At 43.0% G+C, this 140,608-nt stretch overlaps 2 protein-coding genes across 2 annotated transcripts; both read right to left on the reverse strand.

Moving 5' to 3' along the window:
• Positions 1 to 48,006: 48,006 nt before the first annotated feature.
• KIAA0408 (KIAA0408 ortholog) lies at positions 48,007 to 67,062 on the reverse strand. Its single transcript, XM_075924130.1, has 6 exons — positions 66,799 to 67,062; positions 62,127 to 62,364; positions 58,410 to 58,745; positions 58,002 to 58,081; positions 55,056 to 56,403; positions 48,007 to 52,960 (listed from the first exon to the last, which is right to left on the reverse strand). The coding sequence occupies exons 2-6, from the start codon at positions 62,259 to 62,261 to the stop codon at positions 52,787 to 52,789; spliced, it is 2,073 nt and encodes a 690-aa protein (XP_075780245.1). The 5' UTR covers positions 62,262 to 62,364; positions 66,799 to 67,062; the 3' UTR covers positions 48,007 to 52,786.
• An 11,934-nt stretch (positions 67,063 to 78,996) lies between these two features.
• MTCL3 (MTCL family member 3) lies at positions 78,997 to 120,748 on the reverse strand. The gene is made up of 7 exons (XM_075924129.1): positions 120,098 to 120,748; positions 119,394 to 119,505; positions 116,776 to 117,638; positions 115,882 to 116,106; positions 111,746 to 111,904; positions 82,006 to 82,077; positions 78,997 to 81,312 (listed from the first exon to the last, which is right to left on the reverse strand). The coding sequence occupies exons 3-7, from the start codon at positions 117,577 to 117,579 to the stop codon at positions 80,074 to 80,076; spliced, it is 2,499 nt and encodes an 832-aa protein (XP_075780244.1). The 5' UTR covers positions 117,580 to 117,638; positions 119,394 to 119,505; positions 120,098 to 120,748; the 3' UTR covers positions 78,997 to 80,073.
• Between the last annotated feature and the right edge of the window lie 19,860 nt (positions 120,749 to 140,608).

The following is a 140,608-nucleotide window of genomic DNA, read 5'->3' on the forward strand; positions in this document are numbered from 1 at the left end:
CGGGCAGCTTGGGTTTTTATGGCTTCTATCTCATGCTTCTTTAACTCCACTAGTCTCTTGTGTTCTGACTCCCTGGCTGCTTCCTAGATTCTGTACAGCTCCCATTCCTTCTGAACCACACTCTCATTCATTTTCCTGACTCTATTTCCCTTACCTGAAATAAGCAAACAGAAAATAACAAACCAGTAACCTTATTCTGCCTTCCAAAAACTACCCTTAGAACACACTTAAAATCACTACCAGCATTCTGAGCAACCAGCTGTGAACATTTACTCTGCTCGCTGTGCCACTGTGATGGGGTGTGGTCATAGACGACCGCTTGGGAGTGCTTCCCAGGGTGCTGACACAGCCACTGCCACGAGCCTTCCCGCTTTCTGAGGCTTCTCACTACCCAATCCTGCTGAGCCGGCTCCACTGGTCTCCCCTAGCCAAGGCCCTGAGCTGAGATCCCTGCCCCCTGAGAAGCAGTACGGACACTGAACTTCTTTAGGTCCAAGGAGAATGCAGTTTAGGGCCCAGCTTCCTGGGCTACCACTCCCCAAATGGGATCAAACCCCAAAGAATTAGGTAAGCCATCTTTAACAATGTAAGGGGGAATGTACACATTTGTTACTCCCCCAACTCCCACAAGTAACAATTGTTTACACTGGGTTTGATAGAAAATAAAAATGATTTTATTAAGTACAAGCAGTAGGACTTAAGTGGTAATGAGTGAGAACAGGCAGAGCAAAGTAGATTACAAATCAAAAGATACAAAAATGCTTGGCTAATTCTACACTGAAACCTCAGCACAAACTTTTCAAACTCACCCTCAAACCTCTTTTCCAGATGCCCCTCTGAACCAAGACTGTCTCCCCACCCGGTGGTCTTCAGCTCTTTCCATCAGGTGTGGCCCAGCCAAAGGACAAAAAACTCCTCCCTTCCTATTCTTTTTAAAGAGTTCTCTTATTGTATGGAGAGTCCCCTGGCCGTGCCCTACCAACCACGGCTAAGCCTTAAGGACAAAAAGCCTTTGACTGCCCAGACACTGAGGCCTCCCTTGATGACTTTAATTCACACATTTATAAATCATAAATTATTCCCTACTCCATATGTCTAATTTTACACACAAGAATGATACACACATCCAAATAAGATAAACAGAACCAATGGATCATGACATGAAGATTGATAGGTTACATGCAATAATTTATTCAAAGCACCTTTGAGATATGTATATTCATGTCCATAGGGATGGGGGGGGGGGGAGCGGTCTGTCACAATATTTATTTATAATTTTAGGCTGAGAATCCTCTAAGCTGTCTAATGCAGTGGTGCCCAAACGTTTTTATTACCCCCCCACTCATTACCAGTAACGGAAACCATCCACATCCCCTAGGAGCCATAGCTGGGAGTTGTGGCTGGAAGCCAGAGATGAAGCAGCAGCCCTGCCCTAGGGCTGAGCTGTGGTCAGAACCTGAAGCTAGAAGAGGAACCATAGTCAGGGCCAGAAGCCGGGCCCCCAGGCTAGGGCGAAGCAGAACTGAAGGCCAAGCAGAGCTGAATGGTGCTCCCTTCCTACCCCCTGTGGTGGCTGGCTCAGGCCCCTGAATGTTCCTCTGCTCCCCAAGGCATATGAATTCCAGCCTCAAAATTTAGAGGTATATTCTGTTCATGACTTGAGACCTCCAGCAATGCAAAGCAGCTGTAAACTAAGCTTAGAGTTTATAGCTGCCCTGGGTTGGTGATGTGGCGCCAAGTGGCTGCATGCATACTGGTGAATCTGAACAAGGAATTCATCAAATATTCTAGGCCTGTGTGGGAATCTGAGGAAAGAGCGGGAAAGTGTCTCACTGTGAGAAGAGGTCTGTGGGAGAGAGAGCTGAGACAAATACGCTTCAGTTGCAGAGGCTGCAGGGAGTTTGAACCTGCTCACCATGAAGTCAGCTGTTACTGTTGTCACTGAATCTATGCAGAGGAATATTCTATTTCCTCCCACACAGTCATCATGGAAATAAAAACGAGAAGCTGCTACCCATCTTCCTTTGAAGGCCCAGAATGAAAAACAAAAGTGCTGATTTGGGGCACTAGGGTGAGCTTATACAGAGGCTCTGAGACCAGCCTATGGAATTGACTGTAGAGAATCATTGAAGCCTTCTCCCTCTTATTAGGAGCAGGTTTGAGTCTGAGGCCTTATTCTTCAGAACAGAAGGAATTGATGTGGACATACAAGACCTGAGGACCTTTTCCTACCCATGCTAACAATATGAAGTAAAAGATACATATTGGGCAGACACTAGCTCATTGGAGCATCACTCTGGCTAGGTAAAGGCATCACAAAGACATTTAAGAGCGGATGAGTGCTTTTCTTTTCTGTGCAAAGTGTTAAGTAACTGGCACGTCTATTGTGTACTACCTCTGATAGCTATTATGCCACCATGACAGCTGCACACTGCTATGACAAGGTCACCTAAGTGTCACTAAACACCACCCAGGGGGGTTGAAGAAGTGCTAGGAGTGAAATAGGAACCAGACAGAACCACTGCAACATGACACAAGAACATTCCCTCCCCGATCCAGGAAGTCTGTTTCCTTTTTGATCAGCTATCCAAAAAGCTCAAATAAATTTAGGGTATGATGTGAGACTCTGTATTTATCATCACTGTTTAATATCAGAGAAATAAAACGGTGAGACACCAATTTATGATGTGAGGCCACCACAGGAAAAAAAAAGGGGGGGAGGGGCAAGAAAACCCTTCTTCAAAATTATATTTGGGTAACTGCACAAAATTGCCAACTGTAAGCACTTGCTGATCCTCTGAAATCATAATCTCCATAATCTTTCCAGGACTCTGCAATGACCCATGAATAATGTAGCCATTGTCATTACAGGAGCAAGTTAGAAAGATGAACAAACTCCCGCAAGGCATTCTATCTTAATTTCAGTGATAGTGTATCAAATGTCAGAGCCCCAGCAGAGCCACACTGAAGCCACTTAAATGAATGGCATGGGAGCCATATAAAACACGATGTTCAAAAGAGTGCATCTACCCTCAGGGACAAATTGCAGCAGCTATTTGCTGCCCTCATGGGAACTCAGTGGAACTAAATGGTCTTTATGGGGACATCTACATAGCAGGGCAAAAGTTGAATTAAGCTACGCAACTTCAGCTATGTCAACTGCGTAGCTGAATTCGAAATAGCTTAATTTGGCTTTTGGCACTGTCTACACAGCAGGAAGTCGAAGGAGGAACACTCTTCCTTCGACTTCCCTTACTCCTCGTAAAATGAGGGTTACATGAGTCGGAGTAAGAAGTCCTCCAGCTCGCCATTATTTTGAAACAAAAGCTTGTAGTGTAGACACGCAGTATGTTATTTCGGAATAACGTGAGTTATTCTGAAATAATGCTGCTGTGCAGACATACCCTATGGGAGTATGAGGAGAAACCAAAATGGCCTCTGGGAACTCTGTAGTAGATATGGTCAAGACCTTGCTGCACCACCACACTGGAGCTACAAGTCTTAGGGCTTGCTAGTATACGTTGGCGCTTTAGCCATTGGTATGGCTACACCATGGAGCTTCATTTTATAGGTTTTGCCAGTGCACTTCCACCCCAATGTAAAAAATGACTTGCACCATTTTCAGATTCCAAATATAGTTAGACTGCTGCGAAGTATCCCCACAATATGCCCACATCTGTGTTCTGCCCCCAGTGTATACATGCAGGCAGTTTATAATAGCAAGGAATCGTTCTGCATGTATATGTAACAAGTGGATTTGTATTTTCAAGAATCTCAAAATATGGATGCAAAATATATCACAATCATGATTTTGCTGGAACTGCCATGAAGGAAAAGAAACAATTTCTTGCATTAGGGAGCATTCCTATACAGCCATTGTGTTTGTTCAAATTCAGTCACATCAAGCTGCTCTGGCACAGTGTGTTTCTTGATCAGAAATGGGTGGGAAGGGAAAGACTGAGATAAGGTTTGTTTGGATCAAACTCGTCTTCAGATTCTCAAGTTTCACAGAGTTTTGAATGAAGATGAAGGAAATTGACGATTTTTGTGTGATTTTGATGCAAAACCATAAATCTGTCTGAGTTCATGAAAAAATAATAGGCCTGGGTACAGGCTTACTCCTTATTTAGAATTGATCTGAGTTTAGAGTTTGCTCCACTACATAAAGAAGTGATATGAGCCACAAACCACTAGTGATGTGCGACTGTCTTGCAGGAAGGGCCGGATTAAGGGCTGGGCAAGCCAGGCAGCTGTCCGGGGTTGCCAACCTATGGGGGGGGGGGCACTTGATTAAAGTGGTAAGGGGTGCCGCGCGCCCGGGCCGTGCATACGCCACGTGCCCAGGGACGCAGCCACACATATGCTGCTCACCCGGGGGTGCGGTGCCCCTTACCATGTCAATCAGGAGCCACGCGCCAGGGAGTGGAGCTGCGCATGCGCTGCGTGCCTGCTGCCCGGGGCACAAGTATGGCTCGGTCCGGCACTGCTTGCAGGTGGGCTGCAGGCTCATTCCCCCACAGGGGAGTCCACGCTGCTGGTCTAGCTGTATCACCTCCTTTGAGGTTGGAGTATCAGCTTCCTGCTGTGAGTAGGGAGAAGGGGAGGGAGGGAATCCCTGAGCCTTGTGGGGCCAGATTTGGCTTGTGGGGGAAGGAAGCAGCCCCATGCACTGCTGCTCCCTCAGCCCCTGGCTGGGAGAATGGCAGCGCAGGAAATCACTCACCGAAAGGCTTTTCCTACTGCTTTCATTGGCCAGAATCCCAGCCAATGGGAGCAGCAAAGGCTAGTGCCTAGGACTGGCAGGAGTCATGGAGCCAGGTAAGCAACCCTATTCTCCTTATGCCCAGACATGTACCTCCATCCTCCTCACAAGCCCTGGTCCCACCCAGATCCCACCCCCTCCACTCCACCCCTAACCTGCTCCTGCCCTCTCTCGCTGTCTCAGATCTTGCACCCCCAACCTTCCAAGACACATTTTTTTCATCATGGGTACTTAGCTGTGGTCTGTGGAAAGGTTAGGATTAAGCGGTATGAGCCCCAGGCCAAAAAAGTTGAGAACCACTAACATAAAATCAAGTAGGTTTGTGCTAAGTTTTTGTAGAGCTCCAGGTTTGACAATTATTTCATTGATTTTAATGGAATATCACCATAGAGCAACAAAGTGCGGTGACAGAATTTAATGACAAAATGTTTAGTAAAGGTTTCCACAGTCTCATGCAGACTGATTCTCAATTAAATTACAGCCCTTTTATACTTCTGTAACAGGGCAAAGGGCCATGATGATAATGAACATTGGACACACAAGATTCAAGATCATTTTTTAAAAACTGCAGAATTTGGTTATTAGAGAAAGCTTTTTCCCTGCAATAGCATAAAATTCAACAATAAAATATTAATGCAATGATTTCCTTTTTGGAAATGTTAATTAACCAAACCCAAGTCAGAATAATAGTGTAGCTTAAATATCAACCATGCTGCAAATGCTGTGTATGCCCTTGTTACATGGTTGGTTTGATACATCTTTTTTTTTATTTGTATGAAACCATAGTTTGGGTTCTTTTGGATAACTGAGCAGTTCAATTCAGTCAAAGTAATGAAATGCTGTGAGCAAGTTCACTTTGAAATAATCCAATACAATTCTAAACTCTTGTGAGATGCTAACAAAATGGTTTGAATACACAGGCAGAAAAAATAAGCAGCACTGAATTTAAGTTGATAGGAAATTAATAAGCTATTGGAACCTAAATGGGCAAGACAGTCTGCAATGTTTCTCATCTCATTAATCAGAAATGTTTCTCATCTCATTAATCAACGAGAGTTGAGTTAATACTATAAAAATACTATGAGTATTTGCTTGAATGCAAACATGAATCAACTCCAACCATGTTTCTGCCACTTCTGGGTTAACTTTCCATATATATTCAGCTGATAGAGTTTTCCTTGCACAAATGCTTATGTAAAGAAAATGTAAAGAAGATTTCACCCTTCAGTGGCACCTGGGATTGGAGTTGGCACAATGTGGGGACAAGGCTCCCAAAACCTCCTGTAATCCTGTAATGGAGGTAATTAAACAAGCTGCACCAATATTCAATCAGCACAAATGCTCACATTTGATCTGTTTCAGGGTGTACAAAGTCTTGTAGGGTTATGTGTAGGAAGTCTGTTCTGGGAACAAAATGAAATGCATACTTGTATGTTCCTAGAAAATGACTTGGTTGGCCTATGCTCAGCATGGGAAGTCTATGAAGACTGTCTTCACTTTTAGCCATCAGGTCTTAAATACAAGCTATTAAATAGATTTTGGACTTAGGACACACGAGGTGCTAGCTGACCATCTTTCACTTCCACAGCAAAAGGCTACACTCAACTCAGTAGAAACATGTGCTTCTAACATTATTATTCATATATACTGACATAAAAAGGCATGCCAAGAAACATATTATGTACTTTTTTGGAATTTAAATAAGTTCAAAGATTGCCAAGACCCTGTGAGGGAGGCAAAGACTGGGAAAAGAAACAAGAGAGGAAGGGGGAGGAAAACAAGAAGCATCAATTAAAGATAAGGAGTTTGTAAAGCTAGTGTTAGCCCCCAAATACACATACATTCTACTCTAGGGTGCTTGGGATGCTGCTTCATAGTTTGGAATATCACCTTTAATCCCTGATGGATTTATAGCTTTATTTGGTACAGCTAGGAGGAGACAATGCATCCTACTAGGCCATACAAATATATAAATATATACTATATCACTGATACATCCTATACAATTTGCTTCAGGGAGCTATTGTACTCTGAGTGGTTAATGCTACTTGGCATTTATCCATGTGCTGCATAATAGCAAATCACAGAGTGCTATAATCACCCAGAAATGCACTTGACTGTCATGTCTGACTGAATAAATCATCCAGTTTTAAGTGTAGCTGTCATTTATTGTAGAGATTACCTTTGTAAACATTTTGTGTCTTTGCCCTCCCTCCACTGAAAGCTCAGCAAAGGCAGAGGCTGCAGAATGATCTCATCCCTGAGACAGAGAAGCACACTGAGAATGCCCCTAACAAGACCTAAGTAAAAATGCTAGAAAACTGTAGGTGTGACTAGTAGGTATAGGCTGATACTAATGGTGCCAGGTGACTAGGAGAAAAGAGCCTTCATCATACTAGTGGGAGTCAGGTATGCAGGAATTCTGGGAAGGCAGTGCCCGTACCTACTCTCTGTCCCTCAAGGCCTATCACACACACACATAAAGAGAAGGAGCTACATCCTTTGTTGGTGTGAGCCATCAGCTTCAAGGGAGACACACCAATTTACACCAGCTGAGACTCTGGGATAGCTTCATTCAGGACTGCCCCAGTCCCAAGCCCTCCCACCCTGCAGTCCAACCTATTCACGGCCATTCCAACCCCTGCTCCGACTCCTGACTCTCTCCCACCTTATCCTAAGCCCCTCCCCCACCTCTCCATCCCCCTGCCCTGAGCTCCCTCCACTCCAGCCCCCTTCTCTGAGCTCTCCTCCACCACACTCTATCTCACACTTAAATTTCTTACAGGTACTGTTATATGGCAGCCCCCTCCAATTCCTTGCCCTGAGCTCCTCCAAGGAAGGGGAGATTGCCATACAACAGTACCTGTAAGAAATATTCACCCCTGATTGTTATGTGTCTTAATTCATTAATATCTGTAAAGTTTGCCAACCACTATGAAATAACAAAGTATTATGTTTTCTTTTCTTCATTGCCAGTTTTGGCTACTTATGTCCCATCTTATAGTTCATCTTGACTTCCCCTTTCCTCATCCTATTTCCTGTCTGTTTCTTTTTTTCCCCCATGTCTCCTTACTTTCCACTCCTAATCTCTGTTACACTTTCCCTCTGATTACCTCTCTCTCTCTCTCTCTCTCTCTCTCACACACACACACACTTCTTCTCTCCACCTAGCTCAATTCTTCTTCCAGCTGTTCCACTTCCCTACCCCTCTCATCCCTGCCACATGCTGCTCTGTGTGAAGCAGCTGAGTGAAGCAGCAGAACAGGGTTTGGGGAAAAGCAAAGACAGAAATGAAAAATTAACGAACTACCACAACTTAGCATGTATTAATTGCTCTTTCAGCTGCTGCGCTCTGAATTATTAGCATGCAAGTTTGAGGGACAGATTTCTGCCCTGCCCCCCCCCCCCAAAAAGACGTATCAGTACACCTTTCACAAAAGTATCTGAATCCAGCTCCTTTATTTTTGCATAAAAGTATGTCTCCACTCTCCAGAATGACCTTGATGGTAGTTAAAGTGTGTTAGCTAACACAAGCCATTGCATACACATACAGTATTTATACTATATGTTATGCCCCAGGTTCACACTCATGCTCCATTCAATTGTTTAAGCAAGAATGCCTTCTGGCCATGCATCTCAAGAGTTCCTTGAATACTGCTCCAACTGGAGTATTGCAGATGATTTTGCACTCCCTTTGCACGCTTCCAGGGATTATGGGAGGAAAGGACAAATTCTTAACTCTACCACAATTCCTCCAGCAAAGTCCCAAAATTCCTTCAGTATCCAGAAACCTATTGCTATTTTCCAGCATGCCAGTGTGTCCACTGGGGCTAATCCTGGTTCAATACTGCAGAGCCAAGAAAGAGTGCTCACACACAATTACATGTTGTGGGGCCCGAAAAGCTGTTTGACATTAAAAAAATCTCAGAAATGATTTAAAGATGGAGTTTTAAACAGAAAAACAAAACTAACATTTAGAATCCAGGGGGAAAAAAAATTCTCTAAGTTAATGATTTTCAGATTGTCAAAATAGCTTAGACTTTCCTCCCTTTAAAAAGTCAGATTAATCCATTCAGGATGCGCACTCTTCTTTTCCATGGTTGAACAATAAAACCAAACATACTTTTGAAATATATAAGGCATGCGTGTTGCAATCAGCTTTGTATGGGAATGGCAAAGGTCAACTTGCTTCCATCAGCTTCAAACATCCCGACATGTTGACCACAGTTACCATACTCATGAGCACAATTTCATAATAATCCAAGAAAGGAAGCCAGTTGTATATTGCTCCAAACATTTTTGCTTCACTTGCCCTTCTTATTTCCTTAATCCAGGGAAATTTGCTGTGTTTCAACAAGGAAGCCTGAAAGAATGTCTATTGCCTCAGAAAGAATTTCTGCTGCACCCACCCCATTCAAGGCAGCAAGGTGAACAGAGAGGATGCAGTAGTAGAATATAGTCAGGGCAGTTTGTGATGACATCTCCTATATGATAGCTCACCACTTTTTTCCCCCCTGTTTTTCAGAAGTTCTGAAACCTCAGCAGTCCTATTGATGACAATGGGAATTGCTTTTGCTCAGGACATCTGGAAATCAGCCCATATGGCTTTCATTCTTTAGTTGAGTGCATATGATATGCGTGCATGTACACATGTGCAAACATGTGTACATACAGTCAGCTTCAGGGGGTCTAATAGGACCCAGAATGTTCTCATTCATGTGTGTGTGTGTGTGTGTGTGTGTGTGAATAAGTGTGCATTTGTATGTGTACACAACACATGCATATGTGTGTGGAAGCACATGACTATGCACATGACTTAGTGTAAGGATCTGAGGTATGGATAGGAGACAGCATGAGTACACTTCGGTTTATTTACAGTCAGTAGAGTTTTATTTCTAATGTAGTGCTGTAGCCCAGATAGCTTATTAACATGGTTCACATCATTAAGGAAAGATCTACAAGTCCAGGATGAATTTTGTAGTGGGTTCTTTTTAAGGCCTAATAACACTGTCAGAGTTATTACATGAACAAAGCTAATTCTGAGTCAGCAAACAGATTATTTTGAGGCACCAAACATACCCAGATGACATGATGAAAGGGTAAAATTCTTCCCTCTTGCTAACCTTCTCCTTTGCTAGTACTCTTCTTTTTATGTTGGTCCTTTATCTCAGATATAACTCACATAGTACAGTTTATATGCTGTGAAGTAGCTTAATGTTACACCTTCAAGGAAGAGATTTTGTTTATCATGGAGATTTTTTGAAGGCGCTCCGCACATTGACCACACATTTCACACTGGGAGGTGGTAGGACAGTACAGGCAGTCCCCGAGTTACGCGGATCCGACTTATGTCGGATCCACAGTTATGAACGGGGCCCGTCTCCCTGGTCTCCAGCAGACCAGGGAGAGGAAGCAAAGTGGCGGAGCACGCGGGCAGCGGACAGCCCAGACGCTGGGCATCTGGGCTGTCCGCTGCCCGCGTGTTCCACGGCTTTGCTCCCCGTCCCCCTGGTCTGCAGACCAGGGAGACGGGGAGCAAAGCAGAGCAAAGCCGCGGAGCCCGAGGGCAGCAGGACAGCCACGGAGCGTCTGGGCTGTCCCGCTGCCCCCATGCTCCGCGGCTTTGCTCCGGACGCCTGTGGTACAGCAGCTGGGGCGCTGCCGGTTGGTCCCGTAGCGCTGCTCTGGGCGCTACTGGACCAGCCCGGCAGCACCCCAACTGCTCTGCCCCAGGCGTCCTGATTCAGCCACTGCTGGTCAGTTTCAGCAGTGGCTGAATCAGAACGCCTCGGGCAGAGCAGCTTGGGTGCTGCTGGGTTGGTCCAGTAGCGCCGAGGAGCGGCGGCGCTACTGGATCAACCCAGCAGCACCCCAGCTGCTCTGCCCCAGGCGTCCCCAAGTCAGCCGCTGCTGAAACTGACCAGTGGCTGACTACAAGAAGCCCCTGGCCCGGGCTTCCTGGAATCAGCCGCTGATCAGTTTCAGCAGCAGCTGACTTGGGGATGCCTGGGGTTCTTAAGTTGAATCTGTATGTAAGTCAGAACTGGCGTCCAGATTCAGCCACTGTTGAAACTGATCAGTTTCAGCAGCGGCTGAATCTGGACGCCAGTTCCGACTTACATACAGATTCAACTTAAGAACAAACCTACAGTCCCTATCTTGTACGTAACCCGGGGACTGTCTGTAGTGTGTACCCTGCAGCCCATGGGATGCATGTGGTTCATCAGGGTAAGCTGCTGGCAGGCCACCAGACAGGTTGTTTACCCTGTATCTGCAGGTACGGCTGCCTGGAGCTCCCATTGGCTGCAGTTCACCATTTCCGATTAATGCGAACTGCAGGAAGCAGTGGCCAACAAGTCCCTGTGGCCTGCACCACTTCCCACAGTTCCCATTGGTGGGGAATGGTGAACTATAGCCAATGGGAGCTGCAGGAAGCCATACCTGCGGACACAAGGTAAGCAACTTGTCTGATGGCCTATCAGCAGTGTACCCTAATGAATCATGTGTGGCCTTCAGTCCACAGGTTGCCCACCACTGTGCTGGTTGTTGGGACCATTGAAAACCTGGCCCTTAAATGATAATAGAAAGGTCAGAATCCAAGTAATAAAGTTAACAGAGCTTCCCAATGCTAGGGATGGGGGTAGGCCGGGTCTCTTAGCAGCAGCACCAGGACCTCACCTTCTCTTAAAAGGAGTATCTGCCATTTCCACACTTCCATTCAACAGGGTGAAATTTTCAACTGAATTTTTTTCCACGGTCAATGGAAACATTTTGTAATTTCGCATTGAATTCCTTGAATTATTTCATTAAAAATAAATAACATTGTTTGAAATTTTGAAAATGTCACCTTTTTATTTTCATTTCAAATCAACCTTTTGTTTCAAAATGTCCTTCCTTTCTATTTTTAAAAAATAAAATGTAATAGGAGCTTGAAATCAAAACCAATCATTTCATTTTAGATGTATCAAAATGTTTAGTTCAATCAAAAACTAAATTTTTCTGACATTTTGGTTCACCAGAAAGGTTTGAATAATTGTTTCCTGTCCATCCAAAGTGACATCTCCCCTCCCAGTATTTTGGAACTGTTGATGAAAAAAATCAGTCATTCACGCAGCCCTGAATGACAATATTTTGTTGAAAGCTGATGGAAAAACAAAAAATGAAATCCTCCTGTAAATTTCGGTAACTGTCAAAAAGAGTTCAGCTCTAAATAACAACAATGCAGCGCTTGTTTACTAATAAAAAAATATTTTTCAGGTATTCAGTTTTCCATTACACTTTCTTTCAAAGAAATCAAACCATTTCTGTCAAAAAGTTCATATAATCAAACACAAACAAATGTTCTGATAGAAAATTTTCAGCTAGCGTACTTGTTACATTACAAGTTGAACCTCTCTGGTCTGGCAATCTTTGGTCCAGTAGCATCCATGGTTTGGCATGATTTTAGTTAGCTGGAGGTGCACTTATCATGGGTGTGGCCAAGTTTTTTGTGGTCCCATAAAGTTTGTTTACAGACACCAGTCCTGGCTCTCAGTGTTTGGTGCTGTTATTTAGCTCTAATTTACCCCTAAATGTCTTGTAAGAACCCAGTAAGTAGTGGAAATGTTGATAATGCTGCTAGACACTATTGACCTCCTGTGGTTAAGCAAATTCTCTGGTTTGGCACCAGTCAGGTCCCGATGGCACTGGACCACAGAATTTCAACCTGTACCATATATGTACATTTAATACAAGTACAACCACAAACACACTTTCAAATAAGATTTAAATGTGATTGTTAAATGTATAATTTTACAATATAAACCTTTTTCTACAATGCTGTTTATCTCAAGATTCACACGCTAGCATTATTCTAGCTACACTCTTTCCTGTTGGAAGTGGCTTCTAACTACTGCCTCTGTGAATGTTTGCATCAGATATATTCTCTTGTACAGCATACATCATATTTTTCAATACATATTGATTTATATAGGTTTTTAAATAGGCAAATGAAGTTCAGATGTGACATTAAAATTTTAATCTCTGTATAGTAGCTGCAGCATCACATAAGCAATATTCTAAATATTGAAGAGTAGTTATCTATAAAATTTACTAGTACTTATTAAAGTAATCATTTCAACACAGTGAACACACAGTAATTCAACTGCGGTATAACGCCATTCACTGAGCTATTTGTGCCTTGTGGTATAAGTCAGCTGATGGTACCATCTGTTGACTTCATTCATTCCAGACCTCATAAACAGCCTATGGTCAAAAGTCCTAAAATATGATAGGCAGTGTTGGCAATATGCCTGTTTGTAGCCATTAGGAAAAACACAATAAAATGGTGATGAAAATAGTTATGGATCAATTGAACTGTACCATAACTGGGAGTTTTTTCTGCAATGTAATCAGATAGGTCTGTCATCTCTTTGTTATGTATATAACACACACAGAGCTATTGGCTATTTCCTCACAAGATTTTTCCTATAAAATTTCAGCTGAATATTTCTGTGAACATTGTCTGAATAACTGAAGAAATTCTGCATAGGAATTTCCACAAACATTTGTCTTTTTCAGTGATCATTCTTTTCCACACTCTGTTTATAGCAGGGGTGGGAACCATTTTTGTGTTAGGGGACACTGACCCACAGAAAAATCAGTTGGGAACCGTACACAAGTGAGAAGTTAAAAAAAAATCCAAAACCCTGTAGCCCCCGTCTGAGAAGAAGAAAGACACTCTCCACATTCTCCTCCCATATCAGAACCTAGGGAGGTCCAGTCTAGTAGATTTTGTGTGATCCAGCCCTGTGGTGGGGCAGTAAGGGGGCTGGAGTGCCAATGCAGGCTCCCATGCTGGGAAACTACATCCGGCCCCCGGGACTAAGGCTCCCCACACCTGGTTTATAGGATAAATTATGAACTAAACATTTGACAATCAAACACTCAAAGCTTTAAAGCATATTCAAGATTAAAACCAAGATTCATACAGTATTTAGGGAACTTGTACAACTCACAAAAGTGGGACATTCAAAGCCACCGCATGGCAATTAGTTTCTTATAGCACTGATAATATACATGGAATCTAGCGATATCGTGAGCAGGGGAAATTGGTGGCCTTAAATTCTGAATTCTGAGGCTGATGGCAGAGTAGCTGGGGTGCATGAGGTGAACAATGTGATGCAGGAAGTGGAGAGATATTCAGGCAGGAAGCAGAGTTGCTAAGGAGAAGAGGAAGGGCTTTATTCTCAAGGGCAGTGGGAGAATGACAACACCTCTGAGTGGTGAAGCAGAGGGGCTAGCACCTACAGTGGGTTGAAAAAAAGGGACACATTTTGCACAAATATTTTCATGAACACTGTGTCCAGTTTTTTGATGGAAACATCATACATTTGACGTTTCTCAGACAGCTCCATTGCCAACGATTCTCCACGTCAGGACCTTAGGGAAGCGTACCAAGAATCGACATATGCAGCTCCACTCTTCTAAGGATTTGTTTAGAAAATGCCTAAACTCATCTGGCTCCCTGACTCACATTAAATTGTCTGCAAACTGAATCCCTTCAATGTCTTCTTTCCTATATGCCTCTGCTCTCTTGTACTTACAATCCCTGATTTGGATAGTTGGATTTGTCAGCTGTCATTTCTAATCCACCATGTCTAGCCATTGCATTCATAACATAGCCCTGTGCTCACTCTTGTAGGAGGTGCACTGAAAACAGTTATTTTTTATTCAAAGTGACTCACAGGCCCAGCCTACAGCATAAAAGTATTTGTAACCAAGTTTTTGACAAAACAAGTTTGCTTCTTCACATAATGCATTGCAATGCACATTTTTATATAGCATTGCTTTGTTGGGTTGTAACTTCGATATCACAGTGTAATAAACCCACCATTTCTGACTGCCTGGATAGGCAGAGATAACTAGCAGAGGAACAAAGAACTAGGGGCATATGTCTACACTGATGCATAGGCCTGTATACCACACGAGGGAAAGAAAAATCTCTATTTACTATTAGTAGTATAGGATCTAAGACATAAATAACCAATGGTAATTTCATGTCATATAGGCCCACGGTACAAATATATACCATCCAGTTCATTACAGTAATAAAATCCCTTCCCTCCTTAGAGACAGTTAAAATGACAAATACTAAAATAGTTTTCAAAATGCCTTTGACTACTGTATGAACATGTGGTTACAATTATTGTATTTACAGAAGAATCTGTTGTTCTCCTTTCTTCAGATCTCCTGTGTCTCCCAGGAAATATGCCAATTTGCAGGCATTTTGCTCCATATTTTAGGAAACTTTCCTACAAACAGGCCTCATTTGTCACAGAGCTCTGAAACTCTGGGAGTAGAAAATTAATGTTCTGAGAGCCATCTGTAAAAAATGGGCAGGAATGAATATGAATAAACATCAAATGTTACTGTTGTAAAAATGTTGCATGTGTTCCCTTGCACTTTTTAGTTCATTCTTCTTTCTCTTTTCTTTAATTCTCTACTGTATCTTTAATTCTCCATTTTATCTCCCTCCTGTCTGTCTGTTTCCCCTCTCCTGCTGTTCTCATTTTCTCCCTCTACTCCAGATCCACTCTTCCTTCATCCTCTATGCTCTCCTTCTGTTACTCCATCTATAACCCAGGGTATGTCTACACTACAGACGTTAGTTCGAATTAACTTTGATAGGTGCTACACATGCAAACCGCTAGCTCGAACTTAATTCGAACTAGCGGTGCGCTTAATTCAAACTAGATAAACCTCATTCTACGAGGACTAACGCCTAGTTCGAATTAAGTAGTTCGAATTAAGGGGTGTGTAGCCACTTAATTCGAACTAGTGGGAGGCTAGCCCTTCCCAGCTTTCCCTGGTGTCCACTCTGGGCACCACCAGAGAAACTCTTCTGCCCCCCTCCCGGCCCCGGAGCCCTTAAAGGGGCACGGGCTGGCTACGGTGCCCGTGCCAGGTGCAAGCCTGCCAGCACCCAGTCAGCAGACCCTGCATGTGGCATGGCTCGAGCCAGCCGCCCGCTGCCACCCAGCCCTCCGCCTCTTCCCGGGACCAGGCTGGCGGCTCCCGGGAGCCTGCCCAGGTCCGCAAGAGGCAGGCACCCATCTGGTCTAGTGCAGACATCGTGGACCTCATCCACGACCTCCGCACTAGGCACAGGAAAGTGGCTGTCTAGGGCAGGATAGCTGCCAGCCTGGCCACCCAGGAGCAGGTTTGCATGAAAATCAAGGTGGTCCACTGAGACCCCCGACCCTGAGCCCTGAGCTTAGAATGGCCATACCAAAGGTCCATCTAGCCCAGTAGCCTGGGTCAGACCAAAGGTCCATCTAGCCCAGTAGCCTGTCTGTCAACAGCGGCCAACACTAGGGACCCTGGAGGGATGGACCGAAGACAATGACCAAGCCATTTGTCTCGTGCCATCCATCTCCAACCTTCCACAAACAGAGGCTAGGGACACCATTTCTACCCCCTGGCTAATACCACTCCATGGACCCAACCTCCATGACTTTATCTCACGTCTCTTTAAACTCTGTTATAGTTCTAGCCTTCAGAGCCTCCTGCAGCAAGGAGTTCCACAGGTTGACTATTTGCTTTGTGAAGAAGAACTTTCTGTTGTTAGTTTGAAGCCTGCTACCCATTCATTTTATTTGGTGTCCTTTAGTCCTTATATTATGGGAACTAATGAAGAACTTTTCTTTATGCACCCTCTCCATACCACTCATGCTTTTATAGACCTCTATCATATCCCCCATCAGTCTCCTCTTTTCTAAGCTGAAAAGTCCCAGTCGCTTTAGCCTCTCTTCATATGGGACCTGTTCCAAACCCCTGATCATTTTAGTTGCCCTTTTCGGAACCCTTTCCAAGGCCAAAATATCTTTTCTGGGGTGAGGAGATCACATCTGTACACAGTACTGAAGATATGGCATACCATAGTTTGATACTTCCCCTTCTCCTTCTTCCCCTGGCTTCCCCCTTCCAGCTCCCTCCTCCCAGGTTTCCCCCTCCCCTTTCCCACCCTCTCTCTTCCCCTCTCCCACCTCTTTTTCCTAGTCTCCCCAGAGGCTAATCCCCTCCGCCCCCCAGTTTTGTTAAATAAATAGAGTTTCTATTTTTGAACATGTGTCCTTTATTTTGTACATCAGGAAGGGAGGCTAGGTTGGGGTAAGTGGAAGGAGGTGAGGGAGGACTGGGGTATGAGCCCCCAATGGGGAGGACTGGGGTGGCTCTGCGGGCTCCTCGGGATGGAAGCTCTCCTGCAGCCCCCCGCTTGACCCCCCACAGATGGCAGCCTGTGGCAAGTGCAGCCGGAGAGATGGCCGAGTGTTATGATGTGCCAAGTGCGGGCACTCAGGGCACTCCAAGCCAGGACTGCTTTGCTGTCCCTCATTGAGGTAAACAAGCAAGCGGGGAACCCTGAGAACTGTCTGTCCGGGGTGAGGGTCAGGTCCCTTTAAGCACAGCCCTTGGCTAGCCTGAGACAGCAGCTCCACACTCTAAGTCCTAACCTGATGCCCTGCCGGCACTGCTTCCGGCCAGCCTTAACTTCGGTTCAGGGTCCACTCAATGTGGACATGCTAGTTCGAATTAGCAAAATGCTAATTCGAACTAGTTTTTAGGTCTAGATGCACTAATTTGAATTAGCTTAGTTCGAATTAACTAATTCGAATTAAGTTAGTTCGAATTAGTGCTGTAGTGTAGACATGCCCGGTTTCTCTTCTGACCATCCATTTCCCTCAATACTATTAACCCTCTGATGCACTTTCCTCAGTGAGTTTGTGTCTTCCCATTTTTTTTGCCATGTGACCCCCCGCCTTTTCTCCCAAACCATTTCCTTCCCTCTCCTAGCCTTTAATAGCCTTCCCTGGAGTCCAATAATTTACTCTTAATACAGGCAGTCCCCGAGTTACGCAGATCCGACTTACGTCGGATCTACAGTTACGAACGGGGCCGTTCCTCTCCCTGGTCTCCAGCAGACCAGGGAGAGGAAGCAAAGCGCGGAACACGTGGGCAGCGGACAGGGCTGTCCGCTGCCAACGTGCTCCGAGGCTTGGCTCTGCTTTGCTCTGCTTTCCTCCCCCCCCCCCCGTCCCCCTGGTCTGCAGACCAGGGGGACGGGGGGGGGGGCAAAGCAGAGCCAAGCCGCGGAGCGCCCGGCCAGCTGACAGCCCAGATGCATCTGGGCTGTCAGCTGATCGCGCGCTCCACGGCTTGGCTCTGCTTTGCCCCGCCCCCCGTCCCCCTGGTCTGCAGACCAGGAGGGCGAGGGGGGGGGGAACGGGGGCAAAGCAGAGCCAAGCCGCGGAGCGCGCGGTCAGCTGACAGCTGTCAGCTGGCCGCGTCCTCCGCGGCTTGGCTCTGCTTTGCCCCCCCCCATCCTCCTGGTCTGCAGACCAGGGGGACGGGGAGCAAAGCAGAGCAAAGCCACGGCGCGTCTGGGCTGTCCCGCTGCCCCCGTGCTCCGTGGCTTTGCTCTGGACACCTGTGGTACAGCAGCTGGGGAGCTGCCAGTTGGTCCCGTAGCACCGCTCTGGGCACTACTGGACCAACCGGGCAGCACCCCAGCTGTTCTGCCCCAGGCGTCCTGATTCAGCCACTGCTGGTCAGATTCAGCAGCGGCTGAATCAGGACGCCTGGGGCAGAGCAGCTTGGGTGCTGCTGGGTTGGTCCAGTAGCGCCGAGGAGCGGCGGCGCTACTGGACCAACTCAGCAGCACCCCAGCTGCTCTGCCCCAGGCGTCCCCAAGTCAGCCGCTGCTGAAACTGACCATGGCTGACTACAGGAAGCCCCTGCCCCGGGCTTCCTGGAATCAGCTGCTGATCAGTTTCAGCAGCAGCTGACTTGGGGATGCCTGGGGTTCTTAAGTTGAATCTGTATGTAAGTCAGAACTGGCGTCCAGATTCAGCCGCTGTTGAAACTGATCAGTTTCAGCAGCGTCTGAATCTGGACGCCAGTTCCGACTTACATACAGATTCAACTTAAGAACAAACCTACAGTCCCTATCTTGTACGTAACCCGGGGACTGCCTGTATTACCCTCCTTTCCTTCCTAGTTCAGGTCTGCTTCCCACCCATTTCTCAAATCCTTTCCTCTGCTCCTCACTTCCATATGCCACATTTTCTCTCTCTTCCTTCCTAATATCCCATCCTCATTCTGCCATTCCAACCCTCTCCCTTCCCCAGTCCCCCCCGCTCAAACACATTCTAACAACCTCTAGCCTCCCTTCTTTGTTACTTTCCTCTGGCTGTTTCTTTCCCTGGTCACTCATCCAGCTCCCCTTCCCTTATTATACCAGTGCAAATCTGTTTCCTTGAGGCAGTGGCATGACCAGGAACTAACCCAGCAGACATGATTTGCCCCTAGTGTTAACTGTTAAATCACATTCACGCAACACTTGTAATGATGTGGCATTGGGTTTGTGTAGAGGTCACTTGGGCCCTAATACGATATAAGTGGAATTGCAATAGTATTGAAATCTTGAAGCTCTGGAGCAAAGTAAAATTTGCTCATTTTTCTATGTGTATTATTTCCACCTTCCTATTGCACTGTGCAAAAGCTTTCAGAGCCAGCAGGCACAAAGCAGAACAAGCTCCGGTGTTGTTCTTGGAAGGCAGTTTATAATGAAAACAATACTGCTGGATTAGGGGAAGTTGCCTCTTCCAACAAATACATCAGCTCCAATCTCAGATCTGGAAAAAAGGCAAATTTTTCAGAACTCACTGGAATCTTCCCTGAACTTCTTAGTTGTTAACCCAACACTAGAGGGCAGAACTTTCTATTCAATCATTGATTCAGCCAGGTTTTTCTTTGGCTGCATTTTGAAATAGTCCGCTTTGAGGGAAAGGAGCATGATATGGGGAGTATAATAATAGTACTTTGTATTTCTATTGTGCCTTCCATCTGAGTAGCTCAAAGGGCTGTAGAGATTCTAATTAATTAAACCTCAGAATACCTCTGTGAGCTGAGTAGTGTTGCCCATGAGGTAACATCTAGTGCACAAGAAGGGAATAGACCTTCCCAGTGTCACACATCAGCCTTACTCATTCACACAGGAGACATGGCCCTGCAAGTGAGAATGAGGCTTTGTGAGCAGAGAAGCAGGACACAGTAGAGAGAGCTGCCCCAGCAGAAAATGTATTTCCCACAACAGATGTTTGGAAGTTTCTTATCACAAAAAAATCGAAACCTGAAAACTTTTGCATCATGGTTGTTTTCAGCTTTCAAAAACTAAAAGCATAAAATCTATAAGCTGAACTGTTCTCAGAAGGCCTGCCCATAACAGAAAGCCTGCCTCCCTCCTCCTCAAAGAGGGTGTGTGTGTGTGCATGCACATACACACATCAGATACCTCTCTCTGAAGACCTATACCCTCCACATTTCAGAAAGGTCTTTCCCCACAATAGGAGGATCAGAATTAATAGCTGCTTCACAGACAAGCAATAAATAGTTTGTTGAAATTATTCATTAGGGGCCTAGACACCATGTCTACACTGGATTTTTTCTGAAAAAACAGATGTTTTGCCAAAAAAAACTTCAATTACATCCACACTGCAATCATGTTATTTTGAAAGAAAATCGAAAGAACAGAGGGGGTTTTGGACACTGGTAAACCTCTTTCTACGAGGAAGAAGCCTTTTTGCGAAAGAGTTATTTCGGAAAAAGGCATGTATGGATGGGGAAGAGGGAGTTCTTTCGCAAGAAGAGGAAAGAGGAAAAAGCACAGATGCTCTACTGGCCATAGTAATCACAGTTTACATGCCAGATGGCGTCCATTCAGTCTGGATGCTCTCTTTCGAAAAAGCAGATCTCTTTTTTGATGCGCGTTGGCAGTGCGGACGCTCTCTTTCGGAAGACTTTTTTTGGAAGATCTCTTCCAGAAAAGCTTCTTCCGAAAGAAGCCTGCAGTCTAGACGTAGCGTAGGTGATGGACCCTTTACAAATGCCAGAGGAGCAGAAGCAAAGTGAGCCTGAGATATGAGACCAAAAACTGAAAATAATGGAAAGACATATTAATCAAAAGCTCTCAAATATCAAGAACTATTTTTCAAAGAAACAATTACTGAAAGTTGAAATATGTTGGCAATCTCATTACTGGCAATCTGTTATCTTCTTCCACTGGATTCCATTATGAATTCCCTGAAACTAGCTTGTCATTATGCACAGAGTCACAAAGTTAATACGGTAACAAAGGGGAAGAGTGGCTGTGTGTTCAGTTGGGGAAAGCACAAATGCAAACAAGACATTTCCAGCAAACAAAAAAGACAGTAACCCATAAACAAACAATGAAAAGAAACATTTAATATAGAGAAAAACTGTAAGCAATTAGACAAAAATGTACCACATATGATAAAATAGTGGTGCCAGAGATGGGCCTGTTTAGTGGTGGCTAGTCTCTGGCTATGGAGGCAAGCTGCCTTAAATAAGAGGAATGTCCAAGTCCAAAAGCCGATAAAAGTACACAGGATTAAGTACAACATCTGCTGTTGCAGATAGACATTGAGGCCCAGATCCTCAAAAGGAGCTTCAGAATCAGTGGAAATTAGGAGCCTAATTAATTGAGCCCTACAGCCTGGAGCCATGCGTAGATCTGGGATTTATTCCACTGGGGCTGTCTGTAAATCCATTTAGGAATACAGATCCTAAAGTTCTCAATATTTTGACATTTATTTTCAGAGGAATCCAGCCAATCCTTGGAAAATGTACAGCTAGACCTAAAGGTACCAGGTCCAAAGGCAATCATTGAGTAAAGTCTCAAGGAGTACGCCTACACTGCACAGCTATTTCGGGATACCAGAGGTATCCCGAAATAGTTACCCCATGTCTACACAAACTGCCTGTTATTTTGAAATATTTTTTGAAACTACAGGCACGCTATTTCACCATCCTGGTAACCTTCATTCCACGAGGGCTAAGGGATGTCTCCAAATAGCACATTATTTCAAAATTTAGTGTTGAGTAAACGCGCCAACACGTCAAAATAGATTTGAAATAAGATACACAATTTGTGTAGTGCAAATTGCATATCTTATTTCAAGTTTAAGGTGCTGAGGAGATGTACCCTAGGTGAGAAATACTCCTCAGAAGTATTCATGGGTTGGGAGGCCCTTTGTGTGAGGGAGTCTTTGAGGAGTCAGCTCCCTCAAACCACCTGCTGCTGGCAAGACACGCACTGCCCTCCAGGTCTCTGCAGGCCTCATCCTCTTTACAGTAAGACGAATACATCAACCTCTGAGTCCTCAAAGCATTTTCTATTGTGTCCAGTCCCTTATCCACTGGACACTCACAGAATTAGCAGGCCTCCTGTTTCCAAGAGAATATTATATGCCAGCAAGCTAGTCTTGTTTTCACAATAAATGTATCCAAAAAAAGTCTGACAGATATTCAAGTGATAATGGATAAGAACACTGAAACAATGGCTATGTATAAAACAAAACCATAAACACTTTCTAGAAACTAAACTTAACTAACTAGTTATTCTCCTGCCCTAAGAAGCGTGTCTCACTCAAAGTTCTCGCCTGTATTTTTAACCAAGCTTGGGTCTGAAGGCTGTTGGGGGAGACACCACAATCTGGGTGACGTTAAGAGCTGACTAACCTCGTCCCCGCCCTTCTGCTTGAGGCCCTGCGCCTTCCAGGGCGTAGACCCAGTTGAAAGTGGCACAGGCTATTTTTAGAGACTTTGTACGCTAGTTTGCAAAAAGGTGTCTTGTGAATACCAGTCCTAGGAGATCCCTATGATACCCATACATCCTTTCTATGCCCTCTTGAGGTTACAGGACACAGGATAGGTCATGCACTCTTGCTGGCCCAACAGAGAGAGCATGAAGCCCTATTTTGTAGTAATAGCAGCTGCAGACAGTAGGAATAACCCCCAAGGTAATAGGCTACATGACAGGTCAGAGCTAATCCACAGGGACTGAGTGATTTCCTGGTTGCAGACACAGCAGTTAGGATGGCAGTTGCAGGTTATGTGTGCTGGAGCAGTTTTGAGTATAATCCTAAGACGAAGAAGAGGAAGAACGTTTGCTGGGTACAGTTCTCAATTGAGTGACAGATTTGGGGATTTCTGAGCAAGGAAACTGCCAGCTGTTTGTTTGTATTCCGGGAAAGAGGACTGTGTGTACAATTTTTGTTTTTGTAAAGAGGATATCTGATTCATATAGCTGACTTCTCATCCTAACAGAGGCACCCTAGCAAAGGTTTAAAGTTTGGCCAACTGCTCTGGCCAGGGAAGAGGTATTTTATTTTAACACCCCACTCATCCATGCACCAAGACTGGTGAAGGTAAATATATCAGTGTTAAATTGACTGAAAGTAAAAAAAAAATCTTAAGGGTTCGCTAATGAATCTTAAAAATTCATTGCAAAATATCCTAAGGGTTTTTGTTAAGATAAAAATAGACTTTAAGCTTTCTCAAACTGTTGTACAGTACTTAGATGCCAACATATAATTTAAGAAGTGGAAGCTTTTATTGTAACAGGGTGAGGCAGGCCACAACTTGCTTCAATGAATTATAGCTTTGGGGCTAACCAGAAGTCTGGGACCCTAGATTATTAGGGGATCTAAAAAAGGTACTTTCTGATTATTGCTTATTTCTCTTTTTTTGTCTGAGGTGAATATCTAAACAAAGTGCATCCTTCTCACAAACTGCCAGCTGTCAGAAATTACCACCATGGGCCAAATTATTCTCTCAGTTAAACCTATTTGAATCCAGAGAAACCCTGTTGAGGTCTAAGCAGTTTAATCCAGATTTACAGCAACACTAATGAGACCAGCATTTTGCTCTGGGCATTTGGACATATCAATTTCCTTTCTTGAAGGTATAATTGTTTAGCTTCATCCTCTTGAAAAGAAACTACAAAGCAAATTGGCTCATGCACATTGTATCTGTCCTAAATTGGCAATGCTTCCTCCTGTTGCTGCCACTATTAATTTTTCCCCCCTTTCACTTTTCCAGCATTGGAAAGCATCCTTAGCCCCCACATGGGATATGTCTGGCAGCTACAGGGATTTGCATGCCAAGTGGAATGCACTTGATATCAACGACTGCATCTGGAACGGTGTCTGTCCCTTTGGCTGCCTTCCCGGGGTGATCTTTTCCTTTGCAAAACTGCTGGACGCTGCTGCTAGTGCTCGTGACTGCTTGCTGGGGTGTCACAAAGTCGCAAGCAAAATAAAGACATTCTGTTCTCCTGTCTTGCTAACAAATAAAGACCCCCTCCCCCCTTTGTTTCCATGAGTTTGGGGCCAGAGAGAAGTTTTCTGCCTAGTAAGAACCTAATCATGTTCCCCCAAAAGCCAATAGAAGTTTGCCATTGAGTGCACTTGTGGCATGCTTGGATCCCATGGAAGATTCCTGTCACTGCTCAGCAACAATCTGCCCTACCCTTATTTGGGGCTAACTTGCCTATGACCCTAAGAGTAATTGCAATCTCTGAAGAGTGGAGAGGACAGGAACTGCTCCCTTGCTGTACCCTTGGTAGTGCATATTGCCTCAAATGAGGCAGAAAGTAGGTGTGACTGTGTCTAATCTCCCCAACATTACCCTGAGGCTGTGTCTACACTGGGCCACTTATTCCGGAAAATCAGCCGCTTTTCCGGAATAAGCTGCAAGCTGTCTACACTGGCCCTTGAATTTCCGGAAAAGCAACGACGCTCTACTGTACAAAATCAGCCGCTATTCCGGAAAAACTATTCTGCTCCCGCTCGAGCATAAGTCCTTATTCTGGAACACTGTTTCGGAAAAGGGCCAGTGTAGACAGCCCAGTAGTCTTTTCCGGAAAAAAGCCCCGATAGCGAAAATGGCGATCGGAGCTCTTTTCCGGAAAAGCGCGTCTACATTGGCCACAGACACTTTTCCGGAAAAGGGCTTTTCCGGAAAAGCAGCCTGCCAATGTAGACGCTCCTTTTCCAGAAAAACTGAAAACGGAATAGTATTCCGTTTTAAGCAGTTCCGGAAATTCATGCCAGTGTAGACACAGCCATAGAGTGTTAAGAGTGAATTAGCCAGAGCAGATAGCACCATCCCAAGGCACAATCCTTCTGTTGGCTCTTCCTGGAGCAGGTCAGGTCCACGCTTGCCCTCTACACAGGACAGCGCCTGTGATCTAACCCTTATGATAAGAAGTGATGAATCTGTGATGTGGGAATGTGGACACAGGGGCTTCCGTCTCCCCCATCAGCATACACGGACAGCAATTCTATGGCATGTGTTGTATTTGTGTGTGTGACTCAGGAATGACATGCATTCTTTTAGCTGAATGTATCTGTTTCCTTGACCCTGGAGCCATCTTCATAACCAGAAACTCAAAACACATGATCATTAACACATGCAGCACAACAGTGTACATCAGAACTGGCCCTGCTCACAAATATATGTGAGAACTATATGTGGGAAATAAGGTATAAATCATGTTTGTCAAGCAGTCAAAGTATGGCATGCTGAGAAACATGACTAACCTAACCCTAACTCTAATCCTAACCTGTGGACATCGACTCCAACAGTCTAATTTTCATTTAAACTCTGGAAGAAGAAGGCCTTAAAGCAGATGTATGTTTATACCAAAATTTAAGGCCCCTTTACTGCCAGCCATTACAATGTAAATAAAAATCAGGCCCAAAATGTCTATTTCAAAAATATAATGTACAATACCATGAATGACCAAACGAAGGCCGGAGCCTGAAAACATTTACTACCAAGTGGAATGCTGCTTCCCATATCTGATCTCCCAATGATACTCACAGCAAAGAGACCTGCATTCCAGGAATATGTTCACAACCAGGTTCTAACATATCAGAAGGAGGTAAAATGACTTTACTTATCATTCAGTGTAGCTTCCCCTCTGCTGTTGTCCGCGAGTCATCTGACGCATTCAGACCTATTTGATAAATAGATTGTGATTAGGAATATAATAATCAGTCCACCCACCCCACTTTACTCTTGCATAGCACCTCTCACCAACTGAAGACAACTGTATGCTGAGTCGCAACTGTGTAATGGAGCACAGCTATGCTGTGAGACAGAAGAGTAAGAAGAAAACTTGATCTAAGCTTAGGGACTATGAAGGTGTCAGCCGATGGTCAGGGCAGTGTGTGTGTGTGTGTGTGTGTTACACCCGAGTCTTCAACTGCTGGGACACAAGGTCCCGTCGCAGCGGGCAGCCTAGGGAAGGCTGACAGGCACCTCAAGAAGTTTAACGTCCGTGTCTTTGACTGCTAGGACCAGGTCCCTTTGTGGTGGGCAGTCAACAGGCTGACAGACGCCCCAGAGTTTAGAGGGACAGCTTATTACACCAGAGACTTTGACTGCTAGGATACATGATCCCTTCGCAGTGGGCAGCCTAGGGAAGGCTGAGAGATGGCCCTACAGATCTGTCCTCTGGAAGCGACATGATCCAAATGCCCAGCTCTACCTGTATCTGTCCCTTATGACCGGCTGGAGTTCTTTTAAATTGTGCTTAGTTCTGTTACAGCAACTGAAGGAGTCGGGTTAAAACTTAAACAGTTACAGGTTTATTAAATAAGCTTATAAATCATATAGTTACAATGGTTATTTCTCTATTTCTTAACTGCTAGCAAATATAGATCTTAAAAGTGGTTACAAAGAAAATAAAAATAGAAAATAGAAATAATGGTACCAAGTGACAGCTTAATCTTTAAAGAGCTCTAAGTCTACGTGTACACTTAAGACAAAGGACACATACAGGTACAATTTTTACCCCCTTCTGTGCCTCTAGACTCCAGCGTATCAGGCCAGGGCCGGTCCCTCAATTCCCAGGAAAGACGAATATGAGGTGGGCGTCCCCATGGAACCTCGGGAGGCCAATCACCTAACCCTATCAGCAGTTAGATGGTAGATTGACACTCAGAGTAAGTGTGCTGCTGGACCCATCTTTATACCCATAGGGGCCCGGATCCTCTTTCTTATCTAAGATGCCAAATTGTGTTGGTCCATCTTTGTGACGCCAGTTCTTACAAGGGATTTCAACTAAATTTACACTTGTAAGAGAGATAACTAAATTGTGAGTACTGGACATTCTTTACTGGGTGAGATTCCTCCCCCTGGATGAGTGTATGTTCGTATCAATATGGGTTTCAGTCAAGGGCACTCCTCTGCAGCCTCTTGGTCAGCGATTAGCTCGATCACCCTCATATCTCTGCTTACAGTTGTCCAGGGTCACTGTGAGCTAGCATATCCGGGCCTCCTGTCAAGGCTTCAAAGACTATGCTGATTTTACTGCTCTCTCTCTCTATGCCCTGTGTGCTCCAGGCAACCAAAGATGGATGTTACGTTGGGGGGGGAGGGCGATTCTTGTCTGGCTACAGAAGGGGTTTCTTAACTGTATTCAGCAGTGTATAATAATTTGTTGGTTGATTGACATCTATTTAGCTCCAGTTAAGCCAAGCACTTTAAACAGTCATAAGTTTAAGAGCTTTGATGATTTGGGGCTTTAACCCTTTAATCTCCCAATGTCACTGGGAAGGGCTCTGTATTATAGTAACAGTCTTTTTAGCCCTCCCTCTGCCACCCATCAGAGCTACTTCAAACATTACTCAAAAGGGATTTATTAGCTAGAGATGTTAAGAGCAGGTTGCTCTTTCCCCTTAGAGCACACACTGCCTTGTCAGCACTCTTGTCTGATTCACGCACTTTGTGGCATGAACGATCAGTATCAGGATCATGATCCCTCCATGGAATTCAGGAGCTAAATCACTGCCACTCTACTACCCCACTGCCCCTGTAGAGGGTGCTTTAAAAATGGAACCCTCAATAGCACTCAAATTGAGGCACAGGGAAACTAGCGTAGGAGGAGATGAATAGTTCAATAGTTGCATTGCGTTAGCCAAAAGGTACTTCGCTGTTACACAGTCTGTTATTATATACACAAAATCCAACCAACACCTATTTCCATGTTTCTTTAAGACAGTTAAACGTGTAACAGATATGGCAAAGCACAAGTGGCTTTCTGCTGCAATCGTATTTCAAAAATATTTCCCTTGTGACTGCAAATTCTTCAAGTTGCTATAGGGAAAACTGCTGAGCTTGGCAAAGAGCCATTTCTGCAAGGAGAAGAGACTCACTGAGGACCATCTGCCCTAAAAATGTCGCTGTCAATATAGATTCATGCACCAATGCAATGGGAGCAAAAACCTTGCCGAAAAGCTAACATAACTTACCAAAGCAAACCCTGTGTCACCCTGTAACCCAGTTAGCTCAGTTATCATAGCTGCAGGAATCTCGTTGCTAGCCAGATTTACTAATGAGTGTTTTTTTATTCCCTTCCACTTAGAGACAGGCATTAGTGTACTTACTGGAATGTGTTTCTAATGCTTTGTTCACGGTGGTGTAACTGGGCTGGAATAGCTTTGTACACTGTCACATGATACAGAATCTAGAAACAGATATAAAAGGATGCTTTCTAATGTAATGCATTCTAGTCAACAAGCTATCTCCGATTACATTTATGATGTCTGACAGAGGCGTCTTTAGATTTCAGAACTGGCTCTATTCATAGCGATGTTTCAGTTAGGGATCAAATTAATCTAATAATATTTCATACTAATGGCTACTGTTTTTAAAGGCCCATCTTTGTGCCCAGGCATTGCAGCAACAACAGTGTGTCTAAGTAGGTGCCTGTTTCCAAAGCTACTTGGGTAGTTTACAAGGTTTGCTAGCTTCCCTAGGATATGTTTGAGGTCTTTGAACTAACTGCGTGCACAACTAGATTCACATACGTGCATCAATATTAATTTGTATGATTGAGCCCAAAGGCCCATGCTAAAAGCAGCACCCATTTGTTTTAGGCAATGTGTAGAACCTCTACCCGTAAGAGTTTATACTCAAAAAAGGCCAGACAAGGTGAAACAGAAGCACAACAGGTCAAATAATTTGCCCAAGGCTATCCAATAGATCAGTGGCAGAGCTGTGATGAGACCCTCCCAAGTCTCTTGATTTCCAGACCAGTGAGCTAGTCACTAGATCTGTCTAGTGCAACCAATTATGTTTTTAAATATGTACTTGTAGACTTGAGGAAATCAGCAGTACATGCTCGCTGTGTAGTTTTCAAATGCTCGCCACTTTGCTATAGCAAAGCCAAACAAGGGCACTAGTTCTCAGAGAGGCCCATGCCCACATCAAACCTGCTGTTTCAGACGACAGCCATTTTTGCTGCACCCCACTTCAAAAATGCCTGTCTTGCATTATTTAACATTGGGAAAGTTGTGGGGTTTTTTAGGGGTTTTTTTGGTTTTGCTTCCAGAACAGCTTACCGGAGTTTGCTCAAACTTATAAAAAAATCACAATAATAAAGAGGTAGATATAACTGGAAACATGTGTTGTAGTTCAGTGACTATTACAATTATGTAATTTTTGTATATTTTCATAGCACCATTTTTGTGTGTGGTTCTTAAAGCCCCATTGCTCTGACAATCATGTGTTGGGGACATGGGGGAAGCAGGGAGTAGAGCTAGCTGACACTTTTTTGTCAGAAAATGTCATTTTGACCAAATCAAAATTATTGGCAAATTCATACTGATTTCAACATAAGCTTTGACATTGTTTTTGAAATTAGAAAATGTACCCAAAAAATCCCATTTCAACACTTCTGAAAAGAAAAAAAATGACTTTTGTTTAATGACTTTTTCAAAATGTAGTTGATTATGTATTTAAAATTAAAATATCAACATTGAAATTAAATATTTCATTTTTCTTTTAGAATGTAATTTAGTAAACATTTTAAAAAATGTGCCTGTGTTATGATTTGGGACAACTCGTTTTTGAGATCTCAAAATTTAATTTTCAGGATGGAAAAGCTGTTTTCTAACCAACTGTAGTAAGGAGCATTTCACATTACAGGAAAGCATGGCCAGCTATAAGATGGTTACTATGGCAACTGAGGACACATGAAAACAGAAGAAATAATGTGGCAAATCACAAAACAATTATTGTGCCCTTATATCTTTGTCTAATAAAAAGAAAAGAAAAGAAAAGAAAAGAAAAGAAAAGAAAAGAAAAGAAAAAACATAATGTCAAGCTGTCTGACGTGGCTCATGACAGTGAGTACACACCTCCAGGAAGAATATTAAAAAGCGTAACCCCAATTTGGTTGTATGTGCTATACTTATGTTTCACCAACTCAGTAACAAGCATGAACTCCTAAAGCCCTATATCCTATAACATATTCCTTTCTGTGGAATCACAGAGGCTATGTCTAGACTGCAAGCTTCTCTTGAAATAAGTTTTTCTAGAAGAGATCTTCCACCACCAGGGGTGGGGAAAGGGCTGAACTGCCCCTAGGATGTGATGCAGTTCATTAAAATAGGGGCAGGAGTTGAGTGCTGGCCTGGAGTGAGACCTGCATTCCCTGGCCCTGGTATAGCTCCTTCACCTCGCTCCTCACTTGCCCCAGGCTCTTGGTGCAGCCCCTTGTGGTCAGGTTGATGGCCATCTGGCCATAGATATCGGCATTATGTCATCTGGAGCGGAGATCCTGGAGGATATCCTCCTCGTCCCACACCTCCAGGAAAGCCAGGATCTCCACCCCAGATCATGACAATGCATGCCTTTTCCTGCCCCTGGCAGGTTCCTGGGAGTCCTAGGCAGGCCAGTGGGCTCTTGGGGGACTTGTGGCTGGGACATGGGTGCCCACAACTCTGGAACTGGCAGCCACATGGTGAGTTGCAGCTTCCAGGGCTGGCTTCCTGGCACAAGCCCTGTCCCGGGTGTGTGCAGCTTTAAGAGCTGCCAGGAGACAAGAACTATAGAGTTGTGATGAGTGTGGACATAGTGGCCAGCAGGCACCTGTGTTATTTCCTGGAGGCCTCTTTTTTCGAAAGAACTTCCTCTTCCTCATCCACACGTCTTTTTCCGAAAAAGTTTTTTGGAAAAAAGCATTATTCCTTGTAGAATGAGGTTTACCGCCATCAAAAAAAGTCCTCGGTTATTTCAATTTTTGTCGAAATAACACTATTGCAGTGTGGACGGAAGTATTGTTTTTCTGGAATAACAACCATTATTCTAGAAAAATGCTGCAGACGTACCCAAATAGTCTTCTGGAGCATTCCACTCTGTTTTGCAAGCTGGGCTACGATAGATGGTTACTTTACACCAAAGTCACAATATTCAGGTCACTCCTAGTCCCAAAGGACCATTCACTTACCCCAGGTCAGTTGTGCTAAGATCTTAAAACAAAGACAATGCCTTTAGCCAATCCTGTAATAAACTAAATGTTATTAGCAAAAAAAAAAAAAAAAAAAAAGTGTAAAGACTGGAAACACACACAAATGTGTTAGACTCTAAGATTTTAAAAGATAATACAGCTGAACCTCTACACTCCGTTGACAGAGCCATGTAGATTTGTTTGTTCGGCAAAGGGAAATGAAGCTGCGATTTAAATAATCACGGCTTCATTTAAATTTAAATGGCTGCCCCACTCTGCCGATCAGCTGTTTGTTGGCAGATCGGGGCAGTCTGGACTCTCCCCTGCCAACATGAAAGCCCTTTATCGACCTCCCTGGTAAACCTCATCCTACGAGGCATAACGGGGAGGTCGATAAAGGGCTTTCAGGTTGGCGCGGGAGCATCCAGACTAACACGCTGAGCTGACAAACAGCTGATCAGCTGTTTGTCGGCTCAGCGCGGCAGCCATTTAAATTTAAATGAAGCCACGATTACTTAAATCGCGGCTTCATTTCCCTTTGCCGATGAGCATCGATGGAGCCATGTAGTTTAGACACACTCTGGGTGTCCCTGATACCACTGGGAGGAAGTGGCTCTGCATGCTGCTGCTCCCCCTGCAGATGGGGGATCAGCAGCACAGCGAAGCACCGCTACAGAAGCTTTTGTCTCACCATTCTCATAGCAACGGGGGGCGGTTCTATAGATAGAGGGGGGCACAGACCCACATGTGCTCCCAGGGGTGGAGCACCACGTAAGTGCCCCACCCCCATTACACATCCTTCCTCCCTCCTAGACCCTGCCCCAGCACCCTCCATGGTCTGCAAAAATCCTTAATTTGGCATAATCTATTTCCCAGGGTTGTTGGATTAAAGAGATTCAAGTGTATATGTTTCTATAATCAGCAGCTTCTATAATAAGCAGTGTCCTTTAGGGTCAAACCATACCCTGCAACATGGGGATCACTTGCTTATGTTTAAGATTATTTTTCCTTGGCAGGGATTTTTAATTCCATGCCCACCCCAGAATCCAAGATGATGAGAGGAGTGTTCCTGCATGTATCTTCTTCATGGGTGGTGCGAGGGGAAGCAATCAACTAAAAGTCTTCATTTCACAATGGCCCATTTGGACGCAATAGTCATTTCTGATAGACAAGAGATAACACCTCTTGGAGTAAATGAAAATATTTCACACGTGGTAAAGTTTTGCCCCTGACTTTCGGGGGAATTCACAAACATTTTTATAATTACAGAGCAAACGTTTAAACTGTACGTCATACCATGGGATGCAGATATTGTAAGTAGGCTTAATACACAAGGTATTCTACATGTGTTTCATGAACACTAATTGGGTTATTATAACATTGCAATATCTATTTTGCTAATGTTAACACAGGCAAGCAAGCCTAGTTCCCAGTTCTACATGTGCAAGTGTTCAGGGAGGCCTAAGGATTTTGGCATGAACATGTACCTGATCTGCCAATACCACAGGTGAACTCTAGGCTCAGGATGTGTGAAATAGAATAAAAAATAAAAGAACAAGAAAAAGGTATTTTGTCTCTGAGACATTTGTTGTATCTGTGGATAAAAGTAGATCTAGCAAGACAGTGAAGTGTAATTATCATAAGCAGGGGGCTGGCATGCCAGCCCTGGCCTGAGAGTGCAGGATATGTGTGGGAGTGTGGCTCCATGTTCCATGTTGGCCGAGGCAGGAGCACACCCAGAGTTTGAGTTGCACAGCTCAGATATATTTTTGGCTCCCCAATCAGACTTATGTACTAGAAGCAGAAACTTGCACCTTTTGCTGCATAGTAGTTATAGAGTTATGAGTGCCATGAATTGCTCTGCAGTCATTACACTTTCATTTAGTGTTGTGCAGTGGAGATTTTTACATTATCTAATGTTAATTAACTTTTAATCTCCATTTGTACAATGAATTAAGAGATATAAAATGACACATAAAGGCCAACTACTATAAACTATCAAGTAATGAGGCATACCTGTAAGAACTAGCTACCGAGAAAAAGTAAATGCACCAAATGTTGCAGCAGTCCTACTGTTTGAATTCCTTTCTGACAGAATCCCTCCCTTCAATCCAAAACTGTTTCTTTGTTCCTCATGCCAGCTCTACTAGACCTGGAAGGTCAGCTTAAAGAATGGGACTCCAGGAGGAGTACAGATGCTGGCCAGAGCTGCCCTCAGCATTCAATTTACAGGTCTATACTAGACCCACTAAATCAAACACCAGAACGTCCATCTCCAGCGCGGCAAGTAAATACATGCCCTGAGGAATTGTGGCTGCTGTGGGTAGCAAGAACGGGAGGAATAACTTGGAGTGTCTGTTTCCCATTCTTCGTACTTTTTCCTCTTCTTTGAAGAATCATCTCCAGCTGGGTTCAGAAGACTGACATTTGGGCTGTGTCTAGACTGCAGGGTTTTTTCCAAAAAAGTAGCCTTTTTTTGAAAAAACTTCACCTGCGTCTAGACTACAGCCGTGTTCTTTCGAAATTAAATCGAAAGAACGCGGCTTTTCTTTTGATGGCGGTACTCCTCATTTCACGAGGAATAACGCCTTTTTTTGAAAGTGCTCTTTCGAAAAAAGGCGCTATGTAATGCAAACTGTGCTTTTTCGAAAGAGACTGCCTGGGTGCTCTCTTTTGAAAAAGCGGCTTGCTTTTTCGAAAGTACTGATTGTAGTCTAGATGCTCTTTTTCGAAAGAAGCTTTTTCGAAAGTATCTTTCAAAAATCCTCTTTTGAAAGAGGTTTGCAGTCTAGACATAGCCTTTGAGGGGACAGGAACCTCCAGTTGTTTCTTTGCCCAGATGTTAAGATTTCCTGCTTACCTCTCTTTCCTGTCAAATGATGGCCGCTTATTCAGGTGATAATCCATTTGATCTTGATACTTGGCTGAGGCATCAGCTAACTTTTTGTCTCTGAGGAACTGGTTTGTGACTCCTTCCCTAGAGGCAGATGTTTTCAGTAATATCATACAGAAGAATCTTATAACTTTACATACAATGTTGCCACATTTTACCAGGACAATAATAATCAGGAAATTATGAGTTCAAGTGATAATCTCTCCAGGCATATTTTGTACAGAATTTATCCTACTCTTGTAAAAGAGGTGGATATGAGGATTCAGAGTTTCCCACTTGCATGTACATACTATACTTGCAACTGCATGTCCAGACTATGTATACGTAGAACCTTTCCTTGCAGATTGTGAAAGTGTTCAACAGTCAGGGGGGCCAACAGACATGCCGGGCCCCTAAGCAAAGAGCAAAGAGGGCTGGCTCTGTGCTCCAGAAAAGGACAGGGCCTCGGAGGGAAGAGACAGGGTTGGGGGCAGCCAGCCCTCAGTATTGCCCAGAGCATGCCACACCAGTAACCCTCCTCCCTCCAGTCCTACGACCCACCCAGAGTGCTCTGGCAGAAATTTAAAGTGCTTGGTGCTCCAGCCACCATCATTTCTGTGGTAGCAGAAGCAGTGGCTGGTGGCTCGGGGGCAACTGCACCCCTTAGCCCTTCCTGTCAGTGGGCCTGTCAACAGGACAAGAGTGCTCTAGATATTAATCTTGCTGATCCCATTTTACAAGTTGAATGATCCCATCCTCTTCTCTTTCCACCCTTACGTTAATAGACAATTGGATCTCTTTTGTGATGTGCATACAGATGTGGATGTGTAAGATAATGGTAAGTCTCCAAGTGCTAATATACCATGATGGATTTAAATTAACAGTATCAACTCTGGGACAACAACTGGGAATCACTGTGGCCAGCTCACTGACTAGCTCTGCTTACTGTGCAGCAGCTGTCAAAAGAGCAAACAAAATGTCAGGAGGCATGAAGAGAGGATGGAGAATAAAATGGAACACACACACTGTCATTTTATTACACAAACCAGTGACATGTACCCACTTGGGATACTTGGTCCAGTTCTGTTGTGGCCATTCCAAATTACAAGGGATAGGGCAGAGTTAGGGAGGATTTGGAGAATAGAGAATTATTAAAGGCATGGAAAATCTCTCATGTGAGACGTTGAAAAGATTGGGACTGTTTACCTGAGAGATAAAATGGGCCAAAAGCATATAAAATAATAAATAGGACCGAGAAGGTAGAGAAAGAACTTAATAGATGCCATGGGCAGAAGGAACCATTGTGATTCTATAGTCTGGCCTCCTGTACAATACAGGTCATAGAGCTTCCCCAACTGGACTGAGCTCTTTAAGTCCATCACTCTAAGGCAGGTTTTCTAACCCTTTTGCCATTCTTATGGCTTTTGTCTGAACCTCTTCTATTTACCAACAGCTTTCTTGAATTGTTGACACCAGAACTGGCCACAGTAGTCTGGCAATTGCTGCAGTGCCAAACATAGGTGCTGTCTTCCCTTCTAGTCAGGAGGTGCTCAACCCGCCCCCCCCCCCATCTCAGTCCCTGCTCATACTCCACTCTTTCCACCCAAGCCACTTCTTCCACTTCCACTTCTTCCCACATGCTGGTGAAATCATAGAATCATAGAATCCCAAGGTTGGACGAAACCTCAGGAGGTCATCCAGTCCAACCCAAACCCCTACCCAAAGCAGGACCAATCCCAACTAAATCAACTCAACCAGGGCTTTGGCAAGATGGGAGTTAAAAATCTCTAGGTATAGAGATTCCAGCACCTCTCTAGGTAACCCATTCCAGTGCTTCACCGCTCTCCTAGTGAAATAGTTTTTCCTAATATCCAACCTAGATTTCCCCCACTGTAACTTGAGATATTGCTCCTTGTTCTGTCAAATGTCACCATTGAGAACAGCCTTTCTCCATCCTCTTTGGAACCTCCCTTAAGATAGTTGAAAGCTGCTATCAAATCCTGCCTCACTCTTCTCTTCTGTAGAGCTGCCTCTTCTTCCCCCTATCTCCCTAAGCATGCTCCGCTCCCTTCCTCCTAATGCTTCCTAAACACTGAAAATCAGCTTATACAGAAAAAAATAATGTATACTCCTACTCTTGATACCCATGTTTATGAAATCAAGGATTGTATTAGCCCATTAGCCACAGTGTTGCTTTGAAAGCTCATGTTCACGTGATTGGCCACCTCACCCTGAGTCTTTTCCAGAGTCCTTGCTTCCAAGGATACAATGCCCCAGCCTGCAAGTGTGGCCTGTATTCTTTGTCCCTATACATTTAGATTTAAGTACACTAACATGCACACAGTTTGTTTGCACTCTGTCACAGGGTGTTCGCTCACCACAGGATGAACTTTCTCTTGGTGGTTCTGAGGAGTAGCTCTCTTCCAGGTCTGATGCCTCTCCTTTCAGTCTTTCCATTACAATCTTCCACCTTGCTCTGCAGCCCTCTCTCTCACTCTAGGAACTGCAGTTCCCTTTTCATGACTTGGCCCTCTGATCTGTTCACTGTGATGTTACCCTACAATGTCCAGAGTCTCACTGGATCTGCTGTCCAGGCAATGCCATTCCATCAGTGGCTGGCATAGGAACTCAGGCCAGCCCACTGCTCCAAGTTCCAGCTCATGGACCCTCAACATGCAGCCAAGGTCTGTTCAGTCCCCAGTCTTGCTGCTCTCTCCTCTTGCCTGCCTCCAGAAGCTTTCTTCTCCACCTTTCCCTCTTCTAGGCATACCCTTCCACCAGGTCCACATAACTAGGGTCCTATTCTTTCCCTGGTCCCCTCCTAATCCCGAGCAGACAACTATAGACATCTTCACAGCAACTACTTTTGTTGCCAGATTCCTGGTTTTATATTAGTCCAGACCACACTGCACAGTTGAGCTTCATTTTCCAATCAGGGGTTGCTTCTCCAACCTAAGCCCCTCATATGTGGCCTAGGGATGTAAATACCCATAACAAGTTAACCAGTTAAATGAAATCATTTAATAATTTAACCAGTTAGCTGAGGGCTGGTGCAGAGTGACTGGGGCAGGGGCTGCTCCAAGGGCACTGCAGCCAAAGTTCTGCCAGCCAGCATACCAAGGGCAGGCAGCAGCTCTGGTCTGGCTGGCTCTGCCATGCTGTGGTCAGGGGGCTGCTCCAACCCCGCAGCCCTGTGCCACGGGGGGGGGGGGGGGGGGGGGGGGGGAGGGAGAGTGCTCTGGCCCAGCCGGCTGTGTTGCGCTATGGACGGATGAGGGGCTTCTCCTGCTGGCCTGGCCCTCTGGGTAACTGGTTAACTGGTTAATCTTTTACATTACTAGTGTGGCCTACCTCACTAATTAGTGCTTTCTCATTTTCCTTTACCCTTTCAGAGCTGGTGTAGAATGAAAAACCCCATTACATGTCCACTTACTGAGCGATCCAGGTTTCTCTCTATAAACTCTGGTCTTCATTATTTAACAGTCTTCCAACGTGTGTGTCTTTTGTAGTCTTTATCCGTGATGACTTGAGTGTCTTTTCCCAGTTCACTGATTTAAATAGTATCGAGGTCAAATTTGGTGTCAAAGCACAAGAGCATGGGGATATCTAATGAAACTGAAATGTGCAACATTAAACTGAAAAAAAAATGCTTTTCCATTGTTGCCCAATTACCCTGTGGGATTCTTAGCCACATGGTTTTGTTGAGAAACCCAGAACTGCAACAATTAAAAGGGAGTAGATATTTATATGCATTACAAAAATATCCAGCATATAACAGTAATTATTAGGTGTTAAGATAAGTTTTGGAAGCCACATAAGATCTCATGGTTCAGGGCACAGACCAACCTCTAATTTTGCTGGATTAGGAGAGAGGATGAATGCTCTAGTGGGTGGGGCAATAGCCAAAGAGCTGATTTCAATTCTTTGATCCACCAAAAACATCCTGTGAGAATCTGGGCAAGGCGTTTAGTTTTTGTTTGCCTATTTTTCCATCCGTGAAATGGGGGTAGAGGCACATTCCGATCCCTTAGGATTGTTGGGAAGATAAATCCATTACAGACTGCAAGACGTTCAGATACAACTGTTCTGGGACAATATAAATATCTAAGGTAGACAGTAGAGGGAAACTTTTCCTGAGGTCTGGTTATGCTGTAAATTTCTACTGCTAGTTTTCTTGTTTCTTCCTCTGGAGCACAATATTAGCCCCTGCTAGTGACAGGACACTAGACTTAATAGACTAATGCAGGGGTGGGGAACCTCAGACCCAAGGTCCACATCCAGCCCCCTCTTGCCTAGATCCAGCCCCAGAGCCCATGCTGGTGCTCTAACCCCCTTACTGCTTCACCATGGGCTGGAGTGCACAAAATCTACTAGGCTGGGCTCCCTTAGACTCTGGTGTGGGAGGGGAATGTGGGGAGTGTCTTTCAATCAGGGATCACATCACTAAGGGTTTCTTTTTGTCACGTGTGTGTAGGCCCCAACTGATTTTCCTGTGGCTAAGTAGCCCCCAAACCAAAAAAGTTCCCCTGGACTAATGGTATGGAAATTTTGGTGTTCCTCAGTATTTTCTGTCTTTGGTTTGGGAATTCCAAAGACTGTTTCTGTCCTATAAAGTGTAACCCAGTTCTTTGTACCTTCAGGCAATGATTCAGAGTTTTTTCCTTCAATGGTACTCACTGTATTGTGGCCTTCTGTGCTTTATCCAAGCCTTTCCCACCTTGTGGTTGATGTTGGGTATCAAAGCATTAGCAGGCATAAACAGTAAAGGACAAGAAGATGGATAAACAAAGTGTGGCCCATGGGCCAAATATAGCCACAAATTTCTCAGCTCTTGTCTGTGGGTCTCCTTGCCTTCAATATGATGGCACAGCCCTCAGAAACTACAAGTGCAAGTGCAAGTGAATGGAGCATTCACTAGGAGGGTGGTAAAGTACTGGAATGGGTTACCTAGGGAAGTGGTGGAATCTCCATCCCTAGAGGTGTTTAAGTCTCGGCTTGACAAAGCCTTGGCTGGGTTCATTTAGTCTGGATTGGTCCTGCTTTTGGCAGGGGCCTGGACTTGAGGATCTCCTGAAGTATTTTCCAGCTCTTTGATTCTATGTGCTCTGATCTATGGTCTCTGCAACAAAGATCGATAATGAATAGAAATCCACAGAAAACTGTTGTCCTGCACCACAAATATTTTCAAGAGTTTGGACTTTTTTTCCATTAGGCAAAGGGACAAAACAGAAACCTTTGACATTTTTTGAAAAAAGAGAGAGAGAGAGAGAGAGTGTTTGGTGGTGGTTAGGATGCTCGTCTAGAATGTAAGAAGCCTAGGTTGAAGGCCCTGTTTTGGAGCAAAGACTTGGCTCTCCCCATGTGTGCTCTAACTGCTTGGCTTTTCTGGGGTGGATGTCTTTCTCTGATTTTGATCAGAAATTGCAGTCTGACCCTCAGAAACCTCTCACAACAACACTTTCTTTGGACCAGAGTATATTCCTGCAAACAGTTTTGGATTTGATGAACTGGAATTTTCCATGTCATCCAAAAGACCCGACCAGCTGTAATAATGAATGTGGGGGGAGACCATAACCAGATTTAGGCCTCAAGTTTCCAGCAAATTGTCAATGTAGGGTCTGACTTAGCAAAGTTTGGATGTGACCACACATAAAGCACTAAACAGTTATAACACAGTCAGTGAAAGGGGAAATGCTGAATTTTTTGATTCTTCAGTCTGCCCAGAATGTGTATAGGGATCACATGGCAAAATCACAAGACCCAGTGTGGCATTATATTTTTACCATGCTTCAATAATCAGGTCATTCTCATTTGTCACTGATCCAGCCTTTCAAACAAATACTAGCTTCCTTGTCTAATTCCAGTTCATGCTGGCCCTGCTACCGTATACAATTTGGCTTTCTCTTGAGTTAGGAGAGGTCAGTGGGGAAGAAAGGGAAGGGAGTGTTTACAGAGAGTAAAAAAGACAGTTTTCCTTTTTAGACTGCTTTTGTGTGAACTCTTCTGGCAATATCTCCAAATTCTTTTCTTTCACTGGAACATCTGACTGTGTTAAATGTGGAGGCCGAGTGTTTTATTAAAGATGGGCTTTTAATGAGAAGAGTTTTCCCAAACAATTACATGTGAGTTGCATGGGCCCAAGATCTTAATCAGGACAGGAAAATAAAATATTGCAGAGTTGGAACCTAACACATGGAATCTGTCAGCTCCTACTGACATATATGCACAACTGTTCACTTTTGAATCCAGTATTCCTTATATGGTGAATTTAATCATCTTTCAATGTCTCGAGCCTCTTCACCTGTTAATTGTAAATTCCTTTAAAAGACTTTAGAGGCTATCACTTGTCACTTCAGATACCTTAAAAACAATGAGTCCTATGGCAGTAACAGCTTTATTTGGGCATAAGTGTTGGATGCAACATCTGTATTTGACAAAAGGGCTTTTTGCCCATGAAAGATTATGCCTAAATAAATCTGTTACTTTCTATGGTGCCACAGGACTCCTCATTGTTTTTGCAGATACAGACTAACATGACTACCCCTCTGAGACTTGGGATACCTTAAATATTTTCCCACTACCAGAACCTGAGTGGGGCAAATCTTATAAAAATGTTATTCATACACATTTGTTCAAAATAATTAATGTATTCTTTTCACCTTTGTTCATGTCCCTTTTGTGAATACTTCCTGCCAATATTCTAACAAACAAATTTACCAAGAGGAATATTCTCAGAAAGCTAATCTTAAGCATATGGGGCCTGATCCAAAACCTAGTGAAATACTGTATCCAGTTCTGGTGTCCCCAATTGAAGGAAGATATTAATAAATTAGAAAAGGTTTAGAGAAGAACCCCAAGAGTGATTAAAGGATTAGTAAACATGCCTTATTGTGAGAGTCTCAGGGTACTTTACAAGAGATGGCTGAAGGGTGAATTGATTGCTGTCTATATGTACCCATATAGAGAACACATATTTAATAATTGGCTCCTTGCTCTAGCACAGAAAGGTATAAGGCAATCCAATGGCTGGAAGTTGAAGCTAGACAAATCCAGACTAGAAATAAGCTGTATATTTTTAATGGCAAGAGTAATTAACCAGTAGAACAATTTACCAAAGGTAACAGTGCATTCTCCTTCGCTAACAATTCTTAAATCAAGGATGGATATTTTTTTCTAAAACAGCTACTCTAGGAATGATTTGGGGAAGTTCAATGGTTTGTGTTGTATGAGGACAGAGTAGATGGTCACAAGGGTCCCTTCTGCCCTTGGGATCAATTAAGCTATTAATGGAGGAAGGGATAGCTCAGTGGTTTGAGCATTGGCCTGCTAAATCCAGCGTTGTGAGCTCAATCCTTGAGAAGGCCATTTAGGGATCTGGGGCAAAAATCTGTCAGGGATGGTAATTGGGCCTGCTGAGAGGCAGGGGACTGGACTCAATGACCTTTCAAGGTCCTGTCCAGTTCTAGGACATAGGCATCTCCATTCATTTTTTTCTTTATTCCACTGGCTAAAATAAAAGATAAAATGGATGTGTATTTTCTAACTATTTAAGGTAACATCTAGTGAGGGTGGAGGGGGCCTCTGCTTGATCCTGCTCACCCAAGCCCTGGGGCAGTAGTGAATATGTACCTGCCTTAGGTGCCAGGGGGAGGGGGTTTAAATGTGTCTGCAGCAGGGCAGGCTCCAGCTAGGAGTCCCTACTCCCCCAAGCTGAGACCCCATATCCCCAGCCCCCTCACACACTGCCCTGCTGGGACCCTGCATCCTCATCCCTTTCACCCCCTCCACTGAGACCCCACACTCCCACCCTTCTCACTCATACCCCCAAGCTGAGACCCTGCACCCCCAGCCTGCACACTCACTGCCCTGCCGAGACCCCCACATCCCTAGTCCCCTCACTCACCACCCAGCCAAGACTCCCACACCTCCAGCCTCCTCGCTCACCCCCCCAAGCCATGACCTCACACCCTCAACCTGCTCCTGCACCCTCTCCCCAGCTAGATACTCTGCCCTCAGCCTGTTCCTGCACCCTCCCCTTCTGGCCAGACACCCTGCCCTCAGCCTGCTCCTGCACCCTCCCCACAGCCAGACACCCTGCCCTCAGCCTGCTCCTGCACCCTCTCTCCTGGCCAGACACTTACCCCCAGAGAGAGGGGGTTAGTAGTATAGTAAGCAGGGGGCACAGCTCCCTAGTTCTTGTCATAATCAATATTTTTCTTTTTTTGCCAAGAATTAAAAGGCACGTTAGAGGAAGAAATTAAAAAATAGTAGAGGTGAGGTTGAATTTTAACTTCTTCATTACAACAGAAAAGAAAAGAAAGACACAGTGAGGGGAAATATTTCTTCATCCATCTCCTTTTCCAGGAAATGGGATCCTGGATCCAGTGGATTCTGCAAGGTAGTCTCCCAGGGTGCTGATTTATGGGGGCAACACTTTAGACTCCCTGAGTGCCAAGATCACATTTCAGTATAGATCCACCAGCCATTCCTGCCACACTGTGAACTTGGTGCAATGCTGGGAATTCAGTAGGAACTATGGTGTGGTTCCACTAATGCTCCTCAGTGCAATGCCTTTCCCTTTCAGCTCCCATCGAGGGTGAAATATTCATAACTCTGAAGCCTAACAATAACCATAGGAATGTTAACACTGTTAGCTGCTTCACTGGGGACCATTTTAGCAGAAACACCCAGAACATGGATGAAGGTTGGGCAGACTAGTGCAGTTTCTCTCTCATTCTGTTCTTACCATAGGTGTTTCTGCAGAAGTATGTTGTTTTAGGAGTTATGCTTTGCAGGTCAGGCTAGTGTGTGAAATGGTTCCAATGGACCCTAAACCCTATGAAATGCTTCAGGTTTCTTTACAAGAGCTAAGCCCTAAAATATTAATTAACAGACATCAGTTTTTTAAAATTTGCATTTCATAATCATATAACATTCAGTAGCAGTGGGAGAAACTTGGTAGTTTTGCTTGAGTTTTGAGTTGAGATATTGGGTGGGGTCAAAAATAAAACTAGAGACAAGTCTGAGCTAAGGTCCTGGATTTGAACACTCTGCTCCGTCCAAACATTACAGAAGTTGAGCTCTTAATGTGGATGTGAGCTTTTCAGTTGGTTCCTGTGTAGTAATGGGCTGAACCAACACTCTTCAACCAAGTGCCCTCAATTTGGAAAAGTTTAGATCTGGTTCCAAATCTTGCATTGTGATCCACCTCTCTTCACAATCAAACTCATGGTGGGAAAAAGGCTCAAACACACTCAAAATGGCATCAAAGAAATATTTTCCTGAAACCCTGTGAAGAAAAGCCACGAAGTCTCATGGTGTTCTTAATGGTGATATACTGAGGAATGTGTGTGTAAAGCAGAGTGAGGCAAGGCAAGTAAAGTTGCTAGCACCCCTGTGGTACAAACATGTACTGTGGATAGAGTGGTGTAGCCCCCAAAGGCTATGTCCACACCACCAGGTTATCTATTTCAAAATAATAACTCCCAAAATAACTATTTTGAAATAAGCTTATTCCTCTTCACAAGCAGGAGCTATTATTTTGAAATAACAGGCGTGGTAGTATGGATGCTCACCTGGTTATTTTGAAATAAGGGGAGTTACTTCAAAATAATTCCCCAGTGTAGACATTCCCAAAGAGGTCAGTGTGTTTCCTTTCACCAGCTCTAAGGATCTGATCCAAAGCCCACTGAAGTTAATTAAATGAAACCCTTGACTTCAGTCAGGGCCGGCTTGAGTCATTCCTGCACCCTGGGCAGTGGGCGCGCGACACATGTGCGGCACCGCCCCAGGCGCACGGCATATGAGCGGCCCCACCCCCTGGCGTGCTGCGCACCTTACAGCTGGCATCAGGCGCCCCCCCATAGGTTGGCACCCCGGGCAGCTTCCCGGCTAGCTTCCCCCCTCCCCTTAATCCGGCCCTGACTTCAATGGCCTTTAGATCAGGCCCTACGTTCACTTTTTTCTTCTTCTTCTTTTTTTTTGGAAAACCAACTATAGCTTCCTATTAAGCGTTTGTGTCAGTTTTATTTTAGGATTCAATTGTTTTTGATTGTCGGTGTAAGCAAATATCATTAAGTGGACATATATTTATGACAAAGGGTGAGGCCAGCTTTGAGTACAATGTATAGTTTAGGAAAATGCTTCTGGAATACATTTGCCAGCCACCGTCTGTGGTTCGTGACAACATAGCTCAGCAGGTGTGGTGGGTGGGAAAGTAAGGCCTCAATCCAGCAATGAGAGTTGCATGAGCAGTCCCATCTCCCTGAATGGAGTCTGTGCAGAGCTCAGCACAGGTGTCCATCCACAGAGTAGCTCAGTGCAGGATCCTGACTTACAGTTTTTAGCACATTCATATCATGGAATCATTTTAAAGCTGGTCAAATAACAACCTGTTTAAAAACAATAGATTTGCCCTCCTTCTCTTCTTGTTAACAGTCAAGCTGCTTGATCAATAGGAACACAGCTTCTTCTGTTCACATCCACGTTATGAAACCAATGAGGCAAGAGGTCAGTATGTTCAGGAAAGACAGCAATTTACCTTCTGTTGTGAAACAGCCATAATTGCCTTTGCCCTTCAGGTTCCATTGTATTTTCCTGGCATTTAGACTCTTTCACTCAGATGGCTGAGTGGTAATTCAAGCTACTCGGGCTCCACTGTGGGTCAAAACATTCTGACTTAAATTACAGTTCCCACACAACTGACTAAATGTGGAAATGGTAGGGGGAAGGGTGGAAAAAAATCAGTGTACGCGCATGCACACGTGTGTATGCTTGGCAGGAGGCAGCAGCACATTGGCTTACCAAACTATTTTTTCTCATATATCATGCACCATCAATAGGCTGCCTCCAGCATTACATCTCCAGGACTTACTAGAGTATGTCTCCTATGCAAACAGGACAGATTAGGCCAAATGAGATGTGCTAACACTGAATGGCATCTCTTGGAAAAGAGTATCTGGTTTTTAACCATTCATAGGACCAATGTAACTTTTTTTGAACCATGAGGCCGTTGTTATGAAGTGCATGGGAGTTCATATCCCACCCGGGGTTCTGTTTTGTAATGAGTCATGCTTGTGTATGCACACGTGCGCACCTCCTACACAGTCTTAAGCAGGGATTTAAGTATGGGACTTCAGCACCAAACACACCATTTCTACCACTTGAGCTAAAAAAGAAAATAGCAATCAGTGCCATTGCTGCTGCTGCTGACGACATTGGTGCAATTCTCATCACTGGCTATGCGTGACTGTGAAGTCCAAGCCCTGATACGATTAAATTGGCCGCACTAAGGTCATGGGAAGTCCATATCTATGGGCACGTCTTGACTACATGGCTCTGTCGACAGAGCCATGTAGATTTGTTTACTCGGTAAAGGGAAATGAAGCGGCGATTTAAATAATCGCCACTTCATTTAAATTAAAATAGCTGCCGCGCTGTGCTGATCAGTGTTTGGTGGCTCAGCGCTCTAGACTGGACGTGCCGTGGTCGACATCAAAGGCATTTGTTGACCGTCCCGGTAAACCTCATCCCACGAGGCATAATGGAGAGGTCAACAAATGACTTTGATGTCAACCGCGGAGCATCCAGACTACAGCGCTGTGCCGCCAAACAGCTGATTGGTACAGCGCAGCAGCCATTTTAATTTAAATGAAGCGGCGATTATTTAAATCGCCGCTTCATTTCCCTTTGCCTACAACCCTAATGTACATGGCTCTGTCGACGGAGCCATGTAGTCTAGAGGTGCCCTATGAAATTAAACAATGCAGCTCTGTGGCAACTTTCACATGCAACCTGGTGATTATTTCATTGACCTTGCTCACATCTGTTACATTTCATCAAGATCTCTGAGACTAATACAAGCCCACTGAGCACTGCCCCTGAGGATGTCTTTGAGGTGCTTAAATGGACAAACCTTCTTTCTTTTGCCTGGGCTCAGCTCCCCATACAAGTCTGTTTTGGGAGAAGGCGTTCTCCCATCCCACAAAAATATTGATATTGCAGCATTGAGTGAGGCGAGACAGGCCAAAGAAGGTTCCACCAGTGATCTAGGAGGCAACTAAACTTTCTTTTGGAAAGGCAAAACAGAGGATGAAGTCAGGATCCATGGAGTTGGATTTGCAATTAGAATATCTTTCCTGAAACAACTTCCTGATCTCCCTGTTGGCCTGAATGAAAAGGTCATGAAACTTCAATTCCTCCTGAATCCTTTATGGCTTATCACTGTCATCAGTGCCTATGCACCCATACTGATCAGCACAGAGAAACACAAGGAACAAGTCTACACTGACCTGGATTCCATCCTCATATCAACCCCTGCCTAGGATAAGCTCATCCTGCTGGAAGGCTTCAATGCTAGAGTTCGCAGAGACAGCAGTGACTGGAGAGGTGTGATAGGATGACACAGAGTGGGAAAGATGAATAAACTCCTCCTTTGGGTAAATGTGCAGAACAGTTTGCTCATCACGCTCTAGACAAAACTATGAACATAAAACCAAATGCATGCACCAATGGTCCAAACAATGGCACCTGATCCACAATGTCAGAATTACCGGAGCCAGGTGTGGCGCAGAAAGATGGGCAGACCACAGATTGGTAATCTCAGCACTCAATCTGCATATAGTCCCTTCACAGCACAAGCGCCCCAAGATCAACAGAAGAGCGTTCAACACAGGAAAACTCAAACACATTGACTTTCAGGTGCAGTTTCAGTAGCCACTTGATGATGTCAAGCTTTTTTCATGCCCACCAATCTTGGCAACCCAACAGAAAAATGAAACCAGTTCAAAGACCCGATTACTGACACAGCTAAATTGGTGCTGGGGCCAAAGACAAGGGTACTTCAGGTTTGGTTCAATGAGAACAAGGGGGCATTTCCAAACTGCTAAGTGAGACATAGAATGATCTCATTTCCATCTCAAAGAAAGACAGGGTTAAGTACCTACAGAGCAAGGCCCAGCCTGAACTGAAGAGATGGCAGGATGACTGGTGCAAGGAAAGCTGCAGAAGTTCAGAATTACTCATACTGCTAATAACATGCACTAAAGCGAGCATGTTACAGTTACATCCTTGTCTTTTTACTCTCCTTTTCCCTAACAAATAGCAGAGAATTTAGTATCAGTACAAGCTGCAATGTACCCACAATATACTTATAAAAAATCAGTTAAAAAATGTCTGTCACTCTGACAGATGCTACCATTGGAATGTGGTGATTTCCCCCAGATCTTGTTCTGTTACTTCAGCAAACCATTTAGTCTGCTGGTATCTTACTGGAAGTGCAGGACACACACACACACACACACACTGGCTGAACTCCTTTTACAGACCATTCATCCAGGCCTGTGTAATGTTGCTATCATTTCAATTACGTAATTGACTCTTATCACTCTAATTCTTACATGGGGTCAGACTGCACCAAGAAGGGGTTAGACACAAGTTAGAGATGGTGGGGACATATAGCACTTCTGGGCATAGGGCTGGAACTAGGGATGCTGGTGGTGGTGCTGCACCCATTGGGCTTGAAGTAGCAATATCAACCCAAATACATGTTTGCTTTTTGCTGTCATATCCCTATTAGGAATTAGGTACCTACACACCTTTGACCTGAGACTGTGTTATAGATTTCATAAATGTCCAAATCATGAGTGCTATATCACATCTGCTGGCAGATGGAATTTAGTATCTACAAACGAACAGGTGAAAAAATAATTACTGGAAATTTCAGAAGACACACCACAGGCAATACAATGGAATGGTTCCTTAGAAACAAGAACTTACAAATTTACTACAAGTGTAGCGTGTTGGTATTTGATTCTTCTGTTGCTTAACTTTGTTCATATTGTGGGTTCCGTTTGTACCTCTCAGGAAGTTCTAGTTAAGGATTTAAAACAATGTATTTAACTGGTTAACTGATTAAAGGGGCAGGCAGGAGGCGGAGGGCATATAAGCCTGGCTGGAGCGGCCCCCTCTGTCTGCCACTGGGTTAACTGGTTAAACATTCACATACCTAGTTCTAGTAAAATACTTTTCAGAGTAACATCATAGCAAGGCACTCTAAGTATGAAATCCCATATCCACATAGCTGCGGATGGAACAATGCACATTAGGAACATGTTCCTGCTAATGTGAATGCTTTATTAATAGAAAAGAAAAAAAAGCAAGTTTTATATAGGTTATGATATTAGCAGATGATTAAGAAAATGCATTTCAAATGAGCCAAAACAATAAATTAAGATCTAATATATTTATGGATGGCAACGGTAATATCAACAAGTTTAAGAACAAGATGTGTTGGGGGAAAAAGTTTGAGTGCAGTACAAACAGAAAATCCTACAGCATGTCATATACATATGAATCATTGGCAAGGAACCACAAAGAAACCATACCTTTACTGGGAATCAAGAAGTGGTGCAAAGGGCAGATGCAAAAAGAATTTTTACTTTTCAGATTTAGCAGAGAAAAGTAAATGTCTTCTACCTTTCATTTTAAAGAGCAAGTACACAATCGACGGGAATATTACAGATTACTTCAAGAAAGAATAATGATAGTATACTAGATAGAATTGTATATTGTAGACCCCAATGCCAAAGAAATTCGTTTCATAGCAACACTGCAAAAACTGCACACTTTTTGCATGCTAGGGAATTTATACTTGGTCCATAAATTAAAATTGAGATATTGCTGACCAGCCTGCTGGGATGCTATGGAACTTTATAAAAATAACATTGAAGCCATTTGGATACAAGATCCCTATTTACAGTTTCAGCAGAAACATATTCTTAAATAGACAATGGTGCATATACTGAACAGAATCAAAGGGCAGTAGAAAGTAACTGGTGTTCAGAAGAACACTGAAAAATTATCTTGCACAGGTTGACAATATATTTTTATAATGGTCAATTCATCCCTTACTGGATGAGTAAAGATCAACATACTAATTCTATGGCTCACAGAGAACAAGAAAAGTATTGTCTTCATTTCTTTAGCGTCATTTAAAATGTATTCTTTATCAGAAGACTATAACTAATACAGCAAAGATAAAACATTACATAGAACTAGACAGTGAATGATAAGCTATAGGCGACAGTATTTATGAGCATTTCTTTGGAGATTTACCTTTTTTTTAATTCTTTTTCCCCTGCCCAAGGCCTCTGTATCAGGTCAAACAATCATTCTAACTAAGCTAAGTTGGTTGGGGTGGTGTGTGTCTCTCATTTTTGCAAGCTTGGTTTATATATGGGATTACACTGATTTAACCAAACTGGTTTACAAACTGATTTTATTAAAAACGAGTGGTCCTGTGGCACCTTAGAGACTTACTATATAGTCTAGTATAGTATAGTCTCTATATATATCATGAGCTTTCGTGGGCAAAACCCACTTCTTCAGATGAGCTTGAGTGGCTATTAAATTCATACAACTTATTAAGTTCATACAACTTTTATGTGTAGACAAGGCCTAAAGATCTGTTTCTGTGTGTGTTTTCTCTAGTAAAATTAAACTAAGGAAAAATTCTGACTCCATGCCCTTTTGTAATAGAGTCAAGACATACTCCCTTTGAGCATCAAAGAAGGGAGGCAACTGATTCATAGTGACATTCACGTACTTTCAGTACCTGGTAAGTGTATGGGTTGGCAGCTAGCTCCACTGTGCCTGAGGAGTTTCTATTTAAGGTACTCTTACCCTGTTGCCAGTTAGAGTTTTTCAAGACTCTCTACTGGATTTATGGTGAAGCCAAAGTAAAATATATTCCTGTTGTGAATCTAAGCCATATGGAGAATCTAACAGTGGTTCAGAGAATGAATAAAAAGAGTGTGCCTCTATACAGAGACTTCCATCAACACAGGAAAGCATAACATTCAACCTGTCATTTTCACAATAGGCTCACAAAATAGGTCAGATTGGGGGGAGAGAAAAAAAGTTATGTTCCAGTTTGAAGATACATGAATTCTTTGTTCTCGAGACTCTCTTCTCTCAGAAACTCCAACTTGGCTGCTCTTCTCAATCTGAGGGCATGTCTACACAGCAGCATTATTTCAGAAAATCTGAGGTTATTCTGAAATAAAGAGTGTGTCTACACCACAAACCATTATTTCAAAACAATGGCGAGCAGGAGGACTTCTTACTCTGACTCCTGTAAGGGAAGTCAAAGGAAGAGTGTTCTTCCTTTGACCTCCTGCTGTGTAGATAGCACCAAAAGCTGAAATAAGCTATTTCCACTTCAGCTGTACAATTGACATGGCTGATGTTGAGTAGCTTAATTCGACTTTTGCCCTGCTGTGTAGATGTGCCCTTAGTTAACACTGGGAAAACCAGCTAGTATCCCTTCCTCCTACAGCAAGAGCATATATTGTATGGTAAGGATGACAGATAGAACTTAACCTGGGACCACTGGAATTTAGTGCATGAGTCTCTACAGCTTGAGCTAAAAGCCAGCTAGCACTTCACTAAGGCTGTAGAGGAAACTCCTTCTCTCTGTAGGTGGTCTAAAAGCCACTACATGGGACAGTGAACCACGCCCAGTAGGTGTGTGAGTTACGTAATCTCTAATTCTACTCAAGACAGTTGCCAAAATGTGGTTATCACAGTGCTGGGAACTGGCTTGGACATGTTTACTGCTGCAAAGACAACTTTCTTTTTAAACAGCCTTAGGGGCATATTACGAAAATCAGTATATCCAGCTGGCTTCCTAGGGTATTTATAGTGCATAAATTACTGCAATCTCTAGATACTAAAATGTAAGGTGTATGCACTAGAGAGACTCACAAGATCATCACAAAATGGACTTGTCATTTACCTATGTAATGGCTTACCTCCATAACTTTGTGTTAATAAAGTTACATATGCCAGGGAATGTTGCAGGTTTTTATTCCTATGTTATTCCACAACCTAATGTAGATCAAAAGTAGGGGGAGGGGTGGAGTGGGGGTGAGGGTGGAACAAGGAGACTGTCCTGGGCCCCATATCTCTCCAGGGATGGGCCTTGCTGAGCTCAGCCCATGGTAGGGCACAACTAGGGGGATGGGACTGGCCACTAGAGCTGCCACATATGCAGCACACAGCTGCCTAGCACACCATGAAATGTGGGGCAATTTGGTGCCCTATTAAGTTGCATATTTTACATATGATACTCCCAATTTCTGAAGAGCTACTGCGTCTGTTTCCTGGTCTGCAGCACCTCAAAACCATCCATAGGTGCTTTTTTTTTTTTATGGAGAAGGACAAGGTCCTTGAAAGAAATGACAGGATACTTATTCTGCTTCTTCATATGATAAGAGTGAGGATAACAAATGACTCCTAGGATAAGCATGTCTAGTATCCTACAGTATCACATGTATCATCCACCAGGACAAAAGCCTCTCTGAAATCCTGAAAAGAGTATAAAGGAAAATATGCACATTAATGGGATCCTGGGATTCTTCTTGAAATAACCATAAACACGCTGTGTTTCTTGAGGGGAAAAAGAAAAAGGTGCAAGAGATAAGACTATTCTGATAGTAAAGAAACATCTGTTTGTTCCTTGTAAACTGAGCACATTGTTCAAGGAAAATTTTTATCACCACTACTACACTATATATCTGGCAACTTTATTATGATGAGTACAAAATTTCTGGAATGGAAAACACTGCCATTATGACAGTTGAACAAAAATGCTGAATAGTGTCAATATTTCACTGAAGCTATGAGAAGGGAATAAGCCACCCTACACACACAGCATTCTAACGGCCAATAATACACAGACGGATGAGGGTACAAACATACTTCTAATGCCATCAGTCTAGGATTTCTGGCACCACAACGATCAGATCTCCTTCACCTCTTGAGGCAATATTTATGTACTATAGGAAGCTATTGCCAGAATGCAAGTGAACTTCATAACAGACTGCCACTTATACCATTCATGGGAGCAGTAAGTGAGCTGTTGGCTTACACTCTATCAAGTCCAGTAGCAAAGAGTAAAAATACAGCATTTGGTAATCATAGCATTCCTTATTTTCCTGTTTTCATTTAAAGTAAACAGGTTAAATTCTCCCAATGTAGCTATAAATACAATGATTAAAGAAAACAAACCTGAAAGAACTGCCATGCTTACCATCCTTTTTTTTCCTCCACAAACTGTATATTACAATATAGCGGAAACTACTGAAGTTAATTCCCTACAATAGGTTATATTAAATGGCACGTATAAAGCATTTTAAGGCAGCGGAATGTTTTAGGAATATCTCTGGTGCTGAAAAAGGCTCTAATATAGTACTAATCATACAGTATTTTAATTCAGAAAAAATATGCCCAGCTATATTGACCCTAGCATCATAAGGGTTCAAAAACCAAACAAGTATGCCATCAAGCATGCCTGAGGAATCCACTGAGCTAGTCTGCTTCTGATACATATTGTGCAAGCCCTTGTCGCTGCAATTATAGTCAAAAAAGTGTATTCACTACACTTGCGAACCTATGTAAAAGATGTACAAAATATAAATGTAATCAGGACTTTATATTTTCAAAATTTTAAAATAAACATAAAGTATATATAGGCATATATGTTGTAATTTCAGTGTCAATGCTAACACAGAGTTTGTCTCTTCTAAATACAGACCAGTATACTTCCTATTCCAACACATGCACCTACAAACACATGATCATGCACACAGCTTTACTTTCTGCTATTTGCAGAAAAGTCAGAATATACAGAACTATACATTGTATCAACTCAAAATGGATTGGTAAACCAAGGAGGATGTTATTCAAAAGTAATTTGTGAACCATTAAAAAAAGACAGACACCAAAAGAAAATGGGGGGGGGGTATACTTATTTCATCAATAAAACCACTGAAGACTGCAATGACGATCTAAGATTTAAAATGCTTTGTCCAGTAAGGTAAGTGACAGGATTAATCTTGGACACTATACAACAGTGTAGAACTGGTTGCTATCACAGTCACAGAACACACCATTATAAAGAGGTGCAGAATTTTTATATTGCACAACAGCATGAAACACGTCCTTGAGTTCAGACTACTGCCAACTCTGACTTCAGGGAGACAGAATAACGGTTTGCAGTCATTCTCACAGCAGGTGGTGCTGATGGTGATCTGGATGCCCATCTGGAGGGTAAGCGTCGATTTGCTGGTCGCGCTGGCCGGGAGAAGCCTTTCCCAGTTGAATATTTATCTGGCACTGGTATCTAAAATGCAAAGGAAACTACTTGCCTCAACAGGTTAAAATACAATCTTTCAAGGAATGCAAAGGCAAAGGAAGTGGTATACACTGGCCAACCTCAGAACAGGTGGCCTTGGGCTATTAAAAGGATCTGAGGATGTGTTTACATAGCAATGTGTAGAATGCAAAGGAACAGACATTTCTATATATAGAAATTCTTACATCATTTGTAGCATGAAATATGTAGACATGGATGCTAGATACAAGGGAGGTGACATTTTAACCCATATACAAACCGTAAATGTATTGATCCTGAAAGCATGTTTTCATTTTTGGAATTTCTGTGGATGAACTTTTATGCTGGTTCATACACATAACTCAACATACAACAATACACTGAAACATGATTCCATGGACCTTTCAGGTATCCTTTGATGTACCCTGTTGTTGCAGTCAAGGCTCATTATACAGGACTGTGCTTCCATTACTGTTAAGTGAAGATGTTTGCACTTCATAAATTGTTAATAATGACTTATGACTATAGTGTCATAACTGCATGCAGAGCATCACAAACACATGAAAAACTACAGTCCAAATTCTGTTCTTTGTTTCAGTGGTGTACATACACAGTAATTGCCATAGATCTGATTCTTCTGTGCATTGGACTATGTGTGGTTCCTTATACCTTTGCAAAGCGAGTGCAGATGGGTTTAAAATGTTGTCATTCTGATTAGTTAATATTTTACACCCACTTTACATGGGCATAAATGGTGACACAAGGGGCAGGGCAGCAGAGAGTCAAGCCCACTGGCTGAGGAGTTACTCTTAATTTATGCCAATATACATAAAACCACACTCTGGCTAATTGTTTTGCTCCAAATATTCACTGATGAAAATTCATTTTCCTATCAGATTTGCACAGAGCAAAAAACTCCTGAAGCTTCTCTTTTTTTGTTTGCTTGTTTTCTGTTGCTATGGTGGAAGAAAGTTGTTTCTGCTGAAAATTATGCTATACACCATGGGCTTGGGAACCAAAGGTGCAGGGGTGCTGCAGCATCCCCAGGTTTTATGTGGGGTCCCAACTGGGGTCTTGGCTGCTGACTCCAAGCTCGAGGCCATGTTCCTGGCCCCACTTCTACCTTCAGCCTCAGCCCATTACCACTGTCCAGGTTCCCCACTTCCCCATAGACATTGGTAGGACCAGTAACTTCAACCACATAGTTTTTAAAATACCTGTTTCCTTTTTTTTAGGCTTTGAGAAAAGGGCAGTATTTCTACACTTCGCCAGTAAAATAAGGCCAAATGTAAAGCATTGCAGCTGTGCCAGCCCCCTTCTTTCCTCTAGGCCAATTTTGGAAGTGATGCATGCTCTGGATTTGAAGAATGTAAGAATGCTCCATTACTGGAAACTTACCAAAACAGCAGCATGGTACCTTCAGAGGCCAAGTAGCAGGTATCACTCCAGAAATTGCTGTCTCAGCCACCATAGGTTGTGCCATGGAAAGGCTTTGTCAAGGTCATTGGGGTGGTGGGAATAGGGCCAGATTCTGATGTTAGTTACAGCAGAGCAATTCTCAAATAACTACACTGAAGTTAAACTCTAGATTTATACCACTGTAAGGGTACATCTACACTGCACCCGTAGCTCGAAATAAGATACTCAATTTGAGCTACACAAATTGCATAGCTAATTCTGAATTAATTTCAAAATAGCTTATTTCAAAATTTGGCGCTATCTACACAGCATTTATTTCTAAATAAATCACTGTTCCAAAAAGTCCCTTCCTCCTCATGGAATGAGGTTTACAGGGAAGTCAGAACAGCAAGCCCATTATACTTAGAAATAATGGGTGCGCTCAAAAGAGGCGGAATAGCTATTTCACAATAAAGAACACTGTAGTGTAGACGTAGCCTAACTGAGAATAGAATCTGGTCCCACAGCACTCCTCTATTACACTGATGTATCTCCATTAACTTTCATGGAATTCCTCCTGATTCACACAGGTGTAAGACCCAAAGCGTCTAATATTACACTGACATACAAAATATCATTTTGGACTGTCCCATTTTAGTGGTTTGTTTTTGAAGTGGGGCATACAATTGATTTTTATAAATCTTACCTCTGGTAACTTCTGTTTCTCTTTGCCTTGTTTGACTTGCTGCCCAAGACGCCTGGCTGAATTCCTCTGAAACTCTTGCTTTCCTTGCTCTATCTGGAGCTTTTCTAAATAATGACTCAATGTCTCACAACTCCCATCTGTGAACTCAGTATCTGCCTGTACCCACTTATCTTTGCAGCATTTAGAATTATACAAAGAAGTCACTGTTGATTTTTCATAGTTTTTCAAAAGTTTTTCAACAACTCCATAGTTTGACCTTGAGTCAGCTGAACGCGGGCGACCAGATAAATTACTTGGTCTCCAATCATGCTCCTGAAGCATATGTCGGTAGCCAGTGGTGTTTAGAAGTCCATTTATTTGTTTTTGTTGCCCTGTTGTTCTAGCAGTTTTGCTCACATTGCATGTATCCTGTTCCTCTGCAGCAGAGAGTCTGGGGTTTGAAGCATAAGCTGTATTTACAGTTTCTGTTCTGTTAACCACGCAGTCACACACAGAGCCATATTGTTTATGATCTTCAGCTGGTGTTTGACGTTTCTGATTTTCTTGCAAAGACTTGTTGCATTTATCTGTATGAAATAAAATTCTGTTAAATTCATCAATCTTTGCTGCCAAGATTTCATTTCCTTGGGTCTTCTTTGGGAGCACTGCAGGGTAACAGGTGTCATTACCATAACGCAGAACATTCTGAGATTTAGGGCAATGTCTCCTGTGCATATTCTCTGTTTGTGCCATATTTCCATCTGAACAGCTTTTCTGGGTAGACAATGGGGAGGATCCATTCTCAGAACCTTTTCCAAGCTTGCCTACATCACAAGACCAGGTATTGTGACAAAAACCAGTCACTATACTATGCTCAGAGACTCTCTCTTTTTTAGCTATAAGTACTGAATCAGTTACCACTGCCTCACATGCCCCTTCATTTGCATGTGCCTCTGGAGCATCACTCTGTTTTGCAAGAGAAGGATTAATACATTTCCTTCCATTCCTACCTTCCTGAGCCTTGCACTTGCTTTTGCTGCCTGAATCTTTTATGGGTACGTCAGAGACATGTACAGCAGCAGAAAGTGAGCTTGTCAGATGTCGAGAAGTGCTCCGTGGAGGAACTGGTGGAGCTTCTTTCTTTGGCCAGGGCATGAAGTCTCTTCCTCTATCACCAGTAAGAGAGCTACAAGACATATCTTTCAAACCCTTGTTAGCACTCATCAAGTTCTTCCTGTTCTTTTTTCCTTCTGTTTCAAAAGTGACAGAAGAAGTTTGTGGTTCATTGCTGGAGACACAGTTCATCTCAGGCATAATAACTGTGTTTTGGGTTTTTCTAAATTCTTCCAGAAAAGGAAGTGACTTCATTCTATACATAAAAGAAGAGGCATTTTTAGGTGTGAGCAATGGTGATGCTTCTCTTAAGAAATCATCTGGGGAAAAGGAAGGGATGGCTTAATCTGTAAACATGTGTCAGAGGGCAAGGGCACTGCCTGACCCCTAAGGGGAACAAGCAGTTAACCCCAGCACAAGTTCCCCCTCCCAGTACACGTACACCCAGAAGAAGGTCTTTAAGACAGGCTGTTTGAGGAAACTTTGGGAGCATTCCACTACTAGGTCCAGAGGGGAAAAGTTCTACCCTGTAATGGAAGAGTTTAAACAAACCTAGTCAAAAAGAATGTCCCCTCTGCTCCTCTTCTGCCCCCAAGGTCCCCTCTCACAGGTTTTACTGTAGGAAGGAGGACAGGCCCTCAAGTTTTTACTAAGTTGAGTGAGAGTTTGCATGAGTATGGACTGAGTGAGGAGAGCCTGTGCATCCAGTCATTAGCCTGTGCAAATGTCTTAATATTCAAGGAGACAGCACTAACGTGTCATTTATGGTTCCATTCAATAACCACATTTTCTAGCACACATTCACAAACTGTACACCATCACCTTCCCAGATATAGATATGAAAGCAGTCATACACTGTGAAAGAGACTCTGGGCTGCCCATGAGTGCATACCCTGGGGGAAATGCCAAGGAGACCCTCTGTACAGTACTTCTTGAAGTACTCAGCAAGAGCCTGGCACAGTGTGCAAATCTACCTAGAAGACAATGGGTGTTAGCTGCCTAGAAAATGAGAGGATGAGGTCAGGTCTGTGCTCAGCCACGTTGGCTGAGCATTGAGAGGGGAAGACAATGCATCTTCTCCATGGGTGCTGTCACTACCTTACCAGTGTGGTCGTCACAATAGCCCCAAGGAGAAATTCTGGCAAAATCAGCCAAAAAAATCTTCTCAGGACTCAGCTACCACGTGGCCTCATTGAGCACCTGCCAGACAGTCTGTAACACCAATGGCACAATCTAGCCCTTTGTGCATTTTATGTATATCCCTGTATCAAGAGCAGTGCCTAGCCATATTTCCCCATGAGGTCCAAGGGTATTATGTTTGTAGTGGATAGGATGCTGGTGTAGTGGAAAAATTATTTGTGACAGTTATTTTCAGCATGCAGCTTACTTCTCCCTGATGTGCCCAACCATCTCCTCTACTCTGGGGGATGGGACAGGGAGCCACTCATGCCCCCTTGCTCCCTGTAGGGAGTATCAGGTACAAATACCCGGTAGTCCATCCAGCATCCATTGCTGAGATCTAGGTAACACTAATATGACACAGAGGGGTGACAAATCTTTTCTTGTCTACTCTGCTACTGTGTGGGGCAGGCACAATCTAGCCCTATGTAAATACAGATAACAATTTATATATTTTGGAGGCACACTGCGGTTTTTGCAACTAAAACCTGAGTGTGAAACATATTTTGGTTTTCATTGGGATTCCTTACACTGAGCACTGAGAAACTGAGCATTGGATCCTAGCCAGCTCCTCACCAGTTCAACTGCAAATCTCCCTTTAACTTGAATGGGCTCTAGAATAAGCCCAATGTTGCCTTTCCTGCTCTAACATAAATGGGACACATATGGTTTTACCTTTTGTGGTTGGGCTTCTTTCGAATTTCCTCTTGATAGCTGCATAACTCTTCACTAACTTTCGCCAGTTCTTTAAGAGCCTTTACAAACATAAATAATGTTACCTTAGCATGAACAATAGTCTCCAGAATTGTTTTACATCCACTGATGATTTACATGGGAGAGGCCTGTGCAGAAGGGAGTAGCACAGAACTGTCTCCTAGTTATGGACCAAGGTCAATTGCATGCTGCTAGTATATTTAACAGAAGTTTAGATACACAACAGCAACAAACTGAGAGAGAAAGGGAAACATTCCCTGGCTGAGAAACTGTTGCATCCTGGGACTCAGAAGATGTATATTTTGAGTAGAGAGAAGGATTTCATCATACTCCCCACTTTTGCCGAAAAACGGTTACTGTCATACTTACTGCATTGAGTTCGCCAGCATAACTGGTATCTTTCTTAGGAATTTTCAAGCTGAGATCTTCATATTCCTCGTGGTTGTCAAAGGCCAGTTTGTTCTGTAATAAAACATTGTTTTTCCTCAGAGTTCTCGTTTCTTTACATTCTTGTTCTGTTTTACTGAGCAAACTCTTTTCTCCCATCTTGTCATTTGGCAAATTGTGTTGACAGTTCAGTTCTGCTGTATCTCTCCGTTCTGAAGTAGGGGAATATACAGACTGCTGCAGCATCTTGCTTTGGATGGCTTTATTATCCCACATATTCATATTGCCTTCCCTCCTTAGTTTTACCTCCTGGTAAAGCTGAAAAGGCAATAAAACATTCTGTTTAATCCATGTGGTGTTATGAGTTTGTAGGATACAGAACCATGTTTATGTTCTGTTTCTAACTGTTACAAAGCTCCTAAGCATTTTTAGTAAAATCACTTATGGGCTGAAAGATTTTATATGTATTTTTAGCTAAGAGATGCTGAGGCCTACAGTGAAATGGCCAACGGACCAGTCTATCGTCACAAGATATGAAGAAGGTTTATTAGAATTCACTAAATCTTTGTTATATTTTACTCTATGGCTTAGAGCTATGGTGTGGAGTTCCAGAAGAGCTCATAAGTTACACTCCTCTGAGCTGGGTCAGTAATTGAGTGGTAAGCAGCCAGGAAACACCAATGTGCTTCAGCAAATTCTGAAACTCTCTCTGAATCCATAAAGAATCACAAATCCAGAATGGTATTCGATGGTAATGTGCTGGTGTCTTTTTGATGTACTATAAAACTAAGGTCCTGACATTAGTGGACATATAAGCTCCTCTGCTTGTAAAAGCCAGGCCTTGTTAAACCAGGTGTCCTGGCATATTCTAATTTGGGGAATTGCAGTACAAAGGCTTCCATTTACAGTCTCTTGAATGCAAGGACCCAAAGCTCCTTTCTAACATTAATTAATTCTCACAACAGCCATGTGATATAGATAAGCAAAATAGCCATCTCTGAATTAAAATACACCTTCTTTGGAACAGTGCAAAGCAAGTCTGTAAAACAAATTTAGGACAGATAGTAACAAAAAATACGCATCCTCTTGAAACTGCAATACGTGTAGGTAGAATGCAATTCCCTGAATTGGGAATTTGGCTACAACACTGAGGTTTGCACATTCCTATTTTAATCTGAAAAGAGAGGTGGACTTTTTAATGACCACAAGTGGTCCTTACATCTCACTCAAAAACTATCAGGCCTAAATCTCCCATTAAGGCAAAGGGTGTGTGTGTGTGTGTGTGTGTGTGTGTGTGTGTGTGTGTGTGTGTATGTATGTGTGTGTGTGTGTGTAAATTACAATTACATTCACTTTAAAGTCCCTTTACGATGCAGGAACCAAGTCAAAGCGCTTTAGTGTAATTGAGAATTAGGCCCATCATTTCCAATACCACAGAGCCAACTAACAAAACAGCAGACGATTATTATTTATAATAATAATCACTTATTATTTATAATAATAATCACTTATTATTTATATTACAGAAGAATATATAGGCCCTTTGGGCTCTGTGACAGGGTGCTTGCCCTGCACTGGTCGTTTAAGGGCAAAAACCCAGTCCTGAGTCAGGGCTGAGAGTGAAGCCCCAGCTGAGGCAGTTCTGGCTAATGAGAGTCTATCTGGGGGGCTATATAAAGAAGAGCTCCTTGAGGGAGAAGGTGGAAGCTCACTCTTGCTCTAGCTAAAGAGCAGGAGGGACCTGGCTTCCTGGGAAGCAGAAGGCTTCCTGGAGGTAGAGCAGTGCTGGGGAAGGAAGGCAGGGCTAGGAAAGCTCTGGCCAAGCAAGCCTCCAGGCTGCAAGGCCTGAAACTACTGGGGCTGCGAGGGGCAGCTATGGTAAGCAAAGGCAGCAGGTCCATACCCCCTTGCCAGTGCTGAGTGGCCATTACAGACTGCAGTTTGCCCCGAGCAAGGGCTAGATGAAGACTGACAGCAAGTCACTCAGACAAAGTGGGTATAAGGGAACTGAATGTTCCCTGGGAGAAGAACTGGGTGCCCCTTGCAGAGAGACTGGAGTGGGCACTGCCGGAGGGCAGTGTCCTGAAGAGGAAGCCGTGGTTAAAGAGTGACATGGGTCTGGACTAAAAGGAAGAGCGAGAACACAGGGAGAAACCAGCTAGAGAGAGGCATTCATTGGGCCAGTGAGCTAATTCCCAGGACTGTCGGCGGGAGGTGCCATGGTGACAGGCTCACATGATTAATCACTGAAATGTAGTCACTTCTGTGGCAAAACAAGGCAACTAGCTAACAAACTGCAGTAACATCATCACATTTAAGGTAGGAAATGGAGAAGAATATCATATTCAAATCCAATAGAAATTAACAGTTGAAACACAGTAAGGCAGACATCATGGAATTACATTGCAGCCTAAGAGCAGCATATGTCTATGAGTCATTTGGCTCCATTTTATTATTTTCCTTTCATGTGAACAATTTCTTCCTTAAATTCCTAGTTGTTGCAGAAAGCAAGCGAGAATATTTTCATGAGTATATCAGAATAAATTTGTGCATTAGCAAGTGGCAGAAAATTTTGTTCAGATAACAACTTTGGTGTAAAAGAAGAAGAAATAAATTACTTACCCTGTCCTTGAAAGAAACTGATTTAGGATTAATAGCAAGTAAATGATTGTTAATAGGTGTAAATATTCTTTGTGTCTATCCTTGTTTATTGTAATCTTTTTTTTCCTAATAAATGTTATCAATACATATAGCAGATCCTTGCAGGAATAAATCTCTCATTTCCTGTGCCCCTTATTCTTTGATTCATGGAATTCCCTTTGATGTTAATAAATAAAGTAGAGCATAATTTATCCCAGAGGACTTGCTTGTGCATTTCCTTACAGCCAGAGAGGCACATTTCATGCTTGTATTAGAATTGTGTTGATAAACGTGCATTCACCTAAGCCAGTGGTTCTCAAACAGAACTCTTGGGAGTATGCAGAGGTATTCCAGGGGTACATCAGCTCATCTAGATATTTGCCTAGCTTTACAAGAGACTACCTAAAAAGCCCTAGCAAAGTCAGTATAAACTAAAATTTCATACAACAACTTGTTTATACTGCTGTATATATTATATACTGAAATGTAAGTACAATGTTATGTTATTTATATTCCAATTGATTTATTTTATAATTATATGGTTAAAAATGAGAAAGTAAACAATTTTTCAACAACGGCATGATCTGAAGACTTTTTTTGTCTGATTTTGTAAGCAAATAGTTTTTCAGTGAGGTGAAACTTGGGGTACACAAAACAAATCAGACTTCTGAGAGAGATGCAATAAACTGGAAAGGTTGAGAGCCACTGACCTAAGCTCCTCACAGACATAACTGCTTCTTTTTAAAATGCAAGTATGATATACAGTGTGCCCAGAACTGACAATGGTATATTCTGCCAGCAACACTGCAGCAAATTTGAGCTAAGACCAATGCTTCAAAGTGACATCAAGTTCTTAATTTCTATCTATGGTTATAAAATGAACAGTATCTCAAATACACCCACAGCTCAGACTTTGCATCATGCCATTAAACAGTGGCAGACACTGAATGGGAAAATGGGTCTCAGAGAAAAAGTATGAGGTGTCCTGGGGCCACCAGATAAGACTTCAGAGAGAATGTTCATTTTTCTATTGTTGTTTACATTCAAAATCCAAGGTACCTCTTCTATTTTCTTCTGCATGACCTTCCACTGACTTTCCCACTCCTTCCTTTCACTGTCAAATCTCTCCAGCAGCTCCATCTTTTCTTTATTCCAGTTCCTCTCAGTATTCTCCAGTTGTTTATGCAGGTCCATTGTTGCACTATGAGTATCACCTCAAAGGGGTTTCTGCTCCTCTTTCTTTTCCTGGAAGCTGGGATTGATTTTAGCAGAATGTTTTTCTCGTCCTTGATTCTAGCTTCGAGGGGGAAAAAAGCAAATACACACATTATTGTCAATTGTAACAAAGCTTACTCGCTTGCTGAGCCTGTATCAGAATTATAATTGTAAATATATACGTATCAATGGAAGTAGGAATGAACTGGAATACACAGAAGGAAAAGGAGTTCTAACCCCTCCTCTCTGCAACAAGGGACAACAAATTACACTTTGTTACAAATCTGGTAACAAATTCAGGCCCCTACCATGTTCATGATCCATTTTGGTCAATTTCACAGTCATAGGATTTTTAAAATGTTCAATGCCGTGATTTCAGCTATTTAAAGCTCACATTTCATGGTGTTGTAAATATAGGGATCCTGACTGAAAAAGGAATTGTGGCAGGGAGGGTCACAAGGTTATTGCAGGGTCGTTGCGGTACAGCTGCAATTACTTCTGCGCTGCTGCTGGCTGCACTGCCTTCAGAGTTGGGCAGCTGGAGATTGGTGACTGCTGGCCAGGAGCTGAGGTCTGAAGGCAGAGTTGCCATTGGCAGCAGCACAGAAGTAAGGATGACGTGATATATGTATGTCTGTGTTGTTGCCAGCAGAGCTGGGCCCTCAATTAGCAGCCACCGTTGTCTGGCTCCCCACCTCTGAAGGCAGTGCAAAAATAAGAGTGGCAATACCATATTCTCTCCCCCCCCCCCCCACCAAGTAATCCTACAACTCCTCTGCAACTCCCTTTGAGAAACACTGGTCTTCCCCATGAAATCTCTATAGTACAGGGTAAAAGCACACAAAGACCAAATTCATAGTCTGTGATGCATTCTTCATGACCGTGAATCTGGTAGGGCCCTATACATGCTGACCTAAATAGTACATAAAGAGGGAACAGTCATACAAACGGGTAATATTCACATTTGCTCTCCCTTAGCCAAAACAGAAGTGCTATAATAGCACATGATCCTGCAAGATACGGAAAGCCTTCTGCAAAATGCTGAGTACCCTCAATTCCCCTTGTAGTAAATGGCAGTTCAAGGACCTTATGAGATCTGTCCTTTAGGCAGAATGGCCAAGAATGCGGTCTGTGTGCTATCTTTGGATTTGTTCACAAGACAACTAGAAATCTAAAGATAGGAAGTTTGCTCAGAGACTTTAACACTGGCATATTTAAAAAGTCCTAATTTTATACGTAGACTTTTATTTACACAAAAGAAAACATGCAGATATGGGGAGGGACTCAAATCTCTTACATATATTCAAGTACATCAGAACACAATACAAAAGCTTAATGTAGTTTGTTTTACAAATCTAAATAAATACATTAGTCCACTGGCATGGCCCTGGAAGACAGTCAAACTAGAGTCTATCCCCAACTCTGATTCTGAGACCTTGCAAAAATCATGTAAACTTTCAGCAACTCTATTTCCCTTTCTGTAAAAGTACAGCTCATGAACCCCACCACCCTATGTAAAAATCTGAGTTTTATCGATGGACAAGTGCTAAGTAATGTTGTTATATTATGATATAATTGTAGAGGGAAAATTTTATTGAATGGTGATAGATTTTATAGACCTGATTCTCACTTAGTCAGTTTTTTACATCAGTAACTCCACTGACTTCAGTAGAGTTACTACTGATTTACACAAGCAAAAGGTGAGAATCACATCAATTAATGCATTCTAGGGAGTGACAGTTCAGTAGTCATACATGGTACGATGTACTGTATTCAGTTTGTGTGTTCCTTAAATTTGGGTTTCAGAACAGACAGTTGTGTTAATCAAGTGAACATATATATTCATATCTTTTCACAATAAACTTGCAGATTGCATTGGTTCGTGATCAGTGGTTGTGTCAATGTAATTTGTAAGATCACGAAGAACTACTCCCTTTATTGAACATGTTTCCTTTAATGTAGTGATTACTAAAAGAATTACCTGGTGTTGCTTGGGTCCTAGAGGGTGATAGTGTTGCCCCCTGAGGCCAATGGGGGCCATGTTGCCCAGATGGCAGCTGCTCTGTGGCTCTCAGAGGCTGCTGGGGGCATGCTTGCTTGCTCCCCCTCTGTGGTTATTCTGGAGTATAACTCTCCTGCTATCACAGCCCCCTTGTTCCATTTGATGAGAAACAATCACAATCCATGCACATCCCATTGTCCTGGAACAACCAAAAATCTGACCTTGCTTTAAATTATGATAAGAGGAAGCTGCAGACTAAATTTGGTAGTCCTAACTCTTATGGTTCAGGAGGAGTTCTTGAACAAACAGATGCACAGATGGACAGACAAACAGATGCACAAACTCTCTCAAATATATAGTAGACTAGTTTACATCTAATTTTGTAATTCCCTTTTGAGCCTCATGCAAAGCTCTCCTCACCCCTTTATTGGGCAAAAAAGATTGATTTGGCTGGATCCGCAACATGAGCAGCACCCACTTTCTGAGTTTTTTCAGCCAACTGAACTCAATATATTGAATATCTGTTTCAATCTATGAAGCATATCTAGTCATATCAATTTTTTTTTCATTTATTTACTACAAAAGTTGTGGGGGAAGGAAGATTGGGGAGGAGAAGGACATACCAGAAGTAATTCACTTTTTTAATAGACGTTTTTAACTTATTCAAGAGACTTCGGAGGAATTAACCAAACTGATCTCTCTATTCACTCACTTGACTTCTCTTGAATGATTCAGATACATGCAGCAAAGATCAGTGCAAAAACAAACTAAAGACATATTGAGATGGGTACAGAGTGGAAACTATCAAAATGCAATGAAGTCCCAGAAAAAGTTAGCTGCAACTAGTTGCTTGTAACTGTAATTTTCCATCAAAAGTGCTTCTCTCTCTCATTCATGGTTTCTTTTCCTTTTCATATCACTTCTTATTCCCTTCACGTTTCCTCTTAAGATGCAAATAATAATAGTGAAGCTCATGATTGTTGATGTTTGCTCTGATGGCCGCTACTGCAGTAAATCTACCGAGTAAATTCCTTAGAGCAGTGTTTCTCAACTAGTGGTATGAGTACCCTTAGAGGTACTCAAGAGAAGTCTGGGGGAGGAAGGGGTATGTCAGCACAACTGAAATTTGGAGATAACTGAATTTTTGTTTTAAATTTTACAATGTTTTATTATTTTTGTACTTTTTACACCCAAAAATGTCATTGCCTTCCCGGCTATGATTAAGTTGTTTAAACAAATGTGTTGCAATAGTAGAAAAAAAATTGTGTGTCTGAAAACTGTAGGTACTGGGGGTATTTTTATATATATATATATATATATTTCTATATATATATATATATATATATATATATATATATATTTATTTAAAGAGGGGGTACTTTATTAAAAAAAAGGTTGAGAAACACTGCCTCAGAGGACTTTGACCCCTGCCCCTATAGTTGTCTCTTTCTTTGCTTCTTTCTCTCTGAAAGCTAGAAATAAGATCCCAATCGCTAATACTGCTATTAAACTCACCATTTGTATAAAACACTGGGCTGTTCCCACAGGTACTCCACATGGCTTGAGCAAAACAAACAAATGAAAAAAAAACCCTGCTTCCTTTTTATTAAAATACCTTTTTCTTTCACATGTGAAAGCCTATCACCCCAGCACAACCATGATTTTCATTTGCCTTGTGGAACATTACAGTGTCTGAAATCTGGCTATATTGGCACTTTCCACATGTCCTAGACAAGGTCAAAAGCTCATTACAGCAATCAACTTTATGCAAATAATCAATTTTGTCAACATCAGCTGTATTTATCTTTTCACTGTACCCTTTCCTCCTCTCAAATAAAGAGTTTAGGCAACTCCTGGTCTCTAATGTTACTCTTTCTTCCCTCCACCTCCCCTCTATGTTCATATAAAAATGCAAAATAATTTGAACTGAATTTCTGATGTGGTATGACAACTTCTAAAAATAATGTGCTGCGACATCAGAAGAGGTGTTATTTTTCACCACAGATTAACGATAGCGGACATACACAGCTATTCAGATAAACAGATCTTCTTCTTTTTTATGAGTGGTTAATTCACAGTAAGATAAGGTGATGGTTTCTGGATGGATAATAAATGATAGGTCTATTTATATATTTGTAAAGAAATGGTCGGCATCATAGTTTTTATGCACTTTGTATTAAACCTATAAGAAACTCTCAGAGTGTCATTCTATTATTTAAAAACAAAAGGTTGGCAAAAATGGGCTGTCATCTCTTTCTTGTTAATAAATCATTCCATGGTTTGGAAACACTGGCTGAACCATGGAACAGCCTTTCTTTAAGAAATAAACAACCACCATCACACTTTTAAATTATTATTGCTCTAGGTGCAAATATAAAAATGAGGCAGATGTTTACAAGAAACCTTGGTCAAACTGTTTACTGCCTTAATACTGAGTATTGTTAACTTTCTTTTCTATTTCATAAATAAGGCCATAATTCTTCCAAAATCACTGAGATTTCCAAACGTCCTTACCTTTTGTGGAGTAAGCAATCCTTCAGAAGTTTTTCAGTCCATTTCTCAGTGTAGTAGTGAAAGCAGTGAAATGCATAGCTAGATGGGATAAGGAGTTCCAGTTCTGTGAATCCTGATCCTTTAAGAAAACAAGAAGCCAGGAAAGAGAGAACTTTTCAATCGGAGCAGCACTGCAACTCTCTTTGATTAACTTCACAACTTCAGTTTTGCAAACTGAAAAACAGTTCTATTTGGCATCCTCCCGGCAGCTGGGTTCCATGTGACGTCAGTACATGGAGGATGGTTTTAAAGCCATTTCTTCCACCCCCACCTCTGTAACTTTATATCTGCTCATATTTTGTGTAAACAACTTCAAGTCCAGGACATTTTTAGGTTTTATAGTGCAGCCTAGTATTTAAAGCTTGCCAAAGCAACCAATGTCAATGTTAAAGCTATGACAATGGACAATTTTAGATTTCTTTTATTAGTTAAAGGCAACCCTGTGTTTTAAAGTAGGATTCTTTTCTACATTCCACACCCAGTTTTGAGGGGCACATTTTAAGTTCTTTAGGAGCTGTGTTGTTAAAGTACATTTGTTTATAAGAGCAACTTTTCATGATCCACAGCTCCCCTAAAACACCCACTTTCCCCCACCCTAAAAGCTTTATTTTTTGTATTCAATTATAGTATCATTTCTGAAATAAGACAGTACAACTCATTGTGTAATCCGATCTTATTTGTATTCTAGGAATGCTGACAATGACTCATTCAAAATATATACAAATATTTTTACTACTTTACATCCCTTCGCTGGCAGAAACCTGGGAGAGATGATGGAAGATGTCTCTTGTTTCAGCTGCACCCCACAACCCTGGCACAAGAGGAGGGAGGAGACAAACAAGATAGGCTTGAGGTAAAGGGTGTGTATGATTAAGTTGAGGTCTGCTACCAAATATCCTCCACAGGTGTAACATTAGTGAAGTACCTTATGCCTATATAAATTTGAGCTGCTACTCTGCAACACTGACCTAGGCTGGTGCTAGACAGCGGAGAATTAGGGAGCTACAACCACCATACCCCTACTCTCCATGGAGCCTGAATGGAGTGGGGTAGAGAATCTAGCCCACTGTGACAAATCCTTGTATTTGCCTATCTAATTGAATAGTGTTGTTGCATTTCACTGTAGATTATAAATTCCATGCTCATTTGGTATTTGATCTGTTCTGGATATGGTGTGGACCTACATAATCTCAGCAGGAACTTTGGCAGGGATCTGACCCAAGGAGCCCCAAGGTGTGCAAGTATGGGGGAGCGGGATGCATACTACTTTGCCATCGGCAAAGCATCAGGAAAATGGAGACATGTCTCTTTTCTGCCCCCACTTCCATATTTCACCAGTAGTGGTTCAGGAGCTTATCTGTGCTGGGGAACTACAACTGAGATGGCCTCTGCTTACACCCTGAGGTTGGGGTCTAAGATTACTTGTGCCCTCAACCATTTGCAACCTGCATTGACTTATATTGTGCATGGCTCATCTCCAGATGTATGCAGCGGCTTCTGGCAGTGCTGAACAGAAGACTGGTGGGCATCTGCTATTAGGCATGTGAGTGCTATTCTAATTGCCTTGAATGGGAACAATGTTCAGGCCCTCCAGAGCAGAATCTGAGCATCTTACAAACAATAGCATTTGCTTGTGGGATCAAGGAGATAGTCTGCCTAGGCGCTGTGGGGATCACTTACTCAGCACTTTCCCCCTTTGGAATGACAAGGTGTGCCTATGTTAAAACAAATGTACAATAGAAGAGTTTCAGCTGAGGGTGCATTTTACAGTCAACACCAAAGTTGGTTGCAGTGAAAATACATTTTTTCTCCTTATATGGTCAGAGACTAAGTGAAGATATTACTTGGGTGCTTACTCTGCCCCTGTGAAAGATGTGCCATGGGACTCGGACTGTTTATACAAGTTTCAAAAGCCATTTTTTAGAAAGAAGAAAGATGATTGAATGTGACAGATGGTTCCTGAGGAAAATCCTCAGCCCATTCATTTAAAAATCCTTCTTGTTTAAAACCCCAGAGATACTTTCTGCCCTCAGTTACACTCAAACAACTCAGCTGTGCCTATGTAAAATGGAGCAGGACTGAGCCCCTAATTGAGGATTATGGATCCAACCCTCTTCTCACAACTTCAATGGAGTCAACAAGGCTGCACAGGTGTAAAAGGAGGGGCGGAGTATGATCTTAAGAACTTTTAATCCTATAGTTCCTTAAATATAGACTATCATTCCAATGTATTTATTTAAATTTTACTAAATTGGTGCCTATTGTCATCCAAGTGCTGTGAAACAAAATATTAAAACACAGACTCTTACAAATTGTGACCTCAGTTTTTACTGACATTCACTTGAGATTTGCCTTCAAGTCAGAATGAGGACCGACTAAAAACAGAGCAAGGTCTTGAGGGTTAGCTCTGTGAATAAAATGATGCAACTCAGTAGGAAGCCAGACCTAAGGCAAACTGAAGTCTATGTTGTGAGCCACACAAAAAGGTGTCTAAGGATTGTAGCTCCCCTGCAGTCAGTTAGGGTATTAGAAGATTAGAATGAAAATTTATGGGACTATGAAGGAGATGTGTTTCTGCATTGACCCTATGCAGCTCCCTGAAAGTCAAATGGGGTTTTTGCCTGAGGGCAGAATTTGAGCCTTCCATTTTACTTTTAAAGTATGATTCTACCTGAAAATGACTGTTTTAAAATAGCATCTACTTATTCAGCAGACAAGATCCCAGTGTGGCTGGCACCACTGGCAGAGTATACATGACTCTTACATGGGCATGCTGTGATTGGGAGGGCACAAGAAGCCTTCCCCTGTCTCTAGCCTGTTTAAAGACCAGGCAAAATTGCTTGCCCCGAGGGAAAAGCATGCTCCCCCAACCAGCATGCACAGCAGAATGGAGACACCCAGCTAGCAAATTGCCTCCAAGAAAAGAATGAAATAGCAGGCATGTTCCCATTAAAGTCGGAGAGTTCAGAGAATTTTTTTCTGTTAAGTGTCTCCTCAAACTCTCAGTGAGGCAATGCAACTGCACATGGTCCCCCTATTCTGGGCACGATCTAGCCCTTTGTGACGAGAATAAAGATTTACTCCTCTTAAAAGATTTACCAGAGTCAACATGGCTACAAAAAAAAAATTCCTGTATTCTATTACTTTTCATACACCAGCAGACTCGGTAACTAAATTCCAATCGCAAAAGGGGTTTGGTAGAAAATACAATTGCAACTGTGCAACCCCCATGACTTTACGGACACCTCTATAAGGGAGGGGAATATTATTCACAATTTACAGTTGGGGGAACAGAGTCACAGAAAGGTTACATCATGCAACTTGCTCAAGGTCACATTGGAAATCTATGATAGACATTTATAACATGTTTTCTCTCCTAAATTACAGCATAGCTTGCCAATAAATACTGCATAACTTATGGCAGAAACTGGTCTTGCATATTGTTTCCCCATCACTAAAAGAAAATAACAGTGTCCGAAATGTAAGTTAGTAGATGATAGGTGATAATAGACCCTCTTATTCTGGGCTGATTAGAAGAAATGGCTTGTTATACTCAAAAGCTCTACTTGTTTATGTAAACAATCCTTCAAGTTCATGTGCAGTTCATCTTTTTTTATAATGCATATTTAGACAGATATTGTTTTGACAGTTTTCTATACTCCAACTGCTGGGTATATTTCTGTTTCATATGGGCACCTGCTCTCTTCCAGTTCTTATTCTAAAGCATTTGCGACAAATGTCAGCAAACCCATGTCTTATTATATCTGTAATATGGAACTGCAGACACACATATTTTCAGATTAAATAAATATCTTTGTTCCTGAACAAGATCTTTCAAACTACCATTTATTTTCATAGGTGCAAGTTACTTTGCAGTTACAATTTAGAAAATAGTTTAGAGGCATTTACTATTTAAAAGAATGTACATCTGGATGTTAAAAGGAAACAGACTTGACTCAATTTCTCTGGTTGTATTCAAAGAAAAAATACATTCAGAGTCTGCCCTTGTGGGAAATCTGCGAAGGCCAGAGAATGAGCTAAAATGTTCATTTTTTTTTTACAGTGCTACCATACTGTTGAACATTTGACAGTATCTTCAGTGATGCCAAATGATTAAAAAATAATCACAAGATAAAAAAGTAATTGCAATTCATTATAGTTTTAATTTTGCTTTTAAACAATTACAGAATATGAATTTAAAATTATAAATCTTTTTGGATTTTTCTCTGCTTTCAAATATATTGATTTCAATTACAACACAGAATACAAAGTGTACAGAGCTAATGTTACACTACTATTTTTATTACAAATATTTTCACTGTAAAAAGACTAAAAATAGTATTTTTCAGTTCATCTAATAAGAGTACTGTAGTGCAATCTCTTTATCGTGCACTTGCAGTTTCAAAAATGTAAATTTTTTTAACATAACTGCATTCAAAACCAAAAATATATAAAGCTTGAGCTTATAAGTCCACTCAGTCTTATTTCTTGTTCAGCCAAAGAAGGTAACAAAGTGAAATTTCTTAAGATAGCTATAGTACTTGACCCAAGGTTTAAGTATCTGAAGTGCCTTCCAAACATTGAGAGGGATGAATTGTGGGACATGCTGTCAGAAGTCCTAAAAGTAAAAGAGCTACACTCTGCAGAAACTACAGAACTTACACCATCAAAAAAGAAAATTCCCCTTCTCTTAGTGGTATCTGACTCAAATGATGAAAATGAATGTGTGTCACTGTGCACTGCTTTGGGTTGTTATTTAGCAGACTCCACCATCAGCATGGAAGCAGGCCCTCTAGAATGGTGGAAGTAGGAAAGGGCATTAGAATATTTGTATATCTGGCATATAAATGCCTTACAATGCCGGCTACAACAGTGCCATGTGAACACCCGTTCCCATCAGGTGACAATATAAAGAAAAGGCTGGTGGCATTATCTCCTGTAAATGTAACTAAACTTGTCTGGCTTAGTAATTGGCTGAACAAGAAGTAGGACTGAATGGACTTCTGGGCGCTGAAGCTTTGCATTGTTTTGTTTTTGAATGCAGTTATGTTTAAAAATGTAACTTTCGTAAGCTGCACTTTCAACCACTGACAAAGTGATTCCTATGTAAACTTTTAAAGTGAATGGGTGTCCTTTGAGGTGAAATTTAGTACATAAAGGTAGAGGATGATGATGATGTTAACCATGAAAACCACATTTTAATAACATCTAAATCTAAGCATAAAAGTTATACAATCCTGTTAACCAATATTAATTCTTACTTTCATAAAACAGGTTCCCTTCCATGCCTATTTTTTTTGTCTCATTTGAACAAAATGTCTATTTTAATTCAGCCAGACCTAACTCAATCTACACCAGTCTGGAATTTAGTGAGCAATGAAGAGCATTTCCTTAGGATACATATGTACTTAAAATACTACAGCAGTACAGCTGTGCCCCTGCAGTGCTGCTGTTGGCATAGGCATTGTCTACACAGGAGAGATTCTGCCATCAGCACCAGTAACCCATCTTTCTGGGATGTGGTTGATGAAAGAATTCTGCTGTTGACTTAACACTGTCTACACTGGGGGTGAGGAATGCGGAATGCACCTTTGCTATAATTCCCTTTATAATAACAAACCTTCAGCTAAAATTAACCCGGTTCCTCCTTCACCACCACTGCAGCTACAGCTACAGCAGAGCTGGAGGCAGTGGCAGATCAGCCATTGGGCCAATGGGGGCCCGTGTCCAGGGGCCCCAGAAAAATGAGCACCTCCAGGTCCCAACCCTGCTCCCCCAGCTCTGTTCACTCTGGGGGTGGAGAGGTTTTGTCATTAACATCCAGCATTTCCCCCCCCCCCCCCCCCCCCAGCATGTTTCGGATCATGAGGAGCAAAGAGGGTGGAGCAGCTTTCCTCCTGTGCTCTGGGTCCTGCCTCGGCAGCTGGACATGGACTCCTGGGTCCTAGTGCTTGCCTATTTCCTGGGGGCAGAGCAAGGGAGGTGGGGTGAGGAGACCGGAAGAAGACAGGAAAGGGAATGGGAAAGAGAAAGGGATATGGGAATGGTTGGAGGGCAGCAGAAGCCCAGCATGTAACATTCCCTGGGCAGCATTGCTGCAGCAGCCTGTGCCAGAGAGATTGCCAGCAGCAGTTGAGGCTCTCCCTTATGTTGTCCTGTCCCCCTGAGCACCAGCAGACCAAGCATGCCTGTAAATTGGAGAACACCCGTAAGTGGAGGGGACTGGCTTCTGAGTCTGTATGTGCCTGCACATGCACTCACAATACAATGGATCAAACTGTGCGTATAGCCCCAGGTCTGGAGGAACTGTAGCTCCCTGCAGTAGCCTCAGGCCTTGGGGAGCGATGCTGGGCCATAGCAGGACGGCAGAGCTCTAGTCCTGGGGCTGCAGTGGGGTGGGGGGAGGAAGGGGAGAATGGAGCAAGGCTGTGGGGCAACAGTGTGCAGGGGCAGAACAAGGCTGTCCATGTGTGAAACAGGGTGGTGTGGAAAGGGGCAGAACGGAGGTGGGTGGAACTGTGCCTGGGACCACAGCCATCAGGGAGGGAACAGAGGCAGGACTGAAAGCAGAATGGGCAGTGAGGAGACCCCTGCTTGCTCTGGCTGAGGGCCCAACAAAATTCTTAATCTGCCACTGGCTGGAGGAGCTGTTAGCTATCCTCCCTCCCTTCCCCGACAGGAGCAGGGCTGTTTTGCTATAGCCCACGGCAGCAAATGGCTTCAATTCCAACAGGTTCATTATAATGAGACTGTACTGTATAGCTACGTCTCTCAGCAGTGTGGATTTTTCACTCACCTCTTCCCTGCACAACCCTCGAGAGATGTAGTCATACCAATGTAAATTACTACTGTAGACAAGGGCATGGCCTACAGAGTTCCACTCTGTGAATCCTCTTGTTCAACACAGATACAAGGCCTCTACGAAGATTGTGAGATGATTTGGTTTGCAGGACTATATGCTACATAGATGATATTTAGCTCTACTCAGCTGATGTAAATCAGCTGAGCTCTGCTGAAGTTCATGGAACATGGACTTTGGTCCACTTTCTCAATGCCTAACTTAGAGCACTGAAAGAGTTAAACTCAGTTCAGAAAAAGCGGGTGTGATCTTGTCAGACAAGAGAAGGTACCTTGATAAACTGAAGAGGTTACAAATTCTCTGTCCTATACAAGGGTATTCCCACCTCTTGATTCAGATATCACAATTTCATAGTATTATTGGACCTATCACTGCTGCTGAACTCCAAGACAGAAGCAAATCACTGCAAATACCTTCAACAGATGAATTAAAGCTGTTCTATGTGAATGATTTGCTGTAATAGGGATACTAAAAATTAATTTTTGTAAAGCTTACAACCCCTGAAGAAATTCAGTCATATTGTTTACAGAAAGAATGCTGGACCACTATAAATTAATAAACATATTGCACCAGAATATAACTTTACAGGAACATAAATATACACTAATCAAGATAATTGAGAGTTAACCCAGATTTCACACCATAGAAATCTGAGTGGCTCCACTGACTTCAAAAGAATCACTCTGGATTTAAATTTGGGTGACGGAATTGAGAATAAGGCCCTTATCAGATACTTTTATTAAATAAAAGATACAGAAGCATATGTGTTAAAGTCCACATGTCCAGCATTCCAGGCTCAGATTTGAATTTTCCTCTTCTATTGATTGAATCATTAACATTTAAAAATGACAAACTGATCTTTCCCTCAAGAGAGATTTAAAAATCAACAAAAATCCCTTTTGTGCTAAAATTCTCATATGACTAGCTTTAGCTTGGAGATATTTTTTAATTGTTCTAGTACAACACTCTGGAAAAAGGCACTTAGTGGTGAGAAATCTCAATGATTAGAGGCAGGGAATGAGGAAAAAGCAAGGGCTTTCTTCTTCAGTGACCTTTCTGTGAATAAGAAAAGTCACCAAGCAATAAGTGCATGTCCCTTTGAGGATTATGTGCATTCCTTTTGGGGGGAAATGATGTATCCATAGCAATCCTAACCCTGCTAGTCTCTGATAGATGGAATGATCCCTTGGGCAACTGGACATAAATTAGGGAAGCCTTCAGGGTCCCCTGATTTACTCCAGGGACCATCCTTTCCCAGAATCTGAGCAACACAAAGACAGTTTAAGATCACTTTTTCTAGCACTACTCTGGCAAGTCCTCTCAGGTTCTGAGAACCTGAGTCTACTCACCCATCTGTGTCCTTATGTGTTGCTCATTACCATAGCATGTGCGCACCTTTCAATAATTTAAAATAGCAAAGGCAGTATCTTTTGTTTTCTTCACTAAAGATAGCAGTACATTTCTTAACAAAATTATAGTTGGGAGGATTTTGATTTTTGATTTTGTTTTATGATATGTGAGAAGAGCTTTTTGAGAGAAAGCTCAATCAAAGAAATGAGGTCTTTTTTTTAATTCAGTGAAGTTACTACTTTCTTAGCTCCTGTAGAATGAATTCCAATACTGAGGTTCAAGCGCCTATAAAAGTTGAGTTTCTAACCCTCAAAGGCATGCTTTCAATCAGCGGGGGCCAATCCCCTGGAAGTTTCTGAATACTAGGACAAAGGCACTGACCTGGATTTTATTAATTTGGGAACATGTGCAGAGAACAGAGCACTGCTGTGACAGGCCATGGCAACCTATGTTGTTAAGCAGAAAGGCTGATGCACTTTATACTAGCGGAGGCTTTTTTTTCAGGATGTATGTTTTCATTCCTAGCTATACTTAGCTGTGATGAGCATTCTTGAAAATCAGAAGTGCATGGGGTTAGTCTAACTTCAGTACCAGACAAACTGGTTGAAACTATAATAAAAAACCTACTTGTCAGACACATAGATGAACATAATTTGTTGGGGGAACATCAACATGGTTTCTGTAAAAGGAAATCATGCCTTACTAATCTACTAGAGTTCTTTGAGGGGTTCAACAAGGGGGATACAGTGGGTATAGTATACCTAGATTTCAAGAAAACCTTTGACAAAGCTCCTCACCAAAGGCTCTTGAGTAAAGTAAGTTGTCATGAGGGAAGGTCTTCTCATGGACTGATAATTGGTTAAAAGATAAAAAACAAAGGATATGAATAAATGGTCACTTTTCAGAATGGAGAGAAGAAACTAGAGGCATCCCGCAGAGCTCTGTACTGGGACCAGTCCTATTGAACATATTCATAAATGATTTGGAGAATGTGGAAAACAATGAGGGGCAAAATTTGCAGATGATACTAAACTGCTCAAGACTTAAATCCAAAGCAGACCGTGAAAAGCTTCAAAAGGATCTCACAAAACTAAGTGAATGGGCAACACAATGCAGATGAATTTTATTGTTGACAAATGCAAAGTAATGCACATTGGAAAACAATTCCAACTACATGTGCAAAACGATGGGACTAAATTAGCTGTTGCCACTCAAGAGAGAGATCTTGGAAGACAACATGGATAGTTCTCTGAAAACATCCACTGAATGTGCAGCAGCAGTCAAAAAAGCAAACAGAATGTTTAAGAACGATTAAAAAAGGGATAGAAAATAAGACAGAGAATATTTTATTGACTCCCAGTCTATATAAATCCATGGTACGCCCACATCTTGAATACTGCATGCAAATGTGGTCGCCTCATTTCAAAAAAGTTATCTTGGTATTGGAAAAAGTACAGAAAACGGCAACAAAAATGATTAGGGGGTTAAAACAACTTGATATAAGGAGAGATTAATAAGAATGGGACTTTTTAGCTTAGAAAAGAGAAGAGTAAGGGGGAATATGATAGAGATCTATAAAATCATGGCCGCTGTGAAGAAAGTAAATAAGGAAAAGTTATTTACTTGCTCCCACATCACAAGAACTAGGGATTATTCAATGAAATCAACTGACAGCAGGTTTAAAACAAACAAAAGGAAGTATTTCTTCACATAACGCACAGTCAACCTGTGGAACTCCTGGCCAGACGATGTTATGAAGGTCAGGACTTCAACAGGGTTAAAAAAGAGCAAGATAAATTCAGGGAGGATAGGTCCATCAATGGTTATTAGCTAGGATGAGCAGGAATAGTGTCTCTAGCTTGTTTGTCAGAAGTTAGGAATGGGCTACAGGGGACACATCACTTGATAGTTACCTGTTGTGTTAATTCTCTCTGGGGCACCTGGCATTGGCCACTGGATAAAGCTAGTGTGCTGATCAATAATAGGCCTGTGGGACAGACCAGGTGAACGTTGCACAGTTTTTCTATTCCTATGTCACCTCTCAACCTAAGTTTTTCACACCAAATTGTACCATTCTAATTTTGACACCTCCTCTCTCAAATCACCATTCAACAGAAATAACAAGGAGCTCAAACAGGATAGCACATAAAATTCCCTCCATAAGCCTGAACCTTAAAACTGCTAAGCATCCACAACTTTCAGCAATGTCAAAGGAAACTCTGGATATTCATCCCCGCTCAGGAGAATACAATACGTGTGAGGAAGACTAAATGCAAAGCTCTTGTTATTATCATTTGGATTTGAGTGTCAAACACCATTATCAAATGAGTCCACCATCACACAATTTGTACAAAAGCAATGAAAAACAATTGTAACAAACACTGGAATTGATTTTACTGTTCACTTGGGACTGCAATACAAATATTTTGAAATAAAGAAAACAAAATACAGCTATCAATTCTAATCAGTACAAAATTAATACATGCTAGCTACATTGATTTAATTTTCTCAAGAATATTTTTATTATAAAAAGTATAAAACAATTTTCTTAATACAAAATTTAAAAAACCTATTTTCTGTTAGCTTACCTGGAATACCTTGGGGAGCGAAATTCTTATTCAACTGGGTGGCTTTTTTAGGTTTTGTTTGCTTTTTGTTTTTGTTTCACTTTGTTTTGTTCTTTTTTTTTTTTTTTTCCAAACAAGTAGTCTTCAGTGTTTTTACAGCAGTGGCTACTACAGAAACTATATCTCTTGCACTTCTTATCTTGGAGGGTGGACAAAATGAACAAACTGAAAATAATACTACAATGAACATTAAATGATTAAAGGTTTACAGTACAAAAAATAGCGTAAAAAGGAAGACAAGTTTAAATATTGTTGTGTAAGAAAGGGATGAAAATAACACAAGGATGAGAATAAGTAAAATGATAGGCTGGAACATCTGGGAAAGTAAATACAAAGACACAGAGAACAGATAATTAATAAAAAAGAAAGCTCAACATTTCAACAGAATAATCAGTGAAACAGGACTTAATCCTGTATGTGCTGATCTCTCATTTGCTTCAATGGGAGGTCTGCATACAGAATGCCGGCAAGGACACATCCCCAAATTGCTGAGTTAAATACTGTATTTGGTTTTTCTGTTTTAGAAAATATTAAGTTATCAATTACTCTTCCAAAGTACAAGTGCCATCCTTCACATGCTCCATGCACAGGTCTCCTTTTAAGTTAATCGGAGTTCTACATGTGCAGAGCAATTGGCTAGTGGCAGAACCATTGAAAAGGATCTGCGGGCTATAGTGGATCACAAAATGAAGATGAGTCAATAGTGTGATGCAGCTGTGAGTAAGGCTAATATCATTCTTGGATATATTAACAGGAGTAAGACATGGGAAGTAATTGTCCTACTCTATTTGGCACTGGTGAGGCCTCAACTGGAGGACTGGCCAGTTCTTGGTGCCACACTTTAGGAAAGTTGTAGACAAACTGGAGAGTGTCTAGAGGAGAGCAACATAAACAGTAAAAAGTTTAGAAACTGATCTATGAGGAAAGATGTAAAAAACTGGGCATGCTTAGTCCTGAGAAAAGAATATGGGGAGGGACAAAGGTGGGGACCTAATAGCCTACTTTAATTATGCTAAGGGCTGTTATAAAGAAGACTGTGATAATCTCCATGTCTATTGAACAAGTAGTAATGGGTTTAATCTGCAACAATGGAGATTTAGGGTTGATATCGGGACACAAATTTCAAGGGAGGTTGTGGAATCCCCATCATTAGATTTTTTAGGAACAGATTGGACAAATAGCTGTCAGCCATGGTCTAGGTTTACTTGGTCCTGCCTTAGCGCAAGGAGTTGGACATAACTTTTTGAAGTCCTTCCAGCCCTACATTTTTATGATTCTATGATTATAAATGCCAGATCAAGCCATAGTCTGGATGAGAATATGATATAATGTCCTTTCCTTCTATAAAAAGATGCAATCACTTTGATTTTATGCAGCGCACTTATAGAACAGTAAATAATTGTGTCTGCCACTTTGTGATACAAGGGAACAAACACTCGAATTACCCAGCATACAAATAAGAAATCACAGCTTTTAGCTTCACATGACTACAATTCTGACTGTAAGGCTACAAATACTGTAAAAATTAATAAGAGACTTTTTATGAAATCTGGAGAATTTTAGAACCAATAGCAATATTTGTAGTTGTTCATGTTAAGATAAGAGTAGTTAAACCTTATTCTTCAAGGCATGAGATGATAGTCACAGGGGTCAGGCATGAATTATCTCCCTGAATTCAGCATGGCAAAAATTGCACATAATATGGAGAAGTTTTGTTGTTTCCTGTTTCTTTTTTTATTCTTTTTCTTGCACTACGGCATAAGTTCGAGTCACTCTAGATGCAGTGAGCCATGTTTCGTTTGCCACTTAATCAGCTAAAGCTAGTGCTATATTCTATTCTACAGTTTGTTTTTGGTCATCACCAATGTTCCTGCTCATCTTTTCCATCCAGGTGCAGATTTTATTCCATCCATGTGTGAAATAATTGCTGTGTGTATCGAGGCATGTGTGAATGTGCACCACCGTAGAAACACAATACCTGGCTGTTGGCACTCTGATAATCAGCTGGGCAGCATTTGAATTTCTCCTGAGTGGCTGCACAAATACACAGTTTACAGGAAGCACTGGTCATCACCTAGATAACACTTATATTGCACTCCATTAGTGCACTACCACTATTGGTGATATCAGTATAGTGCTGACAAACACTGCCCCTAACCCAGAATGTTCCATCTACCACAATAATAGTAGCTACAGAATTTTGTTTGTTTATTTTTTAATGTTCAGGTGCCCAGTTCTACAAACCCCTTCCTTACTTGAGTAGTCATTACTCATATGAGTAGCCTCATTGACGTCATTAGGGGACCATGTGATGGACTGGGCAATGTAAAATTAAATCATAGCTATTTAGACCACAGATTTTACTCACCAGATAATAACTGCAATGCTTTGTAGATCAAATTAGAGGCTTAAACTATTTGGCAGTGTCTTTTTACCTCTAGGCTGTAATAAGTAAAAAACTACCTGACTCACTGACAAAGGTTCATCTGCATTTCGGTCATCTGATGATTTTGGAACTTCTAGTCTGTCGATGAAAGTCTGGAGTTCTTTCCTAAATGCCTTCATTTGCGCATTGATTCGATAAAGAAGCTCATGCTCACGAATCCTACTACCATCATCTTCTTCATCCATCAGTCCAAACAGATCCCCATTGGCCACATAAATTCTTGCCTCCGTTATGATGGTACTCGTATCAGAAATCAGGCGATCTATTGTCTTGCCCAATCGCTCAGCTTCGGAGCGGATGTCCTTCATCTGCTGTCGATCTGTGAAGTTCTTCTGCCATCCAGCTGGTGTAGGATAAAAAGACCGAGTGGGAGTCAGGCACCGGATGTTGCGTACCTCCTCAGAGTCACTTTCCCCTCCAATGGGACCTTCCCTTTTGCGGTGGGGAGGGCGAGAATCATCATCACTTTCTTTTTTCCCTGCATCACTTTCAGCATCACTGTCTCTGGGGCTGCCCCGGATCCCAAGGTGAGAGGCCAAATCATACCGCTGCATGTTGGACATTAACACTCTGTTTTCATACTGAAGTTGCATGACTTTTCCACTGAGTTCATTGATTTGCATTCGGGCAGCTTTTAGCTCTTCTTGCAGTGCTTCTGTCTTGGCACTATCATGGTGCCTCGAGCTCTCATGGGTGCCAGACTTGTATTTGTATTTATTTAGCTCTGTTGTGATGCGCTTGTTTTGTTCCTCCAGGTCAGCCAAGTTTCTCCTCAGCAATTCTGTCTCATCTTCTACTAGCTGCAAATGCTGCCGTAACTCTGAGAGAGATTCATTCTGTTCCCCCAGGAGGGGGTTTGCTGTTCCTGAGAAATCATCTCCTCTTAAATCATCAAGCTCTGCTTTCAGTCCCCTATTTTCTACTTCCAGTTCAACTATTTTCCTTCCAAGGATATTGGCTTCTTCCTCTACAAGTCTCAGTCTAAGCTTGAGCTCTGCTTCTCTTGTGGTAGGTGGTCCTCCAGCTTCACCTTTTGGTAAGGGACTGTCTAGATCCCCATAAAATGATCTATATTTTTGAAGCTCATGTTCAAATCTGTCTTTCTCCTTATCAATTTTCGCCATTTTTTTCCTCATAAGGGCAGCTTCTTCTTTAACAAACTGCAACTGACATTTCAGATCTTCATTGTCCTCCTTTAAAAAAAACATTTTTTTACATCAACAAAGAAAGCACTACTTGAAATGAAACACAGCTTGAAATTAAAAGGTTAACAATAAAAGCAACCTAACTTCTGAAGTTAAAATATGACTACAGCAACTATTTTTCTATATCTGAAGACCAAAAAAGCCTTCTTTCTTTGCTATGAAAGTCTGCACCGTTATGAGAAAGCCTACATTTTCAGCAGCCTTTCATGAAAGAATGAGATTTTTATTGGCTCATGATGTATGGAAAGAGAAGAAAGAGTGAGATGACACTTTTTAAGCTTTGGTAACCAAAAGGCTACAAAAACAAAATTGAAAGTCAGTCAAATAAGGCAACATACCCATAAAAGACTCTCAAAGTCAGCACCCAAAGGACCAAGTCCTCGAGTCTTGATTCAGATACAACTCTTGTTGACTGTAATGGGAGTTTTGCCTTTCACCTGGATCCTACAAGCTGGAGCTGACCCCATGCAGAGCCCTACTGCAGTCAGTGTACATGTCTACTTGTACTCTCCTTAGTAAGGGACTGGGCTTGTTGTCAAGCTGAGAGACAAGGCCCAAGGCCCCTATATACCATATAGCAGTATGACGTAGATTAAACATCAAAACTAGTAACAAAACCGAAGGGCCAGATCCTCAGTTCATGGAAATTGCCATAGCTCCACGGCTGTTATTTCAACATACCTCAGTGGGTGTCTGCTGTGACTTTTTTTCTGATTTTTGCAAGTCTTTGCTCCCTCTTCTTTTCAATGACAGCTACAAAAAAAAAAAAAAAAAAAAAAAAGAGAGAGAGAGAGAGATACATTAAACATATCACTAGCCATGAATCTAATTCAGTCCCATTTTCCAACACATACCAAGTCACATAGAATTATTTGGTCTGCTTCTTCTAATTTCTGTAATATCACAAACAAGGGAAATAATTCTTAAATAACACAACAGAAATGGCAAAGTAAAACAGCAGTCATTGTTAATTGCATTTTCAATATTCAAACATCAAACAACAAATCCCTACAACATCCTTATGAGGCAGGTTTAACAAACGTATCATAATCCATATTATACAGAAGGGGTAAACTGAGAAGGGGTTGAAATCCTGGCTCTATTGAAGTCAATGAAGTTCTGCCATTAACGTCAATGGGGATTTCACCTGGGGAGCTTATGTGATTCATGCTTAAGGCCAAAGAAGGAATCAAAAACAGGCAATTCCCAATTATCAGGAAATTAGGCTTCCCTACTTTCAATAAAAATGTGTTACAAAAAAGTTTAATGCTAGAGCTGGTGATATAATTTGTTATTAATCAATTATCAGATGAGTTTAGTCCTCTTTTCTGTTCAGAATTTGTTTGCAAACCTATCCTTATGTGTATGAATGTATTAGTCACAGGTATTAACAAAATTGTCTAGCAGCCCAATTTTCAAGTAGTAGAGTGTTTGCAAATGGTTCACTATTCCTAGACTACCACGAATCACTGAAGTCACATGGTGCAGAGTCAAGGTTGATATAGTTAGGTTGATGCAGTATCAGTGCATTGCTTATGTCGACTGTTATTGGCTTTCAAGAACCATCCCACAACCCCCGCTTCTTCCCCAACCCCCACACACAGACAGTACTATTGATACAAACGCTCCTGGTGAGGACTGACACCAAGAGCAAATGTAGACACGCACAAGCAATGTAATTACTTCAGCAACTGTATGATGATGTAAGTTAGGTTGATTTAATTCTGAAGTGAAGAAATGTCTTAAGTAATAGCTAGACCATACCTGACAGGTGTCTGAGTAACCTATTATTAAAATCTTCCAATGATGGAGATTCCACAATCCCACTAAGTAATTTCTTCTAGTTATTAATCCCCCTTCCAATTAAGAATTTTTTGCTAATGTCTAATCTAAAACATTTTTGCTTCAGTTTAAGGCTATTACATGTTGTCCTCAGTGGTTAAGAAGCACAATTTATCACACACATCTTTAAATCAACGTTTTACACCCTTAACATATTTTTTTTTTGTGATCACTATAACCCCAGACCCTTTTCTGCAGATTCCTTCCTAGGTAGTCATTTCTCATTTTGCATGTGTGCAACTAATTATTCTTTCCTACATGAAGTTCTTTGCATTTGTCCTTATTGAATTTCATCCTATTTACTTCAGATCATGTCTCCAGTTTGTCAAGAATTCTAAACCTATCCTACAAAGGGCTTTTAATTACTGCCAGCTTGGTATCACCCATAAACTCTATATACATATTCTTTATCTAAATAATTTACAAAGATATTGAACAGAACCAGACACAGAACAGATTCCTGTGGCACCCCACTCATTATGGTTCACATTCATGGTGGAAGTGCATTTATAATTACTAAGTATGCTTTTCTAAATAATTGTGCACCACCAGCAGTTCAAAACTGTATTTCTCAAGTTTTTTCACGAGAAGGTCATGTGGGAGACTATCAAGTGAAGATATATCACATTTTCTGCTTCCCCCTTCCCACAAAGCATGTTACCTTGTCAAAAAAGATATTAAGTTAGTTCTACATGATTTGTTCTTGACAAATCCATGTAGATAGTGACTTATCACCTTATTTTCCTCACTGTGCTTACTAATTAATTGTTTCAATATTTACTTCATTATCTTTCTGAGTATGAAAGTTAAGCTGATTGGCTTATAACTCTCTGGGTTGTCCTTATTCTACTTTTTATAGCTATATACTACATTTGCCCTTTTCCAGTCCTCATAGATCTCTCACTTCCTCCATGAGTTGTCAAAGATAATCACTAATGGCTCAGCGATCTCTTCAGCCAGTTTGTTAAGTATTCTAGGATGTAGTTCATCACATCCTGCTGAATGGAGGACATCTAACTTGTTATTTTCCTTTATTTGCCACAGAACTTATGCCACTGACACCGGTATTCACTATGTTTTGTCATCCAGTCACTTTTTGGTGACAACAGAAACAAAAAGCATTTTATACTTTGGCCACAGCTATGGGGATTTTTTTGTTATTATCTCCCCCTGCCCATTGAGGAGTTATATATAACTAATGGGTCGCATCTTGGATTGTGCACTGGCTGTTTTGCTCTGCCCCAGCAGGTTAAAGTATACATTGAACACAAAGAGCAGGTCGAGCTGGCCTTATGAATATTGTCCCAGGCTGGGGAATCTTTGGACAGCACTGCCAGGTGTCCGATATTCTACCAGACAGTCCAGTTTTTGGGCCCTCTGTCTGGTAAAAAAAAATCCAGAAAATACCGGAAATGTGTAATGTCCGGTATTTCCTGGATTTCTGGCTGGGTGCCGGACGGAAGCCTGGCGGGGGCTGGGGGGGAGTGGCTGGGAGGCGGGGCGCAATCAGCTCTGGAAGCACTGCGTTTGATGCCTTGGGGAGGAGGAGAAGCCCTGTCCCTGCAGATGGACTCACTCGCGCTTCTCCAGACCATGCGCATGACTGACAGTGCCCCGGGATCTGCATGTGCCTGGGTCAGTCCCGCTCCCCCTGAGCCTTCCCGACCAGCTCCACTGCCCCCGACCCCCTCCCAGCTACCCCTTCTTTCTGGCGGCCGGTTCTTCTCCTCCCGATCTCCCCTGGCCAGCCGTGCTGCCCCCGCCCCCGCTGCAGATCCTCTGGCCAGTCATGCTGCCCCCGCCCCCAAACCCCCATCTCCCCCGGCCAGCCGCGCTGCCCCCGCCCCCCCACCCCCAACCCTCCCATCTCCTGCAGCCAGCCGCACTGCCCCTGCTCCTCATCCCGGCCAGCCCCCCCATCAAGTGTGTCTGGCATTTTATCTAAACCTACCTGGTAACCCTAGCACACAGAGACCTTAAACAACTCCTATGCCATGCCTCCTCTTATACACAAGTGCAGGAGGTGTGACTGGGAGAAAGTAGGGATGGCCAACACAACCTTGGTGATCTCTGACTATTAGAAATATCTGTTGGGGCTTCCAGGTAAACTGAGGCTGCTCTGAGTTACGTTAGAGACCATTTAGCTCCCCAGACATCTCAGAAATTAGAAAAGCATAAAGATTATTTCAGTTCAGCCAGGTCACCCACACATGCATGGTCCTGAGCTAAGAATCTAGTCCAATAAATAGTGAACAGTCTTGTCTGTGAATAGGTGCCTTTGTTTGCATATGAATATATGAGTATTCATATAAAATACTCCCTACATGTTATGTGAACAAAAACTTGTTCATGTGAACGCATGCAAATAGTGGGCTAAGAGAGTTGTGAATATGAGCATACCAAGTGTTCTAAATTTGAATATATGTCTACATTTATGCTTTTTCAGTATTTCGCCAACCCTCGTTAAAACTGCTATAAATAAATTTGTGTAAATTCCTTTATAAAGTTCATTCTTGGATGCATTTAACTTATAACAATGGATCAGTACATTGTACACTGCAAACCTGTGCATCACTCTACCTGTAAATCACATTCATTCACTACACCGTGACAGCAGTCCTCATAGAAAATGCACGTAGTGCCACGTAGCAAAATTAAAGGCAATGACAATTAAATGCCAAAGGCAAACTAGAAACTAGCCCAAAGGCTAGTTTAGGGGATCAAGGTTCAGGGGTCCAGTATGAGCCAATTACAGAACCAAGAATGAGTCATGCAGTCCAGATCAGGATATAGGGCCAAAATTCAGAGGGGAGAGTGGGCAGGCTAAGAACTGGCATTGTACTTTGGAACCACCTCTTGCAGGAACACTAAGGCAGATGATCAAGTTGGCGGATTCAAGGATGGATAAAGTTCTAAACCTTAAGAGGTTCAGCTTCACTTTGTTTTATCAACGGAAAGGAACTTTGGAATTAGTCCTTCCAAGCAAACAAATCACATCACTACTGGAAACCTTCACAAACAAATCCTTGCCAATGCTGCCCAGTGATAAAACACAAAGAGTACTTCATCCCCTAATCTCATCTTTTCTGCCTCCCAGAGCTCATAACCTCTCCAGATATACTGAAGTTCTGAAGTGCTGAGCTCCAACTTCTCCACTAAGTGCCCCAACCCCTAAAGATAAAGGCCGTCGGAAAAAAAAGTTCACCCAAAAACCCTCATATGATTTTTTCAGGTTTGAGAAGAGCTATAGACATGTTCACTCTTGTTTCAATTTTTTAACAAACACTGAAATCATTTTTGATAGCCAGGATACTAACATTTGAACAACAATTCAGTCCGCTCTTCTCAAATTTTAACTATACCCAAAGCTCATATCCTGTACCAAAAAGAAGCAGCTGTTCAGCAGCACACAGCAACAGTATATTTTATAGCAGAAAGCAACAAAGAACACCACATATGCAATTAAAATGGGAAGAGTGATTTGGGTAGCTAGACTGTGTCCAAATGGAATCTGGGTGGGGTACCATGGTTAACAGTCACTCTCCTATGAAAAGTACCATGGGGAATTCAATGACCACGGGAAGTGAAGGCCTCAGTTTTATATCTCCTCAGAACACAGGAACAGCTCTACTGGGGCAGATCAAAGGTCTATTTAGCTCAGTATCCTGTCTTCCAACAGTGATCAATGCCAGATGTCTCAGAGACAGTGAACGGAACAGTCAATCATCAAGTGATCCAAATCCGATCTCTTCAAAACACAGTGCCCTCTAACAGCATGTCAGAGCATTAATCCATTACTGACACTGAAGAGAAAATATCCACTGCCTATCAAATACTATATCCTGGCTACATCACCTTAACAATAAATTCTTCTACAGGATTTTTCAATGGGATAGACAGCACTTTATAATGTCCACACATACCTGCTATCATTTTATCTTCAAGCCCTTCACATTTCGTACTTAAAAAAAAAAACATTGATCGTATTTTCAATGTCTGCAATTATCCTCTGCTGTTAACAGATATTTTAATTAATGGAAACTGAACTTAAGATAATTGGGGACTGAATAAAAAACACTGGACAAACTAAAATGTTCTCCTCCTCAATGGATTCTGATTCCTCACGTAATATTTATTTGGGCCCCAAATGGAAGGAGAAGGAACCACCTGAGAGAGGCACTTCAAGGTAACAGAGTAATGTTTTGAGTCAGGAGCTTTGGGTGAGAGGAGATGGGATGGGATTGAAAGAAGTAAGAGAAAACACAAAAGAGCAAAGAAGATAAAGTAAAAATAAATTTAAGATCAAGACAAATAAAAATCAATAGTAGAGACTCTTGGAGCCTGATTTTCAGACTATGATCTCCATTTGGCTCACTGTATTCATATGTCTTATGTATGCACTTTTGGTGCACTAACACCTGACAAGATAGATTATAGAGTCTGTCATTTTCATGTGCAGAATTTTCATGTGCAAGAACTACTTGACCACACATTAACTCCTTTGGGAGTTATTTATTTCTCTACTTGTCTCCTTTTCCTTTGGCTGGATGATAACAAGATGCAATGCAGCAGCATCCAAATAACACCTCTAACTGCTTGTCAACTGCAGCAATGTTACACAAAACTAAAATCATTTAAAAAAATCTACCATGGTATTTAACAATGATGATAAAAATATGACATACTACATAAATAACTGATTTAGTGTGAAGATCAAATTAGTATACTTTGATGTTTTTAAATGTGTTTGTCAGACAGGTTTACAGTGAAAATTGATTAAGAATATTTCCAGAATATTTGATGAAACAAATTATGTATCTGAAGTGGAAAAGATTGAGAGAGATCGTTTGCCAAATGTGTCTACCCCGAGGTTTTTAGGGAATTCTCCCACTAGCAATTAGCAACTCCACCAGCGTTAATAACAGTGGAAGCATAACCTGGCTCTTCATGTTTCTACAACATTTTAAAAGTAACCCTGCTCAGAGCAAATCTAGAGGACATGGAGAGAACTAGACCAGAGCAGCCAAAGACAACCATGTGAGGAACTACCATCACACAGAGGAATCTCCGTGGGAGGCATAGGGCTGATACAAAAGCTCCTACTTCACTCCAGGCCCCATCCTGAGCTTAGGGTTGCCAGATGGTTTAAACTAAAAAACACCTACCCTCACCCCCCCAAAAAAAACACCGGGGAAAAAATTCAGTTGAGGAAAAGAAAAGGGGGAGACCAGAGTTATGACGCAAAAAAATAAAAAACAATAAAAAAACAGCGTGGCCCCTTTAAGAAATGCCTTTGAGGCTTTTTGGCCCTAACATGCTGCCGACAGCCATCCGTCATCTTGTCTTCCTGCTCCGGGCCAGACAGCTCACTTACGGAACCAGGCAAGCACCCAGTATTTTCGCCTCCTGGCCAGGAAAACATCAGAAAATACCAGACATTTTAGTTGTCTGGGATTTTCTGCATTTTTTTTTTTACCGGACAGGAGGTGAAAATACCGGACTGCCTGGGTCAATACCGGACACCTGGCGACCCTACCTGAGCTAGCAGAGGTGTTATGGCCAGGGAAAAGGAAATGTGGTGCTCTTACACCTAATTGATCCTTGGCTGCTCTAATAACTTCTTGGAGCCACTGGAAGATAGAACTGGCTTTTAGCCACCTTTGCATTCCCCAATATTGGTACCTCCGGGTACCATGCTGGTCTCTAGGCTGCTCTAAATTACACTTACTTACTGCCCAGGCATTAGGTTAGAACTGGGGAGGGGCAAGGAGAGTGCCTGGCCCTGTGGGAGGGGAGAGGGATTGGGTTAGAGAGGGGGTAGGGGTTTCTGACTCTGGCGGAGAGGAGGGGCATTGGGTTAGAGCGGGGGGGAGAGGGTGGACAGAGGGCTGGGAGTGCCTGGCTCTGGGAGAGGGGACAGGGTTACAGCGGGAGGGGGCTGGGGGTACCTGGCTCTGGGGGAGGGGTGGGGCATTGGGTTAGAGCGGGGATGGGGGAGGTGGTTGAAGCACCATAAACTCAAAGTCTTCATGGATGCAGAATAAGGCAGTCAACACAGATGTCATATTTAAATTCCAGGGCAAAAAAGGAATCAGCATGTACCTGGTTTCTTTAAATAAAATTCAAAGGCTATTGTTTGCCAGGCTGAAGCAATTATTCTGAGATATGAGTCTCTCCCTTATTGTTTTTGAACCTCTCATATTCGCAGTCTGGGACAGACCTGAATTTTTAGAACTATAAAAAAGCCATAAACTTCACAAGTGAAAAAAAAAATGAGGAAACCATACCTGAGATCAACAAGCTGGAGTGAAGCAGGCACTTCAAATTCTGTTAATTTACTTCTCAGTTCAGTTTAATTTTAAAAAACTCAAAGGACAGAATAGGGCAGTAGTGTTAAATTTAAAATACATGATGGGGATGCTTATATTTAGTGTGAGAATATTACTGTATTTTTAAACTTTTGGTGTTTTTTTAAAATTTGATGTTTGTTCCTTGTCAAGTTCTCTGAAGATCTATGGACTGGCCATGAATTTTTTAAGTGACTAGAGACCTTTTTATTGGTTTTTGTCCAAAATGTCCTGTAATGTTATTTTTATCACTACATTTTGTATAAATATATCGATCTATCTTTCTATATATAGACATATAAAAATAAATATATAATATTTGGCTATTCGTACTCTGTCCACCACTATTTTGGCTCTTCATCTCTAACTGGTTGGCCACCCCTGCCCTAGAAGGATATGGAAAGCAATCCACTTTCACCAGTAAGAGATAAATAGTTCAATGTAATCATTTCAACTAGTTAAAGCCAATACCAGCCAATACCACACTTCAGAAGAGGGGGAACTGGGTTCCATCAGCGATTTACATTTTTTCACATGAGCTTTGTTTTAAGTGACTGGGCCAGTAAAGAACCCAAAACTAAGGCTTCACTCATAAAATAAGCTAAGATAGCAGTGCAGACACAAACATTCTAGCATTAGTGGAAATGAAATAATACACCAACACCTAGCATACTTTCATTTGCATTTATATCTGCTTTCTCATGAACTGAAGAAAATCTCGGGGAAATGAGACATGAAACTCAGCGTTGCAAAGCTCTGTACATAAACTGGCCATGCATCTGATCCAATCCTGCTTCCTGCTGTTTATGCACTTTCTGATTGAGCAGAGTTCAGCACAGTGGTGAAAAAGGACATGTCCCTTGTAACTAACACCAAACTTTTCAAATCATTAAGCATGGATGTTGATTAAATTCAAAGAAAGTTACATTTAGCCATACTCAGCTGGGCCAGATTAAGGTAGAAGGTCACCACCACGAATACAGTCCCATAATCCTGGAATGCACAGGCAAGTCTCAGAGTGCAGTGACTCCTCTGAACTGATATGCCTGGCTCAGGGTGCTTGGTAAAGCAGACACTAATTTAAACTTGTTTCCTTGTGCTCCCCCAGTGTGTCTGTTGGATCTACCTTTTGTCTCTCATTTTAAAGTGTAAGATCTGCAGGATAGAGACTATCTTTCTTTTGTTTGTATACTCCCTTGCACAGTGAAGTCCAGGTCCATCACCAAGTCCTCAAGTGTACTAGATGCTACGTCAGCACAAACCAAACCACTACCACCAACAACGGAAGCAGCAGCTGGCACTGCTCCTCCGTTAATCAGATTTTGGTCCTTGAATGACAATTATAAAGCTAGGAAAATTAAGCACTTCTACCAGGAATACAAAGGGTCTCCCTCCTCACTGCTGCTATCCATACATAGATCTTATCCTGTCTTCTTATAATAAAGGCACAAAGCAGGCTATTTAAAACGTATCAAAAGAAATGAAAAGCAGAACCAACATGTCAGATTCACTGTTTTTGTCAGAAAGAAAGTACATAAACTGTAGTTATAACATCTCAATCAAGGGGCCAGAGAACTATAAAATAATCATAGGGAAAGAAAGGAAAAATACTAATGCAGCAAAAATGTACACACCAATTTTGGCCCATCCAAAACTGTGGAAATGGGAGTAAGCATTGGATAGAAGCATTCTTTAAAAATCAGGTCCTTCAAAAGAATACAATGCATCTTGGAAAGCTATACCAGTCAAAGGTACAAGTGAAGAAGTCAAGAGAGACATCTACACCATTAGAATCCATTCAAGAGGATGAAAAATCCTTTGAGAAACAATTGTTATGGGCAAATTCTACAATCTGCACTTAAATACATGAGCTATGTAAAGTGACTTCTCTGTAAAAGGAGGGAAGAAATCTTTTCTCTTGTCTTTCGTGGAACAGCAGGAATCCCACTGTGTAAGACTAATACAGACTCAGAGATGCAAAATTCTGTTTTATCCAAACTACACAGGATGGTTGAACGATGAATTTGTGTAGCTGTGGATCCAATGACCTTGCAGTCACTCAAAAAGAACAATACAGTATGCTCTATATTTGTATAGCACTAAGAAGCCCAGTCTACACTGGGGTCCCTGGGTATTACTATCATTATGCAAATACATACATAATAAAATAAATAAATAATAATAATGGGAAAGATGCCGTTCCAGGAAACGGTGTTCCATGGCTTCCTACAGGACATGTGCATACACACAAACACACAGGAGAACTGCCTTAGATCCACTGTGTTCAGATTCAATTGGAGATATGTTGCTAGCTCTTCCAGTTGTCTGCAGGCCTCCACACAAGGCACCTAAATCCTACAGTGCTAGCAACTGGATCTAGATAATTTTCCACAAACTGAACAAATATAAAGTACAGAGAGACTTTGGAGGAGGCGATCTTCATAAGTTTTGTTTGCTCAGTGAATGTCCCTTTATTTGTTTCTCTTTATTTTCTATTTTAATTTGGGATTTTAAAAACACAGTCTGCTGAACTTCAAGCCACAGTACTTCTCTGGCCTAACAGCAACATTCTAGATAGGCCTGGTAGGGTTGCCAGATGGTTTCAACAAAAATACCGGACACACTTGACATTACATCACAATCTACATTACATCTTATTTAGAAAATACCGAACATTTATATTTTCTCAATTTGTTTCTCGAACAGAAAGCTCAAATACTGGACTGTCTGGTTCAAAACCAGACACCAAGCATCCCTAAGGCCCGGATACGAATCCTTGCTTGTCCCTGCTGTACCTGACATCTGGACAGAGGGAAACTCCTTATCATGTGGGAACTGAAAAGAATTAGGCCTTACTTCTTGATTCAGCCTTCCATGCTATACACAAGGGAACATTCTACTTTCCCATGGAGTCATCTCTCTCCTGAATTGACAGCAATAATCTCCCACCTATCACATGATGCTAAGAAGGAGCTGGCTCGCTCCCCCCCCTCCAAGTCTTCACTGTTGTCTGTGTTTGGTTTGGGGAAAATTGATCTGGAAAGCTAACAGCTTTGCAAAGATGCTAAGAATATTTTTTATCATATAACTAAAAGGAATAAAAAAATGTTGGTCTAGTGACATGCAAATACTCCCACATGTTTTAAGTTAATAAAGACAGTGAGTCTTTCTCTACAGCAATAGTGGGCAGTTTGTCCTGCTGCAACAGTGTGGTCCTGCCACTAGCCAATAAAGTTACTTCAGAGAAAAACAGAGGTTGGTAGCTACTGGCACAGAAAGTCCAGGGGGTATGATACAGAAGAATGGAGTACAGTCAGGTGCAAAAGGATGTCATAGTAATCCTCACCGCCTTGCCTTGTGCAAAGCAGATGCGTATTAGCTGTCCTACTTTCAGGAGCCTGAAGGATAAACTAAGATACCATGTAAAGATGCAGTAGAATGGAGGGGGAGGGGCGTGGTGGGCTGCTCCCGGGTAACGAGTTAACCGGGGGATACTTACTGGATAACCGGTTACCCATTCACATCCCTAATGACAAGCCATACTAATGGGAGAGGGATCCCAGATACACTCCCAACATAGCTACTGCATGTGACATAGCTAGATTGGTATCACTAACAAGTTATAATATCCAGACACAGATAGGTTGAGGCCACACTTGGGGAAACACCAAACAGACAGCATATCCCAGCCAGTCACTGTGAGTAAAAACTGAAACCAATGGTACATCTGAACAAGATTCAGAATTGTGCTGCTACCCAAAAAACTGCATCCTCCACAATGTACTGTGCCCTGAAAGTCATGTTATTTTACTTGCTGTATTAAAGGCCCGGTCTGAGAGTGTGCATACCACTTGTGCCTCATAACAGGCTATTCTTGTAAATTCTTTTTTAAAAACATAAATAGACCAGGATTGAATGCCCACCACCTGTCAATGAGAACCAGCTCCTGTTCGTGAAACTTTGTTAATTCCACAACAGAGACTGCAGCAGAGCATGCAGACACTACTCATAAGTACTCAGCGTACAACACAAATAATTGCGCATGCACGTGGATGTACATTGTGACACCAGGTACATACTGTTAACTTGCCTGCGCTATATAATTCCCCCTTCTGCATTAAGTATACAGATTTGCAGTAGCTGTCCTAAAAGATAACAGATGAACCAAGACAACCAGAGAAAGAGGTTAGCATAAAACCTATGTGCTATGTTCACTTCACACCTTAGGTGGTCATCATACATCTACTTTTCACTGTACATGGTGCACTAAAAGGGAGACACATTAGTGGCCATTCAACAAGTAACTATTTTCCCCATTGGTCTGGTAAATGGTATGTGCCTGCCACATCACTGGACTTGAGTCTGTCACTCCTCAGGGGAATGCCCTAACCATTGGGCTATGGGATATTTTGGTGTGGCTATCCTTCCATCTCGCCTTCTGAACCTGCTCCACTGTGTATGAATAATTAAATATGCATTGGGTCAAAGAGTGAGAATGACCCTATAGTCTGACTGTTAGGGCACTGAGATGAGAGGTGTGAAACCCAAATTAAATCCCTGTTCCACATTAGGTAGAGGGGGAATTGAAGCAGGATCTTCCACTTCCCAGGTGATTACACTTACCACAAGCTAAAGGGTAAAAGGAGGCTTTTGCACCCCTGATTTGTGTGGAATTGGGCATGCATTGGTGTTTCTTACAAGAAATGGCTTAAGCACTGAACACCAGGAGATGGTTCATGGCTGTGAATCTCAAGCAAAACAGGCACCTTAGAGGGGAAGAGCTCAGGTGTTCCCTGTTCAACTTGCTGGCTTTTGTGGGTCCCACTCATAGGCACCTGTCTCTCCCCCTTCACTGCACAGGAAGCCTAAGTGCCAAAATGAGGCTGTGGATTCCACTGTGGTGTGCACTCATGGCTGGACTAAGTATTTTCTAGACCATTCTTGAGAGGTGTTTGTCTAACCAGCTCTTAAAAATCTTCAACAATGGAAATTCCACAACCTCACTCAGCAATTTATTCCAGTGATTAACCACCCCGAGAGTTAACAAGTCACCTCAAAGTCAAGTGTTGCAACACATAAGCCTCTTTGTGGATTTAGCCTGCTATCTCTACCTATAGGTTTATCCAATGCCCAGAATAATGGGGTGCCAATCCTGAACTGAGCTTGTGACCTCTACAGTTATACCAAAAATTACCGGTAACAGTAAACAAAAAACAACAAAGGCCCCGCTCCAAATGGAAACTAACCCTTCCAGTATGTCTGTGCCTGCATGCCATCACAGTTCTTTGAAGAGTTCTTTGAAGGGGTTAACAAACATGCAGACAAGGGGGATCCAGTAGATATAGTATACGTAGATTTTCAGAAAGTCTTTGACAAGGTCCCTCACCAAAGGCTCTTGTATAAATTACATGGCCATGGGATAAGAGGGAAGGTCCTTTCTTGGATTGAGAACTGGTTAAAAGCCAGGAAACAAAGGGTAGGAATAAATGGTAAATTTTTAGATTGGAGAGGGGTAACTAGTGGTGTCCCCCAAGGGTCAGTCCTGGGACCAATCCTTTTCAACTTATTCATAAATGATCTGGAGAAAGGGGTAAGCAGTGAGGTGGTAAAGTTTGCAGATGATACAAAACTGTTTAAGATAGTCAAGACAGAAGCAGATTGTGAAGGACTCCAAGAAGATCTCACCAAACTGAGTGATTGGGCAACAAAATGGCAAATGAAATTTAATGTGGATAAGTGTAAAGTAATGCACATCGGGGAAAATAACCCCAACTATATGTACAGTATGATGGGGGTTAATTTGGCTACGACAAATCAGGAAAGAGATCTTGGAGTTATCGAGGACAGTTCTCTGAAAACTTCCACACAGTGTGCAGCGGCAGGCAAAAAGGCAAATAGGATGCTAGGAACTATTAAGAAAGGGATAGAAAATAAGACCCAGAAATATCTTACTGCCCCTGTATAAAACTATGGTACTCCCACATCTTGAATTCTGTGTACAGATGTGGTCTCCTCACCTCAAAAAAGATATTTTTACCTTGGAAAGGGTTCAGAAAAGGGCAACTAAAATGATTAGGGGTTTGGAATGGGTCCCATATGAGGAGAGGTTAAAGAGACTGGGACTTTTCAGTTTAGAAAAGAGGAGACTGAGGGGGGATATCATAGAGGTATATAAAATCATGAGTGGTGTGGAGAGGGCCGATAAAGAAAAGTTATTTATTAGTTCCCTAAATAGAAGAACTAGAGGACACCAAATGAAATTAATGGGTAGCAGGTTTAAAACTAATAAAAGGAAGTTCTTCTTCACACAGTGTGTAGTCAACCTGTGGAACAACTTGCCAGAGGAGGCTGTGAAGGCTAGGACTATAATAGAGTTTAAAGAGAAGCTAGATAATTTCATGGAGGTTAGGTCCATAAAAGGCTATTAGCCAGGGGATAAAATGGTGTCCTTGGCCTCTGTTTGTCAGAGGCTGGAGAGGGATGGCAGGAGACAAATCGCTTGATCATTGTCTTCGGTCCACCCTCTCTGGGGTACCTGGTGCTGGCCACTGTCGGCAGACAGGATACTGGGCTAGATGGACCTATGGTCTAACCCAGTACGGCCGTTCTTATGTTCTTATGTATCACAGCAACATTTCAGTTCAAAATAGAACCTAGCACATTGCTTTTAGTGTACTGTCTTTAATAAATCACTGGAAATCGAAACTGCTAGGAACCAATAAAAAGGGTTACTCAGCTCTGTAACACCACTCTTGGTAATTAGCTTTCCGTGATGGCCATCTTCAGTCACACCTGTGCCTGTTACGGGCAACAGTGATGGGAGCAGGTGCATGGCACATATCATGTAAATATAATCACTCATCTATCACTAAACAAGCAGGTGATTGGATCCATAACATGAATTGATGGATCCAAAACATGAACTTGTATTATTAATTCATTAATACAATGATACAACTATGATCCAGGCAATATAGAAAGATTATCCACAGCTTTCTCAAACATATCTGAGTATGTGCTGTCACCACTACTGATGGGAAATTTTTCACTTAATATAGTAAAGCATCTCCACAGAAATAAAGACTTTTTTTTAAAAAATGGTCCAATAGGTTAAACAACTTTTGTTATTCCCTGTCAATGGATGCGGTGCTTGGCACTCTGATTACCAAATATTAAAAGGACCTAGTTCTAATAAGACACTGAAACTGTCAGAGTTTTCTGGCTATTGATGTAGTGAATACTGTGACAAGCAGAAAACAAGCCTCTATCTGGCAACAAACAAACACCAGAAATCCTGCCTGTAGCCACATACCCCACCTCCCCCAACCAAAGCAGATTCTGCTGAAAGGTCTGACCAATCACTGAACATAGCAAACACCACAGCTGTGCTGCACTATGATGGAAACCCAAGGTATTCCTATACAGCAAAGAAAAATCTGTGTCTGTTTCTTACCAGCAACTCAGGCTTGCAGGGCTTGGACTCTGGGGTTCTTTCATCACTGTGTAGACTTCTGGACTCGGGCTGGAGCCTGGGACTCTGCAGGATGGGAGGGCCCCAAAGTCCAGGCTCCAGCCTGAAGTTATACAACCCCACAGCCTGAGCCCCATGTGCCCAAGTCAGCTGGCATGGGCCAGCCACAGGTTTTTCTTTGCTGTGTGACATACCCCCAAAGGCTCTGTAGTGTTCAATGACATACACTACAGATACATAATTCCACTGCATATACTCAAGCACAATGCCATAAAAGCAGAAGGGTGGCCTGTGTCATGTAGTTCTGCACTCAGTGTCACTAGTACCGTTCATAAATAAAATCAGAAGTGAATGGTGAATTGCTTAGAAGGAACAGCTATCATGCTAGTAATGAATGTGGGATCACTACAGAGTTGTATGCACAATTCTGTATAATTACTTATATGCACTATTATACTACAGCCTAATCAGAGAAGCTGCTTTGCATGCAACATTCACCATCGATACCTGCATTATCTATTCTCTCTCACACCCCATGAAAGAGAGGAAAAAAAAGAAAAGAAAGTCAGATAAGATATTCACTTATGCTGATTTGTATTCCTTAGCACATTCACACAGAAATAGCTACCTCACACAAAACACAGTCACTGTGGTTGCAGACCACTTTACACCAAGCTCTGTGCATCAGAGAAACTGCCATATTTGTAGAATGGTACTTTCCTCTGTGTGTTGGCTCTGACAAAAGTTGGCTTGTATAATGTGTCCACAGTGATACTGTAGTATCTCTAACAGATATAATCTGCTCCTCCTCCTACAGAACAGAGGCCTACTCCCTGAAAGGTGCAAAACGAGTCACTAACACTGTGGACCCCAGAGTACATCCCAACTAAAAAGCCCCATTATTATTATGTCTTTGTCATACTTCACAAACTCTTGTTTTTATTGCATACATTGGATAATCAATGCAACTTACATTATCATTTGTGTGCAAAGGAACCTAGAAATGGTGTTAACTCACCTTTGAAAAGGAGATGTTTTTCAGCAACTAGAAAGAGAGGACTAAGATTTCTGCACTGGCCAAAGACTCAAACAGTCATCACAAAGGCAGAGACCCTTTCAAGAATAGCACATTCTACCATGTCACTATGTTCTGATACATTTGGCAATAGTTTATTGAGAATGAGAATGTTTGGTCCAAACAGCTTATCTAATTTTGAAAGCAGAGTGTAACTTACTAATAGTGGTTAGCAACCTAAAAGAGGGTCATTGTGAGAGAGCTACAAATGAGCAAGTTGTTGATCTGCTATACCATTACCATAGTATTTCCTTTATATAATAGTCAGAACTCAGATTAGTTGTCTGCTACTCATTTGCATAATTAAATGAGATTTTGCCAATTTCTTTTACCTGGTTTTGCATTTGAAAATGCACAGATATATTTCCAGAAGGACCAAAACAGCAGTGACCATGAGTAAAATAAATAACATGAAAGCCTTTGATCTGGCAGAACTTGAGTTTTTTTGACAGTCAGCGGCAGGTTGCAAAGCCTACCAGTTTTCCCAGGCTTTTTTTCAGGAGTCAGGGGGCATTGAGGGAGTGAGCTGAACACAGCAGGTTGAAAGATAAACAGTTTTTAACTACTATTTTTCATGTCCTTAAAGAGATTTTCAGTAAAATAAAAATGAGTAGCAATGTCTTTCCTCTAGCTGGGCAATTAGGCTATGTCTAGACCACAAGCCTCTTTCGAAAGAAAGCATTTAGACTGCAACCTCTTCTTTTGAAAAAGTGAGCTGCTTTTTCGAAAGACAGCATCCAGGCAGTCTGGATGCTCTCTTTTGAAAAAGCCCTGTTTGCATTCAAGAGGGCCTTTTTTCGAAAGAGTACTTTTGAAAAAAGGCATTCTTCCTCGTAAAATGAGGTTTACCGAGGTAAAAAAAACCTGCCACATTCTTTCGATTTAATTTTGAAAGAATGCGGCAGCAGTCTAGATGCAGGGGAAGTTTTTTCAAAAAAGGCCACTTTTTTTAAAAAAAAACTCTGTCTTCTAGACACATCCTTATTGATTCATATGAAACATAAATTAAATTACATGGGTGCAGAATTTAGCTTTCCTGGATTACTAAAATATTTTTGGAAGGACGATAATCCTTCTGTAAGTGCCTTGAAATCCATATTCTGAAATCCATCTTTCACTGGCTCAGAAATCAATGGTGGATTATTACTAATATTATTTATACTGTAGTAGCAGAGTTCCCACATATACAAAGGTCTGATAAAAGATGGCCCCTTGTGAAGGGTTTACAGTCTAAATAGGCAAAGTGTATGGAGAATGTATTCTAACCCCACTTCTTTTATGTTCCCATCAGGCCCTAAACACACCACTATGCTGAGGTTGGGAAGCCAAGCAAGACTGCAGTGATGGGAATGGAGATACACTTTGAAGAGCTAGATATAATGTCCTCTGTTTGCTAAGATAATCTAATGCCTCAGGGCCTTGATAACTCCACTAATATCACTACTGGATGCTGGCATAAACTATCTTCTTTCACTTCCATATTTCTGGGAAATCATATCTTCCTTTAAGAGTAGGCCTGTGAGGGGGAGGCACACTTGGAGTGCTCCCCCCGCCCAAAAAAAAATTATTTCTCACCCCTAGTTTAGGGTCTGGTCTATTATATTTAATTCATATGTGTTAATTAGTGAACACTACTCAGGATGAGCAATGGTGGCAAGGACGGTGAATATGACAAAGACCCCAAGTGTAGAGTAGAACGATGATTGGCTGGGAAAAGAAACTTATAGAAAGAGGCAAGGAGCATAGAGATTGGAACAAGAAACTAGGGAGACTGGGCTTGGATCAGGAGTCCAGCGGGGGAGACTGAGCCAGCATGGGAAGGAAGCAGAACAAGAATGGAGAGGAACAGGAGCAGAAGACAACTGGGGACTGGGAGACAAGAGAGAAGTAGATCAGATGAGGAGTCAAGAGGGGATTGATTGTGCAAGGAGAATGTGGACAAGGAACTGTGGAGAGAGACAGATCCCCGGCTGAAGCAATTGCACAATCTGGCCCGGTAGTCCCGACAGGCCAGGGCTGGGGCTGTCCTCCAAGACCTGACCCTTCCCACCTTTGCCCTCTCTCTCACTCCCCTCGGCACCCCACATGGCTTTGGGGATCAATGGATGGAGGCCTGGTGCCGCATGGCAGCAGGGGTCAGGCCCCTCTGCACTACCCAGACAGGGTTGGAGGGGAAACGGAGAGGTGAAGTTGCTTGCAGGGCTGGCTTTAGGAAGTGCGGGGCCCAATTCGAACTGTTTTGGCGGGGCCCCCCCACAGGATGTTTTTGTTGAGCAAAAAAATAAAAAAAACAAAAAAACAACAACAAACCACAACCACACACAAATATCACATCAAGTAGATCCAATCAAAATGTATATCTATATAATTGAACATTTTCAAAAAAAGTGCCATCCTTTATTATGCAAAATTTTACACAAAATTAAATCAGTTGCCTTAAGTGTAGGTCAAATATTTTCAATTGCAAACTATCCAATTTTTTCAATAAAGTTTAAAGTTTGATTTTTAAAAAGTTACCAGAGAGCGTTGCAGTTTTCTGTTACATTGACTTACTTTTTAAATAGCAAGAATGGAGTCTTTGTCAAGAAAGTGTCAGTTCTGTGGTCAAATTCCAGTCCTTAGTGATTTCAGCACCAATGATTTCACTAGGTAATATGGTACCTCACCATCATTGCTTCCTTTGCACTGCCCTTCAACACACTGCCTGCATGTTGAGTCCAAGGTCAGTCTACGCAAGATTTTATCAATGATTTTTGCTCAAGCGATCACTGAGACAAGACAAGGACTCTCAATTGATTCTAGTCAGCTCAGCCTTTAAACATTGGGGCTATGTCTAGACTGGCATGATTTTCCGCAAATGCTTTTAATGGAAAAGTTTTTCCGTTAAGAGCATTTGCGGAAAAGAGCATCTAGATTGGCACGGATGCTTTTCCGCAAAAGCACTTTTTGCGGAAAAGCGTCCATGCCAATCTAGACGCGGTTTTCTGCAAGAAAGCCCTGATTGCCATTTTTGCCATTGGGGCTTTTTTGCGCAAAACAGTTTTTAGCTGTCTACACTGGCCCTCTTGCGCAAAAACATTTCTGGAAAAGGGCTTTTGTCCGAACGGGAACGTCAAAGCATTTGCGCAAGAAGCACTGATTTCGGACAGTAGAACGTCAGTGCTTTTGCGCAAAATCAAGCGGCCAGTGTAGACAGCTGGCAAGTTTTTGCCCAAAAGCGGTCGCTTTTGCGGAAAAACTTGCTAGTCTAGATACAGCCCAGATGTAAAGTGTCAGATATAATTGAGGACTCCCAAATAGACTCTACACCACCAGAAATAAAACCTGTTTTAATCTTCTGTGACTTTCAGTTAGATGTGACTCACTATCCTCTGCTTAGTGTTCAAGTTATGGTAGACCCTAAGCCAGATCATATTAAGTTCAGGTCTTTTAATCATACAATATGGATAACAACATTTCATTCTCCCAGCTCCAAGTCTTAAGTGAATTTCAACCCAAAAGAGCCAAAATTGATCACCTTGAGACAGCAATTGTGTCTACTGATCTCTGTGGCAACGTAAACTGACTATACAAATAAGGTCTGCTCATGAAGCCTTTTCCTACAGTTGATTAACAGATGGCAGCAGATAGCTCATTCAGACCACTGTCTGATAATAGTTAAGTCACCCTGACCAGTCATTAACCATAGTCAGGGACTTACCCTACTCTCCATTGTCTCTATGATTCTCTGATGACCTGTGACAAAAAAGGAGGGTGGAAAGGGAAACTGAAGGGAGAGACCTCTCTAAATTCACCAATCAAAGAGCAGTATTGCCAAATCCAAAATCACAAGGAACACCTACACAAAGTTATCAGAATGGTCTACAAATCATAAGATTTTTTTAAATATAAAATATGTTGGGTTTTTATTGACCTTTTGTTTCTTGAGTATTTAGGGTTCATGTTTTAAAGCTTTCCTCCTTAGCTGTAAGGCCCAGAAGTATAGAGAACTTTTTTTAAATGAAAGCTGAGATTCCTACATAATCAATTGACTCCAGGCCTTTAGAAAAACACCAAATGTTTTGAAACTCATGGTAAAACAATGGAGGAATTCTTGTGAGCCCATGCTTTGCCCACAGTATAAATAAAAAAACAAAACAAAACAATATCTTCTCCACTAAACATCCTAATGAGATACTGCAAATGGTGAACTGAATTCAACAGCTCCTGATATGAACAGGTATCAACCTAGTTTTTCATATTTGAGATGGGTTACCAGGAATCATACATGACAATATGAAATCTTTCACTCTCAAGTCAGCATATTCACAAAGCACCTATACTTTTGATCCATGCATTTATTGGATAGTGAAAGAGAAAGGAGGGGAATTAGTGTAGATAAATGTTCAAATTTTAAAAAAAAATGCCTGAAGGAATTAGGACTGGGTTCCTACATCTCACGTTCAGAACTGACTAGGACACTTATGACCATATTTTCAAAGGTGTGTAAAGATCAGATAGATATCTTTGAAGATCCGAGTTGGTAACTGGTAATTTAGGAGCTTAATTACCTTTGAAAATCTGAGCTTAGATTTCCAAGTCAAATTTTCAAAAATTACTTTAGTCACTCAAGTGCTTTTGAAAATTTTAACTGGGGGGCCTAAAGAGACAAAAATAGACAAAAGGCAGGAGATATGGTATTCCTTTTAAAAACATGTGACATCTATTTTTGACTACATTTTATATTATTTTTCTCCCCAGGGTAACTGATCCCTCCAGCCCCCTCACTACGCCACTGCCCCCCCTCCCGCAGATCTATCATCTTATGCACGTGCAAGATCTGTGAGAGCCGTCCCATGAATCTGCAGTTAGTGTCTGTGGCGCCTGCTTTTGGGTGGTGTCTCAATGCTGCCACATTCACCTCCAAAGAGGGGGCTTCCCAAAGCAGGCCATTGTTGCAGACCCCCAAGGCATCCACATGTCCAGTCTCTTTTCAATGGGCCCACTTCCCAGGGATCATTGATCTTGGATCTGGCTTCCTTCCCCTCTCCAACCCTCATCAGAACTACTGTGCCCTCCTAATTTAGGAGAAGAATAAACAGGAGGATTGGAAATTAACCCACCCAGTCTCACGTCCCCTAGGCAGGGAATGAGCCATCTACATTAGGCTCCAGATGGAGTATCATGTCCAGTTCTGGGCGCCACATTTCAGGAAACGTAGAGAAACTGGAGAAAGTCCAGAGAAGATCAACACAAATGGTGAAAGGTCTAGAGAACATGAGATATGAGGCAAGGCTGAAGAAATTGGCCTTGTTTACCTTGGAAAAGAGAAGACCGAAAAGGGACATGAGAGCAGCTTTCAAGTATCTAAAAGAGTATCATAAGGAGGAGGAAGAAAAATTGTTCTGCTTGGCCTCTGAGGTTAGGATGAGAAGCAATGGGCTTAGACAGACACGTGTCAGGGATGAGCTAGGGCAACTCAATTTTGGAAGCCCCAGGGGCCACGCTGATTCGTACAGAACATGCTGAGGGCCTCAACTTAAGTGTGGTTACATATGCAAGCAAATATATACAAATAGCTTCTCTCACACTGACAGGCATGAATACAAAGATTAAGGCAAGACTACACAACACATAGACCCCATTTAAGTCAGTTCTGCTGATATTAATAAAATGCAATATTTACCCGATTTCTACTCATGTGACAGCACTTTTCATGAGCAATGACAGTCCAAGAATTTAACTACTAAAACACATATCAACAGAAGATCATTACATTGACTACTTTTGTTTTGGCTCCCTCTCACCAGCCACGTGTTGATCCCCACATAAACACACACACAAACTGGCCATGGGCAGCATACCACGTTATTAATAAATATTTTATAAACCTTTACCTTTTCTCTCTGCTGCCATGTCTCCTCTCCTTGCTCCATCATCTCCCCTGGTGCCTGCTGCCCCCCAACTCCTCACCTTCCTCTGTCCTGACTCCTGCCCTTCTCACTGCCCTCAGCCCTCCTGAGACCTGCCTCCCCTTCTCTCCCCACTGTGCCCACTCCTCCAGTAGCCCCACTCTGATCAGGTGAGTTACCCCTCTTCTAACACCTCCCTCTACACCTCTTCTAACATCTCCCTCTGCCCTGCCTTTCTCCTCTGGTGCTGGTCCCTCCCCTGCAGTTGTCTGCCCTTCTGCTTCACGCCCAAAATCCCCCAGCACCTGCACCTTCCCTTAGCCCTGCACCCTCCCCCTTCCCTCACTGCCCCTGCCCCCTTTGCCCTCTTTTTCCCTGATGCCCACCTCCTCACCACCCTCTGCTCCATTTCCCCGTACCCCTCTGTGCCCTTACACATGCCTTGCTCCATCCCCAGCTTTCTCATGCCCACTCTTTCTTTCAAGCCTTCTCCCAGCACCTTCCCCTCTAGCCCCCAATGCCCTTCCCCTCTCCTCTCCTCTCCCAGCATCACCCTGTCCCCCTCCCACTGACACCTTCCCTCCTGCCCTTTTCCTCATTGTCTGTACTTGGCCCCCTGGCATGCGTCTCACCTTCACCCTGCCTCTTGGTGCCTTCCCCTCTGCACAAGCCTCTTCCTCTCTTCTCCCTCCCCTCCATACAAGCCCCTTCCTCTCCCACCCCATCCAAGCCTCTGCCCCTCCCACCACTCCCGCTCCCCTACCTTCTGCGGGGCCAGTCTGCGAACTGCGTGCGCCACGGCGGCGGCATGGCACTTTTCAGTTTTAAAATCCTGGAGGTGACATCATGTCACGCCCGGGTGTCTCCCCACCCACCTGCAAACGGCACACACAGCCACAGCAGCCGGTAGCGGGTGCAGGTAAGGATGGGGGGAGGGAAGCCGAGCAAAGCCAAGGGAGCTGACTTCCGAGTGCAGGGGCACGGAGCCCCCTTACGCGTGGGGCCCGATTCGGCCGAATCGGCTTAAGGCTGGCCCTGGTTGCTTGCCTAACCTTACCCAGATGATGAGTGCCAAAGCCAAGAATAGAAGCCAGCTTCCCTGACCTCCAATCCAATGCCCTACCTACTGAATTACATTCCCTCTAGACTTTTCTGTTTTCATGCAATACATAATAAAAGATGGTCCAGAGGTGTACCACTCCATCTCAAAAAGGCACAGTCTCCCCCAAGGCTTCACATTTGCCATGGAGTAGTGAATTCTGAAACCTATTTATGAGCTTTGGCATTCTCCTCCCAGCCACCAGCCTATTCCATACCTACCCTATTTCACCCAACAGGAAGCATCTGGGGTACAGCACCTATACAGCTAAGTGCTTGGCTGCAATTGAGTTTGGCACAAATGTGGATGCACAAGATAGGGAAATCCTTACTTTCTACTACATCTAAAAAGCTAAAGGCTACACAAAATGTAGCTCCAAATAATTAATTATTACTCATTAAAAGACATTGCCTAGTTCCTTCATGGCAGGGGGCTCGTGGTGTGGGGGGGTGCAGAGTCAGGGCAGTACACCTTGGAGATGTGGAGGGCTCCGGGTAGGAGGACGGGGATGTAGGAGGCATAGGAGAGGACACCAGGGGCTCCCTCAGCCCTTACCTCTCCTGATTCGGGGGGACAGCAAGGGCTATTTCCCTCCCTCTTTTCCCCTCTCAGGAGCTGTCTCCTGGGCAAGGAGCCCCAGTTACCCGGATGTGTGGCAGGCAAGATGGTGAGCCCTGTCCCCAGCTAGCCACTCTCTTGGTGGTACAGCTGCCCTGAGGTCACTGTACAGCAGTGGTCTCCAACCTTTTTGAGCATGAGATCACTTTTTGAATTTAAGTACAATCCAAGATCTACCTCAAATATAAATACCCTTTCCCCGCCTCCTTCCCGCCCCTTCTCCAAGGCCCTGCCTCTGCTCACTCCATCCTCCCTCTCTTGCCCATCCTCACTCACTTTCCTCAGGCTGGGGCAGCGGGTTGGGGTGCAGAATCTGGTCTTGGATTAAGGGATCTGAAGTGTAAGAGGGGCTCTGAGCTGCTCTTGGGGCAGGCAGTTGGGCTGCTGGAGGGGTTCTAGGTGCAGGCTCTGGGGACAGCATTTGGATGCAGGGGTACTTGGGGCTAGGGCAGGGACTTGGGATGCAGGAGGGGGTTCATGTTTAGGGTAGGAGTTTGGGATGTGGGCTCCAGCTAGGCACTGCTGGTGGCTCCTGGGTGCTGGTGAAGTGGGGCTACGATGGGCTTACTCCTTCCCTGGGCCTGGACCACTCCCTAAAGCAGCCAGCCAACTCCAACCCACGTCCTGCTGTGCTCCCTCTTCGCACTGTGGAGAAAGGATACAGAGTTGGAGGGGACATCTTGACATCAGCACCCCTCCTCTCTTTCCCTGCCCTGCACAGAAAGCAGGAAGCTCCCCGGAGGGAGGGGCAGCTCCAAGGCAAAGGGCAGGAGATGAGCAGCAGTGTGGGGAAGGGGCATCTGAATTGCTGGCACTTGTTAGCCTCTTGGCCAGACTAGTCAGGATCACCTGTCAGAGGCTCCAAGATCTACCAGTAGATCTAGATCATCTGGTTGGTCACCACTGCTGTACAGTATAGCACTCGCTGCTCCTAGTGGCCATTGTGAGTATAGAGTGCCTCCAAATAGCCCCTCCCTTTCCATGTTATGGAAAAAGTCCCAATCCCTTAACTTCATTTTCCTGGTACATTGCATTAAGTTACGAGAAGAGGAAGTTGCATACCAAATGTAGTGGTCCTAGCTCTTCCCATTTAGGAAGAATTCTTGCACAACCAGACCCACAGAGAGAGAGAGAGATTTCTAAAATATATAGATAATTACTATGCCTTTGTCAACTTTAAATAATAATATATTTGCTGACCTTGATAACTGCCCTCTAATATATATTCAATATTAAGTTGCATGTCTAATGTGCTTTAAATGTAATATGCTAGAGAAGCCAAATTAATTAGAAAGAACCTGTATATCTAGCATCATATGCTCCCTGCAATAAAAATATTACTGTTAATGATAATTATTAATAATGGGGCATAGATATAAGCAATTAGTAGTAATTTGCTATAAAAAAAAGGCTGAAATCCCACTGTGCACATGAAAAACCTGCATTGTGCATTGCAGCTTAATTGGCCTGCTTCCATCTGGAGATATGCAGTTGTAAGGTTGCTAAGCAAAGTATCTGCAGGGTGCATTAAACAGGACAGCATTGGATTGCAAGGGGGAGCAGACAGTGGAAAACACAAGGTTGTATCACATGCTACCCCAAAACAGCTCCCTACATTCTGATGTCAAACTGACTGCAAGTTGGTGCTGCTCCGAGCAACATTAATTTCACTCATCAGGCCACACACCATGGTTCATTCAATTTCCAATAGCTCCAAATGAACAGAGGAATCTGATAATAAATGTGTAAGTGCATGTCTGTATGTGTGTCAAAGTGTCCAGTGAAAATTTCTAGCTCAATCTCTGCACACACCCATGTTCCTTTCATGGCACGTGCTTACAATATGGCCAACCCATATTCTTTAATAGCAGCCTTAAAGGCCTGGCATCTTTACTATGAAATGTTTGGCTCTGGTTACCCTCTGCTTGGTGAGCTGGGGCATGCTAAATAGCATAAGAGGCTCCCACTGTGCTTTATTGTGTATTATTTGGAATGTTTCTGCTATCTCCAAAGAATCACAGAAAAAGAATGAACTCCCAAAAGAAGTCACACTTCAATGCATTTTAAAGAACGGAGAAGCTCATTACTTTTCCAACACATGAATTTAGGAGTTTGCATTTTCCCAGCAAATTTGATTATATGCAATGTAAAAAATATTAAAATTACTGAGACACGTTCTGATCGCACTTACTTTGTTATAAATCAAAAGTAACTCCCCTGACCTTGGTGAATAATGCAGTGATTAACACTGGAATAACTGAAATCAGAATCTGGACTTTTACTCACATTGGATACAATTATTTCACAAAAGAAGTTCAATTGTTATGGGACTACTCAGATGAGTTAGTGCTGTTCAGGATGAGAAGAGACTGGAACTAGAGTTCCAAAGAGAAATTATTCACAAGGAAACAGGAAGCCATCACTGTGGAAGTCTGATGATGCCACTAAACACACATGAAATGTAGATGAGCATCTGAATTCATGAGAGGCAGCAAACATAGACATTTGGTGCAGGTAAATTCTCTTATCCTTCACAATTATTTGGATTGTTCTAATGGTGGTTTTATAGTAACATTACTTTCTTCACAGATACTGAACTTCAAGTTCGCAAGAAGAGAAATCAGTTCCTTACATTGCTTTTTCAACCGGCAAAAGACTTACAACATGCATAATATTAGACTTTTCTTCAATATCCCTGTCTTCTGTCCGAACTGCTTCCCCTCAACCATCCTTCTATATTCTCCATCCCTGTGCTGAAAATCCTAGACAAACTCAGCATCCTCTATCCCAGGTTCCAGTTCCAGCCGGATAAGAATCAGTAGCCTGAGGTGGAGGTACAAGTCTCTCTTCTGACTTTTCTGCTCCAGCATGATAATATTCACCTACCCCATTCTTATGGTACAGCTGTCCATGCCAAAAATACACCTTTGCCTTTCGTGACCTGTGCCTGTACCCAGAGCCCTGCTTTCTAGTGCCTAATCTCCAAAGGGTGCCCCATTTCTCCTTTCTGGCCCAGTGTCCTCATTCTGTGATAACAGGGATCATAAGTGAGCTCTGGCCTTCTGAACCTATTGCCAAGGAGAACAGCACCAACTTCTAATCCAGCCTGACTTTTTCCTTCATCCTTAAATTCAAGGGTCCTCCTGCTGGACCAGAGAAGATACTGGGGCTACATTTAGACTACATCCCTCTGTCGGCAGAGGCATGTAAATGAAGCACTTCGAAAGTGAAAATGAAGCTGGGATTTAAATATCCCGCACTTCATTTGCATAATCACGTAATGGTGCTCTTTTGAAAAAGCGCTATTTTAAAATTGAAACCGCAGTCTAGACGCGGTTCTTTCGAAAACGGGGATCTTTTTTGAAAGATCTTGTAAGCCTCAAAAAATGAGATGCTTCATTTACATCTTTCTGCCAACAGAGGGATGTAGTCTAGACGTAGCCAGAGAGAAGTGGAAGATATTAGGAAGAACACATGGTTCATTGGGGTGGGACAGAAGTGTGTACAGAATAGATTCAAGAGTTAGAAGGAAATCATAGAAGCAAATGATGACAAAGGTCTATTATCAAGTTCACTGCCCTGCACGTACAAGATGTAGCTCCCTAATAGAGGATGTAGGAGATATTACATTGGTACCACATTTGATCTTAATTCAGAGACCAAGAGAAAACAGGAACATAAAAACATAAGAACGGTCATACTGGGTCAGACCAAAGATCCATCTAGCCCAGTAGCCTGCCTGCCGACAGTGGCCAGCACCAGGTGCCCCAGAGAGGGTGGACCAAAGACAACGATCAAGCGATTTGTCTCCTGCCATCCCTCTCCAGCCTCTGACAAACAGAGTCCAGGGACACCATTTCTATCTCCTGGCTAATAGCCTTTTATGGACCTAACCTCCATGAAATTATCTAGCTTCTCTTTAAACTCTGTTATAGTCCTAGCCTTCACAGCCTCCTCTGGCAAGGAGTTCCACAGGTTGACTACATGCTGTGTGAAGAACTTTCTTTTATTAGTTTTAAACCTGCTACCCATTAACTTCATTTGGTGTCCTCTAGTTCTTCTGTTATGGGAACTAATAAATAACTTTTCTTTATTCACCCTCTCCACACCACTCATGATTTTATATATCTCTATCATATCCCCCCTTAGTCTCCTCTTTTCTAAACTGAAAAGTCCCAGTCATTTTAACCTCTCTTCATATGGGACCCATTCCAAACCCCTAATCATTTTAGTTTAGGAAGTGAGACAGAAGTTAACCATGGCGCAACCTTCAGCACTGAACTGGGGCAAAGAAGTCACAAGTAGGGTTGTATTCTGAACAGCCACCGAAGGAGTCTGAATGGACTGGAATGGGGGAAGGTTTGGAGCAAGACTAAGTCTAACAACAAATTCTAAAGGCAATTAAAGAAGCACCACAACCTCAAGCAGCAAATAAGTGTGGCAGCTGAGAACAGTGATGTTTTACAATAAAGACCAGAACAAAAACAGAAGAGGAAGAGAGTCTCATGTATGGATGATGGACCAGGCTCAATTGTCATGCTGTTGACAAACTAGTTACTAGCCGGAAAAGCCGTGGAAGGAAGTTTGTGGGGGTGTGGCTTTATTTTCTATTGACAAGTTTAAATATCAACTAAGGATGGAAAAGAGTAGTTGATTAGTTGACTACTTGCATTTCCCTGCCCCCTTGCTGCATCTATATCAGAGGCAGCAAGGGGGAGAAGCAGGAACCAGTGCTGGGGGGAGCTGGCTTTAAAGCTGGTTCCCCCCAACACCGTCTCCATGGTGTGGGGACAGGGGAACAGGAGAAGCAGAGGCACAGTGGCGCTGTGGCTCTGCCTTTTAACTGTAGTAAGAGCCACCTGGCCACTGTGGCTCTGCAGTTTAAATGTAGTAGGAGCCAGGAGTGTAGGCAGCCCAGCTCCTACTGCATTTAAAAGGCACAGCTGCAGCAATTCAGACCCGGAGCAAGCCAGGACTCAGACCTAACCCTGCTGTGGCTCTGCAGTTTAAATGTAGTAGGAGCCAGGCTGCCTGCATGATCATGAGTACATGATTGGTCATGTACTCACTATTTAACATCCTTAGTATCAACACCTACAAAGAAAACATAGGTAATATATACATAAAGCCACTATTAAATTCAACAAATGCTAAAAATAATAAAACTTACCCTACAACACTGAAAATGTCCTGCCTGTCTTCACAGCTTAAATAAATTTCTTCAGTCTTTAAACAAGGACAGATTAGAAACTGGACTTTCTGTCGGGAAGTATCACTAAAATGGCAACAGGTGGCATTGCTGAATGCATTTGCTGAAATGGTGAGTTATTTCTTAAATCTGCTTGAAATACTAACTTTTAATCCACAAACTTTTTCTTGTTAATACCTGCTTTGTTACCTTTCAATCTGCTGTACTATGTATTACCAGTGCACAGATTTCTTCTTATTTTACTGGGAAAATTCTGTGTGCTCTTGAATTTAGGGCTGGGGAAGAGGATACAGAGAGTATTTTCTTCACTCTACATGTGAACAGCTCTGGTACAATACAGCCCTAACATTTCATTGAGCATTTGGCTGAAAGAACAGCTAGTACCTCCATCATCATTCCAAAACTCAAAGAGACTGTCACTAGCTAGGACCTGGCTTCTCTGCATGCCTGCTAGAATCTGACAGTGGTTGCTGGGGGAGCACATATGCCATTTAATACATTTATACTGGAACCGCCCATAGCATTCCTCATGCACCTGTCTTGAACAGACAGAAAGTCTCAGAGCCCCTTGGCTATGACAACTCCACAATCCCAATGCTTCAGAGAATCAAGAATACAGTTAGGTTACCTATGCCTTTGAAGTTACATTTACAGCACTTGTTTACACCTTCTCAACAATCAAGCTAATCAGCAAAACTGTTTGCTACCTTTAAAGGGCTTCCTATTACATTTTGTGAGCCCTCAGAACTCCTCTTTCTCTGCAATGGGCATATGGAAAAATCCGTTATTTCATAAAGATGATTTCAGAATTTCAGGTTGGAATAAAACTGTTCACATATTTTGAAGTATCAACAGTAAACAACACTAACCTCTTTCATTTTTTCCAGCTCATTCTGTAAAGCCTGTTTAGTAATCTCAACTTCTATAAGCTGCTGTCTTAACTTTTCATTTTCATCTTCTGTTGTAGCTCGTTTTTCTTCCACGTTTTCTAACTCATGATGAAGTCTGACTGAGACGTCTTTCGCAACCTAAATGAAATGGAGTTTGCAAAAATAAATAAAGACATGAAAAATATATATTTCTGCAGTTCTGCCTGAATTATCACTTATTATGTCTTTTTTTCAGTAGATGGGACATGAAAGAGATGTGTGGAAGCCATAACTGACTGGTGGGATTCTGGCTAACTAAGAACTCCAACCAACATCCATTAAAGTTAATAAAGACAATTCTTTCCATTGGCTTCAGTGGATTAGGCCCCAAACAAACACTCCTTCTCTGGACTTCTGGGAGTTCACAATGAAACAGTAGCTCCACCATCCTTGGAGACTGTACTTGAAAGAGACTGAGTGCTGCAATGTCAGTCCACTCCACTCCTTCACTCACTCTTTCCATTCCTACTACACCCAGGCAAGTCCCTTTCAGACAGTTAATGCTCATGGAAGCATGAACTAAGAACAAGATCTACAGTCTCCAGACATATGGAGCACAAACGAGGGGATAACTCCTCACTTCTTCCTTCCCTCTCTCCCAAATTTAGGCATGCAAGGTTGGCTCCAATATGGTCCTTATTATTGCTAACTACTTTAATTTTAAAAATAAAATAAGCCTTAGATTTTGTGACCAGACACTTGTACAAAATTTAGTACAAGTTGAACTGCTCTTAATCGGGACTCTCTAGTCTGGAAACATCCCTGGTCCAACAGGACCACAGATGTCCCAGGACCAGAGAATCCTGGTGGAGCACTGGTGACTGGGAGTCCTGCAGTGGGGCAAGAGCCCAGTAACAGGGCTGCCCTATGGCAACAAAACCAGGAGCTCAGCAGTAGGGCTGCTGCCCAGTGCCGACACTGCAAGGAGTGGGGGTCGGGGAGCGGGAGGCAGCAGGGCTGGCCCAGCAGCAAAACTGCCCCATGAGACCAGGAGGCAGCAGGGCCACGTGGCAGCACAACTCGGAGCCTGGCAGTCCTGCTACAGCCAACTGGGTCAACTGCCCAGTGGGACTGGAAGGCAGCATGCCTGCCCAGGGGGGCCAGGAGCCTGACTGCTGGGCTGCCTGGTGATGGGGCCAGGAACCCACGAGTGGGGCTGCCAAGCAGCATAGCATAAAGCCCAATAGCTGCCTGGTGAGGCTGGGAGGCAGCAGGGCTGCCCAGTGAGACTGAAACTCACGCAGGGCTTACTGCTTGGTAGTGCAACTAGACCTCAGCAGGGGGGCTGCCCCGCGAGGATGGAGCCCAGTAATGGGGCTGTGCCTGCCAGCAGCAGGGTTGCCACAATGGGCCAGGAGCCCTGCATTCAGAGGGGCTGGCGGCAGGGGGAAGCTGGCTGGGAGGTTGGCAGCGAGGCCATGGCTGGGGAGAAGGGGCGGTGACAGGGGTGGGCCCAGAAATGATCTTCGCTGGTCCGGCAAAAACCCTCATCTGAGAATGGTCATGTCCCGAGGGTGGCAGACCAAAGAGGTTCAACATGTATGTTTTTAAACTGCATTGATGCATTCATGGTTTTTGCTTTAAATTTTGAAATGCATGGGCACAGGATGAAAATTTAAAGAAATGTACCAGGACTCAGTCCCTTTTTTCATTTGTGTAAATGACATCTTTGCCATTCAGAACATAATATTATAACTTTATAGCACTTTTAAAACTGTAATAATACATATCAAATATTTAGAAAAACAACAGCTCTGATGACTTCAGTACAATCATTTTGAAAGATCTGACTTATCAGTTTCATTACAAATGAAAACACAGTTAATCCCTCCTGATGTTTTCATTACTTAATATGTGCTCAACCTTCTTTTTATGGTGGTTACGCATTTTTAATACTGTGTTTTATTTCATGTACACACCCATGCGAGAATTTGGAAGGAAAAAGTATTGCATAGAAAGCAATGCTGAAGAATTATGTCTATCAGAAAACAGTTGCAGCTCGTGACTCACTCTCTCAACTGAAACACAATTGTGTGTAAAGTTCTGATACAATAGGCTGCAGCATTCATTCAATGATTTCCCTGTCCCAATGCCAAGCTCCTCCCATCATGGAGAGCACGCACACCTTGGAGGTGGAGGGACCATGTTTGCTGAATTCCAAGCAAAGCCTATGAAAAGGGGCTGCAAGATAGGATGGAAATCACATCAAGTCAGAGAATTAGATCCTAACAGACTTTCCCCCCCTGTTGTGCACTGATCAGTTAGGTAATTCTCCAACACAGGAATCCACTGATAGCATCTGTTATTCTCCCTCTAAGTACTGGCATAGGAAGCAAGTCAGATATATGGCCTAAATTCTGCAACTCTAAGGCTGAATAGCACTTCATATCCTTTTTTAACAAGATTACCTATTGGGCTGACAAAGGTAACTACATTGACATAATATATTTAGATTTCTGTAATGCTTTTCTGTAGTCGTGCAAGATATTCTGATTAAAAAGAGGGCATTTCTAGTTGGGAAACCTACAAGGAGCTGTTTTTGTCCCCATGCCATTCTATGTCCTTATCATTCATGTTGCAGAAAGCATAAAATCGATGGCTGGTAAAGTCTGTAGATGACACAAAAATTGGCTGGGTGGCAAATAATAAGGGCAAGTCAGTTCTACAGAGCAATCTGGATTACATGATAAACTATGCTCATTTGACCAATATGAATTTAATATAGCTAAGTGCAAGATCAAATATCTAAGAAACTAGAATATCAGTCACCTTTGCAGGATGAGAAACTTAATTAAAGAAGGCTAATAGGTGTTTTGATCATAGTTGCTAAGTACAGGAACAAAATCTCTAACACAGGGGGTGCGTCTAGACTGCCAAGATTTTGTGCAAAAGCCATTGTTTTTGCGCAAAAACTTGCCAGCTGTCTACACTGGCCGCTTGAATTTGTGCAAGAGCACTGACTTTGTAATGTTCAAAATCAGTGTTTCTTGCGCAAATACTTTCACGCTCCTGCTCAGGGATAAGCCCTCTTGCGCAAGTGTAGACAGGCACCTTAATTTTTTGCACAAGAAAGCCCAATGGCTAAAATGGCCATCGGAGCTTTCTTGCACAAAAGCACATCTAGGTTAGCACTGATGCTTTAGCGCAAAAGCATCCGTGCCAATCTAGATGCTCTTTTGCGGAAATACTTTTAATGGAAAAACTTTTAAGTTAAAAGTGTTTCCACAAAATCATGCCAGTCTAGACGTAGCCTAGAGATATATAATTCAACAGTTAAAGGCATAACAAGATATAGTGATAGACGAATTCAGACTAGAAATAAAGTACCAATTTGCCCCAATGAATATTTTACAGTGAGGTCAATTAACCATTGGAACTTGCCTATTAACACAGTGGATTCTCTATCAGTTAAAATGATTGTTTTCTTTCTAAAACATTTGTTGTAGCTCAGTCATAAATGATGGACTTGAGGCAGGAATCTCTTGGTGAAACTCTATGGCTTGTATTTTGCGGAAGGCTGATTAGATGATCATAACAGTCCCTTCTGGCTGGAAGATGTATGGCTGAAATTATGGATCCCACAGAAGTCAATGGGAGTTTTTATATTGACTTCAGAAGAGTCACAATTTCACCTTACAAATATCTTATACATATAATCAGTATAATGGTCCCCATTGAGTCAACGGGACTATTTAATGAGGTTACAAAAAATGGCCCACATAGTGTAAGCTGTTTTGTTTTGTTTGTAATGACTTAAAAAGGTCCCTGAGTGTAACCAGTCAGGGAAATTACTATCAGTAACTCCCACTGACTTCAGCAAGAATTGGCTTGAGTAAAGACTGAATGAAAGATAAGTACAAACCCCAAAACGTGGCCTATCAAATTCTGCCCCCCAAACCAAAGGGTAAATCTGGGCTCCTATACCCTGTGCTTTCTGCACTGTCTAGAAGATGTGTGTATTTCAAACTGGCATGGAGCATCACAGAGAGGACACGGAAGCACCATTTTGCCTCAGCACTCAGTTCTCTCTTTTTTTCAACCACCCAGCCACACACTGAGACAAGGTGCTTCTGTACCTTGAGATCTTGCTCCATGCTGCGCAGGAGCTCTCCATCAATCTCCCCCGTCTGTGCATAGCGGAGCCTCTTGCGCTCAGCCTTGCGGAGCCGGTACTGTAGGATTCGGCAATTCTTGTTGGCTCGCTCCAGTTCATGACGCATTTCCTGCAGCTGGCAAGCATCCTCCTCGAAGAAACTGTCCCTCATCTCATCCATCTCAGTCCTCAACTCATCTATCTCATTCTGACATGCAGTCAGGCACAGGAGAACACAAGTAGATGGACCCAGAAAATAAATATCAGAGACAGACAAAACAAAGGCTAAAAAATGGAGCTGGAAAGCAGGTCTTCTCCCTCCATGCCCATTAAAAAGCAAGACAAATGGGAGAAATAAAGGGCAGTAAAAGAGATACTATGAACTAAAACTTGTTCTTGCCCTGGTATAATACTATATTGATGTTGTTATAAATCCTGCCTCTCATGAGCCAGAAGAAGAAATAAGAAACAAGCAGAGATCTGGCCCAGGATGCTTTGTGTCTGCTGTACAGCATCCTACCCACCCCCCAATGGGAAGCAGCAGAAGGGCTTGGCTAACCTGCTCTCTCCCCTGTCCCTGCCCACGAAGGGTGTGGGCGATAGGCCTTGCCCCTTTCCAGCTCAGCTCGCAAATCTGGCCAGAGGAATTTTCCCACCCCGCCCCCACTTCCCTGCCATAATGTGCTGGGCCCCTTTCTAGCCTCCAGTCTGCTGGGAGGGAGGGGATGGAGAAGCCCGGCGTTGCCCCTTTCACCCCCACCTGCCCACAGGAGGCGGCGTTCACCCCCTTGTCCATCCTCCGCCTCTGGGGAATGAAGGGCGGGGGCCCTGCCCTCCATTGGGGAACAAAGGGTGTGTGTGCCCCTCCCCCGCTCACCTTGAGGGTCTCGTTCTCCTCCCGCAGTCTCTCCATCTCCTCCTGCAGCTCCTCGTGCTGCGGCGGGCTCGGGCTCGCGTCTCCCTGCTGCAGCCCCTCGGGCCCGGCCGCCGCCATGGCAGAGGCGGAGGGGGCGGCGGCGGCGGCCTCGGCCGGGGCGCTGGGGTCGCCGCCCTTGTGGTTTTGCGCGCGGGCCGCCAGGCCGCGGCGCAGGTGGAACTGGATGAGCTCGGTCTGCAGGCAGCCCTCCCGCCAGCACCCGCCGCCCGCCCGGCCCCTGCCGCCGCCGCCGCAGGAGGATGGAGGGGCCGGGGCCGCCTCCCCGCCTCCCCTCTGCGGTGCCCGCCCCGCTTTGCCCCTCCAGCTCCTGGGCGGCGGCTGCAGCGCGGCTGCCCCCTCCCGCTCGCCCGCTCCTCCTCCTCCGGCGGGCGGCGGCTCCTCTGGCTCCGTGGCGGAGGGCGGCGGCGGCTCCGGCGCCCGGGAGGCGGCGGCTGCCCCCGCCGCGTGCGGCTGCGCTTCAGCACCCGCCGCTGGCTGGACAGCTCCCGGCAGCGCCGCGCCCCGCCCCAGCGGCCTGTCCCCGCAGCCCCGGCCCCGGCCGCCTCTCGGCCGCGCCCAGCTGCCCTTGGGGGCGGCAGCCGGAGCGCGCGGGGGGGTGGCGGCGGCGGGGCGGCTGTCCCTGGGGCCGGCCGGAGAGGACGCTCGCGCCGGCGGCTGCTTCCTGCTACTGCTGCTGCTGCTCCCCTCCGGGTGCTGGCGGGGCTCGGAAGTAGCTGCAGCGCCCCCGGCAGGCGGCTGGTTCATCGCTGCTTGCTGGCGCCGGAGAGCCTCGCAGGCGGCCGGGGCATCCTCCTGCCGGGGAGCTGGGGAAAGAGCGGCACAGAGAAGGGAGCGGGGGGCAGAGAGAGGCGCGCACGCTCAGGACTCGCACAGGACCGGGCGCCGCACATCCGCAGCCTGGGCTCCCAAGTCCGGCGACCCCCCCCGGGACAGCACGTGCCCAGCCCCAGCCCTAGGGAGGGGCTCGGCCCTCAGGGGTATGGAAATGCTGCCCGCGCTTTCCGAGCTATGAGTTATGGGGCGCGTTGCAGCTGGGGAGGGAAAGTGCCTCCTCCCCCCCCCGGCAGTCAGAGCGCTTTGTTCCAAGCCAACCCCACCCAGCTAGGGACTCGGGGAGCGACTTTCAATCCCCAGCAAGCAAAAACCGATGCAGGCTTCACACTGTGGGATGGCCAGCAATTGTGCTCTCCTTTACACCCATGGGAATTCGGAGTCACTTCCTTGAAGTCATTTGAATAACCCCTCTGTAGTGCGGATCAGAACCTGACTCCTTTTTGTCTCCAGCAGGTGACATTTTTTTTTCCTGCGGCTGTCAGAACGTGTAGTTGAGCTGTACACGTCTTATTTGCTTTGTTCGCCCTGGCCAACGTTATTCAGTGTGTACTAGCCGGATCTTGGTCATACTAGAAAGGACTTCCCCAGCTGTTGAGAAGGACATTCCCAATAGAGAAGGGAATACTTTATGCTCTTGGGGTTGCACACATGTAACTAAAACCAGAAGTTCCTTTAGCTCTAACAAGAGGGACTCTCCCAGCAGTACCAAGGCATAGACCATCTAAACTAGCCCCACCCTTTTACAATTGTGGAGATTATGATTATATTACTATGTTGAATTTACAAGTACATATCTTAAGAACTAGTGATATAGTGTCTCTGGATATCAAACTTATTACAAATCTAGGTTCGAAGGTTACTTTTCCCTCCAATTTCTCAGTATAATATTAATTATGAGGGTCTCGCTAGCCAATTTTACCCATTTTTGTAATTTAAAAGACTAAGAATCCCAGAACACATTTAGATTACTCCAGGACTGACTGTTACTATGGTTACCAAATTATGTTCAGTTGGCAACTTTTTTTCCATATTAGCAAAGTGATTGTTTCCATGGTCACAGTCAATTATAAAAAGGGTATTTATTTGATGTAGCGTTACACAGATGCTTCCTTGTGTGATCTGAAAATGACCAGTGTGACCAACAAAATGTACTTAACAGTCTTTATTCAACTTTCATTTATAGTTTATGATAATTTATGCAGCAGCAAAAGTAAAAACTGTAGCGGTCCAGGTATATTTCTAATTATCTAAAATTATCTGAATCCTCCTGAAAAGAATTAAACAGTAAAGAGACCAAATGGAATTTGGCAAGGTCATTCTATGGTCTGTACCAATTAGACAACTCTGAAACACACTCTAGGCTATGACGCTGCTTAGTGCCAGGGATGCACTGATTACATGCCCTGATTACTGTTACATGCATTACATCTACACTAATGATTTTAGTTGAAGTATTGAAAATTAACATTCTGAGGAATGTAAGTGGGCAAAAAGTTCCAATATATTAATTGCCAAATGTGGAGCTATAATTTCTTACTATACATATAAAAAAACTATGAAATGTTTCTTTCAGTCATTTCAGTTGCCTATTACAAACAAGTTGTATCTAAAGGTGCTTAAAATGTGTGGAATCAACTTGATTTCTGTATCTTATTCATTACAATGAAGTATGACTTAAGTGTTGCTAAAAATTAAACCAACAAATCTGTCACCTTACACGCTACCTGGATTTCTTCCTGAAGTTTCACTGCAGCAAAGTCATCAGGTTCAGCAAAGTTCTGCCAGGAATATGTAACTTGAACCCTTCGTGTTCCAAATTCCAGCACCAGCAGGCTTCTATACAAATTAAATATTTATTTTTTAAAAATCCAGCAACCGAAATTCATTTCCAAGTAAGAATTCCCCATCTGCACAAAAACTCTGCAATAGAATCAGCTTGCTAGAGGTAAAATCATGTAGCATCAAAGTGGTGACAGGACATGGTTGCATCTCTGCAGGATTTCCTGCTGGAAACAGCTGCTAAGATAGAAAAGAAAAGAAGAAGAAAAAAGAAAAACAAAATAACCCCAACAGCAAACCAGAGAGAGGGTTCACAGTCTTTACCTGCCAGTGTACACATAAATCCCCTTAGACAGAAGCAGCCAGGAATTCAGAAGAGGCTTCCATTTAATTTGTTCACTTTCCCAGCACAGATCATGCCCTCTCATTCTGGTAAGTTTCACTATGCTGCCCACTGCAAGTATATTTATTAAAGTGCCTTTGTCCTGATTTTTGCATGCAGAAGGAAGAGGGTATTTTCACTGGGTTACCCTAAACAATTTATGGTGTGTTGAGTTTTAATTCTATTGAACATTCATAAAAACACCCCACAAAAACAACCCCCCAACACTTAACAATGGCTCTACTGTAAGGCAGTTTCATTACTCACCACCACTTTGTCTGCTGCTGGGCTGGTAAAATGCATACACACACGAGGTACCAAGCTGTGCCAGAGTATCTCAGGGAAATGCAGCAATATTCATGAGCTGACCTCACTGGGCCTCAGAGACAGAGAGGGTGGGGGAGGGAGAAGCAGCAAAGAGAAGAGAAAAGAGAAGAGATTAAACGACACGCCCCAGGCCTGGAGACTCGATTGCAGTTCTTAGCAGCACATGGCAGTATTGGATTGAAGGGCAAACAGAAGGATTAGGCTTCAGTAAATGTGGACAATTTTCCTTCAAAATTCATTCCAGGGAAACAATAGATTCTGATCAATTATTTATTCTTCTTTTTAAGGGATGCTAGCTTGACAGTAATGGCAGACGTCTTGTGATGCAGCAGCAGGACGACAACCTAATTTTCCTTTGTTCACTTCCTTGATTTGCATTTCAAGAATAGAAAAATCATAATTATATTTCTTTAGCAAAATCCTAATGCAATTATTAAAGGTAGAGACACTGCTAGATTGCTCTCCTCTGCTAGAGATAATTCCATATGTAATTGATTAATGTATTCATTGAATAAAAAAGATAGCATTTCATTGACAAACTTCTAACATATTTTATAAAGATAGAAACAGTGCCATTCTAAGTTACTAAAGATGATTCCATATTTATTTGATTTTTTACCATTATGGGGATTTCTCTACATGTTCTCTAGAACAAAATGATTAAAGGTCTAGAAAACTTTACCTGTGAGGGAAGACTGAAAGAATTGGGCTTGTTTAGCTGAGAAAAGAGAAGACTGAGAGGGGACAGATAGCAGTTTTCAAGTATCTAAAGGGTGTTACAAGCAGGAAGGAGAAAAAGTGTTCTCTTTGGCCTTTGAGGATAGGACAAGAAGCAATGGGCTTAAATTGTAGCAAGAGTGGTTTAGGTTGGACATTAGGAAAAATTTCCTGTCGGGGTGGTTAAATTCATAGGGAGGTTGTGGAATCTCCATCACAGGAGATATTTAAGAGCAGGTTGGATAAACATCTATCAGGGATGATCTAGATAATACTTGGTCCTGCCATGACGGCAGGGGACTGGACTTGATAACCTCTCCAGGTCCCGTCCAGTTCTAGTATTCTATGATAACCAAACATTATATGGCCTTTATCACTTTGTAACTAAGAAGCTCACAAATACATAAAACCAAAAAAAGAATAATAATACTTTTTTCTTCCCTCTGATTTTGATTACAATGGGAACCATAGGAACAAGAGCAAAATCAGCAGAGTCATCTGCTCAACACTATATTTCTTCACTCAATTTCAAGGGATATGGGCAATAAGCAGGAATAACTAAAAACAGTACATAAACTAAACTATAATATAACTCACATCACTGAGACATGATGGGATAATTCTCAGGACTGGAGCATCAGTATAGAGGGGTATAGCTTGTTCAGAAATGACAGGCAAGGTAAAAAGGGAGGAGGAGTTGCACTGTACATCAGGAAAATATACATTTGTTTTGATAGGCAGTCCAGCTATGAGTCTCTGGATAACGGCAATGGGGAAAATAGGAGTGATGTCATGATAGAGGTCTACTATAGACACGGAAGAGGTGGTGGATGAGGCATTTATTTATACTATATATTTTAAAGAGTTTGTCTGTTTGATCCAGAACTCCTGTTAAACAGTAAGAGCTAGCTCCACCAAATTCAGTATACAGCTTTCTTTGATAATAATTTAAAGCAACATAAGGCTTTAGTTTTGCCAGGAAAATGGGATGTGCCTGGAATGCTTCTTGTAAAACCAAACAGAAAAGAGACAATCACAAAATCAAGTATGGTTCTCAAAACTGACATAAATAGTGAATGTTGAAAGAGACTGAGCCAAGATGAGCCAGAAAAATAGGATGAACCTGGAATAGGATTGTTTCTCAATAAACCTTACAGAAAAGAAATAAAACAGAGAAATTTGGAATAGTGCTCTATTTTGGTTCAGCTAACTCAATGCTTAAGATTTGAAAATTAGTAGAAAATGTTATTGGAAACCAAATTGATTATAGCTCTTTTTCGTTAAAATGTAGCAAATGATAAGAGGTAGGGACGAAGAAAAAATACACTTGATGGAATTCCATTACAAAATTTTCTAAAAAACATTAAATGGAAAATGTTAACAATTCCCTTTTCTAAGAAATCAAAAAAAATTAACTTAATAAAATAACAATGTATTTTTTAAAAAATACAATCATTTAAATAAAGCATGTGCATTTCTTTTATTTTCAAAAAAATCCCCCCAAACCCTAGAGTCTCACTGAAACACTGGAAAGACCCACATCTCCATCCCCTTAATACGCCATCCTCAGAGTGGAAATCAGATATAGGTTCTGCCTTCCTAATTTGGGCGAGTGAAGAGGGGGGATATCATCCTGTTGAGGAGAATTTGGACTTGTTCTCCCAGTCCAAAGAGGCTAAAAATGTTAATAAAAGCTCTTTTTATTATATTTATTGTAGGTTCTCATCCAACAAGCTAGTGAATTCTCACATAGACCTGGTCTTCACTTAAGAATTAGATTGACCTAGCTACATCATTCAAAGCTATGAAAAATGTCATGTCTTGCGAACTATAGTTAGATTGACCTAATGTGCAGTGTAGATGCAGTGAGGTCAGAAGAAGTCTTCTATTGACCTACCACCTGTTAGAGAGGTGGATTAACCATACTGATGAGGGAAAAAAACCTTTAATTGATGTCAGAAACGTCTACACTACAGCTCTGTAGCAAAAATAGGTATCTCTCAGTTTCTCCAATGAAGTAACATACTATTTTAGGTCCATAGGTATTATGGAGCAGAATTGCTTCTTACGTCAGAGTGTTAGTTTGGCACATCCATTTGACTAAATTATTATCTGCTGTATTACAGAGTTGCTCTGATGCCTCTCCCAGGGGCCTGTTAACTGGCCAGAGAACCACACACCGGCATTCCCTTGTATCCTGCTATACAAGTCCAGGAGCAGGACTAGATTAACTTTTCAGTTGATCACAGGCAAAAATACACTTCCAAGAAGGGGAATCGAGAGCCTCCATGGGCCTCTGGTGTGGAGGAGATGACTCCGTGCTTCCGGAAGGGGAAGGGCCTTAAGTGGAAGGGGCTGGAACTGGTGCTACTCAGTGCCAACCCAGACTGTCATGAACACCCCTCTCCACCAGTCCTCAGCATTGTCTGGAGCACTCCTCACCGTTGGCAGGCCTGCTTCTGAGCCTCATCAATGTGCACAGAAAAGAATGACCATTGGGTAGGGCCTCTCCCCCTCACCAGTATGACCCTCCTCTGACACAACAGGCATCCCCCATTGGCAATGCTTAGGCAGAGCATTTGGGGTCAAGTGCGCCTCAGGTTTCTGCTCCACCAGTCCATGCAGGGAGATGGGTTTTATCCTTCTGTTGCTGTTCTTGCCTCCCAGCATGCTCTGCCCCTGACCCTAGCAAATGGGGAACAGAGGGACAGGACCAGCCACTTCTCCTGACCGCTGCTTCAGTGGCTGCCTGCAAGAGCCCAGCTGGGGAGGTGGTATCCAGACTCTCTCTCAGGCAGCTGCTGAGCAGCCATCTTCAGCCAGTATGAGAAGCAGCTCTGTCCCTGTACTTCTGCATCCTACCTGATCCTGGCTGCCCAGCCGAATATGCTGGGGGTTGGGGAATAAGCACAGTAGGAAGACAAAGATGCTCCTGCAAGTAACTCTGGTGGATCAGGAAGAGTGTGGCAACCTGGAGGCAGAGGAGACATGCAGGGCAGTTATGTGTTGTCCCCCTTTAGATTTTGCTACTCCTTCCCCCACAATATTAGGAGGCATGTGTCTATGTCCCCCAGCAGCCGAATCTCACTAGTCTATGAGTCCTTGAGCCCCCTCACTCCCAGGAGCCTCAGCCTTCATGAGAGCCCCCCTGTCTAACCTTTCTCAGGAGCCCCTGCCTTCCATCTCCCTAAACCCCATCCTTAACATTCCTCAGGTCAATTGGTCCCACTTTTAGCCTCCAGTGCAGAGAGGAGCAGAAGCCTCAGCAATCACCCCAGCATGCTGAGGGCCTTGCAGGTGACAGCAGTCCTCAGTGCCATACCAGCAGCACTCCTGGCAGAATGTGTCCCTCACACATCAATTGCCACATACCCACTGACACTGTTGAAAACCGACCACGAACAACCTAATAGAAAAATTGGCCAGGTGGCAACCCTCGCAGCTGGTCCAAACCCCCAGAGGTGCTGCTACCCCCAGTATACCCAGTCATAACATCACATGCTCAGATTTGGCCCCATCCCACTCCCATCACTACAGAAGAATTGCCCAGCCAAACTGGAATGTGCAGTATTGCAATCTGGCACAAGGGTTACAGAGCCACATTTTTTTTTTCTGGTAGTCACAACTCCGCCTCTACCATTTCCACGGCCTATAACTTTACCCCTGCTCTTCTCCCTGCCCCAAACTTGGGCCTGAGGTCTGTGTCTCATTTGCCACACACATATTTTTGCAAGAACCACTGGACTTGCTATTGTATTTGTACCTAGAGGGCATTGATTACATGACAAATGTAATGGAAATGTAGAGGATGCAAGTCATCCTGTGGATGAGAAGACCAAAATGTGAAGTTTCTGTAAATAAGCCAGCCTTGTGAGTAGAGTACACATAGAGCCTCCCATTCATATAGTATGTTGACTGAAAGCTAATGGATACAATATTCCTGGCAGTTAAATAGAAATAAAAATCTTATCCACATGTTGAAATAGCTGACTGCAGAAAGAGATTAGTCCAATCCTAAAACCCCTTATTCAAGTAGCATTTCTGTCTTATCCAGGTAGTCCCATTCATTTCAGCAGCAGTCAATGAGTCTACTTTTGTGGGTGCTGGTTTGCCCCAAAAGCTAAGGGCCAAAATGTGCCTGTCCCTACCAAGGTTGCAGGTAGAAAAACAAGGGCTGAAAAAAGGATTTCAATTCACTGTGTCCCCAGGCAAGGGACTAGACCTTAGGTGATGTGAGGGGGGCACAATAGGACACATGCTACCCAAAACCTTGTGTGGGAGGTGCAAGGAGCCAGCCAGCAACCAGTGGTGCCAGAGTCCCTGGGCATCTGGGGGGACTATCAAGGAGGCCTGGCTCTCACACCACAGATCTACCTTACACTGTCCCCACCACTCACTAGCAGTGGTGAGGCAAGCAGAGCAACATGCTCCACCTTCCTGACTGCATCACTCAGGGGAGAAAGTGGGACTGCCTCCGCACACACCAGTGGGAAGCAGAACAACACAGCTAGCAGAGCAGAGGGAGCTGGAGCCGTGTTGCTCCGCTTCCTCCACTGCTGCCAGTGAGTGAAGGCAGTGTGGCTGGAGTGTACTATGCACCACCTTCCTTGCCCTTGGAACTGTTCTGGAGCATGTCACCTGGCGCTCCGGCAGCGATGTAAAGGGCCGTGGTGCAGTCCCCCTTTCCCCTCCTCCCACCTGCAGGTCTGGGTGCACGTAACCAAGCAACCTGAGTGAAGGGGGGGCAAACCCCCACTGTAGGCGCGTGTCCCCTTGCCCCACTAATCCCCCTGAGCCGCATCACTCAGGGGAGGGAAAGAAGTGGGGCAGAGGCAGAGCAAGAGTGTGGAAAAGGAAGAGAAAGAGTGGAGCAGGGGCAGGGCCTGGGATGGAGGAGGGTTGCCCCAGTCCTTCCCCGGGCTGGGGGCTGTCATGTGGCTGGTGGCCACCTTTATCCCCCTTCACTAGACACCTCTGCTAGGGACAGTGATGGTTCCTGCACTCAAGGTAGAATCACAGGGTTAGATGGGAATTCTAGGGTTATCTAGTCAGCTCCCTGACAAAGATGCAGGATTTGTTGTGTCTAAACTATCCAAGACAGATGCTATCTAGACTCCTTTTGAAAGCATCCAGTGAAGGAGCTTCCACAAATGTCCTAGGCAGTCTATTCCACTATCCTGCTATTTTTCCTGAGATTCAATCTAAATCTACTGTGCTCTAGTGTGAACCCATTGCCTCTCATCCTTCCCTCTGCGAGAAAAGATATCAACTTTTCTCCATCTTTTTATGACAACCCTTCAAATATCTGAAGACTTCTATTAAATCCCCCAAATCTCCTCTTTTCCAAACTTAGCATACCCAATTCTTTCAGCCTTTGCTCATATGGGTTTCATTCCCCATCCATTTGATCCTCTGTGTCACTCACCTGTGGATCCTTTCCAGGTTCCTCTACAAACAATCCCTACATTGGTGATCAAAACTGGATACACTATTGCAGCTGGGACCTAACTGGCAACAAGTAGAACAGTATTATCACTTCCCATGATTGGCACTCTAATGTATGCTATGCTAAAATTTCCTTCCTTCTTGCACCCCTAGAGTTCAACTAACCTCAAAGAAGGTGTTGAAGACCCAGAACCAACCTTACCCATATGCAGAATATGCAGCTGTTTAGGGGACCCAAAAATGTGGGGTTCTACTGGGTCTTATTGTCCACCCATCCACCTCTTTCTATCCCTGTTCTGTGGCTTTGCTTTCTCCTCAGAGGGTTTAGTTAACTTAAAACAGGAAAAAATCTGCAAGCCCACTTAGCAAAACACTGAATGGATGAAAGAGCCATTCAGATGGTAATGAAGCCATTTAACAGGCATTTGCCAACTGTAGATATATAGTGTCAGTTTCTGACTTTCCTATTAAAGGACCTTTTATAATTTGCTTTAAAATATTTCCTTACTGTATTGCTGAAGATTATAAAATCATATCTTTAAAAAATCATCATTCCCCCCACCCTGAGTTGTGCCAGAATATATAACAACAATGGCCCCCTCACCACCATTTTTTTTTTTTTTTTTTGGCAATATAGAGCAGACCAGATCAAGGGGCTTAATTCCAGAAACGGGTCATGGTTGTGAATCATAAATAGAAATAGGTACCTATATCCCATTGAGGAGCAGAGATTAGGCCACACACCTTTCCACATGTCCAACTGGCTAGCTGAGGTGGATCTTGTTAGCTTTTGTGAATCCTGTTCTTAGGGTGCCTAAGTCCATGTCTACACTATAGCTGCTACAGTGGCACAACTATAGTGTTGTAATTCCAAAGTGCAGGTGGTTCCCACATCAATGGAAGGGTTATTTTTGGTTAATGTAGTTAATCTATCTTTCTGTAGGGCAGTACCTAGGTCGATGGAAGAATTATTCTGTTGACTTAGACACCTGTAGGGGGTAGATCAATCTAGATACAGCACCAAGGAGTGAAATTTTTCACAGAGCTGAGTGACATAGCTACATTGAACTAATTTTCAAGTGTAGAACATGCCTAATTTCACCTGTTTGTTGAAAAAGGAGCCAGGTGCATAAAATGAATTTTAGGGTTGGGAAGCAGAGTGCTTAAAATTAAGCATTGCAATGCTGACCCTAATTCCCGTTTTGTGAATTTAACCTGTGACTTAGGAGCCAAACTACCATTTGCAAAAAAATGGCTTATGCTTCTAAGTACTTTTGAATAAGTGCCTATCTACATTATTAGACTCTTAAATTCCTTTACAAATCTGACTGTCACATTCAAAAATTAGATCCCTACATTATTTCGATGCTTTTGAAAATTGTAGCCCTTGTTTACATTCAGCATACCTTGATTTCTGTAAGCTTGAGGTTTTGGCTACTGATATTTGTATAGAGTTTAGAAATCGTTGGACTTACACTGTTGCAAAAACTGAAATCATGCTTTACATAGTGAATCAGGCCCTGTCGGTCCATCAACATTCCTAATGCACATATCTTTCACTGTACTCCCTAGGTGCCTCATTGCATCGAGGCATGTTATCTAATATACTATTCTTGCAGCTGTTGCTGAGAGTAAAAACTTCTGGTAGATGTCAAAATCATAAAATAAAGAGAGCTGGTTTACCACTAAGTTATTTCAAGATGACTAGGCATTTTGCAGAGTTAATGTAACAGAATACTTGCCTGTTCAGACACTGTATATGAGACCAGAACCCAGGGCTGGCCTTACCATGAGGTGAACTGAGGCGGCCGCCTCAGGTGCCAGACTGGGGGGAGGGGGGACGCCACTAGGACCCAGAGTGTAGAAAATTGTGTCTACTGCTGGTGGATATGTATTCTCTCTGCTCTAGATGCACAGAGATGGTGGAGTGCTGGGCTGAAGGAAGGAGGGCACAAGAGACATAACAGGCAGGCAGGAGAAAAGGTGGCATGGGGCGTTATTTGATCTCCCCGCCTCAGGTGCCAAAATGTTGTGGGCCAGCCCTTCCAGAAACTTCAGAAACTAGTTTTCCCAAATATTTCTGTCTTCTTTCATTGACACTGCTTTGAAAGATTTTGAATTATAGGCAATTTTGATATAATTTTGATATAATCTGCATCTACAGTAGCCTCTGTTCTCTCTCTGGACTGCCTCAGAAGCGTTTTTTGTGTGAATGAGGCTGGAGTCATGGTTTCTATGGATACATCAACCACATGTCAACTCCTCACACTGTTCCACTCTCTCTTCCACAAAGCGGTTAGCTTGCTTTCAATTTAATTGTTATTTCATGGGGGAGGGGTAGAGGTTAGGAAGAGGGAAGCAACAGTTTTAAGGAGGAATATGGGAAAATTAGAGGAAAAAACACTTTACCCTTTTTAAAGCATTCATTCACCTTTGAAGACTGCAATAAACAAAAGCAATACATGCTTAACTCTTTTATTTCAGGTTCCCCATGAAAATTGTGGATACCCAGAAGGACTTCCCTATGCACTGCCCAGAATTTAATAGAATTACACTAGAGTTCAGATAAATTTATGAGTCAAATATCATTCTCAGTCAATGTAAATGTGGAGTAATTCCACTGAACACAGCATAGTTACTCTCATGTAAAGCTGTTATGAATGAGATCTGAACCAGGTCCCATGGAGTAATGTTGGTTTTATACTGGTGAATCTAAAAACAGGATCTGACTCACAGAGTCTGTCTCCAGCTGATCCTGAGCAGACACAGGAGCTTGAGTCATGACAGCTGATGCTGTCGCTGGTGAGAGACCAAACTATCATGTGATAGACCTGAAATGCTCCTTCAATTAGAGTAGGGCACTGATTCAAGGATACTCTCAAACCCTGGAGCTCATGATAATACATTTAGATGAGAGAGACGGATGAGTTTACTAGGCAAATAGGACTCCCCACGCCTCCTCACAAACCTCTGTGGCAGATGTGGAAGACATGCTCTGTGGGACAGCTGCCCACAATGCACTGCTCCGAAAGGCTCTGCATATACCAAGAATGTAGTCACACCAGTGTGCTGGCGGCTGACAGTGTGGACACCCAATGGCATTTTTGCTGCTGTACTGCATGAGCAGTGCTGCAACCGCAGGTGCTTTACATCTGCCAGTGCAGACATGGCCCTGGGCTGTGCACAAACAGCCTTCAGGTATACAAGTCATATCTTGAATGGCTGTGTGTAAATACAGCCTGGAGGATGTGACTTCAGGGATGTATTCCATCACAACTACATTATCATGTTGGTCCCTTCTGGCCTTAAAGTCTATAGTCTCAAGACACACAAAGTCTATTGTCTGATAGATTTCTTTCCTTTTTTGGGTACATGTTTGGATAGTGAATACCCCTGTTAATATACAGAACTGATACTAGTGGCAGTGGCAGTTCAATTTCCTTCCCACTACCTACTGTCCTGATGACATGCTTCAAATCTGACCTGGTGGATACCTCTAGGAATAAAATGAGTTCAGCCTTCAGGTCTTGGCCTCTCTCTGGACACCTAGTCACTAGAAACTGAACTGAGCACGATAAGCAACCTTATTGCTCCTGTGTTAACTGAAGAACAGAAAAAGATTAAATGATGTGTCCCTATTCCACATCACTACATGGCAAAGAGGAATGGACCCTGGGTCTCCTGATTCCCAAACCCTGCTTGCCACAGAGGCAAACGTACAAATTTCAGTTTTCCATTTCAAAATGGCCTAATGGTTTTGTGTTAGCAGCACCATGATCTTTTTTTCTTCCAGGAGGTATTTTAGTTATCCAGGAGGAGGGTAAGAAGGGTCATGTACTGACTTGACATGGAACAGAGATGAGAAAATGAACTTTGCCCTTTGCAAATAAATAGTGTTCTGTACAAGTGCAAAGTCTTTCACTGACTTTTCATAAATTATTTGTCATGTGTTCTCCCAATTATTTAATTACATCAATTTGTAAATTATTTAAGTCACACATTCTCCCAGTTATGTTGATTTTCCCCACCTTAAACTTGTTCCGTGGCTTCTTTCAATGTCTAAAGCTATGGAAACATTCACTGCCAATAAAAAACACAAAACATTATATTTACAGACTTCTGTTGAGTCCAGCAGCTTTCTAACAGGATTAAATGGCTTCCTCCTATTCATCCATTGCTGCAGTGATGAATCCCAAAGATGCATCTCTCTCATTGAGATATGTTTTGTGAGCCATAAGGGATACAAGCACTGATGTATGACTCTGATTTTGATTATGCTTATTTTTATTGCCTTTATCCCATTTTTTCTAAGCTTTGTTTCAGAGCTCTGGAACTGTAATAAAGCACACTTAATAGAGATAGCACTTCAACAGTCTATTCCTTCTATGCAATCCAGCTGTCGCATGTACCAGAAATAACATTGTGGGCTCTTGGGGTGTGAAGTCGAGCAGTTATTTAAGCAGCCTCATCTTTAAAGTTTCATAAATTAGGGAATTACATTGTATGGAATATATAGGAGACTTTTTTATTTCAGAAGGTGAAGAAAGCTACTAGAGGCTGATCTAGATTTGATTTTGACAAATGAGAACTGGTAGAGAATTAAGAAATGAAAGGCAGCTAGGGCGAAGGATCAGTTATAGGACCATTTCTGTTCAATATCTTCATCAATGATTTAGATAATGGCATAAAGAGTACACTTATATAGTTTGTGAATGATATCAAACTGGACAGGTTGAAATTGCTTTGCAGGATAGGACTACAATTCAGAATGATCTGAACAAACAGGAGAAATAGTCTGAGGTAAATATTGAATTTCATTCTAAGGACAAATGCAAAGAATTCCACTTAGAAAGGAATAAGCAGTTACACACATACAAAATGGGAAATGATTGCTTGGGAAGGAGTGCTGCAGAAAGGGATATGACCACAAGCTAAATGTGTCAATAGTGTAACACTGTTGAAAAAAACGCACATTATTCTAGGATGTATAAGCAGGAGTGTTGTAAGAATTAAATAAAAACTAATTCTTCTGCTCTACTCTGCATAGATTAGACCTCAGCTGGAATACTGTGGTCAGTCCTGGGCACCACATTTCAGGAAAGATATGGACAAATTGGAGAATTTCCAGAAAAGAGCAACAACAATGATTAAAGGTCTAGAAAACGTGACCTGTGAGGGAAGATTGAAAGAATTGAGCTTGTTTAGCCTGAGAAAGAGAAGTCTGAGAAGGGACATGGTAACAGCTTTCAAGTATCTAAAAAGGCAGAGGAAGAAAAATTGTTCTTAACTGCTGATGATAAAACAAAAAACAATGGGCTTAAATTGAAGCAAGGCGGTTTGATTGAAGTCCAGCTTAAAACTTTCCATCAGGGTGGTTAAGCACTAGAATAAATTACATAGGAAGGTTTTGGGATCTCCATTACTGGAGATATTTAAGAGCAAGTTAGACAAACACCTATCAGAGATGGTCTATGGTGCTTCATCCTACCATGAGTGCAGGGGGATTTTGCTGCTCATACTGGAGAAATCTAATTAAGTCAGTGTTGTAGCATCTCTTTGCTATTGAATGGAACCCAATATCATGAAATTCAGGTTCACCCTGCAAGGTATGGAGTACCCTCCATTTCCCCTAGCACTAATGGGAGTTAAAGGCACTCATATGAAACATGTGTAACTGTTCATCTATTAGAGATCCAAAAACTAGGAGAAGAGCTGAAGGAAATAAAAAAGTGTGTTTTGAAAAATCTCAGTACATATTAGAGAAATATCTCTGAAAATGAAAGCATTATAAAAGGGCATGTTGTTCTTTATAAAGTCTAGAAAGCTTGCATACACCAATACAACTCTTGTATTTTACTATACATACATTTAATACCACAACAAAAACAGAGCTCTTAGCTACAGGTCTCTGCCTGCTCTGCTGAGCAGTAAGAGCCCTGTATTCTAGCACTAAGGGTGACCTTTACTTCTACAGACTATTCCCTACCCTCTTTCACATGCTTACCCAACAACAACAGCTACTCAATAGACTTATCCTCACAATTATATTTCATCTTCTCCACTCAGTACATCTTCATCCCAATGACAGTCTGCTTGCAGTATGCAGAGAGTGGAAGACTACTAAATCCCACCCTTTACCTATTGCTTTTCAAATGCATTTTCTCTCTCCCTAGACACTGATGGTAAATTAGTAGCAGCTGCAATGAGTGGTAGCTATCATCACAGAGGCAGACAACATCTTACAAGTATAGGCAGTGAGTTGTATGGGCCAAGGGTGCCTGAACTCCACCAATAACTGGCAAAATCTCTCCTCTGGCCCCACCTGCCAGCCCCGGCATTAGCAGCCTGACCTGAGAAACAATTGAACTGCCCCTCCTCCCTGCAGCATGCAGCTCTGCTCTGAGTGCTCTCTCTTGCTAGCTGCTGCTGCCCTGCTATAGGGAGCAACACCAGCAGCAGGCTGACTGCTGAGTCTGCCAAGGTAGGAGGCATGTGGCATCCCCCCACACACACACACACACTCTCCCAGGCAACTTCTAATGGAGTCCTTTCTGCCTGGGGCTTGGGTGGGTGAGTGAGTGTGGTGTGGAGCGAGGAGAGGAGAAGGGGGATGAGGAATTCCTACCCCCAAACCCCCTCATCTGCACCCCTTTTCCCCCACCCCAAGCCCCTTACATCTACATCACCTGCCCCACCCCAGAGCCAAAGTCCTCACCGCCCCCACACACACACACTTACAAAACAGGTATGGGGAGGCCAGGACTTGGACCCACTCTAGGCACCACCAAAATTATACAAACCTGCTGCTTCTGCTTATGAGAAATGGATTCATGGGCACATGTGGAAGCATTTTCTCATACATAAGAAACCCCAGCAGAATTTCATCTTTTTCCTGCTCAGAAATTTGTAATCTCATTTCCTTTTGCAGTTTTCATCTGTATAAATAACTTCCCAGGAAAGGGAGTGGTACATTCAGAGCAGCAGGCAGCCACAGAAGATCCAGTATAGCAGGAAGGAATGAGGCAAGAAGCCTTTTTCTAGTCTAGCCCAAGGAGGGGGGGGGGAGAAAACGTATATCCAAGAGCAAAAAGCAGCAATAGAGTTGAAATATGATGAGGACAGCATACAAATTTTCATTTTTATAAATTGCATTCCAAATACAAAACAGTGGCCTGTTTGGGGGAGGGGTGGTTTCCACTGATGTATGATGATCATATAAGTGCTTTCTTAAATCAATATCAAATCCACTTAAAGATAGATTAGCAACACTCACATATCCTATCTACTCTCTGGATGCCTCCTGCAGACAAATAACCCTTTTCACTATGCCATCAAATATATTCCAAGACAATAATACAGTCCCTTTAAGCATGTCCTTATAAAGGCTGAAGTAATGAAAATACAGTAACTCACATAAGAATGTGTAAATGAGATTAAATCAACCAGAACGCACAGAAAGGCAGCTGCTTATGCTGACCCTTAGTACAAATTACACCATTCAAGTCCAATTTTGTAATATCATGTTACTGAGAACCACCGTGACTTAAAACCACCATGGGACAGCTCCTCAGTTGGTGTAAATCAGCAAAGGTCTGTGAAAGACACTGAATCTAGTCCTTTTACCATGGATTAAGATCTGGCCCAAAGCTGGAGCATTAATATTTCTGTATCGCTACAGGTCTGACCTTGATGAGAATATAAGGAAGGGCCCTGACAGTTTTATACTAAACATGGGATTTTTGTGTTTCTGTACCAACTCAGTGTCACTTACATCACTTATAAAGCAGTTGAAGAGCACAACAGCATCTTTACCTCTTAATGTTTAGCTAGGGGAAGCACCTCTATCTATCTCACTATAAAATATATTTTAGTAGCAGCTAATATTAATAAAATGGTTCCTTTGATAGAACATTCTGTATATAGTCAATTATATAACCCAAAATATATACAGGCAGTCCCCGGGTCACGTACAAGATGGGGACTGTAGGTTTGTTCTTAAGTTGAATCTGTATGTAAGTCGGAACTGGCATCCAGATTCAGCCGCTGAATCTGGACACCAGTTCTGACTTACATACAGATTCAACTTAAGAACCCCAGGTGTCCCCAAGTCAGCTGCTGCTGAAACTGATCAGCAGCTGATTCCAGGAAGCCCAGGGCAGAGCAACTCTGCCTCAGGCTTCCTGTAGTCAGCTGCTGGTCAGTTTCAGCAGTGGCTGACTTGGGGATGCCTGGGGCAGAGCAGCTCGGGTGCTGCTGGGTTGGTCCAGTAGCGCGGCCACTCCTCGGCGCTACTGGACCAAGCCAGCAGCACCCCAGCTGCTCTGCCCCAGGCGTCCTGATTCAGCCACTGCTGAAACTGATCAGCAGCGGCTGAATCAGGACTCCTGGGGCAGAGTAGCTGGGGTGCTGCCAGGTTGGTCCAGTAGCGCCAAGGAGCGGTGCTGCGGGACCAACCGGCAGCGCCCCACCTGCTCTACCACAGGCCCCGGGCTTTGCTCCACATCTCCCTGGTCTGCTGAGGGGGGCACTAGCTGCGTCCCCCCCAGCAGACCAGAGAGACTCGGAGCAAAGCGGCGGAGGACCTGGGTCGGACCCGCAGCGCTTCCAGATCAGCTGGAAGCGCCGCGGTCTGGCCCGGGTCCTGCGCCGCTTTGCTCAGGGTCTCCCTGGTCTGCAGACCAGGGAGACGGGGAGCAAAGCGGCGCAGGACCCGGGGCCGGACCCGCGGCGCTTCCAGCTGATCTGGAAGCGCCGCGGGTCCAGCCCCGGGTCCTGAGCAGCTTTGCTCCCCGTCTCCCTGGTCTGCTGGCTCCCGCAGCAGACCAGGGAGACGGGGAGCAGCTTTTCTCGCCCCGGAGGAGGCGGGTGGCGGGACCAGGTGTCCCGCCGCTCCAGTCCTCCGGGGCAAGAAAATTCCCGTTCGTATCTGCGGATCCGACGTAAGTCGGATCCGCGTAACTCGGGGACTGCCTGTAGTAATACAATCAATTAGGTTGGAAAGGACTTGTAGACATCACATAGTCCACCCCTCTGTACTCTGCCACATTGAAAACTGAGCATCTGCATTCACTTCCCTAAACAATTTGGGTGGGCAGGAAAGAGCCATACAAAGAGAGATCAAGATAGCTGCAGTCAGGGGGGCATGTTGGAGGCTGGTGAGAGGAGGAATTTAGCTATTGTGGAGAGTGTCCAAAGCCAAAAAGAGTCTTCACTAGAGCTATCTATACAAATAATTCATTGAGTGGGTAAAAAGAGAGGCAATCAATTTAAAAAGAATCAGGAAAAAATGTTAGATTCTGAAACGGTTCAGAATTTGTCAGCAAATCATATATGTTTATTTTGGGTCTAGACTAATGGGGCTCTGGTCCTAGGCATGCCCCTAAGCAGGACCATTATACAAATAAATACCATTACTAAATAATGGATGAATTAGTAGAAGCATTTGGATGTGAGTGGGAACAGATAACCTGCATTGGTTAGACAGCTCACCCTCTGGAACAATTCTGTAGCTGGAGAGTCTGAAGACATTAGATGGGTGGAGAGAAAGGCTTCTACCCCCACCCTTAAGTTCCAACATAGACATGAATATCTGCTGTTCTAATTCATATCCTGTGGTACATGCCCAGATTATGGTGATTTGGTGATATGGGACCTGCACACCTATGGTACCAGAGAATTTTTGTAAGTTTCTAAGCTGATCATCAGTACATTGGTCTCATGACTTAATAGTACTCTCCACTGAGGAGTTCTGGAAACTTAAGCCCCAAGGCACAAGCAGCATAATTGGTCCTCTTCACAAACAGGAAAGCTTGATGTTTCTCCTTTAACCATTTCTGAGTTGTTTTGTGACTGCAGAAAAGATCATTAATATCTGCGTAGTGTTTTACATTCTGACAACTCAAATTAACTATTAATATTTGAACAATGTTAGTAACAAATATTTATGGGGCATAGGAGTATTATCCCCCATTTTTGCAGATGGTGAAACTAAGGGTGTGTCTAGACTACTGAGTTTTGTCGACAAAAGTGGACTTTTGTCGACAAAACTATACCAGCGTCTACACTACTGCTGAGTTCTGTCGACATAACGTCGACAGAACTCAGCAGTTTTGTCGACGCTGGTATACCTCATTTTATGAGGCATAACACTTCTGTCGACAGAAGGTGTTATTGCCTGTAGGGTTGTGTCTAGACTACAGGGTTCTGTCGACAAAGCAGCTTGCTTTGTTGACAGAACTCAATGTGTCTGGACGCTCTTTGTCGACAGAAGTTTTGTCGACAGATACTGTCGACAAAACCCGGTAGTCTAGACATACCCTAAGGTACAAGGAAGAGACGTGATTTGCCGAAGGTCACCCAGCAAGTCTGGAAAACCCTAGTTATTGGAGATTTCCCAACTCCCAGTGCTATAGTCATTGGGTTATACTGACTCCGTTTTCAGCTCCAGCCTAAAGCAGGATGAATGTAGTAACAAGCACTCTCAAAAATCTGCCAGAAACTTGGCTTGAACTCACAAGTCTTGAGTATTAGCTTCAAGGACTACTGCCTATTCTGCTGAGCTGCTAAGCAACTAGCTTGGAAGCATAAAATTTACAAAAGTGTTGTATATTATGATTTACAAAATTGTAGCAACATGGTGACTGGTGCTGCAGTACCAAAAATCCATGTACGCCTTCTTTGAATTTTAAATGTGTCAACTTACAGGGCCAGGGTCCCACAGGGCTGTAGATTCGCTTCAAGACAGAGTTGATTAGGGATAATTGATTTTATTAATCTTACTACATCACTACTATTACAGGCTTAATACTGCCAGATGGTTACACAGCTACTGCAAAGTAATATGCCAGTAAGCATAGGCAGAGCAATGAATAAAACTGAGCAACACGCATTTGGAAATGCTTACACCCCTTCAGTCTGCAGGGAGTCCCATTCCTGTCACCTCGCACCAGGTTGCAGTGGACGTGGCTCCAACTGGGGGGGATCCAGGGTACTCTCCAAGGTCTAGGTCCCTGGTGAGACTCACCGGACACGGGACTCCCAGTGATTTTATACTTTATCTGTTTACCGAGTGTCCGTGAGCTGGCCCAGAACGCTGTGAATGTTCTCACAGGACTGAGAACCAAGGTCATGTTATTTATCCCATACTCGGCTCTCTGCTAGCAAGCATAGGGAGTTGTGGCTGATGAAGGCCGCCTGATAAAGAACACCTGGTATTTTTGCCAGCAGGGCTCATTGTTGGCCTAGAGGAATACAAATTAACCCCTGCAGGCCCACATATGGCTTTTTATGTGACAAAATGGACATATGTGCTTGTAGTTTACAGTCATGATTCTGAACTCAAACTGGTTTTATACTAATGTAATGTCATTGACATGCCTTGAGTTATTCCTATCACCAGTGTGAGATTAGAAGTATGCCAAAATCTGTTCTCATCAGCCACAGAATAGTACAACATGGGCAGAGGCAATATAAGTGTCTTCATAATGTCCCACCAATATACCTCAGCCCTGTTCTGGGGTGGTCAAGGCCCCCAACCCCCAGAGTGTGGGCTTTGGCTTGTTTAAAGTGCATGTATTTTGCTGCATTGATAAACGTAAGACCTAGAGTAAGCCAGGGTTAGGTGCTTTTACCACCAAATCATCTAATCCTCTTCTAAAATCTTACAGTTTCCTAGTGTAATTACTCCCTAATGATTGGGGGTGATTCAGTTTTCATGCTCATTTGATCCTTGGCCTTCCTTCTAGTGTGCCAACAAATGTCAGTTGCGATTGAGATGAAGTTTGTGATAAAAATGCACATTTAACTCAAGCAACTAATGATTCTTAGTGTATTTTCTGATTTGCCAGTGTATCAAAACCAAATTAGATTCTAGTCTACTTTACTTTTTTGTGTATGCTACTTAAAATCAAAGTAACTACAGTATAGAGGTTGTAGTATAATTATATGGCATCATCTAGTGGCCATATAGAGAACTACAGTATCCTCCAGTTCCATCTCATTTTATTTCAAGAAAAACTTAAAAAACAATAGTCTGGTAGCACTTTATAGACTAACAAAACATGTAGATGGTATCATGAGCTTTCATGGGCACAACCCTCTTCTTCAGTTTGTTGATGTTTAAACTGCTACTAGACTATTTGTTGTTTTTTAAGTTTTTCCTGTTATAGACTAACTCAGCTACCCCATTTGAAGATTTGATTTCAAGTCTGGCATTTCAGGCAAATATGTTACTAAGTTAAATATTTCTAGCCACACATTTATGGACTTTGAGGAAGGAGCATATTATTTGTTTATAAGCCATCTCCTCACGGATACTGTTTGTATGCAAAAATGCAGCACAGACTACAACCCCATCTGTTGCTGCTGCCTTAAGGACCCTGGGCCAGAACCCAGAGTAGCAGGTGGGCCCAGGTTCCCCCCAGACTTCCCCATGCCACTACAGAGTCTGTCCCTGGGTAGGGAGACCAGGACTATGAAGGGGTTTCACCCCATACTATGGACTAAGCCCATGATGAGTATGGCTCAGTAGGCTGTGACCCCTGCCTTCAGAAAAGAAGAGGCCATGTGGAGGGTCATAGCAAGCCTCTGAAGCTGAACACTCTTCCCCAGAAGCACAGGACCCACAGGCACAACCAGAGCTCTGCTACAATAGCTATTGTCTTTGGGGATGTGGATTATATAGAGCAAGCGGAATATCTACCTGAAAGCACTACAGTGGTGCCACATGAGTGTTTTAAGTGTAGACATGACCAATGGTACAACTGTCTCTCAAAGTCACTTCTGATCTGGTGCCACTCTGTCTCGGGAAGCCTTGCCATACCACAGTGACACTCCCAGGCAGCTGTTAATATCTCATCACTATCTATTATATATTAGAGAGAGTTTGTGAGTCTCTCTTTCTCTCTCTCTCTCTCTCTCTGTGTCCATCCATCTGTGAGTCTGTTTTTCAAGAATTCCTCCTAAATGGTAAGAGCGAGGACCACCAAATTTAGAAAGCAAGTTCATCCCATCATGACTTACAGCAAGGCCAGGGTTTGGTTGTGCTAGGATAGTGGGATGCAATTGCTTCTTATCAAACAGAAAGTGAGGGGTGTGATAGCTGGGACAGTTATACTCACAGATTACCGCAGGGGGGCATCATGGTCCCCGCCACCCCAGCCAGGCTCCAGGGAGTAGCCAGCAGGTGAACTGTGTGTCCCCTGCCACCGCAGGCCAGCCCCAAAGAGCAACCAGCTGTCGCTCCACCCTTTGCCCTAACCCCCCACACCTTCTGCCCTGAGTTCCCCACACCTCTCAACGCCATGCTCTGACTCCTGCATCCCCACTTCCTGCCCTGAGCCCTTCCTCCTCCCAACCCTAACACCTGCACCCCCCATACCCTTAGACCCCTCCCCACCCTGAAGGACCCAAGCAACACCAGGTAACTCTTCTGGTACCTTATAAGGAACTCTTTATTCTTAAAGGTAAAGCTATGGTTAATTCCCCCTCAACTTCAATGATGCCCACTGTTCTGAAGAGTGTTTTGGCACTTGCCAATTAAACCAAAATGTTGCAGAGTTGGAACTTCCTGGTACACTGAATTTAATTTTAACCAACTAGGTGGATGCCATATTCTGTCTCTAAAGGTGCAGTGCAAAAACCAGGGTGGGTGGTGGTAGAACCACATCAGCTCTCAGCTTGGAGCAACACTTTACAACAGGGCATTGAAGTGGAAGGGGGGCCATGACTGCCATCCAGCCTTTTTTATAGATGCCTCTTGGCTGCAAAGATTCTCCTCCTATTTCTGGTAAAACACCAACTCCTTAATGTTGGATTTAGAAGGCATCAGAGTTGTGTCAGCTCAACAGCCCTTCTGAAGATCCTCCCCAAAACATCCGAAAACTGGGTCTTCAGTTCTATCATGTAATTAGTAAGGTTTGAGTTTATTTCAGGCTGATCCTAAGGGAATCCCATTGAAAGTGAATGAAAATTGAGAAACTAACTACCATAGGGCCCCCTTTAAAATCCCAACCCTAATTCCTTTAAGCAGAGAACTCTGTAGACATGGGCCAAAGGATTGTAAAGCTATTTTCCACACAAGATTTACTCTGGCAGTTTCATTATTCTGAGTAAGCACAATTGTCATCAGAAATTGTGTGGTTCTAGTGGTCATGTTGGTTTTTGACTTTCCCATCTTCCTTTTGATTTTTCTTGAAGGGAAGAAAAGCTCTCTGCTTAGGTGAGTATACCAGGGGCAACATATTTCCCCTTTTGCCAGTATTCTTATTGATAAACTAGGCAAATATAACT

This window comes from Pelodiscus sinensis, chromosome 3, assembly GCF_049634645.1.
Source record: "Pelodiscus sinensis isolate JC-2024 chromosome 3, ASM4963464v1, whole genome shotgun sequence".
NCBI classification, from domain to species: domain Eukaryota; kingdom Metazoa; phylum Chordata; order Testudines; family Trionychidae; genus Pelodiscus; species Pelodiscus sinensis.

Excerpts from the sequence above, each read along its gene's own strand:
- KIAA0408 (XM_075924130.1), bottom strand. The coding sequence starts at position 62,261 with ATGGACCTGCATAAACAACTGGAGAATACTGAGAGGAACTGGAATAAA. Across the intron at positions 58,082-58,409 it reads ATGCTGGCGAACTCAATGCA|GCTCTTAAAGAACTGGCGAA; the intron begins GTAAGTATGACA and ends ATGTTTGTAAAG. Across the intron at positions 52,961-55,055 it reads AGAAACAGAAGTTACCAGAG|ATACCAGTGCCAGATAAATA; the intron begins GTAAGATTTATA and ends TTTGCATTTTAG.
- MTCL3 (XM_075924129.1), bottom strand. The coding sequence starts at position 117,579 with ATGAACCAGCCGCCTGCCGGGGGCGCTGCAGCTACTTCCGAGCCCCGC. Across the intron at positions 116,107-116,775 it reads AGGAGAACGAGACCCTCAAG|AATGAGATAGATGAGTTGAG; the intron begins GTGAGCGGGGGA and ends ACTGCATGTCAG. Across the intron at positions 82,078-111,745 it reads AGCTGGAAAAAATGAAAGAG|CTGTCATTGAAAAGAAGAGG; the intron begins GTTAGTGTTGTT and ends TTTTTTTTGTAG.